The 141975-nt window shown below is 48.5% G+C and overlaps 5 protein-coding genes across 8 annotated transcripts in view; 1 reads left to right on the top strand and 4 right to left on the bottom strand.

Annotated features, from left to right (window-relative positions):
- Tdrd12 (tudor domain containing 12) overlaps positions 1-29332 on the bottom strand; it is an 80043-nt gene extending 50711 nt beyond the window's left edge. Inside the window, exons 1-5 of the mRNA XM_035449469.1 lie at positions 29231-29332; positions 28711-29067; positions 17411-17569; positions 13045-13181; positions 11195-11314 (exon numbers count right to left, since the gene is read on the bottom strand). Of these exons, the coding sequence (XP_035305360.1) occupies positions 11195-11314; positions 13045-13181; positions 17411-17569; positions 28711-29067; positions 29231-29332 (875 nt within the window). The remainder of the gene's footprint in view (positions 1-11194; positions 11315-13044; positions 13182-17410; positions 17570-28710; positions 29068-29230) is intronic.
- An 8529-nt stretch (positions 29333-37861) lies between these two features.
- On the bottom strand, positions 37862-48967 carry Nudt19 (nudix hydrolase 19). Its single transcript, XM_027430290.2, is given in 6 exon segments — positions 37862-39867; positions 43242-43449; positions 48182-48469; positions 48472-48773; positions 48776-48857; positions 48860-48967. Coding segments are annotated over 6 exon segments (1188 nt in total). The 5' UTR covers positions 48953-48967; the 3' UTR covers positions 37862-39652.
- Positions 48968-76036: 27069 nt separating this feature from the next.
- Positions 76037-78359, bottom strand: LOC113837182 (regulator of G-protein signaling 9-binding protein). Its single transcript, XM_027430295.2, has one exon. It carries the CDS (start codon positions 77846-77848, stop codon positions 77135-77137), a length of 714 nt encoding a protein of 237 aa, XP_027286096.1. The 5' UTR covers positions 77849-78359; the 3' UTR covers positions 76037-77134.
- Positions 78360-78993: 634 nt separating this feature from the next.
- Positions 78994-130887, top strand: Ankrd27 (ankyrin repeat domain 27). Of its 4 annotated transcripts, XM_027430293.2 has the most exons (30): positions 78994-79121; positions 85096-85227; positions 94178-94288; positions 95160-95316; positions 96082-96236; positions 97413-97472; positions 97556-97609; positions 97694-97759; positions 98789-98865; positions 99985-100106; positions 101560-101638; positions 103155-103287; positions 107325-107417; positions 109183-109310; positions 109760-109842; positions 110618-110733; positions 111811-111903; positions 113614-113811; positions 116132-116191; positions 116303-116422; positions 117647-117691; positions 119678-119800; positions 120415-120612; positions 121404-121523; positions 124256-124417; positions 126167-126281; positions 128011-128089; positions 128287-128359; positions 129688-129966; positions 130064-130887. In XM_027430293.2, exons 2-29 carry the CDS (start codon positions 85126-85128, stop codon positions 129919-129921), a joined length of 3156 nt encoding a protein of 1051 aa, XP_027286094.1. In that variant the 5' UTR covers positions 78994-79121; positions 85096-85125; the 3' UTR covers positions 129922-129966; positions 130064-130887. The 4 variants fall into 4 exon arrangements, with proteins under 4 accessions (XP_027286094.1, XP_035305098.1, XP_027286095.1 ...); XM_035449207.1 differs by having other exon boundaries at positions 96082-96131; positions 129688-130887; XM_027430294.2 differs by having other exon boundaries at positions 109763-109842; positions 129688-130887.
- A 1305-nt stretch (positions 130888-132192) lies between these two features.
- Pdcd5 (programmed cell death 5) lies at positions 132193-139262 on the bottom strand. The gene is made up of 6 exons (XM_027430296.2): positions 139075-139262; positions 137639-137676; positions 135426-135487; positions 134704-134795; positions 133717-133788; positions 132193-133410 (listed from the first exon to the last, which is right to left on the bottom strand). Exons 1-6 carry the CDS (start codon positions 139138-139140, stop codon positions 133363-133365), a joined length of 378 nt encoding a protein of 125 aa, XP_027286097.1. The 5' UTR covers positions 139141-139262; the 3' UTR covers positions 132193-133362.
- Positions 139263-141975: the final 2713 nt, after the last annotated feature.

Below are 141975 nucleotides of genomic sequence, written 5' to 3'. Positions count from 1 at the left end.
CAGGGCTACTCAGAGAAACCTCATCTTGAAAACAAACAAACCCTAGTATAAACCTGAAGGTCATCAGTTCTCCTAGGCTGGCCGGCCACTGCTCCTCCTCCAGGCTAGGGTTGCTGGCACACACCACCATATCTAACCTTTTATATGGGTTCCAGGGAATCCAAATTCAGACTTGTTTGCAAGGCAGGCACTTTACCGATTGACCCATATCCTCATTGCCAAAGAAACACTTTTTTTTTAAAAAAAAAAAAAAAAGATTTTATTTATGTATTATGTGTACAGTGTTCCGTCTGCATGTCTGCCTGCAGGCCAGAAGAGGGCACCAGATCTCATAAGGGATGGTTGTGAGCCACCATGTGGTTGCTGGATTTGAACTCAGGTCCTCTGAAAGAGCAGTCAGTGCTCTTAAACTCTGAGCCATCTCTCCAGCCCCCCTAAAGAAACACTTTTTAAAAACATTTTATTCTGTGTATGTCTGTGCACCACTCAGTAAGTGTTGGTTGCCTGTAGAGGCCACAAAGGGGCCCTGGATTCCCTGGGATTGGGAGCTATCCATGACTGTGACCTCTCATGTTGAGGGCCAGGGATCCAACCAGGTCCTCTGAAAGAACAGTTGGTGCTCACAACTGCAGGGCCACATTCCCCAGCCCCCAAGAAGGCACTTTCTATATACAACAAAAATGGTAGAAGCTGCTAGTCTTTTTAAGGGAAACAAGCATCCATAAAAATTGTGATACACATGCTAAGGAAATTATTTTAGCTAAAACAAAACCGTTTTACATGTTGAAGGTGACTGAAACACAATGGGAAACCCTCTGCCAGTGCTGGGCACTCGGTCATGAGTGTGCAGAAGGCTCTCCCTGACCACCACCGCAATCCGAGCCGGGGATCCTGTGGTGAGAGCAGGGAAGGAAAGAACTCTCTGAGATGCTAATATGCAGGCTGCTGTCCACCTCATACCTGGAGAAACAGCACCTAGTGACTGTGACAGGAACACAGTAAGCATAGGCCACAGGCCACTGCCCGGGAGCCTCTCTCCCAGTCCCCAAGGGCCAAGGTTCCTAAGTGGTGGCGGGCAGCCACACCGGAAGCACTGGCCTCTAGATGAACTAGCTTATTACCCTGTGTGGACAATCCAAGGCCAACCACAAAAGCAATGCATCACCTCAAGCAAACGGGTGATGGTGTGAGGAGGGCTGGATGAGAGGCATGGCGTAAGGAGCCCATGGGAGCAGCCAGGTAGGTGGCTTCCACAAAGGTGACACTTCCAACACAGCTGAGAGGAGTCAAAACAGGGCTGCTCCCCGAGTCTCTTCTTGCCATAATACCACAGTCCTGGAGAAAAAGGATGGCACTGCCTGCTAACACCACAGGAGGCAGAAGGCAGAAACCAAGCCCTCCACTCATATCTATCCCAGACACAAGTGGTGACTACTAACTAGCGCAGGGGGCTATCCTGTGCAAACACTGGCGCTCTGGCCAGATGCTGAAAGAGGTGAGGACAGGCAGGGCGCTTGCATTTAACACTCCCCGGCTACAGAGGTTTGCTCATGTGTTGTCCATGTGTATATGTACTTGTTCATAAGAGTGCGGGTGCAAGCCTGTGCGGGCGCGAGCACACGTGAGTAGGGCCAGAGGCTGACCTCACTTATCTTCCTCTGTCGTGCTCTACTTTAGTTACTGAGACAGAGTCTTTCACTCAGCCAGAGCTCACCAATCCAGCTAACCTGGCTACCCAGCTTATCCTATCGCCTGAGCAAGTATCATAGGACCCCCCCCCATTTAGTTCCCGGGTTTCTGTGGGGGTGCTGGGCATCCAAACCCCACCCCCCCTCCTGTACTGCAAACTCTTTTCCACTGAGCTATCTCCCCAGCCCTGCAACTGTGTGTGCTACGTGGACACGCCAAGTGGTTTGGAAAGACAGTAACTAGCTGTCAACAGGCAAAAGGTTAAACACATATATGACAATTATATCCACTTATGAGAAATGCTAAAAAACTAGAAGGAAAGACACATATATTGACCTGCCACACAGATGTATATATTCAAAGGTATGGCTCTTAAGAGCTTTAAAAAACAAAAACAAAAACACAAGGCCTTCCCAGAGGGAAGACAGGGGGCTGGACAAGAATTGTGATCAACTTTTTTCTTGGGGGAGGACGTCTCACTGCGTTGCCTTAGCTGGCCTCAAACTACTGAGCCTATGCTTCAGACCCCAAAAAGTAACTGGAGTACAGGCCTGCAACACTGCCCTCAGATAATATCCTTTAATGGTTCTTGATCCCATGTTTTCCATTATGGTTAATTCTTACAACTTAAAACAGGGCCACAAGCACAGAGCTCAGGTCTTCCCAAAAGAAGCTCACTCACTGCAACCTTCAGGAAGAGGCTGCCATGGGGATTCTGCTCCCTGCAGACAGCACAGACCAATGCAACTGCCAGCCCCGCTAATGGGGAAAAGATTTCAAGGGAACCCCAAACACTTGGTTCACTTAGTTAAGAAGCTGTACTTACTGGAAGCCACATGCATGGCACTCCAGCCAGGGGAGCAGGTAGACCATGTGCAGATCTTCACCTCTCTCCCTGCTGCTACAAATCCAATCCCCCTGCCTCATCCCCAGCTCTGCAGCAGAATCCATACTGCAGACTCCCTCACCCTGCCCCCACCTCTAGTCTGTCACACAGGCCTTCCCCTTCTAACCTACCTCCACCCACTCATTGCTCTACCCCAGCAGGCACTCCCTGAACCCACTCTGACCAGGGACTTAAAGAGCCTAACCCAGGTTTTCATCTCTCTCTCCAAGTCCAATCCCCCCAATTCTTATGCCCAACTCTGTAGCCGACCTGCTGAAGCCTCTCCTCGCTTTCTGTCCCATTTCCAGGGGCCTAAGCAGATCCTGGTGGAACATCCTGCTTTCTTCCATACTGTGGACCCCTTGGCCTGACACCCAGCCCATCCCCATTCCTAAATGTCAGTTCCCAATACCCAGAAACACAGTTTACTTAGGTGTGGCCATTGGGGATTCCATCAGGACCCCAGAAGACTTTCCCACAAAGCAACATACAGCCACCACATTCTCCTAAGAACCAGAGAGGAAACAGAAATGAAGGAACAAAACAACCACCCAACAAAGACAAGACCATATAAACACCTAAAATTATAACCTCCCCAATCCCAGATGCCTAAATGCCAGTGTGAAAACACTGTCAGTAAAAGTGAGGCCAAAGTCTCCACTAGAGCCCAGCAACTCCTCCAGTTCACCCAACATAGATGAAACACAAGGAAAAGACCTTAAAACAGCCTTTATGAGGATGATGGAGGTCCTTAAACAGGAAATGAAACCTATGAAAAAACACAGAGCAGAAGGAAATGAATGAAGCCGTTTCAGAACCAAAAGTGGAAACAGAATCAATAATGAAAACCCAAACTGAGGGAAATCTGGGGATGAAAAATTTGGGAACTCAAAGGGGAAGCTCAGAGGTAAGCATCACCAAAAGAAATCAAGAGATGGAAGAGAGAATCTCGGGCATTGAAGATACAGTAGAAGAAATAGATCAAAAAAATGTTGAGTCTGAAAGAAAACAAGAAAAAAAAACAAAAAAACAAAAACCCTTCTGGCACAGAACATCCAGAAAATCTGGGACACTATGATATGAAAAGACCTAATCTAAGAATAATAGGAATAGCTGGGCATGGTGGCGCAAACCTTTAATCCCAGCATTCAGGAGGCAGAGGCAGGTGGATCTCTGTAAGTTCAAGGGCAGCCTGGTCTACAGAGTGAGTTCCAGGACAGCCAGGGCTACACAGACAAACCCTGTCTCAAGAGAAAAACAAACAAACGAAGAGAAGGAAGAGAAGAAATCAAGGTTAAAGGCCCCAAAAATATTTTCAACAAAATAGAAGATGCCTATCAAGGTACAAGAAACTTACAGAACACCAAGTGGACTAGACCAGAAAAGGAAGTCTCCTTGGTACATAATAATCAAAACACTAAAAATAGAAATAACATTAAAATCTGCAAAGGAAAAAGACCAAGTGACAAATGAAGGTAGATTATTCGAATTACACCTGATTTCTCAATGGAGACTCTAAAAGTCACAAGGGCCTGGACAGATGAGACCACAGGTGCAGGGCAAGAGTACTATACCCAGCAAAACTTTCAATCACAACAGAAAGTAAGACAGTCCATGTTAAAAACAAACAAGCAATATCTACCTACAAATCCAGCCTTATAAAAGATACTACAAGGAAAACTCCAACCTAAATAACTACACCCAAGAAAACACAGGGAACAAATAACCCCAGACCAGCAAAGCTAAAGAGTGAAAACACAACAACATACACATACACACCACCAACAACAACACTCACTAACATCACCACCACCACCACCAGCAACACCACCACCACCAGCAACACCACCACCACCAGCAACACCACCACCACCAGCAACACCACCACCACCAGCAACACCACCACCAACAGCAACACCACCACCAACAGCAACACCACCACCAACAGCAACACCACCACCAACAGCAACACCACCAACAGCAACACCACCAACAGCAACACCACCGGAATCCAACACCATTCATTGTTAGCTCTCAATATCAATGGTCTCAATTCCTCAATAAAAACACAGACCAACAGAATGGATGTGAAAACAGGATCCATCCTTCTGCTGTATCCAAGAAACACAGCTTAAAATCAAGGAGAGACATCACCTCAGGGTCAAAGGATGAAGATATTCCAAGCAAATAGACCAGGAAGCAGGCTGGCATAGACATTTTAGTATCTAACAAAATAGTCTTTAAAATAGTGTCGTGGCCGGCATGTCTCAGTCCCGAACCACAGAAGCAATGAGGTTTGGCCTGAGTGGGGGGCGTGGACTTGGAAATTCCTAGCAACCCAACTGCGATAAAGACCAGACACAGCATCTTGTCATCTTTGGAGAGCTCTCAGTCCCATGCTGCAGACTGGAGTCTCCCATGTATTCCAGCGTTTCCAGCACCCCCTGGCTGCTTTCAGCAGCTCTCCCCAACAGTCTCTACCCCTGTTGACCTCTTGGCAGAAACCCCCCAACCATCTGTCCTCACCCCTCACATAGACCTTCCCCTCAGCCCTGGTGCAGGCTGATTCAAATGCTTAGTTCTGTAGAGATGCAAAACTAGGGGACATTCTCCACTGAGGCTGTGCCACTCAACAGCAAATCAGCTAGCGTCTGCAGTACAGCACAGACCAGAGCTCCGGAGGTTTGGACTCTGAGAAATTCTCTAATGGAATCTTCTCGGCTCCCAACAAGATAGGAAGCACACTACATGCTCATTAAAGGGAAAATACACCAAGAGGACTTTGCAATACTTAACTTCTATGCACCAAACACAAGGGCACCCAAATTTGTGGAAGAAACTACTACAGCTCATTTCATAGAATGATCCTCACACAGTGATGGTGGGTGTCTTCAATACCTCACTCTCACCAACAAACAGGCCTTCCAGACAAAAGCTAAACAGGGAAATGCTGGAGCTGACTGAAGTTATAAACCAAGAGGGCTTAACAGATATTTACAGAACATGCCACCCAAACACAGAAGAATATACTTTCTTCTTAGCACCTCATGGCTTCTCCAAAACTGACCACATACTTGGACACAAAGCAAGTCTCAACAGATTACAAGAAAAAAAACTGAAATAACATCCCACCATCCTATTCGACCACAAGTTAAACCTGGATATCAACAGAAACAACAGAGAGCTTACAAATTCACAGAAAATGAACAGCTCACTACTAGATGAAAAATGTATCAAGAAAGAAATTAAATATTCCCTAGAATATAGGACATGACTTAGGTGGTTCTAAGAGGCAAGTTAATAGCACTAAATGCCTACAATAACAAGTTGGAGAGATCTCAAACTAGTAACTTAACAGCGCATCTGAAAGCTCTAGAACAAAAAAGACACACACATAAAAGGAGTAGATGGCAATAAATAATAAAACTCAGGGGTGAAGTCAATAAAATAGAAACAAAAACTATACAAAGAATAGATCTAACAAGAGTTAGTTCTTTGAGAAAAATCAGTAAGATTGACAAAACCCTATACAAATTAACTAAAAGGTAGAGAGTGAAGGGACCAGACCCCCATTTCGGCAGCCATGACAGTAACACGCACTTGCCTGACCTTGTCTTGGTCACTAGGAGGTCAGATGCCTGCCTCGTGACAAGGAACCAATCAGAAGTTAGCTGGTGGCACTATGCTTTATGGCTCTGGGTGTGCTTTATGACAAGCGCACAGCAATGACGTAGAGAGCATAGCAACCACCCTGGGAGGGCCTATGGGCCATAACAACCAGTTGACCAATCAACACAGGGCAAACCCTCCAAGCCTTGAGGCACACCAATCGTGAGCCTGTGCGTACCCCTAGACACTCCCCTTAAGCTGCCCTATAAGATCTCTCTGCAGACGCTTCGATCTGTCTTTTCTAGCCACCGTCCCTGGCAGGTGGGTGAAAGACCCGAGCTAAAATGGGGTTAGCTCGTTAAACAACTGCAATAAAAGACTCATTGCTTTTGCATCGAAATGGGCCTCTTGGTGATATGGGGATTCAGAATTTGGGCACAACGAGAGAAAATATCCAAATTTATAAAATTAGAAAAGAACAGGGAGACCTAGCAACAGACACTGAAGAAATCTAGAGAATCCTAAGGACGTACTTTAAAACCCTGTACTCTGGGGCTAGAGAGAGATGGCTCAGCAGTTAAGAGCACTCACTTGGCTGCTCTGCCGGACAACCTGGGTTCCGTACCCAGCACCCACATGGCAGCTCACAGATGTCTGTGACTCCAGTTTTAAAGGATCTGACACCTTCACACCAGTGCACATAAGAATAAAGTTAGGTAAATAAAAAAAAAAAAACTGTACTCTATCAAATTGGGAAATCCAAAAGAAATGAATAATTATTGATACAAACTAATCAAGATCCGATCAGCAATTTAAACAGACTCAATCTCCAGTAAAACAGAAGCAGCCATCAGATGTCTCTCAACCAAAAAGCGCAGGGCCAGATGGTTTTAGTGCAGAATTTCAAAAAAGTGCTAATACCAATACTCCACAAAATAGAAACAGAGGCAACCTAACCAAATCCACTTAATGATGTCAGTTACCCTGACACCCAAACCACAAAAAGACCCAACAAAGAGAATTACACACCGATTTTCCTGATTAACATAGATGCAAAAAACCTTAATAAAATACTTGCAAATTGAATCCAAGAACAAATCAAAAATATCATCCACCATGATCAAGGTAAGCTTCATCCCTCAGATGCAAGGATGGTTCAATGCACACAAATCAATAAATGTAATTCACCAGAAAAACAAACTGAAAAACAAAACCATATGATCATCTCATTAGATGCAGAAATGCCTTTGAGAAAGTCCAACATCCCTTCATGATAAAAGTCCTGGGGAAATTACGGATAAAAGGGACACACCTAAACATAATAAAGGCAGTTTATAGAATGCCTACAGCCAGTATTAAACTAAATGGGGAGAAACTCAAAGCAATTCCACAGCAATGAAGACCAAGACAAGGCTGTCCACTCTCTCCATACCTATTCAATACAGCACATGAAGCCTCAGATAGAGCAGTAAGACAACGGAAAGAGATCAAGAACTTGGAAGAAATCTTTATTTACAAGTAATATAATATACACAAGTGGTCCCAAAATCCCACTGGGAGCTCCAACAGCTGATAATCACTCTCAAAGGAACTGAATACAAAATATACTTTTTACCACCACACAACTTATAGAGGGCTAATATCAGAATATATGAAGAACTCACAAAACTATTGCTGTAAGAGACACCATGACCACAACTCTTAGAGAAGAGAGTGTTTAATTGGGGCTTGCTTACAATTTCACAGGTCTAGTCAATCATCATCATGGCAGGAAACATGGCAGCCACACAAGGTGCTGGAGAAGCAGCTGAGAAATCGACTTCACGACCCGCAGGTAGCGGGAACAGAGCAACCTCAAGGTCCACTCCCAGAGACACACTTCTTCCAAAACGGCCACAGCTCCTAATCCTTTCAAACAGTGCCACACCGTGGTGACCCAGTTTTCAAATCTACGAGCCTTTAGGGGCCATTCTCATTCAAACCACCACCACAAGGTATCAAGGAAACAACCCAATTAAAACACGGGCTACAGAGCCAAACAGAATTCTCAATAGAGGAAATTCAAATTGCTGAGAAACAAATGTTCACCATCCACAGCCCATCAGGGAAATGCAAATCAGAAGTGCTCTGAGGTTTCATCTTATGCCCATCAGATGGCTAGGACCATGAAACAAACGTCAGCTCGTGCGAGGGAGCATGTGGAGCAAGGGGAGCACTCTGTCACTGCTGGTGCAGTGCAGACTGTGCAGCCACGAATGGAAAGCAGTGTGGCGGGCGATTCCCCAGGATCTACCTCAGAATCGTCCACCCCAAGAGCCAGCTACTCCACTCTTGGGCATGTACCCAAAACATGCTTCACCCTACCACAGAAGCACCGACTCAACCATAGTCACTGCTCCTCTACTCAAAATAACCAGAAACTGGGAACAACCCAGATGTCCCTCAACAGACAAATGGATGACGTACCACATAAAGAAAATGTGGTACATTAGCACAACGGAGTATTACTCAGTCATTAAAAAACAACATCATGAAATTCACAGAAACTAGAAAAAAATCATCCAGAGTGAGGTAGCCCAGCCCCACAAAGACAGGTATGTATTTACCTGTATGAGGATATTAGCTGTTAAGTCAATGATAAGCAAGCTACACTCTGAGAACCAGAGTCAGGTACAAAGTTAGGATCAGGTAGATCTCATTGGGAAAGAGAAATAGTTAGGATGGACGTGGGGGAGGGGGGCCAAGTGGGGAGGTGGAGGCCAAGGGGGGGCAAGGATAGGATACGGGGAGAAACCGCTAAAATAAAGGGCCCTTTGAGGGGTGGCATGGAAACATAATACAGTGGAAACTTCCTAAAATATATACATATAATGAAGTCCATATAAATGAAATCGCCAAGTAATGGGGCAGATGGAGTCCCAACTACCCCTACCCATCTCTTGTCACCAAACGAAGCTTCCAGCACTAGGACTGGGTTATAGTAACTGAGTTGTCGGCCAAAGGGGTCCCATGGGAATCTCTGTTGCCGAGACTATAGTTTGCTCTCCTCAAACTGACAGCACGGCCTAATTGCTGAAGACAACATCTACACAACTCCGTGAACACAGAGAACTGGAGCTGGTGCCTACCGAGAACCTTCAGCCTGCATTCCAGTGTCTCTGGGACAGGAAGGCGCTCTGTACACCGCCAGAGGAGAACTGTAAACACAAACCCTTAGATCTACAGTGGTGTCCCGCCTGCAAGACATGCTAGGGCAGCAGGGGGCAAAGCTGGAGGGAGTGACCAATACCTGATCTCACTTAAAGCACACTCCACGAGATGGACTCACACCCTAACCGGCTTGGGTGACCACGAACCAGAGCCTAGATAGCTGGGTACCTAGAGTAAGACCAAATACTACTCCTTTTGTTGTTGTGTAAAGGTAGCCATGACACTCTGCTCTACTCATAGGGCAGTACCTTGGCTTCCTCCTGCAGCTTATGGGACAAATACAGTGACCCACAGCCAGATATGCGGAGAGTGAGAGACCTTGGGACACTCAGCCTTAAAAATGGGATTGACTAACAAATCCCTCTCCTGAATGTTCAGGGAACCCGGAGGAAGAGGAGGCAGAAAAAATAAAGAGCCCGAGGGGCGGGGGGACACCAAGAAAACAAGGCCCTCTAAACCAACGTAAGCAAAGCTCACATGAACTCACAGAGACGAAGGCAGCTCGCACAGGGCCTGCATGGATCTGTACCGGGTCCTTTGTATGTATTATGGCTTCCAGTTTAAGGTTTTTCAGGGAATTCCTGAGAGTGGGATCTCGTGAGTCTCTGCTTCTCGGGCCTTCTCTTGGGCTCTTTTCCTTCTGTTGGTCTGATTTGTCCAACTCTGATGTGACAGTTTTTGTTTTATTATACTTTATTTCGCTGTATTTTATTATCACTTAGAACCCTGCTTTCTAATGAGACAGAAAGGGAGTAGATCTGGATGGGAGGGGAGAACTGAGAAACTGTAACCAGGATGTATTAGGTGAGAAAATACCTATTTTCAGTAAAGGGGGTATAATTCAGAGAGGCTTGGTCATTTTCAAAGCAGTTTGGTCTATGTTGGCGGAACACTTGGGAAAAGATTTGTAATGAGATCTCATTATAAATTTCTCACAAGAAAAAAATGGTAAAAGTGGAAAACACTTTCACTACTGCAGCTACCAGAACTTAGAGTGAATTCTTTTATGCTTTGTACTGGTTATGCTTGTTTTTGAGACCAAACCTCACAGTATCACTGAGGCAACAAGCGAGCATGTGGATTACAGGCTTATGCCACCACACCTGCCTTGTTATATTTTCTCTAATTATCACAACCACCCTGATTTCCCTGTTTTTAGTTTTAGAAAAAATTCATAGAGTTAAAACAATTTATCATAACTCACTTTGCTGGCAAATGAACCTAAGTGGTATCCAAAACCACTCAAAATAAAGAGAAACAGGACGGTAACTGGACAGCCCACACACAAAAACTGTACATTACAACAGCTATCTTACTGACCCCTGAAACAACCAAAGTGCTGTGTAAAATGTTGTCAATTAATTCAAAGAAGACAGACAGACGCTGGCATTATCCTTACGCTCAAGCAGCCTGAAATCAACAAGAGTTCTGTCTTTCATGACATTTCATCGCCATGTAATGCTGCTTACTAGGAAGAAGAACTTAAAAACTGCACGTATTCTGTGTGACAGGTTATTGTCTTTTATTTCTAAGATAACCAGGATGTTAGTCCCTATCCCCTCCCTTATTCAGTGAGCCTGTCTCCCATCAGATCCTTTTAGTTAAGATTGAATCTGCAGGTCAACAGTGCCTCTTCACAGTGCCACACATGGTATTACTCAAACCTGCATGCAAGTGGAATCCATTTTTAAATAACTAGATTTTACTTTCTCCGATTGTGCTCTTCATAACAAATGATGGAAACACACACAGAAGTAAAATGGGTGCCAATATTTTAAGCTTTCATAAAGCTGTACTTACACAATTTCAGCACTGTCTTCACAGAAGTCAATGTGCAATGTCACAGGCTTTGTACAGTAAAGTCTGAATTTTTTTGCTCTATACGGAAGCTGCATAAAGGATTCTACTGCAACTCGGATGCTTAAAAGTAAAACACAATTATATTGTGAGTAAAAATTATACACAATAAATTCACTTAAAACACACTTATATAATTAGTATACTTTATATAGAAAACAATTCTTCCTTTTTTCTGATATAGCTACAACAATGTTTAGAGACATCTGACCAAGGGGTCATCAGCTGTTCCCAAAAACTTAGGTTTTAAGTATAAAGGTATACAAATTATGAATAAATAACCTGTTATTAAAATTCCATGGCCCAGGAGTTTACACACATACAAAAAAAAATGTGTGAGGAATACTGAAAACAAATGAACCTGTCAAGAAGTCTACATAAAAATTTTATTTTCTTTTAGACAAGGTTCAGACAGGCATGCTCCCATGTGCTAAGTGCTAGGATTACAGACATGTGATACAATCGCCATGCCTGGCTATTTCAGGGTTCAAAATTCCAAATTCAGAGGGTGAATGCACCTGCCACCAAGTCTGATAGCTAAGTCTGATCTCTGAGATCCACACAGGTCTCAGAAGGGAAAGGAAAGAATTAATTTCTGCAAGTTGTCCTCTGACCTTCATACGTGTACTGTGGCTTAAATCTCAACCCCAAGGCTCACAGTATATCAGAACACACAAAAGTGTCTGTAAATAGATGTTGTCACAAGAGCTGGAGGACATTATAAGTTCAGTATTTTTTCTGCAGGCAAACTACAGGTCACTTTAACCTATCACAGGCTCTCTTCCTGGGCCCCCACCATTCTCTCCAAGGGCAACCACACAGGCTTGTTATCTAGGGCAGGTTAGAAAATGGTGACCGTACTGAACTTTTTTCTGGACTCTTTCATCATATAATTCTCTTGACCTAAATAAAACAATAAAACAAACAAAACCATCTGTTGTAAAGCTACGGACACAAGCTGCTTCTTCCTGTACTCTGTGAACCCTAATGTCCCACTTGCCACACGCCTCTGATGTAACTGGAGCCTACTTTGTACAGTGCCTTACTCATGGGAGGAAGGGTCCTCATATTCACTGGCCTATCAGTTCAGTAAACCATGACATTCAGTCCCAGAATTGGAGGAGCCTGCCCAATGGACATTTGGGTCCTGTGACCTACCTTAAGCGATGGTCATACCCTCCCTGTGTGAAGCAAGATAACCAAGTACTTATGTGTGTTCCCTAACAGTGGTCTGCACTCTCCTCTTCTGTCATTGTTGGCAGCACCATTCTTGGGCCATATCTCCCTCTAAGATCTACTGTGTCCATGAACAAGCTAGGGGAACAGACCAGACAGTGGTTGGCAGAGGCACCGAGATGCAGAGAAAACGGCTTGTCTTATGCTTTCAGAACAGAAGCCACCTACAAGCCCCATTCTGATCGCGTGTGTTTCCAAGTCTCTCCTTTAAAAACTGACACTGATTTTGTTGGAGACACAGCTTAACAGTTAAGAACATAGGCTGCTACAGAAGAGGTCCTGAATTTGGTTCTATTACCCACATCAGGTGACTCACAACTGCCTCTAACTACAGTTCCAAGGATCCAATGGTCTTATGACATACACACACACACACACACACACACACACACACACGCACGCACGCACGCACGCACACCACATGTACACATAATTAAAAATACATCATCTTTAATTTTTAAAAACAAGAATTAAATGTATTTCTTTTACTGATGTTTTCCTTTAAAAATGCCATTTGTCTCCTGAAGGCATATAAGGCAAAATGAACACATATGTACTTTTTAGATTTTACTGGAATGTACTTGGCAAAATCCACAAGGAAGCACTCTGCCAGGTAATGGTCTGCAGAAGAGACGATTGACTTAATCACAGCCCTGCACCAGCACTTCAGCTCCTGGCAGTACACCACACACACCTGCAAAATGAAAACAATCTCTAGTCACATACGAGAGACCTCAGAAGTCCCTCAGATCGTCACAGGACAGAGCTGCGTGATCAGTGCTCATCAGGGCAGAAGTTCAGGAAATGTTTTCTTATTACAGACGTTCCCTTTAATCAGTTTCTGTTGCTCACAGTTAACTATAGTCTGAAAAGATTAATGCAAATTTGTGATTATCCTCTCCTCCAAGCAGCATTAGGAATTCTTACACCATCTTGCTCATTGAGCCCGGACTGTGAATTGCTCACTCGCCCAGCACATACTGTGTGAACAGGACTGGCCTCATCACTTAGAAGTCATCCTGGCTTGGACATCAGGCCAGCTGTCATAGGACTGAAGCACTTGGTTTAAATAACCTGAATTTCACCTACAAATAGCCCTAGAGCGGATTTTTATTACAGTGGATTTTATTATTGCAGTGTATTGTGCCATGATGATGTTAGTTTATTATTGTCGCCAGTGTCTTCCTAGGCCTAATTTGTAAATTAAGCTCTGCAGCAACTCAGATCTCCACGAGGGTATTAGCAGGGTGGCTCCTTAACCAGGCTGTCTCTACAACACGCAAGTTAAAATGCATTGTTCTCTCTCCTTCAAAGAACAAAGCCTACACACTGCCATCAGATGCTTCAACCCTGGAATCCTTTTTCCCGTGGCTCCTCACTTTAATGTCTGCTTTCTGCCTGGCACAAACAGTCCCTGGCGCTATACTGAGTCTTCAAAAAACTATTTGCTGAATGCCTGCAGCTGCTCTTACAGGAACCACTCTGACAGAGTGATGGCCCTTACCATCCTTACTGGACCACAGGACCCCACCAGGCCACAGGCCACTTGACTGGCAATCCAGTCAGGCAAACCATGTGCTGACCACAGGATAACTGTCATGTTTTCACCATGACAATAACTGTAATAAAAATCCACTCTAGGGCTATTTGTAGGTGAAAAGCAGGTTATTTGAACCAAGTGCTTCAGTCCTATGACAGCTGGCCTGATGTCCAAGCCAGGATGACTTCTAAGTGATGAAGAGGCCAGTCCGGTTTACACAGTATGTGCTGGGTAAGCCAACAATTTCATCAGCCACCTGCAAACTGAAGCTGGAAAATACAGTGTAGCCATTCCACAAGAACTCTGTAGAGTTCAAAAGTCAGTGAAGGGCACTTTTAGATTTTATTTATTTATTATGTACACAACATTCTGCTTCCATGCATATCTGTACACCAGAAGAGGGCACCAGATCTCATCACGGATGGCTGTGAGCCACCATGTGGTTGCTGGGAATTGAACTCAGGACCTCTGGAAGAGCAGTCGGTGCTCTTAACCTCTGAGCCACCTCTCCAGCCCGAAGGGCACTTTTATTGAATGCCAAAATCAAAGTCACTGTGGGAGATGCTGTACAGTCAACTCCCTTCCACGGCCAGCAGATGCTGAAACTGCCATTCTCCAGCAATCTCTCAAGTACAACACTGAACAAATAATGAACAGCTTGTAGCTCAGTAGATCTGTATGCAAAAACTCAGCGTCAATCCTGGTCATGGAAAACACACACCTTTGTGGTGGTGACAACCTCCCTATAAAAGTGTGCCTTCTCCGTCCTGCCTCTTCAAAAGGGGAAGAGGAAACAAGAAGCAGCAGCACCTGGGGCAGGGCTCTAATTCCTGTCTCCTGGGTGTGAAATGCCCAGGCTGCTGCAAAAGGACTATGGTCTTGAGCCATATGTACTCCTGTATGCTGCCTGCTGCCCTGTCTTCCGCAGCCCACATCCAGAGGGCAGTTTACAGGAGGATGCTCCTCCCGGGGGAAGCAGCACCAGAGCCGCTGGGTCAAGGGGCTCTCTGACAGACATTTGCTTTTAAAAAGAAAGGAAAGAAGACTCCAAAGCCACAAAGATCAAGATGGTACTGTGCGTGCCAAGGGGCTGGGGATAAAGGTCAGAGGCGGGCATGAGACTCAGGGCTCCGTCCCTAGTACAGGATAGAAAGCAAGTAAATAAACAGAGGAGGTGAATACCGAAGGGAATAACTGGGGACCAGTCACTAAGATGAAAAACTGTGTAAGTAAAAATCATCCTTAAGGGGGTCGGAGAGCTGGCTCAGTGGTTAAGACCACTTCAGAGGATGCAGTCAGCCACCAGTTAACCACAGAGGCCTGGAGGTCTGTACAGAGAGGAGACAGCAAGGGAGACGGTGAGGTAGAGACTGAGGATTCGGGAGAGGTCAGAAGTCTCTGGTGGCTACGCTCTGCTTCTCTGACCTCTCAGCTTTTACCCCAATATTTGACTCCCGATTTTTTTATTAAGATTAATTAGATTCATGATTCAAACACTGGCTGCTCTTCCAGAGGACCCGGGTTCAATTTCCAGCACCCACATGATGGTTCACAACCATCGATAGTGGGATCTGGTGCCCTCTTCTGGCATAAAGTTGTACTTGCAGATAGACCATAAAATGCCTAATACATAAATATATAAAATAAATACATAATATGTAAATATATAAAATACCTAATACATAAATATATAAAATAAATACATAATAGGTAAATATATAAAATAAATACCTAATAATAAATATATAAAATAAATACATAATACTCAAATTTTTAAAAAGATTCTTAAGTGTTTACCCTACAAATTGCTTATTTTCTCTGTTTTTGTTGTTGTTGTTGAGACAGGGTCTTTCTACATAGCCCTGTCTCTCTGGCCTCGAACACAGAGAGAGAGAGAGACCTGCCTGCCTCTGCCTCCCTGCAAGTTCTGGGGTTAAAAGTGAGTGCCATCCCGCCCCACTAACCATTTCCTATTTTATTAGTTAATAAATGAAGAAAGGTTTTCCTTTTGACTTTATGAGTCCTAACTCCAGAGGTAATGAGAAAAATCTTCTATCAAAACCAGCAATGAAAGAGCTGACTCAGGCTGTGGTGGCCACTACGGGGAGAGATGGTTAAGGGAAACACTGATGGCAACGGCAACGGGGAGATGAGGTTGTCACCATCTCAACCCCTGGGCGTCGCAACATCGCCTAAGTGAATACAACAGCAAGTTCGCAGCATAAATATTACTGAGGGAAAGAGAGACCAAATCTATCCAAAACATTTAACCATGTTATCAGTCTATCCAAAATATAAAGGACAAAAGGGAAAGTTAAAAAAAGTAAACAGGCTATCTGAAATATGCATACACACACACACACACCTTCAAAGACCAGCTGAGCTAGTTTCACTTTTGGTGCTAACACCCAGTGTTACATGAAAAATAACACACATGTTACTAATGATAATGGGAATGGAGACACTCAAATGTTTTTTAGGTTTTTTTCCCTCAAAACAAGCTTATAAATCTTTTCCTATCACACTATTACTAAAGTTCACTCCTGAACAATGGCTGACAAGAGGGCCGGACTGTGGACAATGGAGTTTATGTTGCAAGAACACAAAGGGGCCACAACAGGGAACAAGTAGAATCAAGAAACTAAGTTGTGCCGGGCGTTGGTGGTGCACGCCTTTAATCTCAGCACTCGGGAGGCAGAGGCAGGTGGATCTCTGTGAGTTCGAGGCCAGCCTGGTCTACAGAGCGAGTGCTAGGACAGGCTCCAAAGCTACACAGAGAAACCCTGTCTCGAAAAACCAAAAAAAAAAAAAAAGAAAGAAAAGAAACTAAGTTGCCCAAAGCCTGAACAAGAAGAAGGAGGAGGAGGAGGAGGAGGAGGAGGAGGAGGAGGAGGAGGAGGGAAGGAAGGAAAGAAAGAAAGAAAGAAAGAAAGAAAGAAAGAAAGAAAGAAAGAAAGAAAGAAAAAAGAGAGGAAGCACCAACACTAATTAAAATCCCATGTCCTATTTGCCGAAGCCCCTACATGCATAGGTTGGGTCTAGACTATTCTGGCTCCCAGCCCCAGGAAGACAGCCCTGTGCTTTCATAGCCAGCTCAGCTGGGGAGATAGCTCTACTAATAAAGGTCCCCGCTGTCCAGGCCACTGGAGTCTGATCCCTGGGGCCCGCCCACTTGGTAGGAGAACCTCACCTAACCATCCTCTTCCAAGACTACGTTCTACCTTGTCCATAATAAACCAGCATCAGGCAATGACAGGAGTAGCTGAAATATTCCAAGGCTTTCACCATCTAGGTAGAGACCTCTTTGCATTTTGGCTGCTGCTGTAAACACTGACATCTGTAAAGCACATTCAGGTCTAATGGTAACACAGAAAGACACATACCTGCCCTTCTTCCAGCATTAATGGCTTTATTTCTATGTCTTGGCACATGCTGTTATAGAAGTCATTCATGGCACTGTTGAGTTTTTGATAGTCGACTTCTTGTTCTAAGAAATGACTACATCCTTTTATGATTACCCAGAAGCAACCTGGATCTTCAATCTGTGATATTTTAAGAAGACAAAACAATGTAGGATTTAGAAGCAGAGTCATGTGATATAAAACCTTAAATCACAGTAACTGTTTCTAACATCAAGTGATCTAACAAAACCTTGACAAGCATCTTTGTCTTAAATGGTCAGATTGAGCTGGTGTAATGGGGCATCTATGTGACTTTCGTGGCAGCCTGGTCTACACGGTGAGTTCCAGAACACTCAAGGCTACATGGCGAGACCCCATCTTGAAAACACGAAACAAAACAAAACCAAGCTAACAAAAATATAGAAGCAAACAACAAAAACAAAAGGTTAGATTGAAGATAAAACTCCCAAACACATAAACAAGCATAGGCAAGCAATTCTCAATGATGAGCACAATTCAGAAACCAAACAGGACACTGGGCATGGCAGCACACGTATGTAATAGTATTCAGGAGGCTGAGGCAGGGGGATCACACACATTCACACTCCGTCTAGACTATGAGTCTAACACCTGTTTCAAACTCTACCCCCCAAAAGGCAAACAGATACCTTGATCTCCAATATTTCAAAACCATTCATGATATACATAAGCAAGCCGTGGACAGTTATTTGTAACCTGGTTTTTCATTTTTATTTTTTTGTTCATTGGTGTTCTGCCTGCATGTATGTCTGTGTAAAGATGTCAGAAGTCCTGGAAATGAAGTTATATGTCACGTGGAAGCTAGGAATTGAACCTGGGTCCTCTGGGAGAGCAGCCAGTGCTTTTAACTGCAGAGCCGTCTCTCTAGGCCATGTAACCTGTTTTTAAGAAAAAACCTGCAGGTTTGGTAGTGGTGGTGCACGCCTTCAATCCCAGCACTCGGGCAGAGGCCAGCCTCAACTACAAAATGAGCTGCAGGACAGCCAGGGCTATTTTAGAGACCCTGACTCAAAAAACAAAAACAAAAAAGACTGAAAGATAAAGGGGGAAACAAAGTAAGAACCTAAGTGTGGGAAGCCTCGGAAGCTCCGAGTGGGTCCGTAAGGAGCAGATAAAGTCCTGGGTGGGTGAGTGTGCACTGTTGAGGTGGGCACAGTGGGTCAAGGACACCAGTGCTTCAGACTGAGGAGACTCAGCAAAGCCTTCCTTCTGGTTGGCTTGTGGATGGTGACGGGTGTATAAAAACTTGTAACTACAGCTTCTCCTCCTCAAGAGGCTCTGACACAAAGAGCCTTCGGGGCCTCGCTAACTCTTCATGCTCCTGCTGTACTGAATGAACTCACTGGGGTTCTGGTCCCTGCATAGTCGTTACTGCTCCACCAGAGTGTACACAGCCCACATCATCTCAGTCCATGTGTCTGCGTGTCTGTGTGTCTAACCTTTCCTCATTCCCTTGTCACCTCAGTCACGTTAAATCCAAAGACACACGGGATGCAGTGCGTGTGAACTTTCTAGTATTTATTCAACAGGGAAGTGGGGGCTGGAGATGTAGCTCAGTTGGTAACACACTTGCCTAGCATGTGTGACAATTTTGTTGAAATGTGATGTGTCAGCATACACCTGTAATCCCAGGGCTTAGGAGGCAGAGGGAGGGCTATCAGGAGTTCAATATCACCCATAGTTATACAGCGAGTTCAAGGGCTGGCCTGTCTCACAAGTGGGTTAGACGGGTAAGGGAAAGCCAGTGTGATGGGGGATGCCCTGTATGCTGTGAGTATGTGTTTCTCTTATTGGTTGATGAATACATGCTGATTGGCAGTAGCCAGGCAGGAAGTATAAGGCGGGGCTACCACACTAGGAGAATTCTGGGAGGAGGGAGCGGTCAGGGAGATGCCATGTAGCTACTGGGAAGGTAGGACACCGGGCATTCTCCAGTGAGGTAAGGCCATGAAGAAAAACATAGATTAATAGTTATAAGTTAATAATTAAGAGGGAGCTAGCCAGTAAGAAGCCTAAGCCATCGGCCAAACAGTTTATAAGATTAATATAAGCCTCTGTGCGTTTATTTGGGGTTAAACAGTTGTGGGACCAGGTAGGACAGAAACTCCGTCTATAAATGGCACTCCAATCATGGGGCAAGAATTTCAATGTAAAACCTGACATAAGCTTAAAACGAGATTCTAAAAACAAAAAAACAGAGGCAAGCACTGCTTCTTGGTAGCAGCATTTTCTCAGGTGGGCTCTGTTTGCTAGAGGCAAGCAGTAGCTCCAGGCTCCTTTAAGAGAGGCTTCCTTACTCAGCGTTTGCAGCAAAAAGTACTCATGGCTCTTTTAAGAGGCCCTGCTAAAACAGTTAAGTGGTGTTTATAAAGAGCCGGCAGCATGCTTCTTGGTGATGACATGAACCTGGACACTCCACCATAAAGACTAGACTCTCAAAAAGCCAAGGAATAGGGCAGAGTCAATGACTGCTTTCAGATTAAAGACTCATGTGGCCAGAAAAAGACAGATATACAGAAAAGACAGATTCAGAGAAAAGAAACAAAACCTCTAAATAGTATATAGTGTGTTTAAAAATATACTTAGGCTTGGGAGAGAAAAGAAAGGACAGAGAAAGTCTTTAAAAAAGAAATAGAGTAGCTGGGTGTGGTGGAGCACACCTTTAATCCCAGCACTCAGGAGGCAGAGGCAGGTGGATCTCTGTGATTTCCAGACCAGCCTGGTCTACAGAGCGAGTTCCAGGACAGCCTCCAAAGCCACAGAGAAACCCTGTCTCAAAAAATAGAGTAATAAGAAAAGCCACATAAAGCTGAAAAATACAAAAAAAAAAAAATCTGGATACTGTGTTATTGTGTTGTCTTTGAATCGTTTGATTACTGAGGAAGGAGCAACAGCTTCTAAAAGACATTTGATTATAAATTGCTGCTGGATTAATCCAATTTAAAATTTGAAGTCAAGGCATTCTCAAAATATATAAGCCTAAGGACAGGTTACTTTGGAAAAGAGGTCCTGCTTTTGTTTCCATAGAAGATGGAAAAGCTGGGACTGGAGAGATGGCTCAAAGGTTAAGAGCACTGACTGCTCTTCCAGAGGTCCTGAGTTCGATTCCCAGCAACCACATGGTGGCTCACAACCATCTGTAATGAAATTTGGAGTCCTCTTCTGGCAGAACACTGTATACATAATAAATCTTAAAAAAAAAAAAAAAAGATGAAAATCTGTGGACTCCTTCCAGGCTAACATGGTTTTATGAAGCACGACCCCCGGAAGCAGGGGCCCAGGTGATCCAACATCCAAAACAGCTGAGACCATGAAGCCTCAGACTACTCCAGCCAGGACTTGGCCAGGCGTCTGGGCTTTCTCAGGATCCCCATGGGATTGACAGTGCCCCCAAACAGCAAGAAGCAGTTTGGAGAGAATTACGCCCATATTCCAAAATATTGTTTATAAACATTTTCTCATTTAAACGGGGTTGGTTATAAATGGATAATGATCACAGCCAATCTCTTTCTAAAGGAAAAGAGGGAATATGATATAGAAATGAATGCTTTGCATTGGTATGGATTTTGGTTTATTGATATAAATTTAAGGTCAATTTTGTTATATGTATATTTCTACTCTTGTTTAGATATTATGTGTATACAGCTCATTTTAAAATGTAATTTAAAATTAAATACAGATTATAGATAGTCACCTATAATAGTCAAAACTTAGTTATGTTAGGTTTTCTAGATATACAGAGATATATCTCAAATGGATAGGCATTCTTAATACCTTTCAAAGACCTACAGAATATGACATTTAAAACGGTTTATTAGCCTGGCGTTGGTGGCCATGTAGCTACGCCTTTAATCCCAGCATGAGGGAGGCAGAGGCAGGAGGATCTCTGTGAGTTCGAGACCAGCCTGGACTACAAGAGCTAGTTCCAGGACAGCCTCCAAAGCCACAGAAAAACCCTGTCTCGAAAAACCAATAAATAAATAAATAAATAAATAAATAAATAAATGGTTTATTAGGGGTTTTCATGACAAAGAGACACAACAGCTCCTGGCACACCAATTAAGTCAGAGTGGAAGTTGGGCATCGAAGAAACTCCTTATGGAATTTGCCTTCGACATGGCAAGACCAGCCATTTGGGCAAGAAACTGCTCTTGCCTGAACTGTTTGACTGTATGCCAGATAAACTGGACATGCAGGACGCACAGGAAAGTGACAGCTGAACTTACAAAACAAGAAGGGACAGTCCTTCAGGGTTCCTGCTTCATGGAAGAGTCTGCCAGACATTCTACAGGACACAGAGGAAAAAGGCTGACAAACTGCCAATACAGGCGGACGGTTTCAAATTTCCTGTCTGTCTGAGAAGTCTGCCAGACACACTCTAGGCCTATGGGGCTGAAGACAGATGCCCCATCCAGGCATTGAGAGGTCTCTGTCAATTCTAGAGTTTATATATTATCCTTCTGAGGCCTTTGATAGAGTTGAAGATAGTAATGGTTATAATTTTTCTTAGTTATGATAAAAGATAAGTTATATATGAAACTTTAGGCTCACAAACATAGGGTAGATGACAGAATATTTTCTTTAATTTTTTTCAAATGTTAATGGACTAAATATTGTTAACTATAGTTCTTGTTTGATGACTGTTTTGGTATATATAATTTTAGTATGTGCAAGTTAAAACCTTCCCTTTTATTTAGACAGAAAAGAGATGATGGGGGATGTCCTGTATGCTGTGAGTATGTGTTTCTCTTAGTGGTTGGTGAATAAATGCTGTTTGGCCAGTAGCCAGGCAGGAAGTATAGGCAGAGCTGCCACACTAGGAGAATTCTGGGAGGAGGGAGCGGCCAGGGAGATGCCATGTAGCTACTGGGAAGGTAGGACATTGGGCATTCTCCAGTGAGGTAAGGCCATGTAAAAAAACATAGATTAATAGTTATAAGTTAATAATTAAGAGGGAGCTAGCCAGTAAGAAGCCTAAGCCATAGATCAAACAGTTTATAAAATTAATGTAAGCCTCTGTGTGTTTATTTGGGGCTAAACGGCTATGGAATCAGGTGGGACAGAAACTCCGTCTACACCAATGAGGGGCTGGGGGTGCAGTTTAGTGCTGAGCTAACAGGTGCAGGCCGTGGATTCCATTTTCAGCATGAACCCCACCCCAAAAGAGACAAATCAAACAAATATAAATTATTACCCGGGGAAAGGAAGAATAGAATAGAAGATTGAAGGCAGAGCTATCTGAATTTATTTTGTTTTAGATTATTGTTTTTCTAAAAAAATCAAGCCAGTGAAATGGCTGCACCACAAAGGCACCTGTTGCCAACGCTGAAGACCTGAGTTGTTTGATCACTGGAACCCATAAAGTAGGAGAAAACTTCCACAAATTGTTGTCTTCTGACCTCCATATGCACACACACACACACACACACACACACACACACACACACACACACACACACTTTAAATGGAATTGAAAGACCTGTAAGAGGCTGGAGAGAAAGCAGCAGCTAAGATCACTAACTTGCTTTCTCTTCCAGAGGACCTGAGTTCATTCCCAGAACTCAAGCCAGGTAGCTCAAAACCAGCTGCAACTCCAGCTCCAGGTGAGCCGATTCCATCTCCGAGCCTGCAAGGACAGCCTCCCCCAGGGCATATATCAAGAGACGCATTGTCTTAGTCAGGGCTCTATTGCTGTGAAGACACCATGAGCACGGCAGCTCTTTAAAAAGACAGCATCTAACTGGGGCGGGCTCACAGGTCAGAGGTTGGGTCCATTCTCATCATGGCAGGAAGAAAGGCAGCGTGCAGGCAGACACGGTGCTGGACAAGGACCCGAGTGAGAGCTCTGCATCCAGATCCACAGCCAGCAGAGACAGCCACCGCGCTTGTCGTGGGCTTTTGAAAACCTCAGAGCCACCCCTTAAGACACTCTTCCCCCAATAGGCCACGCCCCCTTAAGACACTTCCCCCAATAGGCCACGCCCCCTTAAGACACTCTTCCCCCAATAGGCCACGCCCCCTTAAGACACTCTTCCCCCAATAAGGCCACGCCCCCTTAAGACACTTCCCCCAATAGGCCACGCCCCCTTAAGACACTTTCCCCCAATAGGCCACGCCCCCTTAAGACACTCTTCCCCCAATAGGCCACGCCCCCTTAAGACACTTCCCCCAATAGGCCACGCCCCCTTAAGACACTTCCCCAATAGGCCACGCCCCCTTAAGACACACTTCCCCAATAAGGCCACACCTCCCCTAAGACACTCTTCCCCCAATAAGGCCACGCCTCCCTTAAGAAAGACACTTCCCCCAATAGGCCACGCCTCCCCATCTTTTCAGATCTGCGCACCTTTAGAGGCCATCCTTATTCAAACCACCACACACAGGATTAAAAATTAAAAGGTGCACAAAGTATCATTTTTAGAGATATGCTAGAAAGTGGAAAAAGTTAAATTTGAATTAGAAACACCAATTAAGACCACCACTGATTTTTCAAATGCATGTCCTCCTCTGCCTACTGTGAGAGGCTAGAAGCAACAAGACGCCATAATTCTGCATCCTAAACACCAGAGGGCAGGAATACAAGTCTGCTTTAGTATTGTTTTTTTACTCTTCTGAATATTTGAGTTGATTTGATTTTTTTAAGATTTTATTTATTTATTATGTATACAAACATTCTGCTTCCATGCATATCTGCACACCAGAAGAGGGCGCCAGATCTCATAACGGATGGTTGTGAGCTACCATGTGGGTGCTGGGAATTGAACTCAGGACCTCTGAAAGAGCAGCCAGTGCTCTTAACCCTTGAGCCATCTCTCCAGACCTTGATTTTATTTTTTTAAAGACCAGATTTCACTATGTATCCTGGATGGCCTGGAACTGGCCATGTAGACTAGGTTGGCCTTGAACTCACAAAGATCTACCTGCCTTTACCTCCTGAGTGCTGGGATTAAAGGTGTACAGCACCATGGTTGACTTTTTGAAGGTTTTTTTTTTTTAATAACTGGAGGTGGGGGGAAGACAGCAGTCATTCTGATTTTGTTAATTGAAGATTAGTCTGTAGTCATATAATTAACAGCTGTTAAAACAGTCACCTTCGTACCTAATATAATAAGGAAGGGACAAGGCAAAGTCCAGTAATGCCAGTTCTTAGGCATATGAAGAATGAAACCATGACACTGGGGTAGGCACTGCCTAACCCCTCAAGGTCCAGAGCTCTATCCTACAAAGGGGGAGAACCCCGAGCCACCCCGACTGGCAAGGACTTGAACCTAACTCTTACAAGTATGCTCAAAGACTTAAGGACCAGATGGTTATAGCCAGTGTCTAAAGAAGCTTAGTTACAAAATGGGACTTTGTTGTGTTTTGGTTTCGAGACAGAACCTCACATAGCCCAAACTTGCTGTAGCAGAGTGACCTCCATCTCCTGAGTGCTAGGCTTACAAGAGTGCGCCATGGCACCTAGCTGTGTTTCCAAATGGGATCCGTGTTTAAAGGGCAGGATGTAAAACACAGGAAATAAAAATCTAATAGTGCTGTCCATACAACTTCATTCAACACTGACTGGAGTGTGGCATAAGATTGTCAGGAAAACTGAAAATAAATCAACTTACCAAGTTTCTATAAACATGACTGTCTACATAGAAAATCCTAGGGATTCTATGAAAATGTATTACAACTCCTGTGGAAAATATAAAACTATGCTGAAAGAAACTCAGACACAAACACAGAAACACAGGGAGAGCCAGAGCACACGCCTTTAGTCCCAGCACTCTCAGGAGAGGCACAGATCTCCTTATGTTCAAGGCCAGCTTGAGCTACATAGTGAGTTCTTGGTAAGCCAGGGTTACACAGTGAGATTCTATCTTTAAAAAAATTCTGGGCTGGAGAGATGGTTCAGTGGTTAAGATCACTGGCCTTCCAGAGGGCCAGAGTTCAATTCCCAGCACCCTCATGACAGCCCACAATTAGCTGTTAACTCCAGTTCCAGGGAATCAGACACTCTCATACAGACATGCACACAGGCAAAACACCAACGCACATAAAATAAAAATAATTTAAAAATCATGAAAGCACAGCCACACCTGTGGGTTACAAGATTTAACATTGTTATAAACGAATTAAAATGTTAACAACTAGATACAGATTCAATTCTTACTATCAAATCCTAATTTTTTTTTCTTGCAAAATTTTAAGGGACTCTAAGTAGCCAGCAAGCCTCTAAAAACAAAGCCAAAGTGCTGGGGATGTAGCTCAATAAGTAGAATACTTAGCTATTTATGAAGTCCTAGGTTCAATCCCCAGCACTACATAAAACTGACCATGGTAGTACATGCCTTTAATCCCAACACTCCTGAGGAGGAGGGGAGGGTTACTTTACCAACGGAGGTGCAAGCTAGTCTCAGCTGGAGACATTGTATCAAAACCAAACTAGAAAAAAAAAAAAAATGGCCGGCGATGGTGGCGCACGCCTTTAATCCCAGCACTCAGGGGGCAGAGGCAGGCGGATCTCTGAGTTCGAGGCCAGCCTGGTCTCCAGAGCCAGTGCCAGGATAGGCTCCAAAGCTACACAGAGAAACCCTGTCTCGAAAAAGAAAAAAAAAAACCAAACTAGCTAGAAGGACTCATACCCGATTTCAAAACTTACTACAAAGCTACAATTATCAAAACAGAGTGGTGCTATGATAATTGCAGACATACTGACCAGAAGAATAAAAAGCCCAGGGTGAACTCCTGCCTTTACAACGTGGTCCAATAATAGCTGATAAAAGGTACCAAAACCATTCTATGGGAAAACAATAGTCTTTCCAAAAACATCAAGGGGAAATGGAACGTTTCATGCCAAAGAATGAACTTATTAGCACCATAGAGAAAAATTAGTTCAAGGGGCCGGCAAGATGGCTCAGCGGGTATGGGCACTTGCTAGGGAAGCCTGGGACCCTGAGTTCAATCTCTGAAACCCATGTCAACATGGAAGAACAGAATTAGCTCTATAGCCTCCTCACCCATGTACCTCCTCATAATGAACATGAATGCACCCACACAAGAAAAATTGTAAAAAGCAAAGAAAACTAACTCAAAGCGTACCAGCGGCCTAACTGTGACACGGATGACTAGAGACTCTTTGATACAAACACAAAAGCTTTACATTGTGCTGTCAACTTTGGAAAAAAGTATCCCAGTTTACCGTGTTGAGTTGGCATTTACAAAAATTAACAGCCATATTGGTCTAGAAATGTTGAACTTAATTTTTTTTTCATTTGTACAGGGGTAACACACTGTATTAAATATGTAAGGTCTTAAAAAAAAAAGAAGGTATTTTGAGAGCCCATCCCATGTGAAGGATGCTCTCTTGACCTGGACACATGGGGAAGGGCCTAGGCCTGGTCCAGGACGATGTGGTAGACTTTGGGGAGCCCCTTTTGAGGGCCTTACCCTGCCTGGGGAGTGGAGGGGGGATGGCTAGGGACAGGTGGGATGTTGGGGGGAGGGGAGGGAGAGGGAGAAGGGATTGACATCTGAAGAAAGCTTGTTCCTAATTTGAACTAAAAAAAATAAAATAAAAAGCTTTACATTATACTTGGCATTGGGGGCTTGGATCTGTCACAGCAACAAAAGGAAAAAATAAACTGCTGACCTGAGCAAAACTGCATTTTATGTCTCCAGAAAGACCAAGTGATAGTCACTAGTGAGTGAGCCCACAAGTCCCAGTTTCCTTCCTGTTGCTGTGATAAATGCTGACCAGGATCAACCCAAGGGAAGAAAGGGCTTGTTCTGCAGTTCGTTACTGCAGGTGGCCACGGCAAGGCGCCAGGCACACCACACCCAGTCAAGAGCAGGGTGTGCCTGGATCCTGGCTAACTTTCTTAATTGTACAATGCAGGGCGCCAGGGCCCACAGTGGGCTGGGGCTTCCCACATCAATTACCAAAACAATCACACACACATGCCCACAGGCCAACCTGACCTAGGTAACTCCTAATTGAGACACTCTTCCCAGGCTGCGCCAATCAATTTTAAGTAACCAGCACACCATGAAATGGGAGAAAATGTTTGCAAACCACTCATCAGGTAAGGGATTGATATTCGGAACGTCGAGAGAGCTTCTAAGACTCAACAACCACACCAGAAACCTGAACCACTCAAAAAAAAAAAAAAAAAAAAAAACCAGACTGAGGACCTGAAATGGCATTTTCCCGACGAACCTAATACATGTGGCCAATGGTCTTGTGAAAGGACGCCTGGTGGGCTGTGGAGACAGACGGCCCTGTGGTTTAGAGCCCGTGGTTGGTTGCTCTTGAAGGAGACCAGAATCTAGTTCTCACCAGTTCCCAGCACCCACATCAGGTGACTCAGAACTGCCTGGAGCTCCGGCTCTGAAGGTACCAGCACTCACGGTGCACGCATCCAGGCGTTGTTGGACGCCTTTGATCCCAGCACTAGGGAGGCAGAGGCAGGAGGATCTCTGTGAGTTCGAGGCCAGCCTGGTCTACAAAGCTACACAGGGAAATCCTGTCTGGAAAAGCCAATAAATAGAATAATACAGTGTTAAAGATGATTGGGTGTGGTAGTGCACGGCTTTGATCCCAGCACCGGAGGCGCCAACAGAGGCAGGGGCATCTCTAAGTTCAAGGCCAGCCTCGTGTGCATAGGGAGTACCAAACAAACCAGGGCTGCAGAACTAAGACCCTAAAATAAATAAAATAAATAAATAAGCAGGGTCAGTAAGATGATCCAGTAAAAGGCGCTTGCAAAGCACACAGGCTTGACCACTCGGGGAGTCCAACCTCAGCTCCGTTGTCCTTTGACCTCTCTAGGTGTGCACCACGGCGCATGCTCTCCCGCAGAGGCTACGCGCGCAAATACCTGTTAGAGGAAGTGACTGTACCAGGGTGACTACAGCTTACACAATAAATTGAATTGTAGCGGACCAGCTCACCGACGGGTATTTAATTTTCCAGGGCTGGCGTTTGCGAGGCAGGTTCTCGGCATGTAGCCCAAGCTAGCCCAGAACTGGAAGCCATTGCCCTGCATGCTCCTCGCCTGGGACACTGGATGGTGGAAGGGTATCAGGGTGGGACACCCAGTTTGCAACCTAGGTCCCTGGGGTGTGCAACTCGCTTCTCCTGAAGGCCAGCCTGGGGCGCCCGGGCCGCGTGGGTGAGGGCTTGGGGAGGAAGGGGGGTCCTCACCTTTAGCACCAGGACCTCCAGCATCCTTCCCCTGCAGAGCCGCTCGCCCGCTCACCCGCTCGCCCGCTCGCACCACACCGGCTGGGAGGAGGCTCCCGGAGCAGGACAGCAGCCTGATGCTCCAGCCTGGCCTGGGGCCTGCCTGCGGCACGCGCACCTTTAACGGCCCGCGCTCACCCTGCGCCTGCGCACAGGCCTCGAGACGGCTGGAACGCACCTGCGCGCCAACCGCCCGCGTAACGGCCTGGCTGCGTACAGCGCCGCCCTGCGGCGGGGCGGTGAACTGCAAGGTGAGCAAGGATGCTCGGTCCCTCTCCTCCAGGGCAACCTGCACAGGCTCGCTCTCATCTTGTCCCCCGCTTCCCCCCAGGATGGAGTGGCTGCGTGCAAGCCAAGTCTCCAGCAGTGTGGCCTGCGGGGAAGCCCTACTCTCCACTGCCCTTGGGCCGGCTTCCACCCTTCATCACAGGGCATCTCCTGGACCTCTCCTGTATCAATAACCTGACTTTGGCTTGGAGCCACGGAGGACCTTGCTAATCAGCCACCCAGGTCTTATGGCACCATCTCCACCTGACCACATTGCGGAAAAGGCCCACCTTCAGAGCCAGGGTCTGCCCACACCTGTATTGCATTGTAAAGTGGTAGCACCGGGCTTCTTTCAACTCCCGTTTTCCCATCTCCTACTGGGATGGGCAGATACAGCGTTTGTGAGTTAGACGTGACCGATCACACTGTGAGACAGGCCAGCCAGAAGCACAGGAAGGTTAGCTATCTGTGGTTCTCTCTCTCTCTCTCTCTCTCTCTCTCTCTCTCTCTCTCTCTCTCTCTTTCTCTCTCTCAAGAATAATAGTCCTTTAAAATGAAAGGAACCACGACTCTGAAGAGGTGGTAGACCCAAATGGTTTTACAAAAGAATTCTTGGGTGAGTGAATTCTGAAAAAAAAAATTGCTTCAATTTGCATTTGATTGATTTGATTGTATTTATCTTCTGGTAAGAGAATCAAGACGGCAAAGAGAATTTGTTTCAAGCCAGTGTGGGAATTGGAGGAAAGGCGGTCATGAGTTTGGGAAACAAGGTACACAGGGCAGCCAATTTTCAAAGTAAGCCTGGGAAGTGAGGAGTAGGGGCACGCCTTTAATCCCAACCCTCAGGAGGCAGAGGCAGGCGGATCTCTGTGAGTTCCAGGACTACACAGAGAAACCCTGTCCCGAACCACAAATAAGCTTGGTTCTGGGGAAGTAGCTCAGTGGCCAAAGTGCTTGTTGCCACATACATATGAGGACCTGAGTTCGTTACCTAGACGCCTTAAAAAAAACCTTTTTCAAGACAGGGTTTCTCTCTGTACCTAGATTCCATTTTTAAAAAGCCAAGTGTGGTGATGCAATCCCAGTGCCAGGGAGGAAGAAATCAGCAGATCCCTGGAGCCATAGGCAGATCCCTGGGGCTTGATGACCAGCAAGCCTGGCCTATTTAGTAAGCATCCGGAGGGTGAAGAGACAAAAGAAAAAGAAAAAAAAGTCGCACTAGGTAGATGGTTCAGTGAGAGAGAAAACTTGCTGTGCCAACATGAGGACCTAAGCTCAAATCCCAAGCAACACCGGTAAAAGAAAAAAAAAAAAAGCTAGGAATGGCGGTATGTATGCCGGTAATCCCATAATGGGGGTGTGGGGAAGACACGATGGTTCCCAGGAACCCACCTGGTGACTTTCTGATTCAGAAAGAGATCCTGGCCCAAGAGACTACAATAGAGAGTGTATGCAGGCTTCCTTGTGTTCACTTGTGGGCAAGCATATCCCACGTGTGCACATTGCATGGCTACTGAGGGATGACACACAAGGTTTTCCTCTGTCATCCAGAGGTGCAGGCACACAGGAACGAATGAAATAAGCCTGAAGTCAGGCATGATGGTTTACTCCAGCAGTAGAAGAATGAGCAGGATTGCGAGTTTGAAGTCAGCCCGGACTGTAAGAACATGTCTCACAAAACACAACAGCATACACGTGGATGATTTCACCAGGACCCACAAATATGTATTTAAAGGCTCAGGAAAGGGGCTGGAGAGATGGCTCAGAGGTTGAGAGAACTGGCTGCTCTTCCAGAGGTCCCGAGTTCAATTCCCAGCAACCACATGGTGGCTCACAGCCATCCGTAATGAGATCTGATGCCCTCTTCTAGCCTGTAGGCAAACATGTAGGCAGATCACTGTATGCATAATAAATAAAATTTTAAAAGAAAAAAAAGGCTCAGGAAGGTGGAAGGAAACCAAATGGCTTCTCTGTTTATAGTACAGGACACTACTTTCTTCTTTGACTGGGCCCCATTGTTAGACTTTTGTTTAAATTATAAAGAAAAGGAGGAAGGCACAGGATGAGACACAGGATGAGACATATTAGACATAGTAACCATTATTATAGGCCCGGTAGAGTAGGGAGACTAAAGGAGAAGAGGAACACGGTTAATGGCTGACCACAGAGAAGAGAGAAAAGCAGAAGCAGACAAGAGCAGAGCGAAAAGTGTAGAGAGTAGAGAGCAGAGAGAAGTGTAGAGACAGCGTAAATGGGCATGGCTCTGTCTTTTAAAGGGGTCCTCTGCACCTGCGTGCAGACTTTGTTCCCATGGAACCCTGGGCTGACCAGGGTACTGCCTGTTACACCAGGTAACAGGGGCAGGCCAGCATAATGCCTGAGCCTTTCAATCCCACCTTATTTTAAAAAAGGTGGGGTGTTGGACATGGCAGGTTAAGGAATAAGGGGCGTCGAATTCTCAAAACAGCTTCCTGCTGACATGGGTATTGACCATCTCTTTGGGGGACCCGAGAAGGTTGGGGTGCTGCCACATCCTGGGGTAGCTGGTTGTTTCATCGAAGTCCAGGCTGTGTGGAACTCTCTGGCGCCTCTTAGACCTGGCAAGATGTTGGCAGAGCAGAGGACAAGGTTTAGAAAAAAATTTTTTCTTAGGTCCTGTCACTTGAGGGGAAGATTGTAAGATGAGGGAGGGGTCCCGAGGAGTCCCAACATGAGGGAAGGGAGTCCTGGGACCAGGGAAAGATTGAATAACTGGAGTGACTCTGACCTGTTTGTTTGGATCCAATTCAGCTCCCTGGAACTTAAACAAGAATCCTTAAGAGTTTGTGGAAACATAAGTATTAGACACATTAGCAGCATATTTTGATAGAAGCAACTTGGCTGAAAGCATTAACATTTTAAAATTGACATATTTTTAGGACAATGAAAAGCATCTTAATGTTGACCTTGTAGTTATGATCCTATAGTGGTATTGGTGAACTTTACTATGAACAGTAGCATGAGAAATAGAGAAATCAGGAACACATTTCATTCTTTTTAATGTCTCAACTCACTTTATCATCACTTAAGCCTTTTTATCCTCAGACCTTCATAACTTTAATTCATACACCTTACATTGCCATCTTAGACCTTCCATTTTCAGACCTTCCATTCTCAAACCTTCATAACTTGCATTTATCCACCGTGTTAGACCTTTCCATCCTCAGACCTTCGTAACTACATTCCCAGACCTTCATACACCTTACACTTTCCTATCTTCACATAGATAAACCCTAAAATACCTGTTCCTGAAATGTGTTTTGCTTTAAGCTGGCAAGACTACCAGTCATCAAAAGCATCAGAGTTCTTGAGAAGGATAAGATTTTACCTGAATCAATGATTAAAGAGTAACAGAGACTTGCCAGCAGGCTGCATGGACAGCCACCCCCAAGGTCCTCCATCCATAGTAGCGGGCTGCAGGACACCTGCCTTCTTGCTGATAGCATGTGACCTGTGGATTATGGACTACAGGAAGGCTCCCTACTGTTGGCCCAAGCAGCTCGGGGAAAGTCCATTCCACTGTCCTCTTGTCCACGGTCTGGAGTGCTTTGTAGTAGCTGAGGTGAAGGGCAGGGTTGCTCAGTGACTAGTGTTGTAACTGACTCGAGTTGAAGTTTCTTCAGTGCCCATCAGTCTTCTTGGAGGAAATGGGGTGGAGCCAGCAGCTGGCCTATCTGTCTGTTATAGGAAGCTTTTTAACAAAACATTTTGAATGCCATGTTCTCTAGATCTCTGAGCATTTGGGGGCTGTCTGTCTGTTTAGTATCTCAGCAGTCAAAAGTTTGCCTCTAGTTAGAGAAAAATCCCTTTTTGTAATAAAAAGCTGTACCTTTCTAAACGGCTTACAGGATGAACTGGGTGGTATAAATTGTTAGTTTGAAATAGGCCTTTATGATTTTAAACTTTCATCATTTAAAGATACATAGCAATTTAGAATTATGAGACTTAGCACAGTTTAATTTAAGTTGTATATAGAGTTAGATAAGTATAAAGTTAAATTACAGGTACAGAGACAAGCAGGACTGGACAACAGCAAAAGGAGGAACCAGATTGTAGCAAACAGACAGGAGATTTAAAGGGACAGAGTAGAGTTAAACAGAGGGCCCTGGAAAGACACAGTATTCTGTAAACAAGCCATGAGCAACAGAGCCAGTGAAAGAAGAAATCACAGACAAAAAAATAAAAAGCAAAAAGAATCTGGAGGGGCTGGGCGGTGGTTGCGCACGCCTTTAATCCCAGCACTTGGGAGGCAGAGGCAGGAGGATCTCTGTGAGTTCGAGACCAGCCTGGTCTCCAGAGCGAGTTCCAGGATAGGCTCCAAAGCCACAGAGAAACCCTGTCTCGAAAAACCAAAAAAAAAAAAAGAAAAGAAAAGAAAAAATCTGACAGAGAGCAAAAGTCCGGCGGCCAGGTTTGCTGGCACAGGCCGCTGGAGTGGACGTGCCCACAGGTAGGTCACATGGCCAAGATGGTGGTCCCCTGGTATAAGCCTCTTTTTTGTTTACCAGCCTGTCTGGAGCCCTTACCAGGTTTTGACCTGGGAGGACTGACAAACTCAGCGAGTTGGTTTTGAGTGTAAGTTTTACTTCACACTTATGTCAAAGCAACACACAAGCATAAGCAAACAACCCTAAGAACCACAGACAATAGGCACAGCAGGGGGTACCTCTCCTGCAGCGGCCCACAAGTTCCAGCTGGGGCCTTCCTCTGTATTCAGTCTCCTGAGGGCCTGGTGTCATGGAAATCAGGCTCAGAACAGGCGGCACCCAGCTTGATGGACTGGTTGTCAGGTTAGCGGAGGAGAGCTCCAGGACATAGAGTCGTGGTTCACTCTAAAATTCCCAGTTCTGAGCTGGTCCTTAAATAGTTGCTAAGTCTGTTAATCACACTCTGCCACGCTTGACACGTTTTCACTCTTATCTACAATGGCTGCGTAGTGAGCCTACGCTCCCTTTCCTTTAATCTTTCTTCAGCCAGGCAATGCCTGCCTGGTTGTAGCCTCTGTCCTAATCTCCCTCCAGCCAGGCCTTTGCCTGCCTGGTTACAAGGCTCCTTACACCACCTGTTGGCTGCAACCAGAAAGGTTCCTCTATGCATTTCCCATGGGTGAGGCAAGTGGAAAAATTGGCAAAAGCTCCTCTCCGGATGCCCGTCGGCCCGTGGGAGTTGCCAGGGGCCTGGCCCCAAAGGGGACACAGCTGTCCAAACTGAAAAAGCAAAAAAGCACCACTCCTGGAGCGGGATCCTGTAAGAACCCCCGGAAGCTCAGGTCTGCAGAATCTTTTCCCAGGACTGTGACCACCCCAATCACCATGAGGAAGCAGACACTAGAAACAAACAGCAAGAGGCTTTAATGAAAGGTGGACGTTTGTGCAAACGGGCTCCCTCAGCATGCAGGCTAGAGAGCAGCCCCGTCCCCCAGGCACAGGCGTTTTTAAAGGCAAAAAAAGCTTAGGGAGGGGCGTGACCAGAGTCATGGGTTCCTCCTAGGAGGCCCTTTGTCTTGAGGAGAGGGCTGGGAATCAGATGGCCTCCTGACTCACCAGTTGTAAAACCTGCAGACCTCAGGATATGCTTATCTTGCCTGAGCAAATGGTAGCTATCTCTTTGTTTCACAGGGACCCTTAATTGTTAATTATTGACACATTGGCCAGTGGGGCAATCTGTTTCCTCCATGAGCCCCTCGGGGAGGGTGGCCATCTGGGAATTCTTGGTACCCAGTTATCTTATGGCCTTGTAAGCTGGTAAATTCCAGGCCCTAAGTCATAGTAGTGGCCTTAGTTTCTGGGTTAGGCTGCCCTACATTCAGTTTGGAGAGTTTCCTTATCTGGGCTATATTTCTTTGCTAATTTTTAAGTCTTTCAATCCCAAACCGGATCGGAGGGAAATTCAAGGGATGTCTTACCAGATTGTAGCAAACAGGCAGATGAGTCGGTTCCAAAGATGCTTAGTTGAAAAAAGCGGCGAGTTGAAGTTCCGGCATCTCAGGCCGCTGCAGGCAGGAGGAAGTGCCAGGAAAACCGAGATGGAAGTGGGTCATGAGTTCAGATTTTAGGATCCCCGATATTTCCCGTGCCCCTGGCAGGAGAGGTTAGAGAAAAAGCCTATCCCGCCAGCAAGCTGCTGGAGAGCTTACGGAGAGAGCCTAAACCAGTTGGGCGCCAATGTTAAAATTTTGTTTAAATTAGCTATAAAGAAAAAGAGAGACTGATGAGCCATAAGACTAAGAGACATAGTAGACAGATTAATTGGTTTATTATAGGCCTGGCAGAGCAGGGAGACTAAAGGAGAAGAGGGAGAGGGAAAATGGCTGACCGCCATGGCCGGTCACCAGAGAGAGAGAGAAACAGAAGCAGAGAAGAGTAGAGTGTGTAGAGAGAGTAGAGAGAACACAGAGAGAGAAGTAGAGAGAGTAGAGAGAGCAGAGAGAAGTGTAGAGAGCGTACATGGGCATGGATCTGTCTTTTAAAGGGGTCCTTTACTCCTGTGTGCAGACTTAGTTCCCATGGAACCCTGGGCTGACCAGGGCACTGCCTGTTCCACCAGGTAACAGGGACAGGCCAGCGGAGTGCCTGAACCTTTCACCCATGCTACAGGATTGTGTTTTACAATTTTTTTTTTTGCACATTCCTTATGGAAACTAGAATTTTGTGCACATGACTCTGAATGATCAAGACAACTGCAAGTTGGCTGTGAAGACATGTTCCTGTAATCCCAGCATTCCAGAGGCCGAGGCAGGAGGATAACAAACGCAAGGCTGACCTGTGTTACTTAGGTAGTTCTAGGCCAGCCAGGGCAAATTCGTGAAACCCTGTATCAAAACTGCAACAGGAATAATTTCTCTTTGAATTTTTGAGACAGGGTCTCACTATGTAGCCCTGGTTTCCTCCAAATCACAGAGACCCACCTGCCTCTGCCTCCCTCTGGAGAGTTAGGATTAAAGGTGTGTGCCACCACATCCGGGATAATTATATAAAATTAAAAAGAGTAGTGTAGGGAGCTGACCCTGGGGATCCCATCGCTAGTTCTCCTATACCTGTTGCCCCTGTCTGCTGCCTCATACTAACCACAGGTATTTTTCTGTTTTGTGTAACACCAACATTTTATGAAACTATCAACTTTTTCCTATTCTTTCCCGTTTCTTCCACAAACAATCTATGAAAATGCAATCTAGAATATGAGATTTAAATGAAAAATCTGAGGGTTTTTAAAGAAAAAAACAGGCTAATATTTCAGTTCTTTTAATGATTTCAGTGTTTTCTAGCCATATAAAATTAATCAGACTTACTTACTTTGGGAGCCGAAAATTATGCTATTAGAGAATTTCTTGGGGTCCAGACCTCCTGTTCCAGTTTCTGGGAGCTCTGGTCTGCATTGTATTGTAGATGCTAGCTGATTTGCTGTTGAATGGCATAGACTCAGTGGAGAATGTCCCCTAGTTTTGTTTCTCTACAGAACTAAGCATTTGAATCAGCCTGCACAGAGGGCGAGGGCAGAGAGCTAGGTCTATGTGAGGAGAGACAGCTGGAAGCTATCTGCGGATGGCTAGAAAAGACAGCTCAAACTGTCTGCATAGAGATCTTGTAGGGCAGCATAAGGGGAGTGTCTAGGGATACGCACAGGCTCAGGATTGGTGTGCCTCCAGGCTTGGAGGGATTGCCCTGTGTTGATTGGTCAACTGGTTGTTATGGCCCATAGGCCCTCCCAGGGTGGTTGCTATGCTCTGCGCGTCTTTGCTGTGCACTTATCCGTAAAGCATACCCAGAGCCATAAAGCATAGCGCCACCAACTTCTGATTGGTTCCTTGTCACGAGGCAGGCACCTAACCTCTAGTGACCAAGGCAAGGTCATAGGGAGCAAGTGTCTGTCATGGCTGCCGAAATGGGGGGCTGGTCCCTTCAACATTTGAGGCTGGGTGTGGTGCCACACACCTTTAAGTCCAGCACTCAGGAGGCAAAACCAAGCAACCTGTGAGTTCAAGGCCAGTCTGGGCGACATCAAGCTCCAGGACAGTCAGGGCTCTGTAGACAGACCAAATAAACAAACAAAAGAAAAGCATAGATTTGTCATTTTTCTTTTTCTCAGTACTGTATATTAAATTTAGAGCCTTGGTAGCCTGATGGTGGTGGTGGCCCACACCTTTAATCCCAGCACTCCGGAGGCAGAGGAGAGCAGATCTCCGAGTTCCAGGCCAATGAAGTCTAAACTGAGTTCCTGTACAGCCAGGGCTACACAGAGAAACCGTGTCTTGAAAGAAAACCAAATAAATAAATAAACAAAAAATAAAGTTAGAGCCTTGCACGAGCTAGGCAAGAACCTGCCTGAGACTTCTTTTAAAATTGGTCTTGAGCTCACTATGTTACCTAGGCAGACCCCGAACTTTTGATTCTTCTGTCACAGCCTTCTGGGTAGCTAGGGTCACAGATCTGTACCACCAGGCCTGCTTAGATTTTACCCCCTGTATATAGCAGGTCGTCTCACTGTACCTGTGAGCTCTGTCCACTAGATGGCACTATTAACCTTCCCTCAGTGGTGACAACAGAAAACATTTCCAGACAGCCAGAACAAGCCAAGGACATGTGGAAAAGCTAGAAACTGCTGCCCTCTCTCATTCCTCCAACGGGAATTAGGTAACACAAAGAAGGAGCTGGAGAGATGGCTTGGCCATTGAAAGTGTTTACTGCTCTTGCAGGGGACTTGGGTTTGGTTCCCCAGAGGACTTGAAGGGTTTGGCTGCCTGCATTAGCTACTCCAGTTCCAGGGGATCCAATGCTCTCTTCTGGACTCCATGAGGTGCACATAAGCTCATGAAGACAGACAGACAGACACACATCCTTAGGAATAAAACACACATGCATAGCTTTATTTATTATTGCCTTTATTGTGTTAGCAGGAAAATCAAGACATTCTGTGAAACACGTTACACACACAGAATCAGTGTCCTGCCAGGTGTGGTGGCACACACCTTTAATCCTGACACTCATGGGGCAGAAGCAGATAAATCTCTTGTCAGTTTGAAGCCATCTGGCCCACAGTGGGTTCCAGGACAGCCAGGGCTTTGCACAGACCCTGTCTTTTTACACAAAGCAAACAGAACAAGTGGTGCTTTAACTATCAATTCTCACCTTTAGTAAATAAAGATCATTTGCCTGTAACAAAATCAAAAAGAAAATCACCCACATTAAACCCTGTAAACCCCGTGAATTTAATCACTGACCCCTTTACATCCCTTAAGGAACACTTCCTAAGTTCCCAAAGGTTCGAGTCTTATGGTGTGTGTCTGTGTAAACATAGTATGTGTGAGGGCACACGTGTGGAGGCAGGGGACACTCTGAACAGCAGGCTCTCTCTTCCCACCTTTAGTAGGTTACGGGGGTCACTGGGCATGCGTGGAAACCGCCTTCACCTGCCGAGCCGCCTCACCAGTCTGTGTTTTATATGGTTCCAAAATCTTTAAAATTCGGGAAACATGGGACCAACATGGCTTGGCTTGGCCAGTAAGAGCTTGCAAAGCAAAGCTAGTGACCTGAGCTGGATTGACCAGACACCGATGCGGCAGGAAAGAAAGGATTCCTGTAAGCTAAGCTGTTCTCTGCCCTCGTCACTGCTCCATAGCATAGGCTCACCTGTGTGCTTGACCACATTAAAAACGTGTAAAACAAAATAAAATTTAGATGTCAAAACGAATGCTACTTGGTGTTGAACCAAATACTGTATTTTTTTTTTTTTTTTTTGGAGATAGGGTTTCTCTGGTCTCGAACTCACAGAGATCCGCCTGCCACTGTGTCCCCAGTGCTGGGATTAAAGGTGTGCGCCACCCCAACCAGCTCAAATACCCAAGTTAAATGCATGGCAAGGGTATGTCATCACCCTTGAAGGATATCTCAATCACGGTTTATTTGCATTAACACTTTCCTTGCTACGGTCAAATGCCTCAGAGACAAAGAGAGTAAGGATTTATTTCAGCCAGTTTCATGGTGCTGAAAGCAATGTGACATGCACAGAGGCAGAAACCTGGAGCGGGCTGCTCACATCTCCCCAGATCAGAAAACAGAATTGTGCCGGAATGGAGGTGAGACTCAACCCCTCGGGACCACCCGTGCCAGCAACCCACTTCTCCTAGTTAAAGCCTGACAAAAAGGTGCTACCAGCTAGGGACCATGTGCAGGAAAGTTCACATTGGAACCATAACACTGTCTAATTAGGTACCCTGAATCAATTCCTGCCAAAAGTCTAGAGATCCGGGGCTGAATCTCACCTGTGACAGTTACAAGACAGAAGTAGAGCCTCGAGGTGGCACCACGCCTTTAATCCCGCACTTGGGAGGCAGAGGCAGAGGCAGGTGGATCTCTGTGAGTTTGAGGCCAGCCTGGTCCACAGAGCGAGTGCCAGGACAGCCAGGACTGTTATATAGAGAAATCTTGTATCAGAAAACCAAAAATGTTGAAACTAATAAGACACAGAAAGGACAACCGTGGTGGAACCATTTATCTCAGTAACACAATCCTCAGTACTTCATACATTTTATCCCAGGGCTGGCTGGCTGTGCAGTTTGAAGACTGGCACACGACACAGGAAACATCTCTGTGCCTTTGATAGGTGCGTTCCTTCTACTTCAGACAAGTTCAGTCGATCCTCCAAAGAAGAGCAGCTTACAAGTGGGCAGTCGGGCTCTTCCTCACCACATAGCTCTTAGGGTACACGTGCTTACCCTCTGACAGGAGAGACACGTGGATTTCATAGAGATAGGAGCTGTGGATCACTACTCGGTTAACTACTCTGCCCTCCTTCAAGATTTCTTCCGTCTTTCTGTCAGTAGACATTGGGTTTTCTAGGAAATGTGAGTCTTTCCTGTATAGCTCATCTCCTGAAAAAATAGTAAAAAATTTATTTCCATAAAGCATGGTTTCATAAATCACCCCAATATATTAATGACAGAGATCAGTATTTCTGTATGCATTGCGTGGTTAAGTTTAGTTGGTGTTTTTCTTTTCTTTTTTTTGGTTTTTCGAGACAGGGTTTCTGTGTAGCTTTGGAGGCTGTCCTGGCACTTGCTCTGGAGACCAGACTGGCCGCAAACTCACAGAGATCCACCTGCCTCTGCCTCCCAAGTGCTGGGATTAAAGGCGTGCGCCACCAACGCCCGGCTTTAGAATTAGTTGGTGTTTTTCTTGTTGCTACTTTGAATTTATTTTTGAATTTACTTTAGTACTAATCCATGGTATGTGTATGTGTATGTGCACACTGCCTGACGAGGGTACTGGGAACTCAACCCAGATCCTCTGATTATTCTTAATCCCTGGTGTGTGTGTGTGTGTGTGTGTGTGTTTGTGTGTGTGTGTGTGTGTGTGTGTGTGTGTGTGTGTGTGTGTGTGTGAACTGCCTGCCGTGGGTACTGAGAACTGAATCCAGATCCTCTGAGAGAATAGCAATACAGCCTTGAACCACCAAGACTCTCACCCTGTCTCACGTTCTTATTACATGTGAGAGAGAAAGAGGCAGGGAGAGGTGTGTGTGTGTGTGTGTGTGCGCGCACTCGTGCATGTGTGCCCATGGGGATGAGTGTATTCACGTAGGTAAAGGTCAGGGACCAGCCTGCAAGACTTGGGTCTCTCCCTCCCTCCACCAAGCCTATGTGCGTGGCTACAGGAAAGCACATCCTCATGGATCCAGAGGACACCTCCAGGTGTCGCTCCTCCAGAACTTTCCACCTTTTGTTTCAGACGGGGTTTCTAATTAGCCTGGCACACCACCTATTAGGTCAGGCTAGCTGCCCCTTGCTCTGCCTACCACTGTGCCACCACAATGCCGGGGTAACAGTTGCCTGCCACCATGCCTGGTTCTTTGCCCCGGTTCAGAGGATGCAAACTCAGGCCCTCACACTTGCAAGGCCAACCTTCTACTCACTTAGCCAGCTCTCTAGCTCTCTTGGCTGGGTTTTACTATCACTACTTATGTCTACCCCCAAGACAAGTATTTTCTTTGGGCACATTATAATGGACGACTATAAGAGCTTCTGTTGTGAACTATAATTCTTATCACTTATTTCAGCAGCACTGGGAATTAAAATAGAGGCCTTGATGAAAGCTAGGCCAGGACTCCACCGAGTCCCATGCCCAACCACACACACTGTAAGTTTTGGACTACTTCATGACTCTCTCATTTAGCCTAATAAATATTAACATTAATGTTGGCCTTAAAAACGCTTTTGATGTTTCAATATGGGTGTGTCTGGTAATCTTAAGTTTAATCTATTTTTAGCTCATTTTAAAAATTCTCCTCTATTTACTTGTGTGTGTGTGTGTGTGTGTGTGTGTGTGTGTACAGGTGTGGAGGCCTGAAGTTGACACTGAGGGGCTTTCTCAATCACGCTCCACCTTAGGTTTTGTTTTTGTTTGTTTGTTTTCTTTTGAGACAGAGTTTCTCTGTGTAACAGTCCTGGCTGTCCTGGCACTCACTCTGTAGACGAGGCTGGCCTTGAACTCACAGAGATCCACCTGCCTCTGCCTCCCGAGTGCTGGGAATAAAGGCACAGCACCACCAACGTCCAGTTTTCCACCTCAGTTTTGGAGTCAGGGTTCAGGGAACCAAGGAGTTGGCCTGTCCTAACAGCGTCATAGGTTTTTCAGGCTAGAGTCCATGGTTCCTTGTATTAAAACTGCTAGGGGCTGGAAAAATGGTTCAGGGGTTAAGAACACCAGGTGCTCTTCCGGGAAACCCAAGTTGGGTCCCTAGCAGCCCCATTGTAGCTCACTGCATGTGTAACTCCAATTCCAGAGGATCCCACGTCCTCTTCTGACCTCTGCAGATACTAGGCACACAGGTGCTGCACACAGGCAAACATTCATATACATAAGATAAAAGTAATCTTTTTTTTCAAAGCTGCTGAACTGTCCCTCTCTAGAGTGAAAGACCAATCTCCTCAGTATGAAGAGGCAGAAATGAAATATGAGCAGTCAAACAGTGCCCAATACAACACTAACCAGTGTCTGCCAAATTATAACCACCAGCAAATTCCCTAATTCAAATAAGCTCACGGTTTCAGTTATGACAAGTTGTCATAACTGAAAATAAAAATGTATAAGTGAAGGCCTAGCGTTGGTGGCACACGCCTTTAATCCCAGCACTCGGGAGGCAGAGGCAGGCAGATCTCTGTGAGTTCGAGGCCAGCCTGGTCTCCAGAGCGAGTGCCAGGATAGGCTCCAAAGCTACACAGAGAAACCCTGTCTCAAAAAAAATTGAAACAAAACGTAAAAGTGAGATATATATGAGAAAAGAATTTTGTCTGTGCCTAGGAAATATATATACAAGTTTATAAATTCAGAATCCCTAGTTATAAGAAACACAGTGGCATACCCGTGACCCCAGCACAGGCCGATGAAGGCAGGAGGATTATAAGTTTGAGGCTAGCCTGGGATACATAGGAAGTGCTATGCCAGTCTGAGATCTACATTTACACCTTGTCTCAAATAAACATTATGTGTCCTAGAGTTAGCTTTAATTTTCAAAACCATGCATCCTCAGTCACCTGAGAAAAAGAGTCTTAAGTGAAGGACTTCCCAGATCAGACTGGCCTGTGGAAGGACTGTCCTGAATGTTAGTGATGCAGATGGGTCCAGCCCACTGTGGGTAGCACCATTCCCTAGTCAGGGAGTCCCAAATTGAACGAGAAAGCTAGTTAAGCACAGTCCTTTGTGAGCCAACTAGCAAGGTGAATTCTCCATGGTTCCTGCCGGACCTCTCTGGTTGTAAAGCTAGCTAATGCCTCGGTTGGGAGCAATGCTGCGTATAATGCTTGCAAGCCTGCCCTCAAGTTTCTGCCTTAGCTTCTCTCACCAACAAACCATAACCCACAATCGGAAATAAACCCTTTCTTCCCCAAAGTTGCTTTTGGTCAAGGTATCTGTCACAGGAACAAAGTGAAACTAGAAATATGTGTATGATATGACTTTGACCTTCTTTTAACCAGGCGTGGCAAACCTCTTGCTTGTTCACAGAGTTTATGTCTGAGAGCCACACAGCTGAATGACAAAGAAAGTTAAAACAAACAAACAAACAAACAAACAAACCAAAATTAAAGAGAAACCTCAATGGTTATTTTGTGTTGGGCTGCATTCACAGCTATCATCAGGGGGGCCCAGGCACAGGCTGTAGAACAAACAGGCTGTAGCTCCTGCCTCTGCTGGCAGCCGGGGGGCCAAATGTGAATTCTAACAAGAGCACTGTACTCGCCCCACTCACCTGGCAAAAGCATGATGGTGCCGTCAGCAGTTAAAAGCTTGATCGGCAGCCACTTCTCAGTTATCTCTAACGGGTAATCTGAAGAAAATCTGTGCAGAGCGGAGAGAGAGTCAAAAGTTTCAAGTCTTCTCATTTCATAGAACTGCGGTGGTGCCAGCCAGATTTCTTGGGACAGGAAACACTCGGTTGCCTCTGACGGGGACAACCACTGTAAGAGACAAAGGAAGCAGCTTTGTGAGGCTTATTCCACCAGCAGCCAGGTCCCAGGTTGCTAGATGGATATACAAGCTCCGCTTGACTCGAGAGCTGACTTATTCACAGGCCTTGCTGAGAGCAGACAGCGTGAGAACATTCAGAGCCTGGACCCTGCCGTATCCCCACTGTCCTGTTTCATCAGGAGGCTGAAGCTCTGCCTGCAAGTGCAGTGAGGTCCTGTCTCAGAAACAAAGAATTGGTGGCTGGAGAGATGGCTCGGGGGTTAAAAGTAGTTGCTGCTTTTCCGGAGGACCAGAGTGAGGTTCCCGGCACCACAGCAGGCAGCTCACTGGTAACCTAAGTTCTAGGCCATTCAACGCCCTCTTCTGGCCCCCATGGTCATCTGCATGCATGGTAAAGTGGGAAAATAATAGCATCAAATCACAATTGTTAATTGATAATATTTATTAAAAATATTCATAATTGGGGGCTGGAGAGATGGCTCAGAGGTTAAGAGCACTGGCTGCTCTTCCAGAGGTCCTGAGTTCAATTCCCAGCAACCACATGGTGGCTCACAACCATCCCTTAGGAGATCTGGTGCCCTCTTCTGGTGTGCAGACATACATGGAAGCAGAATGTTGTATACACAATAAATAAATAAGTATATAAAATCTTTTTAAAAAATTAATAATTATCAAACACTAGTCAAAATGCTGATAATCATTAGAAATAACAAAAAGATACTTTCAGCCATGAGAGCTAAACTCGCACACCACCTAACTTAGTAAGAATCTACTTCCAAACACCAGTAAGCAAATACATACAAGAATGAAATGAGAACTAACACTTGTCTAGGGCTTCTGCCTAAAGTCATTCACAGACTACAGCACACCAGGGGAACCTAAGCAGCATTCATTTCTTACTGATTTGACAGACGCAGATCAGAATTTGGGAGGCTCACATGGGGCAGGATTGGGAGAGCAGAGTGCCCGAGAAGGTCCACACAGACCTGAACTCCAAAGCTCTACTCATTCTTACCTGTGCACAGACAGATATTAGAGACCATGACTACTTTTGAGGAAAGGGCAGCCGCATGGGAGGTTTCCGACTAAATCTTCACGCTTACCTGGAGCCAAGATGGTTTTTTTTTTAAGATTTATTTATTATGTGTACAGTGTTCTGTCTATATGCATGCAAGCCAGAAGAGGGCACCAGATCTCATTACAGATGGTTGTGAGCCACCATGTGGTGCTGGGAACTGAACTCAGGACCTCTGGAAGAACAGTCAGTGCCCTTAACCTGTGAGCTGTCTCGGCAGCCCTGGAGCCGAGATTTTTTTTTTCCAATTTTCTCCAGCAGTGTGTTCCCAATAGTGGGAAAGCCTTAATTACATGTAGGCAGCACTCGGGCACTCAAGTGACCAGAGAAGGGTCACACAATGGAACTGTTGCTAACTTAGCTCCACAATATACTGTCGACCCACACAAACCATTTAAAACATACCTAGGAGGATAAAGTCCATCTCTAATGGCATAACTGCCTGCCAGGAAAAGTGCAACACTATTTAAAAGAACAAAACAAAACCCAGCAACCAACAACTTAGGAGTGACGCTGACATCTAATCAGAAACTCCAAGACGTGTCAAAGCACAGGAAAATATGGTAACACACACACACACACACACACACACACACACACACACACACACACACACAATCTTTTTAAAAAGAGGAATTTAAGGGGCTGGAGAGATGGCTCAGAGGTTAAGAGCACCGGCTGCTCTTCCAGAGGTCCTGAGTTCAATTCCCAGCAACCACATGGTGGCTCACAGCCATCCGTTATGAGATCTGGTGCCCTCTTCTGGTCTGCAGGTATACATGGAAACAAAATTTGTATACATAATAAATAAATAAAATCTTTAAAAAAAATCTCAGCAGGGACCAGCAGAAAGGAGAAGGGGTAGAGAAAGAGAGACAGCCAAGCTTTACATGGTCACCTGGTAGAGAGGGGCTGGGGAGTAGTTTCAGAAAAAAAGAATTGGGAAGCCGGGTGTCTAGGCAAGCACACCTAGGCTTTGTACAGCATTTCAAAGGAAAGGAGAGATGCAAACGGAATTTCTGAGTAACTGAAGAGAAGCAGGCATGCCCTGCAATGTTACATCACGGGAACATGGTAAGCATTTGTACCACGGGGCTCCTGGAAGGATTCTAGGCTGGGGCAAGCTGACAACTAAAACTATCACTCTGCCTGACTCTTCCACCTCCTGTTCTCAGCCGTCCCATTGGTTCGAAGATGTAAGCGAAAATATCAACACAAGAGAAAAAGAAATAAAATTAATTTCAGATTTGTATGTGCTTTGCCTGCATGTATGCCTATGCACCCTATATGCACTCAGAGGCCAGAGAGGGCGTCAGAGCCTCTAGAACTGGTCCACACAGTCAGGTGCAGGACAGCCAGGGTTACAGAGAAATCCTATCTCAACACACACACACACACACAGACACATGCACACACACAGACACACAGACACACAGGCACACAGACACACGCACACATACACACTCAGACACACATACACACTCAGACACATACACACACAGACACACACACACAGACACATACACACACACACAGACACACACACACACACAGACACACACACACACACACAGACACACACACACACACACACACACACACACACACACACACAGACACACAGACACACACACAGACACACACACACACAGACACACAGACACACACACACAGACACACACACACACACAGACACACACACAGACACACACACACACAGACACACACACACACACACACACAGACACACACACACACACACACACACACACACAGACACACACACACACACAGACACACACACACACAGACACACACACACAGACACACACACAGACACACACACACACAGACACACACAGACACACACACACACACACAGACACACACAGACACAGACACACACACAGACACACACACACACACACAGACACACACACACAGATACACACACACTCACACACACACACACACACACAGACACACACACACACACACACACACACACACACAGAGCAACAATTGAATTTATTCAAACGAAATACAGAAAGACGTTGACACAAATGAATGACTATCCATGTCCAAGCAGTCTAACATATGTGTAATTACAGTTAAAAAAACCAAAAAACAAAACCGGAGGGAGGGAGCTAAAGAGATGGTTCAACTAAGACCCGTAGAGGAACCATCTTGCAGAGGACCTGAGTTCAGTTCCCATCACCCACTCAAGGTGGCTCCCACTCCGGCACGCGCACCACACTCAGAGGCACGCACTCCTTCTCAGACACACAACTTAAAATCAGTCATTTTATTTATTTTCTTTAAAAAAAAAATAAAGTTTAAAACATTTGAATAAATGAAGAAGTTGCCTGAAGGCTAACGGTGCCCCGGTGCTAGTGAGGGGGGAAGGGAGGGGAAGGGGGGAGGAGGGAGGGGGAGGAGGGGGAGGAGGAGGGGAGGAGAGAAGGGGTGAGAGGAGAGAGAGGGAGGAGGTGGGGATGGAAAGAAAGAGGGGAGGGGGGCTGCTGACATCCCCTACTGTGTTCTGGGAACCCAACGGTCAAGTTTTCAGAACAGGTGGTGGAGGCTCTGCAAGAGGGCGAGGGACAGCCCCGTGCGAGCATCCCCACGGGTGACAGCAGAGTCCCCGCGAGCGTCCCCACGGGTGAGGACAGAGTCCCCGCGAGCATCCCCACGGGCGAGGACAGAGTCCCTGCGAGCGTCCCCACGGGTGAGGACGGACCCCTGCGAGCATCCCCACGGGTGACAGCAGAGTCCCTGCGAGCATCCCCACGGGCGAGGACAGAGTCCCTGCGAGCGTCCCCACGGGCGAGGACAGAGTCCTTGCGAGCGTCCCCACGGGTGACAGCAGAGTCCCTGCGAGCATCCCCATGGGCGAGGACAGACAGAGTCCCTGCGAGCATCCCCACGGGTGACAGCAGAGTCCCTGCGAGCATCCCCATGGGCGAGGACAGAGTCCCTGCGAGCATCCCCACGGGTGACAGCAGAGTCCCCGCGAGCATCCCCACGGGCGAGGACAGAGTCCCTGCGAGCATCCCCACGGGTGACAGCAGAGTCCCTGCGAGCATCCCCACGGGTGACAGCAGAGTCCCCGCGAGCATCCCCACGGGTGACAGCAGAGTCCCCGCGAGCATCCCCACGGGCGAGGACAGAGTCCCTGCGAGCGTCCCCACGGGTGAGGACGGACCCCTGCGAGCATCCCCACGGGTGACAGCAGAGTCCCTGCGAGCATCCCCACGGGCGAGGACAGAGTCCCTGCGAGCGTCCCCACGGGCGAGGACAGAGTCCTTGCGAGCGTCCCCACGGGTGACAGCAGAGTCCCTGCGAGCGTCCCCACGGGCGAGGACAGAGTCCTTGCGAGCATCCCCACGGGTGACAGCAGAGTCCCCGCGAGCATCCCCACGGGCGAGGACAGAGTCCCTGCGAGCATCCCCACGGGTGACAGCAGAGTCCCTGCGAGCATCCCCACGGGTGACAGCAGAGTCCCTGCGAGCATCCCCACGGGTGACAGCAGAGTCCCCGCGAGCATCCCCACGGGTGACAGCAGAGTCCCCGCGAGCGTCCCCACGGGCGAGGACCGACCCCCTGCGAGCGTGCCGCCCCTGGGGCCCGGGCCGGGCGGCCCCTACCTTGTAGCCCACCACCTCGGTGCGGTCGGGCTCCACGGGCGGCGCGTGGCGCAGGCAGCAGAGCAGGAAGGCGGTGTCGAAGCGGCGGCGGGCGCCGTGGCGGGGCGGGGCCGGGGTCAGCCAGCCGCCCCAGCCGCGCAGGGCCCAGATGTCGGGCGCGCAGTCCAGGCGCTCGCACAGCTGCCGGAAGCAGCGCGGGTCAGCGCGCACGCGCGCGCGCCACTCGGCCAGGCCCGGCGGGGGCGGCAGCGCATGCGCCAGGCCGGGCTCGCGCGCGGCGGCGGGAGTGGCGGGGCGGCGGCGGGAGCGCGCGGCCGCAGCAGCAGCACGCCGGCCTCCTCGAAGGCCTCGCGCACGGCGCAGATGCGCAGCGCCACGTCATCGGGCAGCGCCGTCGCCGGCCCCGCCCCCTCCCCGGCGGCGTCATCGGGCCCCGCCCCCGCGGCGTCCCCGGGCAGGCCCGGGAAGGGGGAGGAGGAGGACGGGGAGGACGGTGCAGGGCCGAGGCCGAAGCGCGGCGGGCCGTGCAGGGGCGCGAAGAGCGGCAGCCAGTCCGCCGAGCCGTCCGCCGCGTCCAGCACGCCGCCGGGAAGACGTGCGCGCCCGGCATGAAGCGCTGGTTCGGGGCGCGCTGCAGCAGCAGCAGCCGGAAGCGTCGGCGGCCGCGGCGAGCGGAGGGGCGGCGGGGCTCGCCCGGGGCCAGCGCGCGGCCAGCACCACGGTGGCCGCCCGGCGCCAGCCGCTCGGCCCGGAGCGCAGCGGGCCGCTCATCCTGCAGGATGTCCCCGCCCGTGTGCCGCCCGATCGCGCCCGCCCGGAGCCCGCGGGGAGGGACGGAGGGAGAGGACACCCGCCTGGGGGCGGAGCCCGGGCGAGCCCCCAAGGTGGGAGGAGCCTGAGCCCCGCCCCCTAAGCCCCACCCCCAGCGGGCGAGCCCCGTGGGAGGAGCCTGCAAACCCCACCCCTCACCCCCAGCGGTGGCTCCTGGGCGAGCCTGGGTGGGAGGAGCCTGAGCCCCGCCCCCTAAACCCCAACCCCAGCGGGCGAGCCCCCCGTGGGAGGAGCCTGCAAACCCCACCCCTCACCCCCAGCGGTGGCTCCTGGGCGAGCCTGGGTGGGAGGAGCCTGAGCCCCGCCCCCTAAACCCCAACCCCAGCGGGCGAGCCCCGTGGGAGGAGCCTGAGCCCCAAACCCCACCCCCTCACCCCCAGCGGTGGCTCCTGGGCGAGCCTGGGTGGGAGGAGCCTGCAAACCCCACCCCTCACCCCCAGCGGGCGAGCCCCGTGGAGGAGCCTGAGCCCCAAACCCCACCCCCCACCCCAGCGGTGGCTCCTGGGCGAGCCTGGGTGGGAGGAGCCTGCAAACCCCACCCCTTCACCCCCAGCGGGCGAGCCCCGTGGGAGGAGCTTGAGCCCCACCCCCTAAGCCCCACCCCTCGCTCCAGCGGACGGCTCCGGGCGAGCACGGTGGGAGGAGCCTGAGCCCCATCCCTCACCCGCAGCGGGCGAGCCCACGGGGCGGATCTGTGGGCGGCTCCCGGGCGAGCCCCCCCCCCCGGTAGGAGGAGCCTGAGCCCCATCCCTCACCTGCAGCGGCGGGTTCCGGGCGAGCCCGGTGGGAGGAGCCTGAGCCCCATCCCTCCCCCGCAGCGGGCAGCTCCCGGCGAGCCCCCCATGGGAGCAGCCTGAGCCCTACCCCCTAAACCCCACCCTCACCCCCAGCACAGGAGCCTGAGCCCCATCCCCAGCCCCCCAACACCTCCTAGAGTTCCCCCGAAGTCCAGAGCCTCCCTCGCCCCACCGACGCGAGTGTCCCTGAGGCTGTGTGGGGTGGAAACCGAAATCGAGTTGTGTGTCGGGAGCCGCGGCAGAAATAACCCTAGACCTGGCTGCTTCAGAGGACGTTGTCAGCATGGTGGGGTTTTTTATATACAAATATTTTATTTATTTTGTTTACAACACTCTGCTTCCATGCATATCTGCACACCAGAAGAGGGCACCAGATCTCATAACGGATGGTGTGGGTGCTGGGAATTGAACTCAGGACCTCTGCAAGAGCAGCGATGGGTGCCCTTAACCTCTGAGCCGTCTCTCCAGCCCCAGTTGCCAGCATTTTAAGAATAAACCATTATGATAAAAAGAATAGGTTTCCGTTCTTCCCTCCCCCAAATAGCATTTGGGCTCACAGGCGTAGCTTGTAGAAAGAGATGTTTCACGGTCAGGTTACCTAGCAACCCTCCCCCCATCACCATGCATTCTCTAACACCTGCCCTCCCCATTGCCTTCAGGGACTCAAGCACAGGGACATTCCCAGGTCTGCTTATTAGGCAAAAGGCCTCTCCCTGCCGCTTGGCACCCCTACATAAGGCCTCTGTGGAAAATAAATTGCAGCTTGATCAGAAACCTATCTTGCTGTCTGGTTCCTTTTGTCTCCTGACCCTTTCCTGGCTCTCCACATCCACGTGGGGTGCCCCGCGGGCCAGGGCACCCGAGGACCTGGGAACTGCATCTTGGATCGTGTGATCGGTTTGCCTTCTCTTGGGAGATGTTTGATCCTCGCCTAGAAACTCTTTCTCTCCTCTCCAACTTTGAATTGCCTGAAAGACTTGTACTTCTAAGAACGGTGTGACTGTTTTGTGGAAACAGCTTGTTTCTGTCTCCATTTTTACAGCTTTCTCAGTCACCAACTCTTGCAAATGCCATTCTGGTAGGTCATGGATTTATCGGTTGGGGGGTGGGGCTAGAAGATGTTGCAGAGGACCTTCGTTCAGCTCCCAGCAGTGTAATTCCAGTTCCAAAGGATCTTACGACCTTTTCTGACCTCAGTGGACACTGCAACCATATAATGCAGGAACAGAAGGCAGGCACCCACAAATAAATAAAAATAAAAAACCCTTTGAAAAGTTTTTCCTCCGATGGGCAGTGGTGGCGCACGCCTTTAATCCCAGCACTGGGGAGGCAGAGACAGGCGGATCTCTGTGAGTTCGAGGCCAGCCTGGTCTACAGAGTGAGTTCCAGGATAGCCAAGGGTACCCAGGGAAGCCCTGTCTCAGGAAAAAAAAATCAAAACAAAGATTTTCCTCCTGCTGAGTGTCTTGGAAACATTTCCTTATTTGGGGACTGGCCTGGAATGGATATACAGCCCAACTTGGTCTTGAACTCTCCCAAATGCTGGAATTACAAATGTGACCTGTCTGCCTGACAATGGTACTGCACGCCTTTAATCCCAGCATTCGGGAGACAGAGGCAGGTGGATCTCTGAGTTCGAGGCCAGCCAAGTCTACAGAGAGAGTTCTAGGACAGCTAAGGCTACACAAGGAGAGAATGTGACCCACCATGCCTGTCTACAGTGGGATTTTTGTTGTTGTCCTTATTGATGGGGTTTTGTTTGTCCTTATTGATGGGGTTTTGTTTGTATGTTTTTTTTGAAATTTTGGTTTTAAGGTTTTGTTATGAGATAAGATATTATTATATAGCCTTGGCTTTCATGGAACTCTGTAGATCAGGCTGCCCTTGAACTCACAGAGATGTGCCTGCCGCTACCACCCAAGCTCTGGGATTAAAGGTGTGCACTGCCACCACCATTATTTTAAAGTTGACTTTTTGTTGTTAACATCATGTCTAAAGATGCCGTTGCCTGTATACTGTATACTACATCTCCAGAAACAGCAAATGAGACCACAGGTGGAGAAGTACACCCAGAGGAGGAAGGGAGGACTCCTGCCCTACAAAGATAACCTGCCACCTGCTTTTGAGTCATCGGAATGCCCACCTCTACACCGACGCTCCTGGCACCCAAGCGGGAATTTGGATCTGAAACTCATTTCTCAATCTGTCATAGAATCCAGGTGGCATGGAACTTGATATTCTTTTATATTTACCACTTATTTATATTTGCAAGTGTCCCCAAGTGCATGTGGAGCCCAGAGGACAACTTTCAGGAGACAGCTCTCTCTTTGCAACATGTAGGTCCTAAGGCCATCAGGTTTGGCAGCAAGTGCCATTGTCCCCCGAGCAATCTCCCAGCCCTCTGTATTTAAAGAAGATAAACGAAATCCTGGTGGTATCAGGATGGCACCAGTGTCTTTCAAGGCCACACTCACAACTGCATAGTGACTCAGCTGGATGGGCCTGGCCTAGAGGACCCATAGACCATACTAGGCAAGAGACAGAGCCTCAGTGAGAAGAATGGTAGAATGGGGGGGGGATGATTTAAAGTGCATTTCTGAAAGAGACTTGACACCGTGTGATAACGGATTGACTATGCAGAGCAAACGAGAGGAAGAAGTTAAGTTCTGACATAAGAGACTGAGGTGACCTTCCTTCAAGCCCTCGGTTTGATAATATGTGTGAGACACTGAAAACTTTGTCAGTTTCCTTGTGCAATACTTGTCAAAGCCAATAAGGTAGAAAGTGATTACTACAGGTGACTAACCTTTTCCACAAGGCCTTAAGAAAGGACACATTCACTAAAATGACTCTGCTTTTGTGGCTCTTAATGTTTTGTTTGACACCAGCTGGTTTCTCCCAGATTTTGGTCACTCCAAAGCAAGTTGACCAAGCCCTGGAGTACAGAGCCAAGCAGCAAAAATGATGTTTATGAATTTATTTTTGTGGTGCTAGGGGTCATACCCACGACCTTGGCTATACTAGGCAGGTGTTCCAGCTCTAAATTGCATTATTAGCCTGTGGTTTTTCTGAGACAATGTCTTGCCATGTAGGCCAAGGTGACCCCAAATACCTGACCGTCCCACATCAGCCTCTGAAGTCATGGGATTGCAGGTGTACACCAGCACAGTCAAGCTGGATTTTTACAAATATGTATGTATGTGTTTGTGTGTGAATTGCACATAAATGCATGCGACTTCAAAGGCCAGAAGAGGTATCTGATCCCCATGGACCCGAAATCACAGCAATTGTGAACTGCCCAAAGTGGGTTCTGGGAACTAAATGCAGGTCTTCTATAAGAGCAATTCACAGGCTTGGCCAATGAAACATCTCTCCAACCCAGAAACTGGATCTTAACCAATACAGAGCCATCTTCTAAGCCATCCGACTACCATGTCTGTTCTACCCAGAGGGTTTTGTAACAATGCAATACCAGTTCTTTGAAACCAGAGATCAAATCAGTATCCTGGATTGTAGCCAGGGATCAGACAGTTCCAAAGCTACACAGAGAAACCCTGTCTCAAAAAACAAAACAAACCAACAACAACAAAAAGATTCAGCACAGAAGCAAAGAGTGGACCCTGGACAGCAAGAGAGATACAAATACAGATCTAATCTGCTGAGTTCAAAGGACAAATGATGTATTAGCTATTCTAGAGCCTGGTGGTTTAAAACAAGCACTGTGCTGTGCGTGGTGGCACATGCTTTAATCTCAGCACTCAGGAGCCAGAGGCAGGAGGATCTCTGTGAGTTCACGGCCAGCCTGGTCTACAGAGTGAGTTCCAGGACAGCCAGAGTGGTTACAGAGTAGCCCTGTATTGAAAAATCAAAACAACATTAAAAAAATACCAATAAGCATTTGCTATACCTTTTGTGGATAAGGAATTTGAGAATATTTGGTTGAGTGGCTCTGACTGTATATCAGAGAAGAGTCAACATTGTCATCCAGAGTCTACCTGGGTCCCTTTGACTGGTGACTCACATGACTGTTGAGACCTCAGTTTCTTGCCACGTGTCTTTCCATTTGGCTGATTGGCTATCTCCAGGCTTTGTTGGCTCTGATGCCTTTAACTTAGCTTCAGAAGCCACACTCCATTGTTCCTACAGTACTCTGTCACACTGATCAGTTCCAGTAAATGGCAGGAAAGATGGAGATATCTGAGGTCATCTTGGAAACTGGCTATCACAGTGGATTAAAAACAATGAGGCTGTCTAGCTCTTTACCCTCAACAGTGGGGATTAAGCCCAGAGTTTCCCAAATGCCAGGCAAGAATTCTACACTGAGCTAGAACCTCAGTCATACCCATCTAAAAACAATAAGAAAACATAAAAGACTTCTGTTGTTATTTTAAGTTTTAAAATATTAAAAGGCACAAGATGAGACGTGAGAACCAGAGATACATTAACCATACTTTATTACAGGTGGGGGAGGGAGAGACGAGAGAGACACGGAAGAGAGAGAGAGAGCGAGCAGAGAGCAGGGAGGAAGGAGGTAAGAGAGTAAAGAGAAGAGTTAGTGGTCGACCACCAGAAAGGGGGAGCCAGAGGAGAGAGACAGGTATTAAAGGGAAAGCCGAGGATGTGCACTGAGGCTTCAGGCTTGCAGAGTCCTCACAAATATCTGTAACCAGTGATGTGGCAACGATGTGGCATATCACTGTGCATGCCCCACCCGTTGTCAGGGGGCGGGGTCTGTCTCTTAAGAGGTACAGGCAGGTCGGCATTAATGCCCGAACCTTTCATTCCCACCTTTACTTATTAGTTAAAAAGTGGGGTGTTAGACGTGGCAGTTTAGGGAATAAGGATGTTGAGTTCTCAAGACTGCTTCCTGCTGACCTGGAGGGCGTTGACCACCTTTGGGGGACCTGAGAAAGCTGGGGTGCTGCCACTTCCTGGGCTTCCTGGGGTAGCTGGTTGCTCCATCGACGTCCAGGCTGTATGAAACTCAGGCACCTCTTAGACCTGGCAAGATGTTGGCAGAGCAGAGGACAAGGTTAAGTTTAGGAAAAATTTTTTCTTAGGTCCTGGTACTTAAGGGGAGGATTGTAAGATGAGGGAAGGGTTCCTCAGGGGTCCCAAGATGAGGGAAGAGATTCAATAATATCTGGAGTGAATCTGACCTGTTTGTGTGGGTCCAATTCTGCTCCCTGGAACTTACAAGAATCCTTTGAGTTTGTGAAAACGTAAGTATTAGACATACTAGCAGCACATTTATATCAGAGATGATTGGCTGAAAGCATTAACTTTTTTTTGAATGACAGATATCTTTAGGACAATGCAAAGCACCTTAATCTTGACCTTGTAGTTATGGTCATACAGTGGTATTGTAGAACTTTATTGACTATGAACAGTAGCATAATGAAAGAGAGAAATCTGGAACATATTTCATTCTTTTTAATGTCTCAAATCACTTTTTCATCACTTAAGCCTTTTTATCCTCAGACCTTCATAACTTTAATTCACATACCTTACATTGCCATCTTTACATAGATAAGCCTTAAAATACCTGTTCCTGAAATCTGTTTTGCTTTAAGCTGGCAAGACTACCAGTCATCAAAAGCATGAGAGATCCTGAGAAGGATAAGATTTTACCTGAGTTAATGATTAAAGAAGAACAGAGACTTGCCAGCAGGCTGCATCGACAGCCACCCCCAAGGTCCTCCATCCATGTTTGCAGGCTGTAGGACACCCGCCTTCTTGCTGATAGCATGTGACCTGTGGATTAGGGACTGTAGGAAGGCTCGCCTACCGTTGACCCAAGCAACTCGGGGAAAGTTGATTCCACTGTCCTCTTGTCCATGGTCCAAAGAGTCCTTTGCAGCAGTTGAGGTGAAGGGCAGGGTTGCTCAGTGACTAGTGTTGCCATTTTTGTGGCTGGAGTTTCTTCAGTGACCACCAGTTTTCTTGGAGGAAATGGTGTGGGGCCAGCAGCTGGCCTGTCTCTCTGTTATAAAAGCTTTTTTTTTAATAAAACATTTTAAATGTCATGTTCTTCAGATCTCTGAGCATTTGAGGACTGTCTGTCTGTTTAGTATCTCAGCAGTCAAAAAATTGCCTTTAGTTAGAGAAAAATCCCCTTTTGTATTAAAAAACTTTACAGTTGTAAGCATCTTACAGAATGGACTGAGTGGTATAAATACTTTATTAATTTGAAATAGGCCTTTATAATTTTAAATGTTCATCATCATTTAAAGATATATCAGTTAAGTTTAAGTTGTATAGTTAGCTTATGTTTTAAATATAAAGTTAAATTAGACCTTTATGACTTTAAATGTTTACCATCATTTGAAGATACATAACAATTTAGAAATATGAGACTTAGCACAGTTAAATTTAAGTTGCATATAGAGTTAGCCAAATATAAAGTTAAATTTAAGTCACATGTACAGAGACAAGCAGATATATCAAACAGGACTGATAAGAGTAAGATGAACCAGAGTGTGACCTGCAGTAATTGAGACCCACGTTTCTCAGGCCAAGGCACTCATATTTAGCTCCAGAATAAGCTATCTTTTATCCTCTTTGAGGTGAGAACTGTGTTTTTTGTAAGGACAAGAGATAGAAATTGGTTAGAAGGACTTAAAGACAGAGCCCAGAAAGTGGCAATTCCATTTTTGTTTTTAGCCAGAAAGCCCGGCATATCCTTGTTGGTGCCCTGGCTTGAAGCCAGGAATGTGAAATGGAAACCTCTAGTTTTTCTCTTGGCTAAATAAACACCTCTTCCTAGAACTGTGTGTGAGGGGGTGAATGAAACTCCAGTCCAGACCATAATCACTTCACAACTAACCCAAATAAATCCTTTCTACCCCATGGTGCTTTTGGTCATTGTGGTTGTTTGGGTGAAAATGGTCCCCATAGGTTCATAGGGATTAGTAGGCGTGGCCTTGTCGGAGTAGGTGTGGCTTGTTGGAGTAGGTATGTTCTTATTGAGAAATAAGATATTGGATAAAGATAACCTTTATTTAGAAAAACACCAGCCAAACGCAAGCCAGAGCATGCCAGGAGCAGCAAGGTAGGCAGGCCAGAGAGAAGGGGCTCCCATGTGCCTTGCAGCCCCTTAAAACCCTATCATGCATCATCCTGACCTCACCTGACCACGCCCTGACAGTCGTGACTTACACTGTCCCCTACAATTCCCCTTTTAGTCTAAAGTATCCAAAATTAACAGTCATAAAGGTGAAATATAAGAAGATACAATAATCTGCTATGGCATATCCTAATTATGTCTACATCTGAGAGGCGTGGTCAGGCACACCTATAGCCAGCTTCTAGCAGGCATGGCTTACACTGTCCCCTATATGGTCTTGTTGAAGGAAGTGCATCACTAGGGCTTTGAGGTCTCAGAAGTTGAAGCCAGGCCCAGTGTCACTCTCTCCTACTGAGATGAGAACTCTCAGTTACCACTCCAGCACCACGTGTGCCTGCGTGCAGCCATGCTCGCCTCCATGATAATTGACTGAACCTCTGAAACTGTAAGCCAGCCACCTATTAAACGTTTCCTTTGTAAGAGTTGCCATGGTCATGGTGTCCCTTCACAGTGACAGGAATCCTAACTAAGACAGTAAGGCACCCTGGAACCACAGAAACCAGGTGTGGTGGCCCACCCCTGTCCTCTCAGCTCGTGGGAGAGGCAGAAGGGTCAGAAGTGCAGGGTGGAGATGGGTTATATCTATTTTCTAGTTTCAGCCCGTCTCCCAAATGACTTTAGGGTCTCTTGAGGGAGGAATATTGCAGTAACTCTGAAGGCCATTGAGAATGGACGTCAGTGGTCTGTTGAGGCCCATTAAGGGAAAGCTTGTTCCTTCTGGTCAAAAGAATGGAATGTACTAATGTGGGAAGTTACCAATATAGAGTCAGGTAAAATATAAGGGTATTCATTACAGAAAAGCCCCGCTTACACAGCGATCTAGCCAGCCTGCAGAGCAGAAGTAAGTACAGCAAGCCAAAGATGAATGGAAGAAGGGAAGCCCACGTGTGCGCCCCGCCCTCTTAAACCTTCCCTACGTCACCCTGACCACGCCCTCACAGGCACGGTCAGGCACACCTGTAGTCAGCTTCTAGCAGGCCTGGTTACAGTGTCCTCCTATAATCTACCTCTGCGCCCGGGTAGACATCTGACCTTCTGATCTGCTCCTGGAAAGAGAGCATTACACGCTCTCCTCGCCTCTCCTCCCTTAAGAGTAATCCAGCTGGGCCTGTCAATCTCCTGGCTGGGGGACCGCCCTCAGAAAGGCTGACTCAGAAAGGAGGACACGCAAAGAAGCGAGGGGAGGAATAATTATTCCCTTAACGAGATGACCTTCTTAACGCCCCCAGATAGACACGCCCCCCAGATAGACACGCCCCCCAGATAGACACGCCCCCAGATAGACACGCCCCCAGATAGACACGCCCCCGTGCAGTTGCTTGTGGAGTCTCTACCCTTTGACTGTCTTACATTTCTGAGTTATTTCTTTTCTTTTTCTTCATTATTTATCTTTTTCTTTCTTTTAGATGCTGGCATGCCTTCCACTGTGTTCTGGATTTTCTTACTCTCTCTCTCTGAAGCTATACACCCACTTGTCTTTCCAGCTCACAAATGGCATGGCTTTCCTGCCTTCTTTTCCTCTCCCTCCTACTGACAGCTGTCAAGAATACAGCTTGGCCGCCCTGTTGCTTTTTTCATAAACTGTAAGAAAATTGTTCCCAGATTTCCATGTAGTGAGAGAACTGACCTCTGTGACTGGACTCTGACCTACACACACACACACACACACACACACACACACCATAGATGATAGACGTAAAAACATTTTTTCCATGGTGTACCTTTGTCCCTTCTTCTTCCTGCTGCTTTTCTTTTTTCCTCTCAAACATATGTAAAGCTGCCCTTGAGCTCCCTTCTGGGTCCATTTTTAAACTCTTTTGTTATTAATGAGAAGAGAATCTGGGATGCCCTGGTAACAGGACACTGTGAAATAGCTTTGCTTTGCTCTCTCCTCTGATATCGGGCAAAGCAGAGGTCCCTGAGAATCTTCCTTGCCCCAGGTGAGCAATAGCTCTGTGGCTGGGCTCCCGGAAAAAACAAGGGCCACCAAAACCACCCCAGGCCCAAGGTTTCCAGGTCATTTGTCCCAGGAACATGAAGACTGAATTTCATGGACAACTGGGAAGGTAGGTTTTTCTAAAGGAGCTTGTTATTGTTACAGGTTCATAGCTGGGGACTTCAGAGAAGGTAGCAAGTGGAGATCCTGTACAGCAAATGCGGAGCTCAAGAAAAGCGTTGCCACCAAGGGCTGCGTGCTAGGGGTTAATCTGGGTCAGTCCATCTGTCCCACCCATGAAACATTTGTTTATCTTTCCATCCTAGTGTCTGGGCTGGACTGTTGGACACACCCTCTCTCATAGCTGCCAGGCAGCCACAGTAAAAAAGGTAGCAAGCGAGTGGGGCTGCTCTGGAACGTGGTCCAGAGGTCAAGATGCTTGCTCCAAGCCTGACGGCCCGATTTGATCCCCACCACTTACATGGTGGAAAGAAAGAACCAACAACCTCAAGTTGTTTTCAGGTGTCTACACCTGTGGAAGTTGTACACACATGCACACATATATACACACACAGATAATAGATGGAAAAAGCCAGAAGAAAGGAAGAGGAGAGGAAGGAAATAATGAAGGGGACCAGAGCCGTGGCTCAGCAATTAAGAAATGTACTCCTCTTGCAGAGGACCTGAGTTCAGTGTTGGGCAACTCACAACTGCCAGTTACTCCATCTCCAGGGATCCAATGGCCTCTTCTAGTCTCCATGGGTGCTGTACTCATGTGCACATTTATATATATATATATATATATATATATATATATATACAGAGAGAGAGAGAGAGAGAGAGAGAGAGAGAGAGAGAGAGAAGAAGAAGAAGAAGAAGAAGAAGAAGAAGAAGAAGAAGAAGAAACTATCTCTCCCCTCCCCAGAGACAGGGTTTCTCTGTGTAGCTCTGGCTGTCCTGGAGCTCACTCTGGAGACATCCGCCTGCCTCTACCTCCCAAGTGCTGGGACTAAAGCTGTGCACCACTGTGTCCAGCCACTGACTGCTTTCCCAGAGACCCTGGATTGATTCACAGTGTGGCTCCCAAACCCCTATAATCCAGTTCCCAGGGGACCTGATGCCCTCTTCTGGCTTCAATGGGCACTGCAAGCAGGTGGAACACATACGTATAAAATTATCCATACATGTAAAAAATGAAAATAAATGTTTTTAAAGGAAAGCGAGGCATAGTATATAAAAAAAAGTGGGATAACAGGACCTTGAAGAGAAAGAGCAGCTTTTGTTTAAAATCTGGAGAGGCACTTCTTTATGAGTGAGAATAAGATGGGACGAGGGGGAGAGAGGGAGAAAGGGAGACAGAGAGAGAGAGAGAGAGAGAGAGAGAGAGAGAGAGAGAGAGAGAGAGAGAGAGAGAGAGAGAGAGTGCCATGAGGGGGGCAGAGAAGTGTCTCTAGAGAAATCCCCTGCAAAAAGGGATATCTGACTTTTGGTGGGGGAGGTCCTTCTGTGTATGTGTTTGTCTTATTGGCTGATAAATAAAGCGCTGTTGGCCAATAGGGAAGCAAGTTAGGCGAGACTAGGAAAGGAGGAGGATTCTGGGAAATGTAGTAAAGGGAGAGTGGCCATGTGATCCCGGGGAAGAGAGGGTGCATGCTGCTGGCGTCCTCAATAAGATAAGTGTTTGTGAAATATATAGATTAATGGTTATGGCTGATACTTAAGACAGAGCTAGCAAAAAAAATAATCCTAGTCATTGGCCAGCAGCATTGTAGCTAATATTAATCTCTATCTGCTATTTGGGAACTCAGGCGGCTGGCGGAAAGAGTTATCGTTACAGACTTTACTATGTTTTCAGGGGGTGTTGAGAAGTCTCGCACCATTTGATTTAGTGTGGGATAGTTGGTGTGACAAAGAGCCCGTGGGAGCTACGTGCTGGTTAGGACCAGAGATAGGGCCTGCCTTTAGTCCACATTATAGACCGGCAGCTGCTGCTTCTCACACTTTAAACACATATAATTTATTTTTATCTCATGTGCATTGGTGTTTTGCATGCCTGCATGTCTATGTGAGGGTGTTGATCTCCTGGAACAGGTTAGGGGTTACACACAGGTGTGAGTTGCCATATGGGTGCTGAGAATTGAACATGGGTCCACTGGAAGAGCAGCCAGTGCCCTTAAGTGCCGCTCGGGCCCCCACAGACAGCTTCTTATCACTGTAGGGAGAGACCTGCAGCGGATGAGGCCTGATTTCTTCAGCCTGTGGGAGCATGTTTCTTAGAGCGTGGCAATTGTCTCAAAGCGGCACATGGCCAGCTCACCCTGGCCAAGGACAGAAGTCAGAACTGCTTGTTTTCAGAGTCCCGGTCCTATTGCCAGTTTCTGTCTCTGTCTTCGTGTCTTCCCCTCAGAGAGTTTGTGGAGAATAAAAGCGTCTTATTTATAATAAGCTCCTTTGAAAACACCTGACTGTGTCTAATGAGGGGACTTCCTGGGGAAAGGGCCCCCGAGTGATGGGGGCTTAGAGACTCACCGCTTTCAACCCTAGGGGCATGAGAGGAAAAGGACGTAAATCTGGAGGTTAAACACCGTACAACTCTGAATCAAAACCACACATGGTGGCACAAGCCTGTTACCCCAGCAGTTGGGAGGCTGTTGGAAAAGGGTAATCTCGGTGTTACACCAAGAAACACACACGCACACAAGGCAAAAGTGACTTGGCAAGGCGATTTCTTTTTTGCAAAAAGGGTGCCTGTGTGAAAACAAACCAGGTTAGCAAGCACGCATGGCTGAAATGGCCTCTGGCTTTTCTGCCTGACTTAGCTAGCTAATGACCTTGTTTCAACCCACTGTCAGAACTCCACAGTTCTAGTGACACGCTAGGCTAACAGGTGCAGAGTTGTGGGGAGGCCCAGGGAATATAAGCCTGGTTTAACTGACTAACTTTGATGCGGGGAAATAAATGTTTTCTTGCAGTCTGTGCTAAATAGAGAGTTCAAGGCCAATCTAGACTATGAGGCAAGACACTGTGTCATGAAAACAAATAGGAACCAATAAATAAGTAAATAAACCAACAAAAGCTCTGTGAGTCTCTGTAATAAGACATTTAATGAGGTTCTGGTTTATTAAACCCATAGAAATGCATGGTGGGTGCATGGTTAGCTTAAAGAGGGAGGGGACAACCCATCCTGTGCATCTTGTCACCTGGCTATTCTTCTGTGTCCTAAATTTACAGTGGCTTTTAAAACAAACTAGTTACTCTAAGTGAGGTGTTCTGTCTAGTTGGGGTAGCAAATCAGTAAGCCTGTTAATATAAAATAGACACAGTGAAATCAGAGCTTTGGAGCAAAGTTCTGCCTCCAGCAGGACCAAATAAATGACTAGTGTGACTGTCTTTCCCGGTGCCCCAGCTAAGGATGTCTGCGTAATGATGACACGGTCCCCGCCAAGGCCAGGCCTGTTTGACCTTCTCCTCTGCCTGGTTCTGTCAGCAGTTCTAAGAGGGTGTCATTGCTTTGGTCACTTGTGAGGAACACACTGGTTCCCGTGATATGGTCACCCCTACTCCAGGTCTTGGAACCTCCCCACTGCCTGTGGACAATCGCCCTCATTTTAGGGGTGATCCATCAAGTGAGGCTCACCGTGACTTGGAGCTAGCTTCAGTCCCGTGTCACAAAATGCTTATTGATCAGTCTTATTTATCAATCCCATTGATCAGTTCTGCTGTTCCAAGGTTACTATAGGATACAGTGACTCAAAAAGAAAGGTTAGAGAGGCCAACGGGGACCCAGAGAAGGACAACATGGTATTAATTAGGCCAGCGACACAGATTCCAGATAGCCAGTTAACAGCAGTCTCTGGAGAAATAAAACCACAAAAAGTTACAAAATTTAACAGGAGATGTATCTTGGCTTGTGTGTACATGTCTGTGTGTATGTGCTGTGCATGTGTTGGGTATTATTTATGTGGTGTGGGCATATGCGTGTGGGTTGTCTGTGTTGTGTGTGTGTATATGTGTGTGGTGTGTATATGTATGTGTGGGCTGTGTGTTGTGTGTATATATAGGTGAGTTGTGTGTGTGTGTGTGTGTGTGTGTGTGTGTGTGTGTGTGTGTGTGTGCAATGTATGGTTGTATATACGCCTCTATGTGTTTGTGTTCCTTCACTGAACATGGAGCTTGAGTTCTTTTTTTCTGGTTATGGCAGCAGCCAGATGGTCCCAACATTACTTCCAACTCATGTCTCAGCCATGTTACCCTCCCCACACCAGCCCTGGTATCATGGTCACACACAATTTTTTATTTTAATTTTTTGAGATAGGTTCTCACTATGTAGTCCCAGCTGGCCGGGAACTCACTATGCAGACCAGGTTGGCCTCAGACTAACAGAGATCTGCCTGCCTCTGCCTCCCGGGTGTCGGGATTGAGGGTGTGTGCATTTACATGGGTGTTAGGGATCAGAACTCAGGTCCTTCTGTGTGTGCAGTAAGTGCCCTTACCCAGAGCCATCCCCGAAGCCCAAGGCTGGCTTGCACTGTGCCGTCCAGCTTGAGGACTTGTCTTCACGTCACAGACAGACACAACCCTCTCTAAAACACCCTCAAATGTACGCACAGAAGTATGCTTACTGTGCTTCTAAGTCTCTCTCTGTCTATTCAAGTTAGTAACCAGCGTTAGTCACTAATTTACAAGGACTGAGGAGGTAGCTGTGTGATTGCATAAATACAAAGGATGGGAACTCAGGACACCTATGCCATGGCGGAAGACAGGCTCATTACAGAGGGTTTGCGGAAAGGTGAAACACTGTGTTTGTTTGTTTGTTTGTTTGAGACAGGGTTTCTCTGTGTAGCGCTGGCTGTCCTGGAACTCACTCTGTAGACGAGGCTGGCCTGGAACTCACAGATCCACCTGCCTCTGCCTCCCGAGTGCTGGGATTAAAGGCGTGCGCCATCACTGCCCTGGCTCATTTTATATATGTTTTTAACGTAAGGGCTTACTGTGTAGCCTAGGCTGGCTTCAACCTCTTAGCCTTCCTGCCTCTGCGAGCCGGTATCAGAGGTACCAGTGGTCACACCTGTGAGTGGAAGCTCCTGGAGAGGCTGCACTTCTCCCTGAGTCTCCCAAAAGGCTAGCTAAACATAGAACTTCGGTGATGGCAAAGAGTTAGAGGGTTCAGGTCCGGAACCTAACTACAGTTTATCTTGGGCTACCTTCAGTCCCCTGAGTAGCCACGCCTTCCCCACTTCTTTGTCTGACTTAACATCCTAACAGAAGAAACTTGTTGACTATACTAACTTAGCAAAACCTTAGTTTCCATCAACCAAGAAAGCTGAGGACACTGTTGGATAGTATCTGGGGCCCCTAGCAGAGCCTGTCCCATTCTGCTTCAGCCTGCTGTCTGAGTCTCTGTGCTGTTGCTGGGAAGGCACAAGGCAACTCTTAGGAAAGAAAGCATTTAGTTGGGACCTGGCTTACAGTTTCAGAGGTGGGGAGAACCGTGGTAGGCAAACGAGAAGTAACTGAGAGCTACATGCTGACCTGTAAAAAGAGAGAGAGAGAGAGAGAGAGAGAGAGAGAGAGAGAGAGAGAGAGAGAAGCCTCAAACCCCACCTCTAGTGACTCACCACCTCCAACAAGGCCACACCTCCCAATCCTTCTCAAACAGTGCTGAGCATTCAAATAAATGAACCTCTGAGGGTCATTGCTATACAAACACCACACCTTTTTAGTCAGGGTTTCTATTGTGATGGAAACACCATGACTAAAAAGCAAGTTGGGGGGAAAGGGTTTCCTCGGCTTATACTTCCACAGCACTGTTCCTCACTGAAGGGAGTTGGGACAGGAACTCAAGCAGGGCAGCTCCTGGAGGCAGGAGCTGATGCAGAGGCCAGGGAGGGGAGCCGCTTACTGGCTTGCCTTCATGGCTTGCTCAGCCTGCTTATAGAACCCAGGACCACCAGCCCAGGAGTGGCACCACCCACAATGGGCTGGGCCCTCTCCTATGAATCACTAATTAAGAAAATGCACTACAGGCTTTCTTACAGCTGGATTTTACCAAGGTATTTTCTCAACTGAGGTTCCCTCCTTTCAAATAACTCTAGTTCGTGTGTCAAATTGTCATAAGAATAGCCAGAACACTCGCCCGTGTAATAATTCCACCAATGTGTTAGAAATGTATGTTTTTTTGTTTGTTTGTTTGTTTTAGTTTTTCAAGACAGGGCTTTTCTGTGTAGCCCTGGCTGTCCTGGAACTCACTCTGTGAACCAGGCTGGCCTTGAACACAGAGATCTGCCCATTTCCTGAGCTCTGGGATGAAAGGTGTCTGCTGCCACCTCCGGGTCAGAAAATTATCTTGATTTATGACTGTCTGTGCTTTGTTACTATAAAAAACCTCATGACACTGCTACCAGGCACTGGAATTAAAGGCATATGCCACCACACCCAGCTACTCTATTTCCTTCTTTCTTTTAAACACATGGTAAACCTTTAGAGGTTGTTCTTCATCTGAATCTGTCTTTACTGTAAATCTTTACCTTTTTCTGGCCATGCAATCTTTTATCCATTAAACAACTCTGCCAAAATTAAAATAGCGGCTTTCTTAGCAATATGGCAGAGGTATGATTACCATCAGCTCTGAGAGCTGTGCTCACTGCCTTGGTCTCTGCTGCCATCCAAGCAGGCTGCCGGCTTGGAGATGTGGTCACTGCCACTGCCAGCTGTGTGGGGCACGAACACATGACCCTGAGGTTAAGAGTCTCTTGCTCTACTGAGTGAGCTAGCCAGGCCTCTTAAAAGGAGCCCTGCAGTTTTTCCCACTTATGCTGAGTCAGGAAACCTCTCTTAAAAGAACTGCTTGTCTCTAGCAAAACAGATACCACCCGAGAAAATGCTGCTACCAAGAAGTGGTGCTTGTCTCTGTCCCTTTGCTTCTAAATTCCCTTTTTAAGCTTTTGTGAAGTTTACATGGAAGTTTGTAACACTACCGACAGCTGCCCGGGTTCTGCCGACGCTTGACTAGTCTCGGGAAGGTGGCTTGAGAGCACAGAATCCTAACCTAACCCCTAGGGCTTAGGCCAGGAATGCTGAGTCCAACCCCCAAGAGCACAGGACAGCAGGAGCATATGGAAGCTGCTCTGGATGCTGCCCAGCCGCTTAACAGGGTCAGCTGCTGGCGGCAGGTTCCCGGCTTCCTCTGGGAACCTTGGGACGTGGGGTCATCCCACTCACTGACACCATTCTGTAACGATAAGTCTTTCCACCAAGCCGCCCAAGCCCTGGTGCCCAATGTGGCAGAAAGATTTATGGTTACAACCAGGTTGGAACATAGAATTTTCGGTGATGTAAATCCGTGTTCCTGAGCGGTTGTCACGCATACCAGGCTCCAGAATAACCTGTGCTTTCTCCCTTTGAGATGAGAGCTGTGTTTTAGCATCAGTACACTCAACAAGACAAAGGTTTTAACGATGAAGAGGAAGTCTCCACTGGGCATCTTGAAACAAACAGTATTGGCCATGGGTCTTTTGCAGAAGCAGCCATTAACAGGTTGGTGGAGTTGTCCAGAGTTAGCCATGGCTGTCTTTGTGCAGCTGGCTCATGCCGGATACTACAGTCTGAGCACTGTCTTGTACAGTTCCCATTCCAGAGATACATGCATGCGGGTTCTTTGTGCTTTCGGGCTCCATTCTGTAATGTTTGACATAAGTGATGCCATGTTTTTACTGACAGGTTTCACAAACTGAGAAAGATTTAGGCTGTGAGAACCCCACAGTTTACTCAGAAGGACACATGTGATCAGTGTCTGATGGAGGTGGGGTCTTGTCACACTTAGCCTGACATTAATCCCAAGCTGATCTGTACATGTATATATGTGAAAGAAACATGTATGCAAGCATATATATATATATATATATATATATATATATATATATATATATGATAAATCTTTCTGCCAAAGGCCGCCTGAGCCCCACCACCACGTGTGAGCTTAACGCCAGCCGCCCGCCCGAGTTAGGCCCAAATGAATACACAGAAACTTGTATTAGGTTCAAAGCTGCTTGGCCAATGACTAGGATTCTCATCTGCTAGCTCAGTCTTATTATCATACATCTATATATTTTATAAGACTTATAGAGGATGCCTTTCGCTGGTGCCCTCTCTTGCCGGTGGCTCACATCCCGCCGCTGGAGGAGGAAGGGGAAAAAGGGACACTTCCTGTTTGTTCTTTGCTCAAATATGAGTCTCCTTGCTATGTCACTTCCTGCCTGGATCACCACTTCTCTACTACATTTCCCAGAATCCTCTTTGACGCCTAGTCCTGTCTAACTTGCTATTTCATTGGCCAAACAGAACTTTATTTAACAATAAGATGAACATACACAGTACATTCCCCATCATATATATAATATATATAATCACATAGTTCTTTATTGATTATATATATATAATCACATAGTTCTTTATTGATTATATATATATATAATCACATAGTTCTTTATTGATTATATATATAATCACATAGTTCTTTATTGATTATATATATATATATAATCACATAGTTCTTTATTGATTATATATATATAATCACATAGTTCTTTATTGATTATATATATATATATATATAATCACATAGTTCTTTATTGATTCTTTGGGAATTTCACATCATTCACTCCAATCCCAGTTACCTGCCATTCCCTCCATATCCACCCCTCACCCCTACAGTGTCTCCCCCCAAAGAAACCCCCCAAATTAATTAAAAACAAAACAAACAAAATATCCCCCTCACTCCCCTGTCTTTCTTATCTCTCCAACACCTCTGCTTTGGTCCTAGTGGCACTGGGAACTGTAGTGTGTCACACAGTATAGCCTTTTATCCAATCAGCCCCACCCTAAAATGTTCATTGCAGTGAGCTATTAGTCTGGTCCAAGGCCTCTGGCCTCTGGCCTCTGCCCACCATCATCACGGGACCCTCACTGAAACTCCTCTCAGATACCCTGCTGTTGCCCCAAACATGAGTATCCCACAGGACCAATCCCTTCACACACAACAGGATCAAGGATGAGGTAAATGTTAGGGTAGGCCAACCCAAGGCCCAGGGGATGGCTCTGGGTGGTAGCTGAGCTGGTCAGTCTAGGCCCCCTGGGACGCCATACCCCTCAGGCAAAGGGCAGAGTCAGTTCTCCTAGGTCCACGGCATCGGAGCCAGCTCTCCCACGCCCTGGTGAGGGGTAAGGCCATCTCTCCGAGTACAGGGGCCAGCTCTCCCATGAGGGGCAGGACCAGTACTCCCGCTGCAGTGTCCAGCCAGGAGCAGGACATCTATCCTCGGGCAAGTGAAGGGCCGGGCCTGCTCAGCATGGCTTTGGATTTCAACACACATGGTTTCTATGGGATGATATGGTGACACGGAGCTAGGACAACATCAACACAGACCCCAGCTGCAGTGGGACCACTGGCCCAGAAATGGCTATAGGTAGCAGCAGCTCAAGCCTGGATGTCACCAAGGCCCTGGGCAGTGAAGGTCACGCAGAGGGCTGATCCCAGGCATCCACACAGTCCTTGGTGGTAGCAGGAACCACAGACATCAACTCAGACCCTGGCTGCTGCAGGGCTATGGACCCAGACATAGCATGGCCCTCTGCAGCAGCCAGTCAGGATGACACCATGACCCCATGTGGCAGCTCAGGCCACTCAGATCTGTATGGCCCCAGATGCAGCATGACCTACAGATACCCAGCTGGCCTCAGGTGACAGCCCAGACCCTAGGTATTTGCCCACCACTGCCTGGGCATGGACATTACCATGGCCTCCGTGACAACACATGTCAGTCAGATCAGCATGGCCCTGGCTGGTGGCAGCATGACTCTTAGATACCAACATGGACTCAGGTGGCTGACCAGACCCCGGGCATTTGCATGACCTTCAGGGTTACTGAAGACATGGACATCAACACAGACCCTGGCTGCTGTAGGGCCATGGAGAATTTCATATATAAGGTTAAAAAAAAAAAAGTCAAAAACAAAACAAAACAAAACAAGCCACAAAAACAAAACAAAACAACAACAACAAAAAAACCAAAACTTCAGGTCTGGTCACATAAATATTCTAAGTTGGGTGAATAGGAAGTATGGAAGGGTTTTTGTTGTTATTTAATGCATCTTCTTTATTTTGAAAAGTATACTGTCTTTCACATTCGAGTAGATTTTATCTAGCTATGGAAAAGTTAAAGTTTTGTGTATTTACTGTTGGGGTATTTCGTTTAGGACTTTTAATATAGTATGATTAATAATAACAGTGATGGCAGCATATTTTATTTACGTGTGTGTGTGTGTGTGTGTGTGTGTGTGTGTGTGTGTGTACACATGTTGTGTGGGTGCATACAGAGGCCAAGAAAGGCACAATCACTGGAACCGGACTTACAGGCAGGTGTAAGTTGCCCTAAGTGGGTACTGAGAACCAAGCCATGGGTTCTATGCAAGAACAGTCATAGCTCTTGGCATCACACTGAGCCATCTCTCCAGCCCATTTAAAAAGCTGCCCTGATTCTCCCCCACCCCCTTTCTCTCCCATTTTTATTTTTGAGACAACGTCTCATGTAGCCCAGGCTGGCCTCCAAGGCACTGTTACAGTGAAGAATGACCTTGAATGTGTAATCCTCCTGCCCCCTCCCACCAAGTGCTATCATCACAGCCCTGTACCCACTGCTCCTGGCTCTTCCTCCGTGAGCTCCTAAAACAGTTTTCTGTTTAGGCTATAACTCAGTGGTAGAGAACTTGCCTAGCATATGTTGTGCAAAGTCCTGCTACGATCTCCAGCAATGAGGAAAAAGAAAGACAAAAGAAGAGAAAGTGGTGATTCCTCACTGGGCAAAGAGTCTGGTTATGTCTCATTAAACCTGAGAGACTAATTGTTGCTTTTTTGTTTGTTTGCTAGAGACAATGTCTCACTAGATAGCCCTGCATGACCTGGAACTCTCAATGTAGACCAGGCTGGCTGTGGAATCCACAGAGGTCTGCCTGTCTATGGAGTGCTTGGATTGAAAATTTGTATTAAGCCTTTAGTCTCAGCACTCAATAGGCAAGCAAAGGCAGGCGAGTCTCTGAGCTCCAGGCCAGCCTGGTCTGCATAGTAAATTCCAGGACAGCCAGGGTATGTAGAGAGACAGCCATGATTTGAGTGGGAATGGCTTATATGGGCACCCGCAGTCCTTAGTTGATGTTTAGGAGGTATGGCCTTGATGGAGGAGGTGTGTCACTGGGGTGGGCTTTGAGGTTCCAAAAGCTCATACCAGTCTGAGGCTTGTCTTTCTCTGCCTGCTGCCTGTGAAATCAGGATGCAAAACTCTCAGCTACTGCTCCAGCACCATGCCTGTCTGATCCCCACCATGATGACGACGTACTAACCCTCAGAAACTGTAAGTAAGCCCCCAGCTAAATGCTTTCTTTTATAAAGGTTGTCAGTGGTCACCTGTCTCTTCACAGCCATAGACCAGTGACAAAAACAGAGACTTTGCTTCAAAAACCAAAACCAAGTGTATACCACCATACACAGCTAGATACCTTGATTGCTAAAACTTACATTTTAATGACAGTAATAACATTTTCCAGATGATAATAGCATTTAAAGTTTTATTGTAAAAACAATATAACAACATTAAATAAAAATATTGAAAAAATGTCATTCATAATGTCACCACCTTAACAAATATTTTCATTTCTGAGTATTTCTTTGTAGACTTCTTCCACACACCTAATTAATTTATATCCATGCAGGCAACACTCAACTGTGCTTTCTGGCACCAGAATGTCTTTAAAATAATTTGACAATAGGAGCTGTCATTTCTCATATTTACACAGGTCATATAAACTTAAGGTCTTAAACTTCTCAAACACTAAAGAACTAGAGCGTCCTCTATCTTGCAGTCTTTCGGGGAAAACACACAGAACCCTCCACGGAATGAGATGGAAAATAAGTAAATGATGGGAATGTTTTTCCAGGCATGTAAATTGTCCAACCATCATGGGACTTTTTGTCAGTTCTCAAGAACCAGAAGAAAGTGTATTTGAAGAATGGCTTCGATCTGTGTCGCCCATAGCCATAATTTCTGTGTTAAAGGCCGAATACTGTTGTACTGCAGGGGAACCACCCAGCAGGCAGCTACAGTCTTGCTGTCTCTCTGAACATCTCTTTATGTATCAGAGTCTGAAGAGAGTAAGTCTGTCCATCGCGCTGTACACTTCCATTCCACTGTGTGTGAAGCAAATGAAGGACATTCTTGCAAGTTGCAAGTTGATAGTAGAATCATTTGAAGGTGCCTTTCCCTGCTAGGTTATTAATACTGCCTATCATTTTTTTTTTTACTTGTTCACAAACATTGTGGTTAGAACAAGCCATGAAAACCCAGATTCCATCATAGATGCCCCCATCACACATAGAAACAACCCCTGCTGCATGGTTTCCTAAGGTTAGGGAGCTAGTGTAGTCCCCAAACTATATGCCAAATAACATCGGCTTGTATTTATGGTTTCCCATAATCTGCTGAGGTGGCCCAACGGCTGTGTAAAACAGATTAAAAAATCAGATTTCATTATTTTATCTTGTGTGTGTGTGTGTGTGCCTGTGTGAGCTGGATGTACAGTATCTTTAGAGGCCAGAGGAACATGGCAGGTGGCTTGGAACTGGAGTTACAGGTGGGCATGAGCTTCCTCTTATTGGAGCCAGGAACTGAACCCCGGTCCTCTGCAAGAGCAATAAGCATCCTTAACCTGTAAACCATCGCCCCAGAGCCTAAAAATAACAAATACTTGGACTCAGACTTAAGAGTCTGAATTTAAATTCCTCATCTATTTAAATACTGTACACAGATAGCATAACACATGAACTCTCTTTTCCTGTGCAGTGCTAGGAGTTGAAGCCAGAGCCTTGGAGTACTAGTCAAGCCCACTACTGCTGAGCGACACCCCAAATCCCACACTTGCTTTTTAAGCTCGATACTAACTCTGTGCGCACTGAAATCACTCCAAGATTAATTGATTTTGATTTTGAAAGCTAAATACTTGCTATTTTAATACATAGTATTCATTTATTTTGTGTGTGTGGAGAAGGGTCACACACACACACACACACACACACACACACACACACACACACACACACGCACGCACACACGTCACTGTATGTGTGTGGAGGTCAGAGAACAACTCTTGGTTGCCTGTTCTCTCCTTCCACCATGTGGGTTCCAGGATGACACTCGGCTTGGCAGGCTTGGCAGTGAGCTCCCTTACCCCTGAGCCAGCTCATTAGCCTGACTTCTAATCTTTTTTAAACATGTAAAATATTTATTTTACTTATGTGTGTGTGTAGCTGTGTGCACATGAGTGCATGTGTCCTCAGAGGCCAGAGGTGTCTGATCCATCTGGAGCTGGAATTATGGACAGTTGTGAGCCACCATGGTGTGGGTGCTGAGAATCGAACTTGTGACCTCTAGAAGAAGCTTAGGTGTCCTTAAACCTCTGAGCCACCTCTCCAGTCCCTAAACTATTTTTAGACAATAACCACCAAACTACAAGATTACATTCAATGAGGATATACATAAACCAACCAGCAAAGCAAAATGCCACAAACCAAACCAATGGACAAAGTAAGCCTTGCTCACATTAGTGCAATCTGGCGAACATCTGACTCTCCACCAGGGCTGTCTGAGCTAACTGGTCAAGACCCCCATGCCACCAGTAGAGGAAGCTGAGGCACAGGAATATCAAATGAACTGAGGTACTTGGAGAGAGGCAGAATTCCCTGGCCAGGGCAGATGGTGGGCCCTTGAGGGAGAGGCACACCCCAAGGGATGCAGAGGTGAGCTCCACCAGTAACATTTCACTCATCAGCTCCTCAAAACCAGGAGCTCACAGGTCAAAGCATCCCTCATAGAACACTCTAGGGAGGAAGGGAGCAGCTTAAACATGGACCAATGTGAACACTGGTCGGGGGTGCAGCATTACCAGGGACCTTATGCAAAGTAGACATCTCTACAGTCAAGACTACTTTCCAGTTACTCAGTGTCACACACCCTTTCACAGTACCCTGTAAACCGCAAGGAAATCACAAAGCTTACCCAGGCTTTGACTCTACCCTGAATATTTTCCTTCCTGGCATTTAAAAGCATAACCTTTTATATTACACAAAAAACCATCCACTGGTTGTGGTTGCCCACAGTGGTAGCTTTATTCTGAAGAGGCTAAAGCAAGAGGATCACTACTTCGAGGCTATACATTTAAAGCAAGGCATTATGGCACAGGCCTTTAGTCCCTGCACTCAGGAGCCAGAAGCAGGAGGATCTCTCTGAGTTCAAGGGCAGCCTGGTCTTCATATGAGTTCCAGGACAACTAGGACTACATAGTGAAATCCTGTCCTAGAAAAAAATTATCTGGGTATTTTCTTTCTTCAATATCATCATTTAATCATTAGTAGCTTACTGCTAGTTCAGAACCCACCCCCTTGGTAGGTTGATAGTCCCTTGATATCCCAAGATTTTGTCTTTTAATATCAGTTGATACATTTTCAAGTGGCACAAGGATTGGATCTGAAGCCTCAAACATGCTAAGCAAGTATTCTGCCATTGGGCTACGACCCCAGCCGTCTTTTCACTTTTTATTTTGAGATAGAGTCTAAGTTGTCCAGGTTAGCACTGAACTCATGTTAGCCTTGAACTCAAACTGCAGCCCAAGCTAATCTTGAACATGCCATCTTCCGGCTTCATCCTTAAGTAGCCTGCACAAAACCCTGCTTAGCTGATGCACTTTTCATTTTTCCTATCAATTGTATCAAGTTTAGGATCAGACCAAATGTCTATAGAAAAATCAATGACTTCAACAGCAAAGTACAGCAGCAGAGTACCAAAGAATTCCCCTCATGGTGAACATTTTCAAACTCACTGACTTTCTTGGCTTCGCAGGTCTGCTAGAGGAATGTTTACTTTAATTCTGCCTGTTCTTTTTGCAACATTTTATCACAAATTGCAGCGACCTGAAAACCCTCACAAACGGGTAGACACCTGATTACCCAGCTACTTAAATATCCAAAGAAGGGCCAAGTAGGTGGGAAGAGTGACACAGGACATTTGTTTGTCCACTTTGCTTTTAAAGCAGTAATTCCCAACCACAGGTGACACAATCAGATGTTCTGAATATCAGATATTTACATTACGATTCGTAACAGTAGCAAAATCACAGTTATGAAGTAGCAATGAAATAATTTTATGGTCTAGGGACATCACAGTATTAAAGTATTAGGAAGGTTGAGAACCACTGTCTTAATAGATTATTCAGTGCCGGATGGCTTATGTCTTCAATACACTCTACAGAACAATTTTGAGAAATGTATTAATATTTGTGTGTGTGTGCACCCACCATGAATGCCAGATCCCCAGGAGCAGGAATAACAGGGGGCTGAGAACTGAACTGCAGTCCCTCCTAAAAGGAGCAAGTGCTCTTAACTGTTGACCCCTGATTTTTTTTTTAAATATACAAATCAAAACTCCCCGATACAAATAGAGTTCCAGCCTTGGAAGTGGCAGGATGCCGTCACCAAATGTTTCTTAGAGAGATTTCCTAAAACCATGTCGGCAAATGCCTCCAGACTTCTCTCGCCAGAGAGATTAGTCTCTGGAGGAAGTGACAGAGACTCCATGTCCTATCATGTGTGGGAGGCAGAGTTGAAAACTTTCTGCACTGTCTCTCAAGGCATCCTGGGCAAGCAGCGGCAAAAAGGTAGAAAGTGAAACCTAAGCAGAGTTACCCAGCCAGGGGGAGGCAGGAACTCGCCGGCAACCATTGTAAAGGGTTCAATCGACTTTAAAAGACCTGCGGGTCTTTTAAAAGCACAATCAAAGACACCTGCAAACAGAGTCCACATTTTCCTCTTTGAGGCACCAGAATCTGTGCAAAGAGAGTTCACATGGCCTAGGAAAGGGCAGGGTACAGCACCAGGAACCAGGTGCCTCTATTCACTTGGGCCAATTAGCCTTCCAAGTTGACCTTCAAAGAACTGCTATTTCCCTACACCTGGTCCTCCTCCTCGCTTAAAAAAATTATCACCATCATCATCATCATCACCACCATTTTGTGTTTAGGGTGTTTCCCTGAATGTCTGTTCATCACCTGCATGCAGTTCCTCTGGAGGCCAAAAGAGGGCGCTCGATTGCCTGGGATTGGAGTTAACAGGGGTTTGTAGTTACCCTGTGGGGCTGAGGATCAAACCCAGGTCCTCTGGAAGAGCGGCCAGTGCTCTTAACCCCCGAGCCATCTCTCCAGCCCCCTTTCTCACTGTCAGAGGTTAAAAAAATCCTGTTTCTGGCAAAGCAAACAGGATTTTTGCTGTTTGACTTCTCTGTCTCACTTCCCCAGGAGTGTGACAGAGGCCCCGCCAGAAAGGCAAGCATGTATGTGCCTGGGGCCGAGAGTGTTCTCACATCTCCTTTACAGGTGGAAAGCAGCACCTGTTTCTACCTTGCGGGTAGATGATTCTGGTGGTTTGAGCCATGGTCGCCAAATCAATCTCTGATCAAGAATATAGACTCTTTAAAGATTTCACCGTGTGTGTGTGTGTGTGTGTGTGTGTGTGTGTGTGTGTGTGTGTGTGTACGTGTGAGGGCAAATGCCTTAGGAGGCCAGAAGAGGGCGTCAGACCTCTCCTGGAATTACAGACAGTTGTGAGCTGCTGGAGGTGGGTGCTGGGAACAGAAGCATGTTCTGTAAGAACAATACACCCCCCACCCCCCACCCCCCATCCTGGTGTTTCTGAGACAAGGTCTCTGTGTATGGATGGCTGTCCTGGAACTCGCTCTGTAGACCAGGCTGGCCTCAAACCCACAGTGATCCACCTGCCTCTGCTTTCCAAGTGCTGGGATTAAAGGCGTGCGCCACTATGCCCAGCTACAATACAAATGTCTAACTGGTAAGCCATCTCTCTGGCCCCAAGAATATAAATTTTAAAAAATAGATGCAGATCATGTTTGGTATCCTATGTGTACATGTAAAAGGTCTCTAAGCTTGACTCATTTGGCATTTGTGAGCTTGTGGTCCAGTTTCCTTTATACTAAAAACAAACAAACAAAAGTCAGCTTTGGTACCAATGTGCTAATGTCATATTTCCAGTGTGTGTGTGTGTGTGTGTGTGTGTGTGTGTGTGTGTATGCTTATGTGTGTGTGTATGTTTAAAGCTCCTTAAATTCCAGCTCAAAACTGATACACTTTGAACTGTTACATTTTGAACTCAGTTGACCGGCTCACAGCCTCTGTGAACCAGTAATGCCAGTATTGCCCTTTCCTGTAACATGGGGTCAGACAGTTGGACAGGTCTCTGGAAAACTCGTACTCCTATTGGCTAGCAAGTAAATTCTGGGGATAGATAGGATTAAGGGCTTCAAAGAGGATTCCCCCAGCCCTCCCTCAAAAGAGGGTCAAACACTGTGGTCTAATTCTGGAATAAAATAAGCCTCTGGGAAGGAGAACGTGCCTGTTTACATAGCGGCATGGCCCCTCCCAAAGTGGCATCCGACTGTTCATCCCCTCCCCCCATCCAGGGATGGGTAGGGAGAGGTCTTTTCTTGAGGAAAGCGTGCAGTGGATTCAACTCCATCCAGCACATCGAGTAGAAACAACTTTCTTGGGTTTCCTAAATTGGATCACAACACCAAACATCTCCCAGCTGCCACTCTTGGTGGCTAATGGGCAATCTCTGCCAAGAAGTGCAATCGTGTACCACAGAGAACGCATTCTGAATCGCTATCGGCATGCTCTCCCAAAGCTCAGGCCCCAAAGGATTAAGGTATAAAACCCACTTACGTCTTATTGCAATTTGGTTTTTGCCTAGGGAGCAAAATGGCCCCCTCACTACGCTTGATGCAACCCTGCACCTTTCCCAAATTGCCCTGTCTAATGCATAGTGCATAATGGCGGCGAGGGCATCAAACGAGGGACACCCGAGTTAACCCATCAAGCTCAAAGGGATCTGGGGTCACTGTGGACCGATTTCTATTAATAGGAGATAAAGCTCCTGCAGACACCAGAGGTAATGGCCTGTGCAGTTACCTCCTCTTAGACCAGTAAGCTAAAAAACCAAAACGTGTCTTGTTGCCGAGGCAGAAATGTGCCTTGAAGAGATCGTGTTCGTACGCACACACACCGGGTTCACTACCTCTCTGTAACGGGCCAGCCCCCCACGCCCATACTCTGGAAGGAGAAGGGGCAGCGGGTGGGTGGCCGTCGGGTGTTAGTCAGCTCAGGTTTGCCACACATAAGGCGAGTATCACAGCCATCAGCAGCACTGCACCGAAAACAGTGGCGGCCAGGGCCTTGCTGGGGTCGCAGGGTCCCGCTCGCTCCTCTACCGAAACGCCACCGGCCGAGGAGGCACCGGCACTGGCAGCGGACAGGAGTTCGGCGCCCGCAGCCTGCCGCGCCTGCACAGTCCAGCGGGGCACGTTGACTTTCATTTCCATGTCGTCGATCATCTCGCCCACTTGGAGGACCTCGCGCTCCAGCTCGGGCAGGTCGGCGACGTCGAAGTCGCCCTCGGCTTCGTGCCGCAGGCTGCGAGCGCTCAGGGCGCGCGCGGCGACGGCCGAGGAGCCGCCGGCCACCCCGGTGCGCACGAGCGGCCGGCGCGGCGCGTGCAGCGGGAAGGCGGCTCCCAGCGCCAGCGAGCGCCGCATGTCGGCCTCGAGCAGGTCCAGGCACCCCGAGAAGGCCACCCAGAGCCGCTCAAACTCTGCGCGCTCCTCGCTCGCCAAGCCCCGGTCGCGCAACGCGACGGTCAGCCGGGCGCCGGTGGCCACGGCCAGCTCGCGCGCCTTCTGGCGGGTCTTCTGCAGCTCCTCGCGCAGGTCCTGCGTGTCTGCGGAGCCGCCCACGGTCAGCACCAAGTGATGGTAGCACGCCGTGGTCTTATTGAGCGCGTCCAGCAGCGCCTTGCACTCCTCCCTGGCCATGGCGCTGCCCTGCGCGCCCCTCCCCGGCGACGGTGCCCCCCCTCGCACCCTTCAGCGTCGTCGCAGGTCGCCTCTGGCGCCGATGCCAGCCTGGGGCTGCTCGGACCCAACGCTCCTCCTCATGGCCTTGACGCCGTTCTGAACGGAGCTCTCCGGGGGACCCTCGACGTGCGCCTCCGACGTCCAGGCCGGTTAGCGGCCTCCCATCCCCTCCATCACTTGCCCAGACGCGCTCCGGGTCAGTCCCAGGGTCTCCGCCCGACTTTGCTCTTCACGGCGGCTCCCTGAGAGGCGCAGGGTGCAGACCCCCATCCTCGGTCGACCCCACGTCTCCAGGCTGAGCGCGCGGCGCGCCTTAGCTCGGGCCAAGGACAGCGGGATCCAGCTCCCTAGGACACGCCCCCCGCGCGGGTCTGCGCCCGGAGCTTCCTCCCCCTGGACCAGGGGTAGGCGGGGCCCAGCAGGGGAGGTCAAGCGCGGTTTTCCCTTCTCTCTCTCTCTCTCTCTCTCTCTCTCTCTCTCTCTCTCTCTCTCTCTCTCTCTCTCTCTCCCTCCCTCCCTTCCTTCCCTCCCTCCTTGCCTTACTCCTCTCTCTCTCCATCCCCCTCCCTCCCTCCCCCCTCCCCCTTCCCCCTCCCTCCTTCCCCCCTCTCCTTCTCCCTCTCTCTCTCTCTCTCTCGCATACCATTATAGTTCTGGAACCCTAGCGCCCTGCAAATGCAACTTTTTCCCGTTCTGAAGACCAGGAAACTTGACACTCGGTAGGAAGACGCCCGTGCGGAGCATGGAGTGGGCAGCCAGAACCAAGGACACCGATTCCCGGACCCGGTGGCTCGGAGGACCGACCGGGCGATCGGCCGGGCAGGACGCCTATTTAGGCGGGGCTCTTCCCCGTCGCCGTCCAGCCCGGGTTCGGGTACCCAGCTCGGACCCCACCCCTGGTGTCAGATCGTCCCCCAGGTCCCGCCCTCCCGCCTTCTGGGCACGCGCACTCCCCGGCTCTGGGCGGGGCTTGTCCGAGTAGGAAGCGCGGAGTCGCCTGAGCCCCACCCCTGACCGAACCTGGCTTAGCGATTGCTCCATTTACGCGTCAGTCTCCGGGAGGATGGCTTCTTATTGGACAGACTGGGAGGGGCTCCGCCCAACGGCGGAGTTAAGGGGTGGGCTGAAGAGTGGAGCTGCCGCACCCGGGTGGGTGGTGGGCGCTCGGGTCCCAGCCCGGAGCCCGGGAGGTGCTGTCGTCGCTCAGAGGTGACACTATGTAGCCTCTTAAGTAAGTGTCCTCGGAGGGCGTCCTCCGGCGCCTCCTTCCACCGGGGACGCGGAGGGCGGGCGGGCGGGGAGCGGAAGGGGGAGGGGCTCCCTGCGCTGAGCCGGACCCCGGGGCCGGGCTCATGGTGGGGACCCCGCGGCCGGGCTGGTGATGGGGACCCCTCGGCCGGGCTGATGATGGGGACCCCAGGACCGGCCTAATGGGTTGATGGGGACCCCGGGGCTGGGCTAATAGGCTGATGGGGACCCCGGGACCGGGCTAATGGGCTGATGGGCTGGTGGGGATCCCGGGGCCGAGCTGGTGATGGGGACCCCGGGGCCGGGCTGCTGGTGGGGACCCCGGGGCCGGGCTGATGGGCTGATAGGGACTCCGGGGCCGGGCTGGTGATGGGGACCCCGGGGCTGGGCTGCTGGTGGGGACCCCGGGGCCAGGCTGATGGGCTGGTGGGGACCCCGGGGCCGGGCTGATGGGCTGGTGGGGACCCCGGGGCCGGGCTGATGGGCTGGTGGGACCCCGGGGCCGGGCTGATAGTGGGGACCCCAGGGCCCGGATCGTCGAGGGCCGAGCCTCCCAGCCCCTCTGGTTGCTCTGCCGTCTGCAGCGGGGTGCGCCTGGCCCACGATGCCCCCGGAGTCCGGGGGAAGTGAAGGCGGCGCAAAGAATGCGTCCTCTGTCCTCTGGGCTCCACGGCAGGCCCGGGTCCCGGGACTTGGGACAGTGGACGGAGTCGTCGCTCACAGGTCGTGTGACCTGGGAGGTTTTCTGGTGGCCAGCCTGCATACTTGGGGAGGAGGCTGTGTGTCCACGTCCCAGTCGAGGCCGGCTGATGGTGGTCCTCGCGGGTGACAAAGGAAGAGAGGGTACCCCTGCCTGCTTTACACCTGGCGCCGTCCTCCTGCCCAGTAGGTAGAGAGCACTTCTGGAAAACTCTCAGGTAGTCTGTTCAGCTTCTTGGCTGAAAACGGACTGTCCATATGCGCGCGCGCCAGGCGGTGCCCCTCCAGCCTCGCCTGTGGCTGCAGGGGACATGGGACACTTCAGCGCGGGTAGCGGTGGTAGCCAGTGGCCCAGCGTCATCGAGGAGTGAGGCACTCGGGGTGTGAGGGCTGATGAGACTGGACAGACACGGTGCTCAGTGGCGGGGAGTTGTTTCGTTATGTGGAGAAAGGCTCCTGTTGTAGACTTCCCACTGACTCTGGAGCGCAGCAGCGCATATTTGCATTTTGAGAGTCCCCCGTGGTGGCTCGGTAGCCAAGAGCCTGAACCCCGTACTGACTGTCACTTAGGAGTCGGCCCTTTAGCCAGTTCAGCTGGCTGTTTGCATCCAGAACTTGGATGCCGTGGGACTTGGCCTTTCTCTGGAGAGGATGGTGGCAGCCACACGGGGGGACCACCGCATGTCTTGCTAGGGGAATAGGTTTCAGGACCAAATGCGTGGAAGCGGGGAGAACCCATTCCTTTGGGAAACTGTAGGGGGGTGGGGAATGATGAGGCTGCAAAAGTGAACAAAAGCCAACCCCAAGACAGACCATTGAGCTGCTGTGGGTGAAGACAGGAGAATACTGCGTAGACCTTAGGTTGCAGAGGTCACTTGGGTGTGGCTCACCGGGACAGGTGTATGTGAGATTCTGGGAGGCAGAGCTAGAGCATGGTCTTGAAGTTGGGTGGTTGTGTTCCCAGGTTAGACCTTGGGTGAGCTTCCGGAGCGGTGTTGTCTCTCCTGAAGTCATATTGCAGGCAAAGAGAGGAGCAGTGGTGTCTGCGCAGGGCCTGGGGTCGAGGTCATGGGCCTGGACCTCTGTGTGTTCCCCGGACTGTGCTGCGCTCACAGCAGGCTGCTGCAGGCTTTTTGTTATTGATTTGTCTGTGTTGCTGCTCAATGATTTTTGTGCTGTTAGGACACTCCCAATTATTAGCTGGTGACATTAGGCTGGTGTCCAGTAACTTCTTCCTCTCCAAGGGGTGCTGAGGAACAGGAGCAAACGATTAGAGATAACAGATTTAGAGAGGAATCTGGACTAAATAAATGTGTCATGAGGTTGGCCGTCTTCGGGAGAGACTAAGGAACCGCCTTCAGGGTGTCTGTCCATCTGCCAGCTATCCTGGCAAGTAGATGGGTGATACGGTGGTACTCTGGGCTGTGATTGTAGCCCTCCAAACTTTTTGTTTTGTTTTGTTTTGGTTTTTTGTTTATTTGTTTTTCGAGACAGGGTTTCCCTGTGGCTTTGGAGGCTGTCCTGGAACTAGCTCTTGTAGACCAGGATGGCCTCGAACTCACAGAGATCCGCCTGCCTCTGCCTCCCGAATGCTTGAATTAAAGGCTTGAGCCACCAATGCCGGCTGTAGCCCTCCAAACTTAACTGTCCCCCGACCTTTCCTCCCCAACATTGCACATTCTGGTGTCCCTGTGTTTGACAGGCTTTGAGCATCTTGTTTATTTTGGGCTCCTTTCCTTTTGACTGGCGTGGCTGCTGCCTGGGACTAACCTTATCACTCACTTGGGCAAGACAGCTGTCCTGTTACTTTGTAACATCCTCGTCACAGTGAGCCAAAGGCAGGGCAAGTGCTTTAACAAAGGATTTGAAGAAAAATATAGCTGGGATCTGTAAATATTACAGACCCAGAAGGACACAGGTAGCTACATCCCGCCCCATGCTTCCGTTGATATTAAAAATAGATGAACAGAAAGTTTTCCTTTTTTGTCCTTCCCCCCTCCTCGTCCCCCACTTTGAATCAGGCATCCCTGGAGAGCATTGCTCATCGCTTGGCAAGTGTGCCTGGTTAGGGCCCTCAAAGGGCAGAGATAGCCGCAATGGTAACACTTGGCCAGGAGTGCATTTCTGGGAGCCATGGATTCCCTCCCTGTGCTGGATTCTGGGGGCAGGACTACATTTTGTCACCAGATGGGTCCTGACCACCCAGACTTATCCGGGTTGGCAGGACAGTTGAAGACCACAAAACCACACTGAACCGTGCACACTCTTCTCCCCTGAAATGCTCAGACTAATTTGGGGCGCCTTGCAGCTATCTTGTTCACAGGGTAGCTAGCCTCAGACAGCTCAAGTCCAGGGGTATTTGGTATTTCTGATGAACGCAACTGACTTTTCTGGAAATTATTTTATGGTTGGAGGTCTGACAGGGATGGTTAAGACCCCTGTGGTGCTTGGGGTCTTGGAACTTCCATGGACTCGTGGTACTCAATTACAATTTCTTTATCCTGGTTTTCTGTGCTCGCATAGACCCCCTAGCCTCCTGTCCTTAGCATGTTTTCATCCCAGATCCTCCCCATTCCCTGCTATTCCTCCTGTTCCTCCCCGGCCTTAGCTCCTAGCTGGGGAGTGACAGTTTTGGTGCTTTGCCAGTGTGGCGTGGCCTTTCCCAGCTTGATCTCGCCATAACGCACATCCTGTTTCTCAAGTGGTTTTTATCCACAGCGTCTTCTGATGTCACACTCTGCCCTATGAACCAACTATCAGAAACCAGGAAGAAATGTGGTCCCCCCATGACTCTGTCCCCTCAAAACTGCATCCTCCCCTTCTTCTGTTGGGGGCTCATAAAAGGATTAGCGAGGCTCCAGCAGTAATTGAATTCAATGAATCAAACACCTGAACCCCGCTGAGATCTCCCAGGAGCCCAAGGAGGGATTATGTGCGCCTGGTTCTTATTCCAGGCTCTTCTTAAAAAGTCTGCTTTGCAGGTAGCTCCTTGGATCAGGCACCAGTGGGGCCAGTAATCAAGTTAGCTCTCACTGGGCCAAGAGATTTGGTGCGGGGGGGGGGGGGGGGGGGGGGCTGTGTGTGGCTGTCTGTCAAGCAGATTTTTCCATCTGGGGAGATGGAGTTTGGGCTTGTCCACTTGTGTTTTATGACATAACCCTTTCCAGGTGTTATTCTCTCTGCCACTAAAAATGTTATTTTAAACATCGGTTTTGTGTGTGTGTGTGTGTGTGTGTGTGTGTGTGTGTGTGTGTAGAAAATTGAGGTTAGGAACTGGAGAGGTGGTTCAGTTGGTTAAGAGCATTGGCTGCTCTTGTAGAGGCCCCAGGTCCAATTCCCCCAGCCACAACTGTCTGAAACACCAATTCCAGGGAGATAATGACGCCCTTCTCTGGCCCCCACATGTACTAGCCATGCACATGGTTCACAGACATACATGTAGGCAAAACACCCATGCACACAAAAATTAATAATAAAAATAATAATTTCAAAAAGTCAGAAGACAACTTGCAGGAGTCAGTTCTCTCCTTCCATGTGGGCTTTGGGGCTTGAACTGGGACCATCAGGGTTGACAGCAAATGCCTTTATCCACGGAACCCTCTATGCCACGGCCACGTTAATTTTAAAGTAATGGTTATATGTTGAAAGTGTATTTAGGATAGGGTACAGTATATAAAATGTTAAAATCAGTTCGGGCTGTTTCCTTTTTAAGCGTGGCTCCTAGACATTTACATTTTGTATGTATCAGTCATGGTGGCGCAAGTCTGTAGACCTGGATACTTAAGAGACTTGAGTTACAAAGATCATATAAGCCCAGGGGTTTGAGTACAGGAAAAACAAAACAAGTATAGCCAGTTGGCAAGGTGGTGTAGTCAGTAAACATACTTGCCACCAAGCCTGAGGACCTGAGTCCCATCCCCAGGACCTGTCCATGTGTTGGAAGGAGAGAAGCAAGTCCTATGAGTTGCCCTCTGACCTTCACAAGCACACAGCAGTGTGTTGTGCCCGCGTGTGAAAAACAAAACAAAACAAAATGTAATAATTCAAAATAAATACAATAAAAACGTCTATCTAGCCATATGGCCTGTGTCTGTAATTCTATTTTTTACCTACCTCTTTTCGAACTGGTCTAGCCCACTGAAACACGAGTAGAGAATGGAAATGGGACAGACACACACACACGAGGACTTGGAGTGTGGCAAGCTTTCCCAACTGCTATGAAAGACAGAGATCTTGCCAAAAGTGACGTCGGGACAATTGGCTTGCCATATGGAAGAAATGAAATTAACTGCCGATTTATAGCATGTATAAAAATAAAATCCAGATGGGTTGGGTTTGGAAATGTGAGAAAGTTTAGGGCTTTTATAAGTTAAAGGGGCTGCATTTGGGGCATCGGAGGGGACCTGGCCTCAGGTGGCCTTTGTTGTATAAGCAAGTTAAAATGTACCAGCTTCCAGCTGCCCTGTCTTAAGGGTGTGACTGCATTTTGTTTCTGTTTGGCTGTGTTCACAGATCACATAGGGCCCCCGCCCCCACCCTAGTTAAGTCAGGCCACAGGGCTGGCTCAAAATGAAAAAGCATGGAGAAGCCGGGTATAGCGTTGTAGACTGCTCCGATCCCAGAGCTAGGGAGACCGAAGCAAGAGAACCCTGAGTTTGAGATCAGGTAGGGGTACATACGTCAGAGAGACTCTAATTCAAAACAAATAACAAAGTCCGAGTGTTTGGGCATGTAGCTCATCGACAAGCACAAGACCTGGAGTTCAATCCTTAAAGGTGTGTGTGTGTGTGTGTGTGTGTGTGTGTGTGTGTGTGTGTGTGTGTGCGTGTGCGTGCACGCATGGGTAGGAGGATAACACACCAAAAAAAAAAAAAAAGAAAAAACCACAAACAGCAAAAAACCAACTATGCTGGGTGTGGTTGCAAAAGCCTTTTATCCCAACACTTGGGAGACAGAAGCAGGTGCATCTCTCTCTTTTTTTTTTTCTTTTTTTTTTGATTTTCGAGACAGGGTTTCTCTGTGTATCTTTGGACCCTATCCTGGCACTCGCTCTGGAGACCAGGCTGGCCTTGAACTCACAGAGATCCGGCTTACTCTGCCTCCCGAGTGCTGGGATTAAAGGTGTGCGTCACCAACGCCCAGGCGCAGGTGGATCTCTTAAGTTCAAGGTCAGCCTGGTCTACAAAGCTGAGTTCTGGGCCAACTGGTACATAGCAAGATCCTGTCTGTATTCACAGCTTTTTGTTCCCTTGTCCCAGGAAGCTCACTTGGAACCCCCTGAAGTCCATATGGCTCTTTATGACGAAGACCTCCTGAAGAACCCTTTCTACCTGGCCCTTCAGAAGTGGCGCCCTGACTTGGGCAGCAAGGTGGCCCAGATCCACGGCATTGTAAGTCAACCGGTCCTGAGGGTTTTGCTCTCAGGCATGGGAGCAATGTCAGAAATGTGGCGGGCTGGTGGGACTTACAAAGCTGCCAAGTTTAGCGGAGCCCCAGGTGTTACGGCGGCGTGCTGGGTGTGAATGGTGAGGGACCACCTCAGGCTGCTGTCTGGTGGAAGCAGCCTCCTGGGACTGAAGCCTGGTGTCTTGGTTCAGGTTTCTATTGCTGTGATGAAATACTATGACCAAAAAGCAAGTTGGGGAGAAAAGGGTTAATTTGGCTTGCACTTCAGCACTGCTGTTAGTCACTGAAGGAAGTCAGGACAGGAACTCAAGCAGGGCAGGAATGGACCCCCAGCCCAGGGATGGCACCACCCACAATGAGCTGGGCCCTCCCCCATCAATCAAGAATTAAGAAAAAAGCCGGACAACAGGATGTTACAGAGGTACTTTGTTTCTCAGTGAAGGTTCCCGCTTTCAGATAATCCAGCTTGTGGCAAGCTGATATAAACTAGTCAGCACGCCGGTTGTTCTCATCTGCTCCGCCTGGTGCTCACTCCTACCGGGGAATGTGAGCATGGTTAGTTTTCGTTGTCACCCTGGAGTGCTTGATGCTCACGGGTTAAGGGCACTTCCTGCCTCTGCAGAGGACCCGGGTTCGATTCTCAGCACCACCTTAATTAATTAATTTAAAAGCACTCATTGTGTCTCAACCTAGAGTCACCAGAGACGAAAGTCTCGAGTGAGGAATTATCTAGATCAGGTCTGCCTTGTGGCTCTGCCTGGCCGTTAGTGATGCAGGAAGACACAGTGTGCTGTGGGCCACACTGTTTCATGAGCCCTGAGCGGTAGAAGGGTGAAGAAAGCTGCAGATCCTAAGCGGCAGCCAGCGGGCAGCATGGGTGTGTTCCTTCGTCTCCACCTCGACTGGGCCAGCTTGACATCCTGCCTCGCCCTCCCCTCAGGGATGGACAGCAGCTGGAAATGGAAGTCCAGCGAAACTTTTCTTCTCCCTTGTCACTTTTGGTCATGGTGTTTTTATCACAGCAAAGGAAAGGAATCGAGGATGTAGCTTGGAAAGACGTTTCCCAAAGGGAGAGAATTTCTGCAACATAGGGCATGACCTCAAGAGCCTATGGGGTAGCCAGACACCAGGACTGGGAGAATCATGCAGGCTAAACGGTGGCATGGGGGTGAAAGACCCCCGGAGGCTCAGGCCCCCAGGATCTCAGCCCAGGACAGGGGCCACCCCAATTACCAAGCGGAGTCGAAAGCTTGATGCAAACAGCACAAGACTTTATTGCAGTTGTTTTAACGAGCTAACCCCATGTTAGGTCCGGCCTTTCATCTATCCACCATGGCGGATGGCTGGGAAAAGGCACCAGGAAGGCAGCATAAGGGGAGTGTCTAGGGGTACGCACAGGCTCAGGATTGGTGTGCCTCCAGGCTTGGAGGGCTTGCCCTGTGTTGATTGGTCAACTGGTTGTTATGGCCCATAGGCCCTCCCAGGGTGGTTACTATGCTGTGCACTTGTCCATAAAGCACACCCAGAGCCATAAAGCATAGCACCACCAGCTAACTTCTGATTGGTTCCTTGCCACGAGGCAGGCATCTGACCTCCTAGTGACCAAGGCAAGGTCAGGCAAGCACATGTTAGACTGTCATGGCTGCCGAAATGGGGAACTGGTCCCTTCAGGGGCAGGGGCTCTGCTGCCTGGAGCAGGCATTCCATGTCCTGCTGTTTAGATAATTTTCATGATATTTACTGTGTTAGGCGCTTTGCCTAACAGAAACCAGCTGATGGAGGAAGACAAGATTTTGTGTGACTAGTGGTCTCAGCGGTTTCTGTCCATCCTTGGCTAGGGGCCTGGGATGAGGCAGAACACTGTGGTGGTGGAGTGTGTGAAGGTTCTTCACCTCAGGGTGGAGAAGGGAACAGGAAGGGAAGGCCTGGGGACCAGCTCAACCCACAGAGGCACGCTACCAGGGACTTGCTTCGGCCAGATAGGCCCCACCTTCTAAGGCTGTAGAACTGCCTCAAAAGGGCCACCAGCTGGGGACCAAGGGGCCTGTCTTCAGGGGGACATTTCCTATTTGCACATTAGTGGTGGTCCTGATTTGCATCCCCATCTGCCATGAAGGGAAGTCAAGGCAGGAGCCTGGAGGCAGGAACTGAAGCAGAGACCGTGGAGCATGCTGCTTGCTGGCTTCTTCTCCATGACGTACTTAGCTGGCTTCCTTCCTTTTTCCCTGTCTGTTTAAGACAGGGTTTCTCTGTGGAGCCTTGGCTGTCCTGGAACACACTCTGTAGACCAGGCTGGCCTCGAATTCACAGAGATCCGCCTGCCTCTGCCTCCCGAGTGCTGGGATTATAGGTGTGCGCCCCCACCACCGACAACTTAACAGCTTCCTTCTACAGTTCAGGGTGACACTGCGTATGGTGAGCTCAACCAGTAGGGTGGAGGCATCTTCTCAGTTGAAATTCCCTCTTTCCAGATAACGCTAGCTTGTGTTGGGTTGACAAAAAAACAACCAGGACAGTGGGCTCCTTCTTTTTCTTTTTCAGTGCCAAGGAGGAAAATCAGGATTTTGTACATGTTAGGCAAGTGCTTTACCACTGAGCCACACCCCCCAGCCCCTCACTGGGGGATTCTAGGCAGGGGCTCTACCACTGAGCCACACCCCCCAGCCCCTCACTGGGGGATTCTAGGCAGGGGCTCTACCACTGAGCCACGCCCCCAGCCCCTCACTGGGGGATTCTAGGCAGGGGCTCTACCACTGAGCCACGCCCCCAGCCCCTCACTGGGGGATTCTAGGCAGGGGCTCTACCACTGAGCCACGCCCCCAGCCCCTCACTGGGGGATTCTAGGCAGGGGCTCCACCACTGAGCCACACCCCCAGCCCCTCACTGGGGGATTCTAGGCAGGGGCTCCACCACTGAGCCACGCCCCAGCCCCTCACTGGGGGATTCCAAACAAGTGCACTACCATAGAGCTATGCCTCTATCCCAGTATATTGTGTGTATGAGAATTTGTGTGTATAAGGAAGGACACGTGTGTGTGTGTGTGTGTGTGTGTGTGTGTAGGTCACAGGACAACTGCAGATGTCATTCCTCAGACCCTGTTTTGCATTTGATTCCGGGTCTCTCATTGGATTATGAGAGACCTGAGTAGCTAGGCTAGCCAGCCTCCTAGCCCCAGGGCTGTCTGCCTCCTCAGTTCCGGGAGTGTGTGTTTGCTCCGTCAGACCTGTTTTGTTGGTTTTTTCACCAGTTCTAGGGTGAAGTTAAGCCCCACACCACACTGACAGAGCTATCTATCTATGCGGCTTCTATTTCAAAGCTTCATTTTAAGTTGAGTGTGTTGGGCGTGTTGGCGTTGTCTTGGACTCTGCTTGGGAAGTCCCTCCTGGCTCTTGTTTTCTTCATCACCGCACACCGTGTTTGCTTCTCCTGTGGTGTTCTGCTCGGGTCAGACACAGGAGGATTTGAACCAAAGGAGAAGTTTGGTTAGGTTCAGATGAGTCTCTGGGTGCTGGTGGCTTTTCTGGAAAAACAGAACTAGCGTGTGCCTTATTTATACCCACAGGAGCCTGCTGTCCTTGAAGCTCATTCTGAGTTTTATGTTCAGTATTTTTCTTCATATGTATCAACCAGAGTCTTTTTTTTTTAATTTTATTTTTTTATTATGTGTACAACATTCTGCTTCCATGCATATCTGTACACCAGAAGAGGGCACCAGATCTCATTACAGATGGTTGTGAGCCACCATGTGGGTGCTGGGAATTGAACTCAGGACCTCTGGAAGAGCAGCCAGTGCTCTTAACCCCTGAGCCATCTCTCCAGCCCGTACAATAACTTTGTTTTGTTTTTTTTTTGTTTGTTTGGTTTTTGTTTTGTTTTGTTTTTTTCAAGACAGGGTTTCTCTGTGCAGCTTTGGAGCCTATCCTGGCACTCGCTCTGGAGACCAGGCTGGCCTCCAACTCACAGAGATCCACCTGCCTCTGCCTCCCAAGAGCTGGGATTAAAGGTGTGTGCTACCAATGCCCCAGAGTCTTTTTTTTTAATTTATTTTTATTTTTTATTTTTTTGGATGCGTTAGTGTTCATTATTTTAAAAAAAAAAATAGAGGCAGAGCATGACGAAACAGGCCAATAATTCACACATGCAGTAAGCTGAGGGTACATAGTGAGTTTGAGGCCGGCATACACTATGTAGTGAGACTCTCTCATAAAACCCCCGTGGACAAATAAATAGACAAACAAGAGTCCAGAGAGAAGGCTCGGTGGCCAAGAGCATGTGAGAACCCAAATCCAATACCCAATTCCAACCACCACGCTCAGCCCATCGTCTGAAACCGTACTCTACTCCAGCCCCTCCCGAGAACTGTGGGAGCCACTAGAGGTCCACCCTGGATAACTAGACGTTTCTGGCCTTCCTTGGCCTTGTCGGGTGAGGCAGCTTCGCTGCAGAGGTCAACCGTGCAGTGAACTACTCCGCCAGCACACTCTGGGTGGGGCTGGAGCTGGGTGGCTCTCTCTGGCCCCCTGTTGTTCACGGCTCGTGGGATGGTCAGGCAGCTCACAGCCGTCCATTGAGCAGCGTGCTCAACGTGTTTCTTAGTTGAGTATATTGCAGTTGCTTCTGGAAGGTTCCTCATCCCAACCATCACTTCTGAGAGAACAGCATGGCATCAGCAGTTTTGTGCTTATTTCTGTCCTGGGAACTTGCCAACCGGCCCAAGGATTAATCAAGCCCAGCATCTTCTCTCTGGAGATCAGAACCCTTTACGGGTGCAGCGTTGCTGTGACAAAACCCCATACAGAGCCATACAGAAGTGACCCAAGGAAGAAGGGTTTATTTGGGGTCACAGTTTCAGAGGTTACATTCCATCGAGCTGGGGAAGGCATGGTAGAGTTCATGATGGCTGCAGTGCTTGCCAGAGACATCTCCACATCATTTTGGAACAGGAGGCCTTGTGCAGGCCTGGAACCAGGTGGAAACAGAACCTACAGAGACCCACCCTTGGTGACACACTTCCTGTCACCAGGCTCCTTCTCCTAAAGGCTCCGCAGACTCCTTGATAGCTGTGTAAGCTGCAGAAAGAGTATTCAAGACATGAGCTGTGGCAGACAATTCAGATCCAAACCAGAACCGTGCAACTTTAAGAAAAAGATACCAACTCACCATTAAAAACCACGTCAGGGCTGGAGAGATGGCTCCGTGGTTAAGGGCACTGAGGACCCGGGTTTGATTCCCAGCACTGGTGGCTCACGGCTGTCTGTAACTCCAGTTCTAGGATCCAATGCCCTATTCTGGGCTCTGCGGCCAGCGTATGCATGCAGTGTGCAGGTGTGCACATAGGAAAAACACCTGAACATACAAAGTTAAAGTGATGGAATAATAAGTAGATGTTTATCGTGTCTGGCCACCTTTGACACTTCCTCCAACAGCCAAGCTGGTATGAAACCTGCCCTGCGGGTCTGTGGTGGCATGGGCGGGGCAGCTGAGCAGGGAGCCTAACTGTTTCCCACACACACACACACACACACACACAGCCCAGCTGCTGCTCAAGCCAGCTGCCTTCCAGGGTGTCCCTTCCCGAAGGACTTTGCTTTCTGCCGTCTTGTTGTGTCACGAAAATTCCTTCTCCCTCTCGCCCTCATCTTTTAATCTCACCCACACCGTTCTAATAGCTGCTTCTGTGCTTATTATCCATGCTAATAATGCACCTGGGGCTTCCTGAGTGGCTTGGGCAGGTCTGTCTCCTGGGACTCTTGTCTGTGGGCTGCTGTTTCCTGACCTTGTAGGAGAGAGAGATAATTAAGATCTACCCCAAGCTGAGGCAGCACCAACACTCCCCCTCAGTGACTCACATTTCATCAGGATGAGTAAAATAAACTTATTCAAGTTTATTACTGACATAGCAGTGGGTCGCCACAGAGAGCTATACTTTCTTTTTATTATTATTATTATTATTATTATTATTATTATTATTATTATTTGGTTTTTCAAGACAGGGTTTCTCTGTGTAGCTTTGGAGCCTCCCCTGGCACTCACTCTGGAGACCAGGCTGGTCTCGAACTCACAGAGATCCTCCTGCCTCTGCCTCCCGAGTGCTGGGATTAAAGGCGTGCACCACCAACGCCCGGCTTATTATTTTTATTTCATGTGCATTCATGCTTTGCCTGCATGTACGTCTATGTGAAGGCGTCAGATCCTCTGCAGTTACAGGCAGTTATGAGCTGCCATGTGGGTGCTGGGAACTGAACTCGGGTCCTCTGGAAGAGCAGCCGGGGCTCTTAAACCACTGAGCCATCTCTCCAGCCCCCACAGCTCCATTTTCTCAAGTTGACAACCCACCACTTTTTGTCAGATTCCTATTTGATAATTACTCTAAGCATAGGAGAGAGAATCAATGCAGACGTCAGTTCAGATGCGGCCCCTGCCCCCCTTTTCAAAACAGTGCAAGTAACAATAGGCTCACACAACCTGACATGCTGGCAATGCCACACCTGGGATAAGTTGTGTGATAATGGACAGAGACCCTGCTGGGCTCAGGAAACACTGCCCAGTCTGGTACATAGCACAGCTAAATGATAGCTTGCTGCAAGAAGGAGTCACTCTGGCTAGGAGGTGGAGGACTGGCTCATGACAACTACCTAGAAAAAGTTGTCCAGATTTCCTGTGATACCTGGAGAATGGGTCCATTTGTCTGTCAGAAAAATTACCAGAAGGCAGGTAGGTACCAGAGGTGGGAGTATCTGGAGTTCCAGGCTGGCCTGGGCTACGTAGCAAGATCTTATCTCAAACAAACAAGGGTTGGGCTGTCTGTAGCTTAGTTGTGGGGGCATTGTGTGGCCGAGGACCCTCTCTCCCTTGGAACGAGAAGAGGTTGGCCCCCTTTCCATGTCTGGAATGGGAGGGTCCCCCGGGCAGTCAACAAATGTTGACTTACTCCACCTGGCATGCTTGGTGACGGGAATCCAGAGCAGAGCAGTGCAGAGGGGGCTGGGCGTGGCAAGGTGTGCCAGCAAGCAAACAGTATGTAATTTTAATTCGGGCGGGCGAGCTTCTCAGAACACACAGAGGTTCCTGGTGCCACGGAGGCCAGAAGAAGACCCGGAGCAGGACTGTTTGATGGAAGGTTTGTCCTGCTCCTCAGTGCAGCAGCAGTGGCCATCACAAAGTCCTGATATTAAATGCCTCAAGGACTGAGCGCTTCTAGGCATTCCCTTGCTGGGACCCTCTTCTGTGTGCGCTTAGTGTGTGTTGCTTTCGAGGCCCGGGAGTTGTTTCTCATTTCAAAGTTGATACCCAAACGCCTCTCTTTATTTTATAATTAGGATCTCAGATCTGAGGGGTCTGGAGAGAGAGTTCAGCAGTTAAGAACACTTGCAGCTCCGTCTTGAGGTCTAGAGTTCGGATCCCAGCACCCATATCAGCTGGCTCACAAGTGCCTGTAACTACAGTTTCAAGGAATTGGGACAACCTCCTCTGGCGCCTGTCGGCATCCAAATACACATGCTAACTTGAAAAACAAATACATACAATTTCAGACTTTTTTTTTTTTTTGAGACAATATCCTAGGCCGACCTTGAATTTACTGAGGGTGACTTTGCACCAATGAGTCTCCTGCCTGGACTTCACCGAGTGCCGGAATTACAGGCATATGCCACTATGTCGATTTTTTATTTAAAAATGCTGGGGACAGCTGGGGGGTGGTGACGCACACCTTTAATCCCAGCACTGGGGAGGCAGAGGCAGGCAGATCTCTGTGAGTTCGAGGCCAGCCTGATCTACAGAGTGAATTCCAGGACAGCCAGGGCCACACAGAGAAACTCTCCCTCTCCTCCCACCCCCCGCCACCAAAAATAGTTTTTAAAAAGAAAATGAAAAACTAGGCAGTAGTTAGGGAAATTTGTAGCCATTGGCATTTGTGCATAATAACGCATTGTGGTTGTGCTTTCTATTTTAATTTTATTTTTCAAAACTTATGTGTAGGGCTGGAGAGATGGCTCAGAGGTTAAGAGCACTGGCTGCTCTTCCAGAGGTCCTGAGTTCAATTCCCAGCAACCACATGGTGGCTCACAGCCATCCGTTATGAGATCTGGTGCCCTCTGCTGGTGTGTGATATACATAGAAGCAGAATGTTGTATCCATAATAAATAAATAAAATCTTTACAAAAAAAACTTATGTGTATATATGTGCATGTCTGTGTGTGAGTTTCTGCATGTGTGTGCAGTGCCCCCGGAGGCCAGAAGAGGGCGTTGGCTCCCCGGGAGCTGGAGTGACAGGTGGTTGTGAGATTGCTGACATGGGTGCTGGGAACTGAACGCAGGTCTTCTGGAAAAGCATTGTTATGTGCTGTTAACCACTGAGCCATTTCTCTGTCCCATGTGCAACCCCCGCCCCCCGCCTGCTCTGTCTTAAAAGAAGCCTTGTTGTTCAGAAACGCACTCCTAAAAATATATAGGGATGAGTCACTTCTCTACCTTACATAATTTTCTGGGATTTTCTTCAAAATACCCACACTTCAGGGATAGATAAAGATGATACATGACTGGCCACTAAATTCCTATTTTTTGAAGCTAGGTGGACATGTGGAGTTCATGACATTGTTTTCTAGTCTATTGTTACATACTAGAAATTAAACAAATCCAGCTGGGATTGGTGGCGCACGGTTTTAATTCCGGCCCTGGGAGGCAGAGGCAGGTGGATCTCTGTGAGTTCAAGGAACAAGTTAGGGCTAGTGAGATGGCTCAGAGAGCAAGAGAGTTTGCTGCCAGTCATCGCAAGCTCCAACTCCAGTCTTAACCAGGGCCATTTTCCAAGTGATGCTGGCATCCCTCTGCAGGTCCCCAGCATGACAGATTCCAGGTGAGCCTCCTTGGAGACAGCCTAGGTGCAGACATCACACTCAGCCCTCTGCCAAGCAATGCTGTTCCTTTGTTTTCCAGGTCCTGGTGCCCTGCAGAGCAAGCTTGCCCAGCAGTGTTCAGTCCTCTTGCCAGTTCGAGTCCTACGTTTTGGTGCCCACTGAAGGACACTTTCAGACCTTAGATGGAAAGGTACTCATCTCTTCGGTGGCTCAGAGTTGATGTGAGGGGGGGCAGACAGAGGCAAGATAATTCTGTTTCTCAGCCATTTAGATTGTTGGCATGTATGCTGGGGGTCCCAGGTACACCCTTTCTCAGGTCTGTACCTCACTGAGTTATTTCTTTTGTTGTGTGGTTTTTTTTTTTTTTTCCTTCGAGACACAAACTCACTTTGTAGCCTTGACTGTCCTGGAACTCACTCTGTAGACCAGACTGGCCTTGAACTCACAGACATCAGCCTGTCTGTGCTTCCCAAGTGCGGGATTAAAGGTGTGCCCCACCATACTTAACCCATATTTATTTTTGAGACAGGGTTTTGCTGTATTTCCTGGGCTGGCTTGGAACTCATAAACCTCCTGCCTCAGCCTAAGTGTTAAGATTACAGGCATGAGCCACCATGTACAGTTGTGTGTATGATTTTTTTTGTTTGTTTGTTTGTTTGCTTTTTAATGGAAGCAGGTAGTGTCTAAGAGGTGGATATTTCATTTGTACTCAGCTGGCCCCATTCTCCCAACTAATGCATGGCTTGGGGGTCCAAGCCACCAGAACCACTCTTCTCACTGGAGTTAATCTGCACTTTGACCCCGGGGCCTGAGCATCTGGGTCTTGTGGGTACTGAGGCAGCTCTGCGAGGGTGAGGTTATCGGTTAGCCTGCTCAGGCGGTTGGCATCCCTGTCACATATGTTCTTGCCATATCTGTTCCTTGCTTCCTAGTCCCATGTCCAAGTGACCCGCACTGGGGCGGAGCCATAGACTCTGCCTGAGTACCTTTTGGGAGGAGGCTGCAAGGGGTCTCCATGGCTGCCACCGCCGGCCGGTCCAATGATGTTTTCTTGGTTCCAGAATGTCCTCATTGAGGGAAACAGGATTAAGCTAGGAGCTGGTTTTGCTTGTTTTCTATCTGTGCCCATCCTCTTTGAAGAGACTTTCTACAATGAAAAGGAAGAGAGTTTCAGCATCCTCTGCATTGCTCATCCTTTGGAGAAGAGAGAGACTTCAGGTACTGAGGGGACCGCCCTCTTCTCCCAAGAAAATACCTGCACTCGACCTCTTTTCCCCTCACACAACTGTTAAAAGCTTGAATATCACACACAAAACATATCAAAGAGCCCGCTAGAGACTAGCATAACTCTATAAAAATCCCCTCTGGGGCTTGGCCTAAGGCTTCCCTTGGCTGAGGCGATGTGGATTGAGGCTGCTCTGTCGGCTGTGATAGGCTTCCAGGTAGTGCATTCTCAGAGGCCTCACTACTGTGATCAATTTGTGACAAGGGTTGTCCCTGGAGCTGTGCAGAGCTGGAGCCCTGGCTTTGTATCTGGGCCTCAGCCTCAGGGTTTAACTTTGTGGCATTAGCTAGCTGCACCGTTGTTTCACTGAGAGCTCATTGGATTTCAATGGATTGTTTAGTTGCCCTGGGAAACAGCACAGTCCCTGTGCCAAAGGCACCGTGAGCTCGAATTGCCAGGAATCAGCTTCTCCTCAGCCCCGTGGGTCCTACTTAGGGTCACAGATTAATGTGATTTTGTACCCTGAAAAGACCTAGTGTGGCTTTCTGGACTCTGGGATCTCCTTCAACTGACCTCTTTTCTTGGGCAGTATTTTAAAATGTGGACATTTTCCTGGTCCCTGGGCATCCTTTCTTGGAACCTGGGGCTCTAGATTCATCAGGAACACGGGAAAAGATGTAACCCCTCCTCCCCACCAGTCCCCTATCAGTCTGGAAACAGTGGAAACTGTAGCCAGCCTGACCCTCTGTCTTTTCCAGAAGAACCTTCAGCACCTTCGGATCCCTTTTCCCTGAAAACCATTGAAGAGGTGAGAGAATTTTTGGGAAGACACTCGGAGAGATTTGATAAGAACATCGCATCTTTCCACCGGGCGTTCCGAGAATGTGAAAGGAAGAGTCTCCGCCATCACATAGTTAGTAGCTGTGTCTTGTTCTGCCTGGCTGTCAGATGTCACTCCAGAGCCATTGATCACTCTGTCTGCTCTAGAATCCCACTGGGTACCGTTCCACAGCTAGAAGTTTTGTTAAAAATGTTTTCTACTGGTCTTTTTGTAGCCATCTGCCATGGTGGGTGGACAGAAGACCCGAGCTAGCATAAGATTAGCTCGTTAAAAAACAATAAAGCCTCATGCAGTTTGCAGCAAAAAAAAAAAAAAAAAAAAAAAAAAAAAAAAAAAAAAAAAAAAAAAAAATTTCTGCTATACAAGTAGCGTAAGACCCTCAGGAAGTCAGGCAGAGCCAGGCAGATCTCTGTGAGTTTGAAGCCAGCCTGGTCTACAAGAGCTAGTTCTAAGACAGCCAGGGCTGTAACACAGAGAAACCCTGTTAAAAAACAAAAAAACAAAACAATAACAAAAAAAGAAAAAAGAAACGAAACTTAGTTGCCAGCTATGTTAACCTCAGGGAGAACTTTTTTCCCATAAATCTTTTTTAAAAGAAAGGCTTCAGTGGGTAGACAATGCTCACTGTGCAAGACAGACTGCCTGGGTTCAGATCTCTCGAGCCCACATCCAAGCTGGACACAGTGGCATGTGTCTGTAATCTCAGTATATTTAGGAGAGAAGGCGAGGACGAGGCTGGAGAATCCTCCAGAAGTGTGTGAGCCAGCTAGCTCCAAGTACTCAGCACAGTGGCAAACAGCAAGAGGCTGAATGAGGACTGACACCCCGGGCTGCCCTCTGCCCTCTGCCCTCTGCCCTCTGCACTCATGGGTGCTGTAGTATGCACACACACACACAAATATACAAGCATGCAAACATATTAAAAAGTTGAGAGCAGACAAGGTTAAAGGCATTTGCCACCAAGCCTGACAGTGTGTGTTGGATTCCCTGGACCCACGTGGTGGAAGGAGGGAGCTGACTCCTGAAAGTCGCCCTCCAAAGCCCGCCATGCCGTATCATATATGCCCCGCCCCCCCACTACAGACACATCCGGAGTCTATAAATGTAATTCTAAAGAGCTGAACATCAACTTAAAAAGATGATTTGGTAAAGCGTGCCTGTGGCCTAGACCCCGTCACCCTTGGATGTGTTACTCACTCAGGCTTTTGTGGTAAGAGGGGTCTCCTCTCTCTGTTCTGTGTTGTGCAGGACTCCGTAAACGCTCTCTACACCAAATGCCTCCAGCAGCTTCTGAGAGACTCTCACCTGGTAAGCAGATAGCTACACAAAACAACAGCAGTTTGCACGAGTGCAGATCCAAACTCTCAACCAGCATTTCTCTTGAATTCTAGAAGGTTCTTGCGAAGCAGGAGGCCCAGATGAACCTTATGAAGCAGGCAGTAGAGGTAAGGAGAGAGCCGAGGGCGGTGGCCGGGAGACTGGCTGTCACCTGACACTCACCCCACGCCTGGGGTCTGTTGGTTCCACAGATGTATGTCCATCACGATATTTATGACCTGATCTTTAAATACGTGGGGACCATGGAGGCAAATGAGGTAAGTTTGCAATCTTTGCTCTCCAGGATGAGAGCCTTACCCTGAGAAATTGGAAGCTTTGGGTCTGGAGAGATGGCTCAGCAGTTAACAGTGCACACTGAGGGCTGGAGAGATGACTCAATGGTCAAGAGCATTGGCTACTCTTCCAGAGGACCAGGGTTCAATTCCCAGCACCTACATGACAACTCAAAACTGTCTTTAATTCCAGTTCCAGGGGATCCAAAACCCTCACACAGACAAGACACCAGTATACATAAACTAAAAACATTAATTAATTAATTAACTAAAAGGGTGCACACTGCTTTTGCCGAGGACGTGAGTTTGGTTCCCAGCCCCCATGAAGGGTGCCCACAATCTCTGGTAACTCCAGGTGTGGGAGATCCAGCACCTTCTGGCCTCTGTGGGCGCCCGCAGTCATATGCACAGACACAGGGCACACGCATACAATTAAAAATAAATCTTAATGCCTTTAATCCTAGCACTCGGGAGGCAGAAGGAGGTAGATTTCTGTGAGCTTAAGGCCTGCCTGATCTACATGTCGAGTTCCAGGACAGCCTGGGCTATGTACAGAGACCTTGTCTCAAAACAAACAAACAAAAATCGGTTTGTGGGTTTTTTTTGTTTGTTTGTTTTGGTTTGTTTTGGTTTGTTTCTTTGAGACAGGGTTTCTCTGTGTACCCTTGGCTATCCTAGAACTCACTCTGTAGACCAGGCTGGGCTCGAATTCACCTGCCCACCTCTGCGTCCCAAGTGCTAGGATTAAAGTAGTTCACCATCACTGCCTCTCTCCAAAAATCTTTTTTTTTTTTTTTTTAAAGATTTTATTTATTTATTATGTATACAGTCTTCTGCCTGCATGCCAGCAGAGGGCACCAGATTTCATTCAAGGTGGTTGTGAGCCACCATGTGGTTGCCGGGAATTGAACTCAGGACCTCTGGAAGAGCAGTCAGTGCTCTTAACTGCTGAGCCATCTCTCCAATCCCCTCTCCAAAAATCTTAATTGAAGCTTTACTCAAATCTGTTGCTAGGATGCCGCCTTTAACAAAATCACAAGAAGCCTTCAAGATCTTCAGCAGAAAGACATTGGTGTAAAGCCCGAGTTCAGGTAAGAATTCCCACTGCTTCAGAAGTCCAACATGCTGGGCTGCCCTCACCTGCCAGTCTGAAAAATCCAAGCTTTGGGGGCTCTTACTATCCAGTTAAGCTTTATTGGGTTAAAAATATCTGAAGTATTGATATGTAAGCCTCTTCTTGCTCTTATTAAATTTAGCTCTTATTAAATTTAGCTTCATATTTAGCTCTTATTAAATTTCTCAAAGTTATTATTTTTGTTTGCATTAAAAATTTTTCCTTCACTTTTAATTTTATTTATTTATTTATTTTGGTTTTTTGAGACAGGATTTCTCTGTATTGTTTTGGAGCCTGTCCTGGAACTTGCTCTGTAGACCAGGCTGGTCTTGAACTCACAGAGATCCCTCTGCCTCCTGAGTGCTGGGATTAAAGGTGTGCGCCACCAACACCTGGCTAATTTTATTTTAATGTGTATGAGTGTTTGGCCTGCATGTGTGCAGTGCCCTTGAGGGCCAGGAGAAGACATTAGAGTTACAGCTGGCAATGAGCCACCATGTGGGTGCTGGGAATTAAATCTGGGTCCTCTGCAAGAGCAGCCGATGCTCTTAGCCTCTGAGCCAACTCTCCAGCCCCATACCGTCTTAAAATTTTATTGTTTGAATTATGTGCATATATGTCCTTCTGTGTAGGTATGTGTATATGAGTGCAGGTGCCCTCCCTGGCCAGAGGAGTTGGATCTGCCTGGAGCTGGGAGTCACAGGGCTGCAGGGCCCACTGTGGGTGCTGCAGATCAAACTCTACTGCAAGAGCATTAAATGCTCTTAACCACTGAGCCATCTCCAGCATTTACTTTTTGAGATAGCAGCTCCTTGTATAGCCCAGGAACCCTTGAACTCACTTTGTAGCCCAGGCTAGCATCTTCCTGCTTCGGCCTCCCAAGTGCCATGCTTCTGGATTTTTACTTTTCCAAATTTCCAGTGAAGCCCTGTCATCCGAGTGCGTGTGTAGAACGCCACCGACCTGGGTCAAAGTACTTCTCGGTCTGTTTTGGTTGCTCATTCCTCGAGGTTGTAAGAAATGTCTAAGCAGGCAGGCATACGACCGGGACAAGAACTTCTGCCATAGCCTGAAGTTTCCGTTTTCCAAATCACAGCTTCAACATCCCTCGAGCAAAGAGAGAGCTGGGGCAGCTGAACAAGTGTACATCCCCACAGCAGAAGCTGCTGTGCCTGCGGAAGGTGGTCCAGCTCATGGCACAGTCTCCCAGCCAGAGAGGTTGGTGCTGGGAAGGGGCCCCGGGGGGGGGGGGGACGAGGCAGCAGATGCTTGTGGGCAGATATAAAAGTCCATGTAGGAGGAACACCGCAAAAGGGACCAGAGTTGCATGGGGAGTGCCCTGGAGAGCAGGTCAGGCAGGATTAGCTTAGCAAATCCAGAGACAGAAAGCAGATGCTTCAATTCCACTAGGCTCGGTGGGCGTTTGGAGGTTCAGCTGTCTGTTAGGCGTTAGGCTCTCTCACCTCTTTTTTTTTTTTTTTTTTGGTTTTTCGAGACAGGGTTTCTCTGTGTAGCTTTGGAGCCTGTCCTGGCACTCGCTCTGGAGACCAGGCTGGCCTCGAACTCACAGAGATCCGCCCGTCTCTGCCTCCCAAGTGCTGGGATTAAAGGCGTGCGCCACCAACTCGAGGCTCTCACCTCATTTTGTATTAAAAAAAATAAATAAAAAATTCCAGAGCAAAAAATGAAATAGGGGCTCAGGGTTCGTTCCTCAGTGGTTAAGCTCTTGCTGGTTGAGCCCCCTCCACCCAAGTTCCAACGCAGCACTGCTAAAGAGAGAAGTTAAGACAAAGTAAGTGGAGACAATTTTAGTATATTGAAGAACAGGTTCCAAAGCATCATGGGTGGGATAAGCAAGCAAGTATTCGGTGTGCTTCCAGCAGCTGCCAGGAAGAGGGTGGGGGTGAGTGCGCCGCCCCCCTCCATCTGTGGTGATAGGTTCATAGGCTGCCTCCAAAACAGCATCTCAGAAGGACTCTGAGTGGCAGAGGTGGCCAGGACATTCGTGGTCTGTTCTTGTGTCGTTTGGCTTTTACGTCTTTATTTAGTTAGGTTTTGTTGTTGATGTTTTGGAACAGGGCCACACTATGTAACCCCAGCTAGCTTCAGCTCACCCATTGCTGGGATTCTGCGTATGCTGTCTCTTGAAGCTTTTTCCTTTTAGTTAATTAATTAGCTAATTAATTAAGTTTTGGGTTTTTTCGAGACAGGGTTACTCTGTGTAGCCCTGGCTGTCCTGGAACTCACTGTAGACCAGTCTGGCCTCGAACTCAGAGAGATCCTTCTGCCTCTACCTCCCGAGCGCTGGGATTAAACGTGTGCACCCCCCCACACACACCAGCTTTCTTTTTGTTTTTTTAAGACAGGTTCTCACTGTGTAGCCCTGGCTGGCCTGGAACTCACTATTTAGCTCAGACTGGCCTTGAACTCGGGATCCTCTTGACTTAGACTCCCCAAAACTGGGATGAAAGGCCTGTGCCAACTGCACCGTTCTCTTCTCCCCTTAGCCTGACATTTGTTCAGGACACTGTCAAGGAAGCGGCAGTGTTTTCTGCCTGGCGTGTGGTCTTACTGGAGTGTGGCTTTGCGTCGGGGTTGGCGGAGGAGAGTTTATGCCTGGGTCCTTCTGTGTGTGTCTCATGGTGGCTGTGGCCGTTCTTTCCCCATGCAGTGAATTTGGAGACCATGTGTGCTGACGACCTTCTCTCTGTCCTGTTGTATCTGCTCGTGAAAACAGAGATCCCCAACTGGTAACATTTTGTTGTTGTTAAAATGCTGTTTCCTCAAGTTCCTTTGAGAGGAGAGGTGGGGGGTGGGGAGATGAAGGGAGGTGGGGGGTGGGGAGATGAAGGGTAGGGGTGGGTAGGGGTAGGTAGTCCATGCTGGCCTCCAACTCTGGATCTTCCTGCCTTGACCTCTGAGTTCTGGGATTGCAGGAGTGAGCTACTCTCCCTAGCATAAAATACTTAAAAATCTGGCTGCTCTGTGTGTTCTGTATTTGGGGGCTGACTCCAAGCCTTTAATGATGTCTCTCTTGAGGGAGAGTGCTGTCCCTCCCCTCCATCCTTCAGGGGTGGCTCCCCTTCGATGGATAGATGGGGAAACTGAGGCCTGGAGAGCTTCTGTTTCACCTTGTGACATATGTGAGAAGGAAGCAAAAATACACTAGCTCTTTCTCCCGCAGGAAACCACAATTCACTTTACAGCCATTAGATTTTTACCTAGGTATGAAGGTGCTCCCCTTTAATCCCAGCACTCAGGAGGCAGAGGCAGGTGGTCTCTGCGAGTTTGAGGCCAGTCTCGTCTGTGTAGCAAATTCCAGCACAGCCAGTGCTACACAGTGAAAACTATTCTACACAACCCCCAATCCAATCAGCTGTCTGAGTCACTGTTGTGTTGCTGTGAAGAGACATTGTGGCCAAGGCAATTTATAAAAGGAAGCATTTAATGGGGGCTGACTTACAAGTTTCAGAGGTTAGTCCGTTATTATCATGGTGAGGACCACGGGTGACAGGCAGGCCGCTGGAGCAGTAGCTGAGAGCTCATGTGATCTGTGGGCTTCAGGCAGAGGGACGGAGGGAGGGAGGGAGAGAGAGAAGGGGAGAGGGAGAGGAGAGGGAGGGAAAGAGGAAGAGAGAGAGAGAGAGAGAGAGAGAGAGAGAGAGAGCAAGCATCTATGAGTGAGTGAGCTTGGCCTGGTTTGGGCTTTTGAAACCTCAAAGCCCACCCCTAGTGTCACACCGCCAAAGAGACTCACCTAATCCAGCAAGGCCACGCCTCCTAATCCTTCCCAAACAGTTCCATTAACTAGAGCCCAGGCATTCAAACATGTGAGTCTGTGGGAGTCATTCTCATTCAAACCACCAAGTCAGCTTCTGAACAGCCAGCCTTTCAAGTAGGTCTTTTTTTTTTTCTTTTGTCCTAATTGTACACATATCTGCAGTGGGATTGAGGGGCTATCAGATATTACTCCCCCACCCCTACCACAGTGAATGGATTTGATGGAAATCATTAATCATCCAAGTCAATAATGTTTTTTTTTTTTTTTTTTTGGTTTTTCGAGACAGGGTTTCTCTGTGGCTTTGGAGCCTGTCCTGGAACTCGCTCTTGTAGACCAGGCTGGTCTCGAACTCACAGAGATCCGCCTGCCTCTGCCTCCCGGGTGCTGGGATGAAAGGCGTGCGCCACCACCTCCCGGCAATACCGGTTTTTTTTTTTTTTAAGTGTTAATTAGGAAAGGCTAACCCGCTTTTTTTTCTTGGTCAGGATGGCAAATCTGAGTTACATCAAAAACTTCAGGTTTAGCAGCTCGGCCAAAGATGAGCTGGGATACTGCCTGACCTCAGTTGAGGCTGCGATCGAGTACATCCGGCAAGGAAGCCTGTCTGCGAAGCCGCCTGTAAGGTCTCCCTGCTAACCCGCCCGTCCCCTGTGGCCATCGGGGAGCCATTGAGAGCGTTACAGAGAGTTGGGGTTGAGGGGATGGACGGGAGTTCCTTCGTGCCCTCCCAAGGGTAGAGCCTCGCAGTCTAACAGTGACGAGGCTGGAGACTGCTCAAGAAGCTGCTCATTAAGCCCCTAATCGATTGTGAAGGCTGCTGAGCTAACAGTGGGATTTATACTGTCAATATCCTGCCTCATTAACCCCGGCATCCGAAGAAGCACCCGCTTGGGAAAGGAAACCAGATACGGCAAATCTGGATTGCGTGGGGGATGATAGGCAAGAAACGATAATTGACGCGTGCAATTTGAGGACTCGGTGGCCTCATGATTGCTGCCTTGGTTGGTTGACGAGCTTTGGTGAGAGAGAGCGGTGTTGTTCCTATGTACCTTACGAGAGTCTTAAGCCAAGATGTCACCGCTGGACAGTTTTACTACATGGTGACAGATAAATGGTATAACCCAGTAGTACCCGGAAAATCTCCAAGCTGAAGTCAGTATGGTAAAGAGTGAGCAGGCATGGTGGTGCACGACTGTAATCCTAGTACTGAGGCAGGGGACTGACTGCTGTGAGTTTAAGGCTGGCCTGGTCACATGGCGGGTTCCATGTCAGCATGGACTGTACTGTGTGACACTGTATCAGAAGACAGGCAAAAAATAAATAAATATTAAGAAAATAAGCAGCCGGGTGTTGGTGGCGCACGCCTTTAATCCCAGTACCCAGGAGGCAGAGGCAGGTGGATCTCTGTGAGTTCAAGACCAGCTTGGTCTACAAGAGCTAGTTCCAGGACAGCCCCTAAAGCCACAGAGAAACCCTGTCTCGAAAAACCAAAAAAAAAAAAAAAAGTCAATATTACTGGATGTATTTTTGAAAGAGAGAGGAGTGTGTGTGTGTGTAGCCAAACAGCACAGGTAAGGGGCTGAAGAGGTAGTCCGGTGATTAAGAGTACTGGTTGCAGACATCAGGTTGGTGGCACATACCTTTAATCCCAGCACTCGGGAGGCAGAGGCAGGTGGATCTCTGTGGGTTCAAGACCAGCCTGGTCTACAAGAGCTAGTTCCAGGACAGCCTCCAAAGCCACAGGGAAACCCTGTCTCGAAAAACCAAAAAAAAAAAAAAAAAAAAGAAAATAAGCAAAGAGGACAATGAGTTTGAGTTCACCCTGGCCTACATATAGTAAGACCCTGTATCCAAAAGAAAAAAAAAAAAAAACAATGCACACAGTCCCCTGGATACAGAGCAAGTCAGGCCTACGAGTCAGGGTACGAGTTTCGTCTTTACCTTGCTTGCCCGTGGACTCAGCCGGAACTGTGGTGTTCTTGTCCTTTGTGTCACCACACGGGACTCTGTCTGTAAGGACAGGCTCGGCTTTTCCTGAAGCCTGGCTTCTAGGTCATGAAGTTTGAGTAGGAGTGTGTGAAGCCAACAGTAACGCAGTGATGCCATTTCCCTGGGGAGAGAGACGCTGTGTTATCTCCACATGGCAGGCGAGGCTTCTACATATCCGTCAGTTGAATAGGCTTCACTGTCAGCTCCACGTAGCGTGACGTCACAGAAATTTCCTCTCCAGAGTGTCGTGAAATTCGAGCTGGCCACAGACAACCCTAGGATGTTCATCAGTGGAGACTTCAGCTTTCCAAAAACAAATACGACAGAGAACCTTGAAATAAATGTACCCCTTCCCTACTTTGTCTGTGTGTGAGTATGCTAAGTGTGTGCAGTCCTAAAGAGACAGAAGAGGACACTGGACCCCTGGAACTGGAGTTACAGGCATTGGGAGCCCCGTGGTGTGGGTGCTGGGAACCAAACCCAGCTCCTCTGGAAGAGCAACAGTGCTCTTAACCACTGAGCCGTCTCCCTAGCCCTATATATTTAAAATGTTTTATTTTATTTCCCTGCCTCTTTTCTCCCATGCTCCTGGCCGGCTTTGCTTCCTTGTTGGCTGTTTTTGGAAAGGTGACGTTGGGGGTGGAACTTGGGTCCTTAGGCACGCTATGCTCTCCGAGCCACGCCCTGAACTATTGATTCTGGAGGTTAGATCTCAGAATGACCTTGAGATCCCAGTCCTCCTGCTGAGATGACTGCAAGCACCACCGTGCCTGGCTCTGAGCTCCTAATAGCAGTACTTGCTCATTTCCCATGAGCCTCTGGGCTGTACTGCTCCACTGAGCTCTTGTAGTCCTGGGAGTCCCACCTTTCAGCACTGCCCTTCAGTAGGCACCCTAGACTTGAGAAGACAGCCCTGTTTGCCCTGCCGTACAGCGCCTTTGATATTTCTCTTGGCCTAAGCTACTCAGCTGTCAGTCACGGTACAAAGCAGATTGCTGGAGCTTTATATAGCATGAGGCAGCTGGGGACAGAAAGGGCTCCTTCTGAGGTCACATTACTTAGTCCTCCTTGGAGGTGGGCAGACATGAGGAGACCCTGGAACTGATCCTTCCCCAAGGTACTGTTGGCTTCATCCACAGCCCAGTCAGAACTTAGACATATGTGAAGAAAGAACTTTGTTCCACCTTGTTGTCAGGAGACTGTGAGTTCCCAACAGCACCTGTCCGGAAAAAAATGTCCTTCAACTCCCACCAAGACTCTTTGTGAAGGAGTTAATTTGTCATTGTACCATTTGGTTCCAGGGGCCCAAGTGAGCATGAAAACATTTTGATAGGAGTGATTTTTGTAAAATAGGCACAAGACTGGGGGTGTGGCTCAGTGGTAGAGCCCCTTCCTAGAATCCCCCAGTGAGGGTTATGGGTGAGATTCGGTGTTGATCACTTTGCTTCAAATTCTGCAGTGAGAGGTTGAGAGTCATTTCTCTGTGATAGACCTTTAGGCCCCTGGCACTGCAAAACAAAGCAAGCCCACAATGAGACAGAACATAGTATTAAAAGTCTTGCCTCAAAACATTACCTGTGTGCACACAGTTTCAGTCATCGTAACAGTCAGGTAGTGACAGTAACCAATAACTATAATAAATTCTAAAATACAAATTTCTAGATTTTTAAAGATTTTATTATTATTATTTTGTTTTTCGAGACAGGGTTTCTTTGTATAGACCTAGATGTCCTGGAACTAGCTCTTGTAGACCAGGCTGGCCTCGAACTCACAGAGATCCATCCCCCTGCCTCTGCCTCCCAAGTGCTGGCAATAAAGGCCTGTGCCACCACCGCCTGACTAGATTTTATTTTTATTTGTGTGTGTGTGTGTGTGTGTGTGTGTGTGTGTGTGTGTGTGTGTGTGTGTGTGTGCATGTAAGTGCCTGTGGAAGCCAGAAGAGGGCATTAGATTCCCTGCTGCTGGATTTACAGGCAGTTGTGAGCCCCCTGATACGAGTACTGGGAACTGAACTCAGGTCCTCTGGAGGAAGAGCAGCAAGTATTCCTAAGCACTGGGCATCTCCTGAGCCCCACATTTCTGGATATCTGTTGTCCAGGCAAGAATTACCTTTGATAGGAAGATGTGAATATGTTGGTTTTGGTGGATCCTTGAAATGCAGTAAGCGATAGCCGGTGAGGGCTCTGTCAGGAGCTCCCCTAAGTCTTCCCAGATCTCTTCCTCCCAGGGAATTAGGCTGACATTTTTGTGAGCACATTAACAAGACTCCCCCTGCTGCTTGGCTCCAGGAAGTAGAAGCTGGTGTGTCAGGTGGTACTGTCCACAGCCCTGGTTAGCGTCAGGCCATTCGGGCATCCCGAGGGAAGTCTGAGAGGGGCGGAGGCCAGGGCAAGCCAGGCTTCAGTGGTGGCATGTACATGACACATTCCGCTCCTGTAGATGACTTTCTTCACCGTGTAGTCTCGCCGCCCCAGGCCAGCGCCGTCAGAGCTCGTTTCCCAGGGTTCCCACTGTGTGCTGAGACAGATCTGCACACTTCATCTCCGGGAGCAGATCTGGGTGGGGAGAGCCTCTGAAGACTGTTCCTGGGTAGAATGGCAGGACTGGCACCTGGGCCATCGATGGGGAGGGTCTGTGACAGGGTCTCTGATGTTTGATGACCACAGGATGCCGAGGGATTTGGTGACAGACTGTTTCTCAGGCAGAGGATGAACTTACTGTCCCAGATGACATCAACACCCATTGACTGCTTGTTTAAGGTAAGACACTGGGATGCCTCTGAAGGAAAAGATTCGGGAACATTGTTCCGTCTTGTCCCAGGGAGGTTCGTTTGTGTTCTGTCTGGGAGGGTGGCAGGAAGACTGTCTGTCTTCCCCAACACACACTGTACGGTTACCACTACAAAACACACTGGGGCAGCCGGGCCTTGGAACATTTGTCCATCATTCAAGGCCAGCTCAGTGGGACCTCTCCCAGGTACCTGGCAGAGCTGATACCTCTCTGGGACCAGGGTGCCAGTGTTTTTGTGCTGGACCTCAGCTGAGCGGGCATGCATCTGATGCTCCAGGGCTTGCAGAAAGCTCCCTGTTCAGATGCTCACTGACTCCTGGGAGGCTCATGGGGCAGTTTGTAGCCGTCACCATGGGCCTCATGAGCGCAGACCTTCTCTGAGAGTCTGCTGATGTTCTTATGCTTCTGGGAGAGCCCGTGGAGGGGGCACACCTTTGAGTCACCAAGGGCACGCCCTGTGGGTTTGTATGCTGATGGGTCCTCCTGCTAATTGCAGCTGTCTTCTACTTCCCCTTAAGTCTAGGCTCCACTTGATTGCTATAGGGATAGCAAGGAGGCTCTGTCTGTCTGTCTGTCGGTCCCCGTCTCTCCCACTTCCTTCATTAATGTTGGAAATTGAACCTAAGACCAAGCATTGTGCATCTGAGCCACAGCCCAGCCCCTTACTGTGGATTCTAGACGGGTATTCCATAGCTCAGCCATGCCCTTAATCCCTGGTGCTTTGAGAGTGTCTACCTACGCAGCCCATGCTGAACTTAAACTTGGGATTCTCCTGCCTGTGCCTCCCGAGTGCCAGGGTTAAAGGCAAGTGTCACCCAGCACAGCCGAGGCCTTTGCCAATGAGGTCAGAATCCACACTGGGGTTCTAAGATGGACTTCAGGCCTCTTCTTAGTGCTTTGGAAATTTTGTTAGGTGTTTAAAAAACAATGTGACTCTGCATTTATAGAAACAGTAATTGAATGTGAAAGCTGTCCCAAAGCTGCCACCCAGGCTGGTTTCATTTCAGTCGCCAAGCCAGTGTCTGCATCTGCCCAGACAGGCTTGAAGCCAGTCCCAGAGAACAAGCCATTTCCGTGTAATCTCAGATAAGCCTTTAATCCCAGCACTCAGGAGCCAGAGGCAGGCAGATCTCTGTGAGTTCAAGGCCAGCCTGGTCTACAGAGTGAGTTCCAGGACAGCCAGGGCTACACAGAGAAACCATGTCTTGAAAACCAATCCAGCCGGGCATTGGTGGCTCACTCCTTTAATCCCAGCACTGGGGAGGCAGAGGCAGGCAGATCTCTGTGAGTTTGAGACCAGCTCCATCTACAAGAGCTAGTTCTAGGACAGCCTCCAAAGCCACAGAGAAACTCTTGTCTCGAAAGAAAAAAGAAAAAATCCCGGGCGGGGGGGGGGGGGGGGAAGAAAACCAATCCAAACAAACATTTTAATAACAAAATAAGCCTGGCTTGGTGGTCCAGGCTTGTCATCCCAGCTACTCAGGAGGCTTGCAAATTCTAGGCCAGCTTAGTATAGAGTGAGTTCAAGGCCAGCATAAGCAACTTAGCGGGACCCTGTCTTAGTAGAGGAAGGGCCAGGATGTGGCTCTGTGATGGGGTAGCTTGTCTAGTGCGTGTGACACCCTGGGTCCAGTCATAAGTTTGGCTAAATCAAACCGAAACGACACCTAAAGAACCATTCCTGGGAAGGTGGATGATTTCTGGACATTGATAGTGTTTGGATGCTACCTTTAGCACATTGCAGCCGGTAACCAAACAGAAGTGGGAAGACTTCTGAGCCAGGATGACCAGGACAAAGACGCCCTGCAAAAGATGTGCCACCCACTTTGCTCCTGCGAGGACTGCGAGAAGCTCGTCTCTGGGTAAGGGGGCCCCGGAGGCGCGGGGAGCCAGGGTGGCGATTCGAGGGCTCAAGAGCCTCTTCCCATGGTTCCTTGGCTGTCGCGAGTGCAGGGTGACACCTGCCTCTAACACATCCGCAGCACAGCTCCTGCCCAGGCTTCCCAAGGGGTTTTAGGAGGGAGAGGGGTGAGTGCCAGTTTCTTCTAGTACCCTTTTTGGTTTCCCATTATGCTCAGTGGGTGAGTTTGTCCCGTCGAGGCCGAAGGGGTCAGCAGGGATGGCCACTGGAGCTACCGGCCTCAGATCCACACTCCACGGGAGAGTGAGAGGCCTGGTCCTTTAACAGCCTGGAAGGGTCTCCTCTTGAATGGTGTCCGGTGTGGCATCGCCTTGTGCAGCCTGGCAGGGAGGGACTTCCCCGTGCCTTTCTCTGTTGTGTTTTTTTTCCCACATCTTCTTTCTGTTTCAGAAGGTTGAACGATCCATCAGTTGTCACTCCTTTCTCCAGAGACGACAGGGGTCAAACACCGCTCCATGTGGCGGCCCTCTGTGGTATGTGGCCTTGGGCTGGCTTCTGGGAATTTACTGAGGCAGAAGGATGGTTGGTACCCCAGGGGCCAGTGGGGGCCCAGCTGATGGGGTACTGGCAGGGGCTGTGTTGTGGGTGCATCCCACAGGGCAGGGAAGATTGACAAGTGTGTCCCCCCCCCCCCCCCGCCCCCACTCCCCCTCTCCTTGGACTTGTTAGCCAGTGTGTCACCTGGCAGGCTGGAGGAGCACTCCTGTGGTCCTCCAGGCTTGGAGACTCTACTGGCCAGTGAGGACAGGCTGGAGTGCTTGCTAAGATGATCTCAGAACTGTGGTTTGGGGCTCACACGTCCGTCTTTAAAGGCAACATTGAGCCAGGTGTGATGGTGCAGACCTGTAATCTCAGCCACTCAGGAAGCTGAGGCAAGAGGATTATGAGTTCAAGGCCAGTTTGGGCTATGTAGTAAGACTCCATCTCAAAACTAGGGGTGCAAATGTCGTCAGCCACCATGTGGGTGCTGGGAATCGAACCAGGGTCCTCTGGAAGAGCAGCCAGCGCTCTTAACCACAGGGCCATCTCTCCAGCCCCTGGTCCATTGCCGGCTCCTGTTGAAGTACACTTGGGTGTGATACCTTTGTAGGGCATCCCACAGTGACTCAAGTTTTGGTGCCTGACATATGTCAGCCCTGGTTCCTGTCTCCTGGTGGGTGTCCTGCCAGGGCCACCGAGAGTGAGGTAGTGTTGTCATTGGAAGCCGCTCTGCTTCCTCCACCGGTGAGAAGTCCTTCTGCTCTGCAGGTCAGGCATCCCTCATTGACTTCCTGGTCTCCAAAGGTGCCATAGTGAACGCCACGGACTATCATGGGTCCACTCCCCTCCATCTGGCATGTCAGAAAGGCTTCCAAAGTGTGACGGTGAGCAGCAGGGTGGTGTGTGGCATTGTTCAGCCGACTTTGCTCTGCATGGTGACTTCATGGCTGTGCTGTGCACTCTTCCTGGGCTGGCTTTACTGCTGCCAGGCACAAGGAACCCGGAGGCCGAGGCACCTCCCTGGAGATGGGGTTGAGGTGGGAAGCTTCCTGGTCATCTCAGGGAGGGAAGGGCGGGGTTCTAGATGTTTTTTTCTTTAAACACTGTTGTGACCAGAAGCAATGACATATCCTAGTGTGTGTGTGTGTATTGTATATTTACACATACGTGTGAGCCGCAGCGTATGTGTGGAGGTCAGAGGACATCTTGTTAGAATCCGTTCTCTCCTTCCACCACATGAGTCCCAGGGATCGAACTCAGGTTGTCAGGCTTGGTGGCAAGTGCCTTGATCAGCTTAGCCATTTTGCCAGTCTGCAATGGCATTTTTGTTTGGTTTTGGTTTTGGTTTTCGAGACAGAGTTTCTCTGTGAAACAGTCCTAGCTGTCCTGGAACAAGCTCTGTAGACCAGGCTGGCCTGGAACTCACAGAGACCCGCCCACCTCTGCCTCCCGAGTGCTGGGATTAAAGGAGTGTGCCACCAACGCCTGGCTCAATAGCATAGTTTAACAGAGGTATAGATTGAGGATCCTGCACCTTAATGCTGGGGTGTTTTGGATTTTGGATCCTTACGGATTTTGGAATGCCGGCCCGTAGCCTAAAGGTAATTTTGTATAAGGTTGTAAGTATCTTAGAGTTTCTCTGCTTTGGCCCATGTCCCATGAGACCTGGTATGGGATTTTCTACTTGGGTTATGTCAAAAGCTCAGCACTTTTCAGGTTTGGGGAGCCGGGGGTGTATCTCTGTGTTGAAGCATCTATAGCATGGGTGGGGCCCTGGGTTTCTCCCCCTAATATTGAAAAAAGAAAGGAAATAATATTTTGGATTTAGGGCCAAGCGTGCTTAGTGTGTGCAATGTTTTAAGATAGGGCCGTGACCCCACCCCTGGGAGGACACACTTGTGGATGCCGTGGTGCTCCGTGCTCCTTCTTGGGCTCAGCTGCTGTCTTCTCTCCTCTGCCAGCTGCTGCTGCTGCACTACAAGGCCAGCACTGAGGTGCAGGACAACAATGGCAACACCCCGCTGCACCTGGCCTGTACCCACGGGCACGAGGATGTAAGTAACACCCGCCGCACCCAACCGCTGCTTTACATATCTCTCACTTGTGAAGAATTACACATTTGGGACTAGTCCAGTGTTGTGGTTTGTGTTGATAATTATTGAAATGCTGGCATGTAATTTTATAATTTTATTTACTTTTTTTTATTGTGTGTGTGTGTGTGTGTGTGTGTGTGTGTGTATGTGTGTGTGTGTGCGCGTGCTCATGATGGGATGGGTGCCACGGCAGGCGTGGGGGTCAGAAAGTGACAACAGTGTGGATTGTATTCTCTCCCCCTACCTCGTCCTAGTTTGGGTCTTTATTGCTGTGATGAACACCATGACCACACACAGCTTGGGAAGGGGGGTGTTTATTTCACCTTGCAGGTCACCGTATAGCATGAAGGGAAGTCAGGAACTCAGGGCAGGAACCCAGAAACTGAAGCAGTGGCCATGGAGGGGAGCTGCTTTCTGGCTTGCTCAGCCTGCTTCCAGGACCCAGCTGCCCAGGGGTGGCAGGTACTCAGTGGGGCTTTCCACATTGACCCCTAACTGAGAAAATGCTGCACAGACTTGCCTACAGGACAACGTGATGGAGGCATTCTCCCAATTGAGGTTACCTTTTGATGGGGGAAGTGCTTCTGTGTATGTGTCTGTCTTATTGGATGATTGATAAAGTACTGTTTGGCCAATGAGGCAGCAAGTTAGGCGGGACTAGGAGTCAAGGAGGATTCTGGGAAATGTAGTAAAGAAGTGGTGATCCAGGCAGGAAGCTGTAGCTGGCGGTACCCATCTGTATATAGCATTGTTAGTAAGTGCTTACCCGGCCCCTCCTTTGTGATTCATTTTGGATGGTTCCGCAGTCCACTCTACAATTTCATTTTCTTAAAGGTTTTTCCAATATGCGTAATTATCTGCAGTAGTCCAACTTTGTTTTACAACTCTGAAAACTAATTTTATTATGTTTTAGCTTGTTTTGAAACAGGCTATCCCGGTCTGTCATCCAGGGTAGCCTCAAACCCCTTTAGCTTTCCAAACACTGGGATTGTAAGCAGGGCTGCTCACTTCTTATTAATTGACAATTGGTGATTTTTTTGTTGTTGTTGCCCCCCTCCCACTCCCGGGCCCCCCCCCCCCCCCCCCCCCCCCCCGCCACCGCCCCTGTCATGTTTTGCTTGTTATTAGGAATTTCCTCCAAGGCCTCCTTGCATGCTAGACAAGAAGGCAAAGATTATATCACCAAATTCACACCACAGCCCCTCACTGGGGGATTCTAGGCAGGGGCTCTACCACTGAGCCACACCCCCAGCCCCTCACTGGGGGATTCTAGGCAGGGGCTCTACCACTGAGCCACGCCCCCAGCCCCTCACTGGGGGATTCTAGGCAGGGGCTCTACCACTGAGCCACGCCCCCAGCCCCTCACTGGGGGATTCTAGGCAGGGGCTCTACCACTGAGCCACGCCCCTCCAGCCCCCTCACTGGGGGATTCTAGGCAGGGGCTCTACCACTGAGTCAATTGGGTCCTTTTGAAAAAAAAAAAATGAAGTGTCTTGATCAGGGAATGTGGAACCCTTGAATTATAACTGCTGGTTTCTGTATTTTTGTCTTGGTGAGTGAAGTCTTGGTCAAGCCGGGACCTGGCTCATGACTCATGGCTCATGGCAGCACTGACATTGCCCTAGGCTTTCTTTCATGCGAGAGAATAATGGTTTTGCTGTGTCTTTGCAGTGTGTGAAGGCTCTGGTCTACTATGATGCCCAGACCTGCAGATTGGATATTGGAAATGAAAAAGGAGACACAGCCCTGCACATTGCTGCACGCTGGGGTTACCAGGGTATTATAGAGACACTGCTGCAGAATGGAGCCCCCACGGAGATTCAGAACAGACTGAAAGAAACACCACTCAAGTGTGCATTGAACTCAAAGGTAGCTCTTTCCATGTCTGAGCAGCCATGTGACTATAAAAAAAAAATAACTAGCCAGGAACACGCCTTTAATCCCAGCACTCGGGAGGCAGAGGCAGGCAGATCTCTTGTGAGTTCGAGACTAGCCTGGTCTACAAGAGCTAGTTCCAGGACAGCCTCCAAAGCCACAGAGAAACCCTGTGTCAAAAAAAAAACAAACAAAAAAACAAAAAAACAAAAAAAACTAAAATCTGCTTACAGACTGGCCTTACTGAGAAAATGTAAGCTAGCATCCAAGGACAGAACCCAGTGTTGTAATTAAAGAAAAGTGGCATGAAGAGAGAAAGACACTATGCCACAGGGTTCAAGCAGAGGGGATTTTATTAGGGAAAGGGATCATAAAAAAGGGGAAAGGGGAGGGGGGAGACTGGCCTCTGGGGGCAAGAACAACAGGAGAGAGGAAAGAGGAGCAGAGAAAAGGAGAGAGAGAGAGAGAGAGAGAGAGAGAGAGAGAGAGAGAGGACAGGAGGTGGGCAGGGCCCACCCGTGGTGCTCTTAGTGGCTGCCGCTGAGGGCGTGTCCCGTCAGAACCCCAAGGACAGAACAGGTGACTGATACAGCACTCGGCTGCCATCCTATTGCTATATTCGGGCCCTTGATGTTAATGGGTTCCTGTCTGACAGAGTTTTCGGTTTTGTGAGCAGTTTCTCTCAGTGTTGTCATTATGAGCTGCCTCTGAGCACTGGGCCTGTACCAGCCAATGGACTGTGTGGGACTGAGACGGCGGCTGTGGCTGTGAAGGACAAGACCCTGCAGAGACAAACGCCATCTTCTCTCTCTTCATCTCTGCTTCTAGAAACTTCATTTTAATTTGGCCCAAATTTGAATGACTGAGTTGATAAATTAGAGACTGATCTCGGTATTTAACCCAGGCTAGCCTTGAACTCTCATTCTCCTGCCTCAGTCGCCTGAGTGCTGGGATTAACGTGCCTCCAGGCTTGGTCTCTTGAGGAAAAGGAGGTGTCCTGGGTTTTCCATCTGTCCTAGGGTGTGGAGGGTTTGCAGGACATAAGGCATGGTTTCTTTCTTTCTAAAAAAAGAAAGATTTGTTTGTTTTTTGTTTTTTGAGATAGGGTTTCTCTGTTTAACAGTCCTGGCTATCCTGGAACTAGTTCTGTAGACCAGGCTGGACTCAAACTCACAAGAGATCTACCTGCCTCTGCCTCCCGAGTGCTGGGATTAAAGGTGTGTGCTGCCACTGCCCAGCTTTTATTTTTAATTTTTAAATGGAAGATTTTTTTTTTTCAAGACAGGGTTTCTCTGTGTAACAGTCCTGGCTGTCCTGGAAATTACTTTGTAAACCAGGCTGACCTCAAACTCAAGAGATCTGCTTGTCCCCGCCTCCCAACTGCTGGGATTAAAGGCGTGTGCTGCCACCATCTGGAGGAAGATGCATCTTTTAAAAGTTAACTTATTTTCAAATGTATGTGTGTCTGTGTATATTGTATTCTTGGGGCCAGATAAATGCATCAGACCCCCTGGGACTAGAGTTACAGGCTGTTGTGAGCCACCCAACATGGCTGCTGGGAATGGAACCTAGGTCCTTGGGGAGAACAGTAAGGTGTTCCTAACTCCTGAGCCATCTCTCTAGCCCTATTCATTTTATTTTAAATTATGTGTATGCACGCCTGTCTCTGTGAATGCAGTGCCCTTGGAGTCCCAAAGAGGGCGTTGGATCTCCCCAGAGCTGAGTTACAAGTGGTTGTGAGCCACCCAACATGGGTGTTGGGAACTGAACTTGGGGCCTCATGGAAGAGCAGTCTGTGTTCTTAAGCACGGAGCCATCTCTCCAGCCCCCAGAGATTCTTGCTGTTGCCAGGTTTTCAAGCCAGCTGCAAAGGTAAATGGAATAATAAGGAAGAGAGCACCGGACTGAGACATCTGTTGTAGCCATCATCTTCAGTAGGATTCCCCAACCAGTCCCAAAGTTAGTAATAGAATATTCTAGGTCTCAAAAATGTCTCTTCAGAAGGTTCTTGTTCACAAGAGGAGAAATGGTTGCCAGGGACGGTTAGCAGACAGATCCTTTGTGAAGCCCAGCACCGCCAGTATAAAACAAACTGACATTTGGTAGAAATAGATGCCGTCTTAAACATTGTGGGAAAATTCTCAACAATTATTTTAAAATTTTAGCTTTTCTTAAAAAAAATAATGAATTATAGTGTGTGTGTGTGTGTGTGTGTGTGTGTGTGTGTGTGTGTGTGTGTGTGGTGATCAGAAATTCTCTCCTTCTAACACATAGACCCTCATCGGATGCCTTTCCTGTTCTCATTGTCCCCTAGATTCTGTCCATCCTGGAAGCCCATCGTCTGTCCTCTGAACGGAGGCCCAGGCCTTCTGAGGTAAAGTGTTTAAGTCTGTGGGGGCACTGTGCCTGCTGGTGTCACGAGCCCTGCACCCCTCCTCTAGGCCTGGCGTGTCTGTGACCATGCCCGTGTGGCGCCTTCCCACAGGTCCCTGCCCAGTCCCCTACCCGCTCCGTGGATTCCATCAGCCAGGGTTCCTCCACCTCCAGCTTCTCTTCCGTATCAACAAGCCTCAGGCAAGAAGAGGTCAGAAAGGACCACCGGGAGGTGAGCCTCCTACATGGGCAGGCCGGCCCTGGTGTCACACCGGCCAGTCGCAGCGCTGCAGGCTGGCCGGAGCTGCCTGCCTGCCTGCACCCCGCTTACCAGTTAGCTGGGTTGTTCTACTCCCAGGTGCATGCCTTTGAGATGCTCCCAGCTGCATGCCATGCTGTCTTCCCCTTTTCTGGCTCTCCTAGGTCTTTTCCCCACAGCAGTTCTTGGAATGTGTGTGCATCGAGGGATGGGGGAAGGGAGGGGACTCAGAGCCACACACAGAAGGAGACAGAGACACAGATACGGGGCAGGACAAGAAACAGACAAACTATCTTCTAAGAAAAATGTACTTGTATCAAGCTATCTGGGAGTTCTAAGTTCAGGCTCTCTGAGTATGTCCTCTGGCCCCGCCCCGTGAGCATCCCTGTTAATAGGCTGGCACAGGTCATCCCCTACAGGCTGACATGTACAGGCCTCACAAAAAGCTGGTCTACAGTCTGTCCTTTCCCTTTCATCCTTAATGCTTATTTAGTATCCACACAATCGCTCAGTCTCACCCTTCAGCAGAGGTGTGAGCCATCGTATCCCTGTGCCCGTTGCTCCTCTCGTGGGTCACTGACCACCCTGGTGGGGTCATCGCCCACCCCCAGAGCATTCTCCTGGTGGCGGGCCTCCAGTGAGCTTCATACAGAGTCACGGAAAGGACTCTGTGTGCCCAGACAGGGCCCCCAGCCTATCAGAGGCCTGGGTTGGTTCTCGGGGCGGGGGGTGTCTACTCTCTCAGGCAGGAGAGTTGAGTATATGAAGGAGTGGACCTGGGGCGGCTGGCTTCTTCAGACACCCACTGCCTTGGCTGCTCAGGAGGGTGAGGCAGGAAGACCACAACCCAAGGTTTGCTGGGGCTGTAGTGTGAGTTCGAGGCATATCCTGAACAACGTAGTGAGAAGAGAAATGTACTTGTGTTTTATATTATAAAGTAAAAAGAGCACTGGGGGTTTATCCCAGCGGCAGAGCACTCGCCTAGAATGCATGAAGGCGCGCCCTGGGCTCCTCCCTCGTAATTAGCAGTTCCGGTTTATATGAACTGGGAGGGGCTCTGTGATTCTCCATGAACAGTCTCGGGATGCATTTGAAAGCTGCCGACTGAGAGAAGGCCACCAGGTTTTCAGACCGCTAACGTCATTCCTGCTGTATTATTGAAACCGTTTCCCTGACTCACGTTTTCCTTCCATTAAGGTAGAAAAGCTTCTGAGAGCAGTTGCTGATGGAGACCTGGAAATGGTGAGTTTTTTTTTTGGAGCGTTGTCTTTCTCGTCACTGTGACAAAGCCCCTGATGCTCGTAAGGGAAGAGGAAGGGGGCTCAACCCGATGTTGTAGAGACAGCGTGGTGAAGGGACTGTGAGGCCTACTCTTCGCGTGGGGTGGACCAGGAAGCTAAGGGAACCAGAGACAACCAGGGATGGGTAGAACCCCCAAAGGCCCGCCCCTAGTGAGGACATCCCACGCCAGGTCCAGACTCTAGAAGGCTCCACAGTCTTCAGAGTGATCTGAAAAAACGCCCCAGCTAGTGAATGGGCATCTGAGACAGGAGACCAGGATTGAAATCCCAGGAAAGAGCATTTTCAAAGCTCTCAGTCTGATTGATGACTGCACTCATGTTTCTTGCCTCTGTTTGAACCTCTTGCTATGTGGCCTCTCTATAAGGTCCCCGTGGCAACTTACATGGACTTTACATGCACTTTGCATAGAATTTGCATGTACTTTGTCGTGGTGAAGCTAGACTTTCCCAGGGAGCCATCGCATAGCAAGCATGGCCTCTGCCTTCCAGACAGTGCCATTCTGGGAGTCAAAGTGATGCTGGCCAGAACCCAGACCAAGGTTACAGGAAAGGGAAGAGTGCGGAAGCCGAACAAGGCCAGGGTTGCATGAGAGAATGTGGAAATATTGGAGTCCTGGGCCGGCAGGCTTGGGGCTCTAGGATGTCACAGGCAGGGACATGGACTTACAACAGCAGCAGCCGGTAGAGACAGTCTTCTTGGGGCTCCCACCCGAAGTTTCCATTGACTTCCTGAAAGCAGCAAACCCGGAGCTCTGCATGAGTCATCTTCCAAGGGCACAGTTACAGCTTTCAGGTGTGCTTGGGGCCTGGAGCCTTGCCTGTGCTTACAGAGAACCCAGGCTTTGTTCCCAGCACCTATGTTAGTGGCTCACAACTGCCGCCTCCTCTAGTCCCCGGGGGAATCTTAACACCTGGCCTCGGTGGACATCAGGCATGCATGTGGGCACCTGGGGGACACACACATACATTAAAACAACAAATAAATCTTTTTTTTTTTTAAAGAGAGTGATTTTTTTTTTCACTGATGATTGAGTGGGGCCATGTCTGCTCTTTGGGTTGTCATTGTCACAAGACAGCTCGAGAGAAAACAGATCATTGCAGTTTACGGTTTCAGGAGACTGACCGGAGTTGTTGGGTTCTGTGCGTTTGGGCAGAACATAGTGGTGGTTGAGACTCCTGTGTGGCAAAGGAATTTTTTTCCTTGTGACAGACCAGAAGGCTCAAGAGAGGGCCTAAGAGATGGCTTAGTGAGTAGAGGGGCTTGCTGCAAAAGCCAGGTGGCCCGAGCTTGACCTAGAACCTGTGTAAGGAGAGAAGTGACTTCACAGTTGTCTTCTGCTCTGACCTCCACACTTGGGCTGTGGCATGTATGTGACAGCCCGCCCCAGTCACATGTATGCACACCCACAAACGTACATGCAATGATAGAGAGAGAGACAGGGAGCAAAGTGTTAGAGATCACACAGCCCTCCACCCGTAAATGACCTGATTCCTCCAGCCTGTGCTGGGACCCATGCATGCCCCAGTCTGGGGGTGTCTTTGCTTCTCCCCTGCATGCCGGCAGGTGGAAGTGGAAAGACCCTGGTTGGGGGGGGCGGAGTCGGGATTCTGGGGTGTGCTCTGGAGCACAGCACTGAGCACTCCTCATGAGGTTTCTCTTGGGTGGGGAGGGCGGATCTGGGGGCTGACCTGCTTAGTTGGCATACGAGTGTGCAGTCAGGGCCAGGGTCTGAAAGCCTGCCCTCCAAGCAGCTTCCGTCCGCCCCTCTGGAAAATGATAGGCTAATCCCTCTGTGCTACCCAGGGGACTTAGAGTGGCCTGCACACAGGTGGAATGCAGATTTATTGCTGGGGGACAAATGATTTTTTTGTCAGTGACCGCCGAGTTCCAAGGAGCTCCTGCTTCTCCTCTCTGCCCCACCACTAGGTTCGTTACCTTTTGGAGTGGACAGAGGATGACCTAGACGATCCGGATGAGGCTATCGGCACGGTGGATCTTGAATTATGTCATCCCTTATGCCAGTGCCCCAAGTGTGCTCCAGCCCAGAAGGTTTGGCTGTCCCTGTATCAGTGGGACAGGGTGGGGTGGGAGGCACTCGTTCTTTCTGCCTAGGAAGTTCTTTAGGCAATCCCTGAGTGACACAGGCGTCCCCTTGGGGCTGATCAGTCAGGTGATGGGCACAGCATCATCCCTCCTTGGGTCATTTTCAACCCGCCTATTACTATTTTTGAGACAGGGTTTCTCTGTGTAGCCCTGACGGGAAGTCACTCAGTAGACTGGGCTGACCTCGAACTCACAGAGATCCGCCTGCCTCTGCCTCCCAAGTGCTCGGGTTAAAGGTGTGCGCCACCCCCACCCATGTACCAGGCTTTTTATTGAACAGACTTGGTTTCCTCATTAGAATTTCATTAATTTTTTTCCCTCTGGAGCTCTTGCCTGGCATGATAAAGCATCCTTGTGGGGGGCTTACTTTATTGAAAAATTGAAGCCAGGCTTTTGGTATCTCATCTCCTTCCGAAGATGTGGGAAGTCACCCGTGGGCCGTGTTGAGCCCAGAATTTGCCTAGGAGCTGTGAGGGAACAGGGGATTTCCTGCGTTGCCACCTCTGGCTCAGTCTCTTAAGTATTAATTGCCATTTATGCCCACCCTCTGCCTTTACTAGAAACTGGCAAAGGTTCCTGCTAGTGGGCTTGGTGTGAATGTGACCAACCAGGACGGCTCCTCTCCCCTGCATATGGCTGCCTTGCATGGCCGGACGGACCTTGTCCCCCTCCTGTTGAAGCATGGTGCCTACTCGGGTGCCAGAAACACAAGCCAAGCTGTGCCGCTCCACCTGGCCTGCCAGCAGGGACACTTTCAGGTATGAGCCCCATCTCCCAGGAAGCAGAGCCGAGCTTGATTTTTGCCAAGGTCCTCACTTGACGACACTGCCCTGGGGCGGGGCTCAGGGAAGCCCCAGGGACAGTGCATTTCTCTTCTTCCCACAAATGGGACCACACACCTGGGGTGGTACCGGCGCCCTCCTCGCCGCCAATCAGACTGAAACAAGAGTGAGTGTCCTCTCTCACGGAGCTGGCCACTACACTCCCTTTAGATCTGCAGAATAGCTCAGTATTTTATAAAGTACAATCAAGACCCTGTATGGCAGTCCAAGGCAGAAGTGGGCAATGATTGATTAGCTTTCATTTTGTTTTGAGATAGGGTCTTAGTACGTCACTCAGCGTGGTCTCAAACTTTCAATGCTCCTGCCTCAGCCTCCTGAGTGCCGGGATTACTGCTGTGTGCCTTCACGCCTGGCTTTGAAGCTAGTAGCTTCCTGAAGTCCGTTTTCTTAGGGAAGTTGTCTGTGTGTTTATGTTTTCCTTTGCCTTGGGATGCTCCACTGTGGGGTATTAAAGGCAGGAGCATCTCTGGCAGATAACCGACCAGCAGACCGCTTCCCACCATGCGTTGGGAGCAGTGGCTGCATCTCTCCTTAGGTAGCTATAAAGATGGAACCCCCAGTGCCTGGTGCATCGTGGGTGCAGAGCTCCCCCACTTGCCCCCAGAGCATTAGTCATCTCCTTTCTCCAGAGGGTCCATTTCACCTGAAAAGAAATAGTTCTTCTCCTGGATTACAGTTAACATTGAAGTTTTTCTTCTCCGCACTAGGTAGTGAAATGTCTCTTAGATTCCAATGCAAAACCTGATAAAAAGGACCTCGGCGGGAACACGCCCCTCATTTACGCCTGTTCTGGTGGCCACCATGAAGTTGCTGCACTATTGCTGCAGGTAAGAGCCCTCTCCTCCCTGCCATACCAGGCTCCCCTCCCCCCCCCACAGGGTTTCTCTGTGTAGCTCTGGCTGTTCGGAACTCAGGGGTCCGACTGCCTCTGCCTCCCGAGTTCTGGGATTAAAGGCGTGTGCCACCACGGCCTGGCTGTTTTTATAGTTTTTGAAGATTTATTTATTTTATGTGTATGTATGTATGTATGTATGTATACCATGTATATGCAGTGCCCATAGAGACCAGAAGAAGGCCAAGGGTCCCCTGGAACTGGAGTTAACAGGCAGTTGTGAGCTGTCTGACGTGGGTGCTGGGAACTGAACTCAGGTCCTCTGCAAGAGCAGTGCACACTCTAAACCACAGAGCCATCCCCCAGGCCCACACAAGGCTTTTGAAAACCCTGCCTATGCCTACCTGTCTCTGGGATGATGAATTGTGTGCCTGCATTTCTGCTTGCGATTCTGAGGCAGAAGGGCCAGTGTCAGGGACACAGCGCTGCTTCAGCAGAAGGTCTGGACCCGGCCTTAGCACCGTGAGGAATGTCCGTGCCCTGCTTTCCTCTTTCGAAAAGTAGCACGCGTCGGTGGTAGATCAGAGACCGAAGAAGCAGGGGCCCGATGCTTCCTTCTCACACCCCACACGCTGGAAACAAGACATGGGTCCAAGTGAGGCATGGTGCCCCATACCTGTAATCCTAGCACTTGGAAGGCTGAAGGAGAGGGGTTGAGAGTCCCAGGCCAGTCTGGGCTGCTGCATAGAGGGACTCCATCTCAAAATACTCATAACACAAGAAAGAAAACCAAATGTGCACTTTTTAGATTATTGTTTAGATTGTTGTTATGTTTTGTTTGTGTCAAAAATTGTTGCTTGAGACCTTGGCCTGATACAGTGGCCCCCTCTGCGATCACTGTGCTTGAGAGACTGAAGCCAGCCTAGGCCACTTAGTGAGGCCAACTCAAAAACAGAACAGAACAAACTACCCAGCGCCCCTGGAGTTTTGGTGGCCAGCACAAATACTCCAAATGCAACAGTGTCACTGTTTAACTCACTGTTAAATGGTGGCTGTTCCTCTGTGCACCCTGAGAAGCACCCCAGTGCACACCCTCACGTGTAAATCCCGTTTGCTTAGTGGTTTTGTTGTTGTTATTGTTTTGATCCACAGCAATTTAAGAAAATATTTTTTCTGTTTAACACAGGAAATTGTTGTTAAAAAGAAAATTGTGGCTTAAAGTCTTGATTTGGGGACTAAAGAGATGGCTCAGCAGTTAAGAACCATGGGTCTCGAAGAGGACCTGACTTTGGTTCCCGACATTATATCAGGTAGCTCACAACCACTGGAAAGGAGAGCCCAGGGGACCTGCTGCTTCTGGCTTCAATAGGCACCAAGGTTCTCACGCACAGACTCACACAAACATAATTAAAAATTGAAGGAAAAGGCAAAAAAAATCCAATTTGTTTTTTAAAAATTTTATAGTGGACCTGTAATCCTAGTACCCAGGAGACCTGAGTTTGAGGCCAGCCTGGTCTACATAGTGACATCATCTCAAAATCAGATCTTTTTTTTTCTTTCTTTCTTTCTTTCTTTCTTTCTTTTTTTTTTTTTTTTTTTTTTTTTTTTTTTTTTTTTGAGACAGGTTCTCATTGTGTAGCTCTGGCTGGCCTTGAACTCACTGTGTAGACATGCTGGCCTCAAACTCAAAGAAATAGGCTTACCCCTGCCTCCTGAGTGCTAGCATTAAAGGTATATATCACTACTACCCTGTCTTTAGAAAATAATTTTATGGACCTGGGAGACAGCCCAGCAGGTAGAAGTGCTTGCTTGTGCAAGCCCAGCTACCTAAATTCTAAATTCCACCCCTAGAATCCAGGTGAAAAGTAGATGCTCTGGAGCCAGAGAGATGCTTCGGCCATATTAAGAACACTTTCTTTTTTCTTTTTTGTTTTGTTTTGATTTTTTTTTTTTTGAGACAGGGTTTCTCTGTGTAGCCCTGGCTGTCCTGGAACTCAATCTGTAGACCAGGCTGGCCTTGAACTCAGAGATCCGCCTGCCGCTGCCTCCTGAGTTCTGGAACTAAAGGCGTGCCCCACCGTATCCAGCTAATTGACTGTTCTTTCAGAGGATCCAAGTTCAGTTCCTAGCACCCACATAGTGGCTTACACCCATCAGTGTTCTGGGGTATTTGGACCCTTTTCTGGCCTCCAAAGCAACCAGGCATGCACACAATTCACATACATGCACACTGGATGCCCTGTGGTTCGCGCCTATAATCCCAGCACCCTTACCTCGATATGGGAGGTGGGGGCAGGAGAACCAGCAAGATGTTCCCTTGTGTGGTGAAGCCACAGGAAGGGGAGACCCTGCCTCAAAAACAAGGCCGAGGCAGAGATCAACTCCCAGAGACTCTTTTCTGACCGCCCTATTCCTGCTGTGGTATACATGTACTTCCACCAATAGCTACATTTCTGAAAAGTAATTTTTAAAAAACATTTATTTCCTTATTTTTATTACGTATACAGTGTTCTGTCTGCATGTCTGCCTATACGCCAGCAGAGGGCACCAGATCTCATTACAGATGGTTGTGAGCCACCGTGTGGTTGCTGGGAATTGAACTCAGGACCTCTGGAAGAGCAGTCAGGGCTCTTAGCCTCTGAGCCATCTCTCCAGCCCCCCCTGAAAAGTAATTTTATGGTGGGCAGTCACACAGATTCTGCATCTCCTGTCCTGTCTCTCTCCTAGCATGGAGCCTCCATCAATGCTTCCAACAACAGAGGCAACACGGCCCTGCACGAGGCAGTGATGGGAAGACACGCCTTGGTGGTGGAGTTGCTTCTGTTTCACGGAGCGTCTGTTGACATCCTGAACAAGAGGCAGTACACGGCTGTGGACTGTGCAGAGCAGGTGACACGGAGCGCGTGTGCACTGAGGCAGCGCCATGCTCCCCGAAGCACACTGTGGATCCCTTGTGTTCAAACCAGATGTGAGGTGGCAGCAGCCAGGGTCCTGGGTGTCCTGTGCTGAGTGAGCATGCCAGACGTCCACTGGCCAGGCCAGATACTAGCCACTGTCACCTGGTTGGACGTGCTCAAAGTGCCGGTGCTCATCCTTTCTAGGGTAGTTCGAGAGGCCCAAGTGAAGGAGGGGTATGTACCAGTGGCCACTGTTAGACACCTTGGTCTAGGACACACAGATGCTGTCACATCTGGGAAGTGGCAGGGTAGATGCCGTTCTGGATTTGCCAGCCCTGTGGCATCATGGAAAGTTTTAATTTGTGGATTTAAGTCCCTCAGATTCTCAAGGAATTTAGATCCCCACCCCACTACTCTCTCCAGTCAATCATGGGAAAGACAGTTGCTTTCCTCTGTTGCTGTCTTCAAGGGAAATCTTGGCTTTAAACCCCAAAAGGACAGCTACTTGGTTGTTGATTGACCCAATAGAGATGATAAAGTCACCTATAAATCCAACCTAATTGTAGGTTTATTTAACTTTTAAGGGTAGAGGCATGGCTTAGTGGGTATACCCCCTGCCTAGAATCGCTTAGTGAGGGGCTGGGGTGTGACTCAGTGGGAGAGCCCCTGCCTAGAATCCCTTAGTGAGGGGCTGGAGGTGTGGCTCAGTGGTAGAGCCCCTGCCTAGAATCCCCCAGTGAGGGGCTGGAGGTGTGGCTCAGTGGTTGAGCCCCTGCCTAGAATCCCCCAGTGAGGGGCTGGGGGCGTGGCTCAGTGGTAGAGCCCCTGCCTAGAATCCCCCAGTGAGGGCTGGAGGTGTGGCTCAGTGGGAGAGCCCCTGCCTAGAATCCCCCAGTGAGGGGCTGGGGCGTGGCTCAGTGGGAGAGCCCCTGCCTAGAATCCCCCAGTGAAGGGCTGGAGGTGTGGCTCAGTGGGAGAGCCCCTGCCTAGAATCCCCCAGTGAGGGGCTGGGGTGTGGCTCAGTGGGAGAGCCCCTGCCTAGAATCCCCCAGTGAGGGGCTGGGGGTGTAGCTCAGTGGTAGAGCCCCTGCCTAGAATCCCCCAGTGAGGGGCTGGGGGTGCAAGGGCCTGGTTAACATCCCTAGCACCTCAAAAGGAAACACTTGCAAATATTTCCTCTCATTGTCTTAGTCTAGAGATGGTGTGTTGAGTGGAGGGTGGTGGTGAATTTTGGCTATCCTTGAAGTATCGGTGAGGGTCGATATTACTTACCAGATAACATTTAACTTTCTGTTTAGAACTTTCTCAGAGATGGATGGTGCCAAGTATGTTCTATTATGGATTGGGCGGTGGCTCCTGAGCAGTCACCTGATAACCATATAGTAGCAGCCCTCTGTGTTCACCCCAACTGTGTGCAGCAGCTTAATGTCAGGCTGGGGTTCCTGTGAAGGCCAGAGCTTCTCCTAAATGAAGAATGCGATCTTTGAAACAGAGTTTGACTGTTGCCCAGGCTTGAACTCCTGAGCTCAAGCTGTTCTCATCCTCAGCCCCAAGTGCTGGGACAATGGGCATGGGGCAGGGTCTGGATGTGTTTTCATTGCTGTTTTTTTTTTTTTTTCAGAGCTTTCTTAGAGCGAGGGTTCAGTCACCCCAGTATATTATATTTAGATGGAAACCCGAGTAACAGTCTGCTGAGAAAACATTAAAACTGCTCAATGCCTTTCCCTCTTTTACATTGCAGGATTCAAAGATAATGGAGTTGCTGCAGGTAGTGCCAAGTTGTGTTGCATCATCATTAAACAATGTCACCGAGACGGACCACAAGGAAGGTGTGACCGTTAAGATCAGGAAAAAGTGTCAGTGCTTCTAAATTCTCCATCTGGAAATTCATGAGTAGTTGGTGCATTTCAGAGAGGGAGGGGGGAATGGGGGAATGAGAGAGAGAGAGAGAGAGAGAGAGAGAGAGAGAGAGAGAGAGGAAAAGAGGGAGAGAGGAGAAAACGTGTGTGTGTGTGTGTGTGTGTGTGTGTGTGTGTGTGTGTGTGTATGAGAGAGACAGAGACAGAGAGGGAGGGGGCAGGAAGGGGGATCAACCCTGGGGGTCACTCCTCAGGAGCCGCCCAGCTTGTATTTCAGAGGGTCTCCCACTAGGCTGGGGCCTCTGGAGTAGGCTAGGCTGGCTGGCCATTAAAGAAGGACTCTACCTGTCTCTGCTTCCCCAGTGCTAAGATTGCAAGTGTGCACCACCACACCTGGCCTGCATCTGTGTCTGTGTACCATGTATGTGTGTGCTTGGTGCCCTTGGAGCCTAGAAGAGGGCCTCAGATGCCCTGGGACTGGAGTGACCACTGGGCACCAAACCAGGGTCCTCTGGAAGAGCAGCCAGTGTTCTGACCACTGAGCCTTTGGTCCTGGGGCAGGAACTCAGATCTTCATTCTTCCATGGCAAGCGCTTTACCAACCAACCGAGCTGTCTCCCCAGCCCTTCAGGATTTTTGTGGTGTTGGGCATGAACCTATGGCTTCACGGGTGCCAAGCAGGTGCTCCACTGCTGAGCCACGCCCCCAGCCCTGTTTTCATTTCATTACAAATGAAAAGTTTAATTAATTATCGTCACGGCGGGGAGGAGTGCGGGGACCATAGAAACCATGCTAGATCCTGATTCATCAGGCGAGGAGCTGTTTTTGAACAAAATGGTTTCATGGTTGTATTAAAGGGTGGAGCATTAGGAAGGGTGAGAACCACTGCACTATGGGTGTTTCCTTTCTCCGCTGGGATGAGGGTGTAACCCAGAACCTGGCACATTGCAGGCCACTTCCTGCCACACCTGCCCTCTTAAGATCTTGTTAGTTATGTACATATGTGCATGTCTGTATGTGCACACAGGTGCAGGTGCTCATGGAGTCCAGAAGGGGGCGACAGGTCCCTTGGAACCACAGTTCCGGGTGGCTGTGAGTCAGTCACCTGCCAACCAAAGTGTGTCCTTTCTAAGAGCAGTAATACACCCTCTAACCACTGAGCCATCTCGCTAGCCTTTCTTGGTTTTAATTTGCAGGGCATCAAGGCTGATGGTTACTAGTGTCTGAGTACTCCCTTTTTAAGAAGGTTATTTAAAAGGGATTGTTTTGTGAGCTTTTCAAATTGAGTTTGAATACAGTTGCAACCACATAGATAAACCCACTTGCAATTCCTAGGTAATCCCAGGGTGGCCTTTGAAATAACCGGCCACAGCTGAGGAGCATCAGTATAAAGACTTAGCTCTGTCTTACCAGGGTTTGCCTCGCAAGGAACAGCTCTGTACCAGGTTTAAAGCAGATTCCGCACTGTTTTCTAGATTTTTGTTAAGCTAGGAAATCACAGAACTTGTATGTGCTACAGGTTTTTTGTTTTGTTTTTCGAGACATGGTTTCTGTGTGGCCCTGGCTGTCCTGAACTCTCTCTGTAGACCAGGCTGGCCTTGAACTCACAGAGATCCACCTGCTGCTAGGATTAAAGCTGTGCACCACCACAATCCAGCAGGTGCTACAGTTTTAAAGTTCTCTTTTACTTATGAAATCTTCATGTATTTTACTGTTCCCCCCACAGGGAATCCCAGAATGTACAATCTGCCAGAAGAGCCTTTTAGGAGACAGTTTTGCCTCATTAACCCCGGGGGGCGGTTCCAGTGAGTAATTAGTTCAAGTTGACTTTGGTTTTGACCCGGGGTTAGCCTCCAGGGGATGCTGGGATACCTGTGGCTTTATCTGTGCATGCAATGCTGCCCTCTTGTGTCCAGCGGGAGGCTTTGTACCGTTACCCAGATGGTTGCCTTTTTTTTTTTTTTTTTTTTTGGATTAATACTTGGTTTATTTTGCATTTCAGAGAAAGAACTTCAAGGGAAACTATGGGAAGGGATAAAAGTGTGCCTGATCTTCCTGGATGTCCTCTGCAGGAGGTGAGTGATTACATGGTAAGGGCTCATGGTCCGGCTTCTTAAAAACTAATCCAGAGCTGGGCAGTAGTGGCGCACACTTTTAGTCCCAGCACTCTGGAGGCAGAGACAGGCGGGATCTCTGTGAGTTTGAGGGCCGCCTGGTCTCCAGAGTGAGTTCCAGGACAGCCAAGGCTGTTACGTGGGGTTACCCTGTCCTGAAAAAACACAAAACAAAACAAAAATCCACAGTAAGCATTTCTCAACAGTCATCATTTCACTGGCTCCTTCATTGAAAGAATTAGCAACAATTGAAACCAGCTCTCCATTGGAGCAGACAGAGTGAGGACTTCTGAGTAAACAAAAGTCGTGGCACACACCTTTAATCCCAGCACTCAGGAGGCAGAGGAGGATGGATCTTTGTGAGTTCGAGGTCAGCCTGGTCTACAGAGAGAGTTCAGGACAGCCAGGGCTCCAGAGTGAGACCTTGTAGAAAGTGGAAAATCACGGTATACACAGGAAAGCTACAATTCAGTGTGAACAGAGCAAAACAGCCCAGATTATGTTGTCTTTTAATATTTGAAATAAGGACAGTGTGTGCATAGGTTATAACGTAATGTTACACACACACACACACACACACACACACACACACACACACACACACACACACGTCCCCATAGTTCTTTATGTACCCAGCTTCCTATTGAATCCGTCAATTAGAAAAATCCCCAATGTCCAATCTATTCTGCCTTTCCCAGCTGCTGTAGAGAAAGAATGGCGCACATATCACACGCTGGGACAAACGCATAAAACTTACAAATGATCGTCTTAGACAATTTACCTGAGAATTAGTGTGACAGATTTGGTGCCCCCCTTTTTTATTGAGACAGAGTTTCATACTGTAACATAGACTGTCCTCAAACTCATGGTAATCTTCTGCCTTGGTTTCCCAAGGGCTGGGATTACCGGTGTGAACTGCTGTGCCCAGTTTGTGTGACAAAATTTGGTTTCATATTTACTTTTCCATAGCTTGGCTGCTATCCCTGCTCCTGGGCGGGACACACCTGGCTGAGGGCATTCTTCCCTCGCTGTGTGACAGTGTGACGCCCCTTACTGCACGGTCTCCTCGCTAGAAAAGCAGGAGCAGCAAAGCACATACTGATTAGAGACACACAGAGCACTTTGTGTGTGTCACATGAAGCATGACAAGTGCCTTCACCACAGGGACACCAAATTGTCACTGCCTGTGGGGTTCCCAGTGTGCCGTCTGACACCCTCAGGCTGAGCTGATGTTGCTGTGGTGGTTTAACAACAGTACGGCCATAACCTCAGTTTTATCTTTTCTTCAGCCGGAGAAGCAGAGAGTCTCGGGAATTCCAAATGACCCATCGTCAGACCAGAGAAGATGTCAGGTTTCTGAGGAAGGAAACAAGGGGCTCCCAGAGAGGCCTGTGCCAAGGCAGGCTGCTCCCGGACACAGGCGGATGGTCCGCAGGCATACAGTCAATGACGCAGCCATACCCCAGGCCTCAGAGGTGACTGGCCACCTGACCATACAAGAGGCTAGTGTTTCTCAGTCTTAGCAGTCAGGGTTGGTGTTATCTGCTACCCAGTTTGCAGTTAAGATGGTGAGCATGAATGCAGCTTAGAACTAAGTATACTTTCAAATAACCAGCTTGAGAGACTGTCCCTCGGATTTACCACCCTCTCTCCTCTTCTTCAAAGCTAACTAATACACCTGAAAAGGATTAGTAGGGAATGAACGAGCCCCTTCATCTTAGTACGTGGATTTCCTGGTTATGGGCAGAGGCTTTACCATCAGATTCTGACCTCCTTTGGCTGGAAGGTGCTGGCTGGCTGCGGGCAAACCCTATGCAAGAAGGATCCCCATGTCCGGGAGAAGCCAGAAAAGCCAGGTCAGCCCTGTGGAACTGGATGCCAGGCAGAGAAGCATCCTGTTGGGATGGAGCCTGGACACACTTGAGCTGGCAAGTGCCCGGATGCCATTCTGATCTCACGGAAAAGGACTACCATTCTGCCTTGTTCTACACCAAAAGCGGCCGCCTCTTTCCCAACAACATAGACACTCTGGTCACCGCACATGGACCTGTAGCAGTTTCTGCTGACTGTCCCTTCCGTTAGGAGCCTGACACAGCACACCTGAAAGATGGTTACTGGAGAGCAGCTTTGGCACATCTTAAGTCTTTTGATTCAAATTCAAAACTTACAGCACAAGCCAGGTCAGAGTTTAAGTTTAGAATCCGTTGCCATCGATTCCTTTTTATAACTTTCTATAGATTCTATTATTTTTTTATGTTCCGGATCCTAAAGCTGTAAACATGGATTCGTCCCAAGTCAGTTTTCAAAGGACTTTGTAAAGAGGAAGTGATTTTGTGCACATTCTTGGAGATACTTGCCGATGTGTAGGAGGCAGGGGCTGATTATTTTTCTACAGAGTAACTTATGATTTCTAATTTTCTAATGTGCCTTGGATATGTGCCAAATGATGGGAAAGAAAACAGTAAACTTTGTGATTCTTGAGCATGTCATCCAAGCTTTTTTATTCTGCTGTGCAGTTTCTCAGCCACCCTTTTGTAAGCCTGTTGTGAAATTTTCTTCCTGGGGCGGGGAGATGGAATTTGCCTGTTCCTTCTTCCTGAGGTCCAATGACAAATCAAGGCATGATTACACTGGAGTTCACTCTGGGGAATCACTGGGTTTATCGGGCTTCCTTTCAGAGCAGTGGTGGGGAAGCCTTAACAGTCCTCACACTGGAATGCGAGCATCCAGCGTGACTCCGGCCTGTGGAGATGGAGTCCCTTCCCTAGTCTTTGCCTGACTCTCTCTACATACACACTAGCCCCCTCCGAGGCCTATGGAATCACCGTGTGGAATCACTGGCTGGAGGAGGAGGTGTACATTCAGCTCAGGGTCCCGTGACTGTCCCCCCACCCACCCCTCAGCATACCCAGCTGCAATGACCTTTTGTGATGGGATGAAGGTGGTGGTGGGGTGGCCTGGCTCGGGACGGTCCCACACAACACCGTGATGTGTGGAAAGCGTCCTTATGCGACGGGTGCAGTGTATTTAGGGTGACGGGACACACATCTAGATCACACTCAGAGCAGACCACCGCCCATCACAACTACCTGCTCAGGGTCAATGGCATACACAGTTCTCAGGAGTGCCCACAAAGACACTTCTGGTGGTACTTTTAAGTTGCCCAGGCTGGCCTTGGACCTTTGTTTCCACTACCCCAGTTTTCCAAGGAGCTGGGATGACAGCCCTGCACCAGCACAGGAAACAGAATGAGAACATGAGCTCTCTGTCCGTTTGCTGGTTCTTCTTCCCACCCAATGAAGATGCTTCTCGATGCATCTCATGCCCAATAGGAAAGAAGGCATCAGGTCCCCTGCGACTGGAGTTATAGGTGGTTGTGAGGTACCCTGTGGGTGCTGGGAATAGGCCCTCTGAAGAATGGCCAGTGCTCTGTTAACAGCTGAGCCATCTCTCCAGTCCTTCCTATTTCACTCTTAACAAAACCACTTTATTGTTGTGCTGCTCTGGCTCCATGACCTCAAGGTTTATCATTCTAAAGAGGCAGACACAGGGATCCGAGTGGAGTGCTCCAGCTTGCTAGTGCTGACTCTTCCGGGCACAGGCTCCCCTCTTGCTGACCACTGCCGGGAGGAGTGGAGCAGTGTGTACCACGTGTTTTTACAGTTGCTGTCCCCACTTTAATAAAAATTGCTAATTCCAAGTACTTGCAGCTCCGTGCCTGCAAGCTAATCACAGGTAGCATGCTAGCTGTTTTCAGGACCCCATCCTTGTACAAATAGCTGCCTTCCCAAGTGTCCAATACACCTCAGCCATTAGGACTGGTGACTTTAATGAAACATGTAACAAAATTTGCAGATACATGTTGGTTATTTTTCAAGCATTTCATGAGTCACAAAGCAAATTTAAGGCTGTGCCTCAGTTAGCATTGTTCATTTAGCACTCGTGAAGTTCTGTGTCCAAGTCCCAGCACCACACAGACCAGGTGTGGTGGTACACGTATGTCCTGTCAGCACTACAGTTGTGGAAGCAGGAAGATCATGAGCCTGAGGCCATCCTCGGCTAAAGGCAGAGTTGAGACCAGCTTTAGACAGAAGAGTGACAGCAAACCCAATATATATTCCACAAAACCACCTACAAAACCCTTCAGCAGATTCCAACTCTGACGGTGCAATCCTGAACACAAACTGACAATTCAGTTATTTGCATTTTTTAGAATTTATTTTTATCAGGTATATGTGTGTGCTTGTAAGGATTCCATGCGGAGGCTTCTAGGGCCAGGGGGTGTCTGATCCCCTGGAGCTGGAGGTACAGGCTGTCGTCAGCTGCCCAACGCGGTGCTGATAGAGAACTTGTGTCCTGTGCTCGTTGGTAGTCAACCATCAGTCCAGCCTACTCCTCTTGTAAACGTCTCTGTTCAACAGTTCCTGAAGGATGTCCTAGTTACTTTGAGAAAGTAACACTCCAGTTGTTTTGGATCAGAGTGGTATTTGTTGTATAATGGAAACTCAAGGCTTCTGAAAAGTAATTAAATCAAAAGCTGGGAATTTGAAATGCTATCTGCAGGGAAAGGACATGTCCTTGCTTTTGCAAGTTCTGCCTGAAGAATGCTGGATGTGCTCAGATCTGAAAGCTGACTCGGTTGCCCAGGGTTTTCGTTCCCTCGATGTCTCTGGCGCTGAGGCCTGCTGGCACAGCTTCTAGTCCTCCGCCTCATGTTAATGTCCAGTTGCAATGGATAACTTGCACTGACTGTCACCATTTGAAAGCTTTCGGGAGGAAGCAAACGATCACCCAAAACAGTATCTTCTTGTGAGTTGCCTGTGGTTCTGAAACACCCAAACTGCTTTAGTTTGAGTAACAAGTTTATTTTTTTAAAAGACACATATAGATAATAAACAAAGTAAACATTGAAAGGTTGTAATTGCCCTAGACACTGCTCCGAAAGTCTGTTTAAGCATCTCCTCTTAGTAATCGTCATCTTCATCGGAGTCCATCACTTTTCTTCTGTTGAACTACGGGGAAATTAAAGGAACGTCAGACACTGTATAAAGCCTCAGATTTTCTGAGAAAAACATCTTCAATTACTCAAGTGAGGCTTTTTTGTGTGTGTCTTTGAAACGACTTACTAAGTGGAGAGGGGTAATTTGAGAGGTAAGAATCTTAACATTTACACTCTCCACATAGCCAGACTCTTCCCAACCACACTGCAGATTCTGTGTAAAGCTCCAAGGCACTCTGACTGCTCGGCGGGCGGCGGGCGCACATGCACGCTGAACGCCTGATACAAACTTGCCTTCTGCCATGCAGGGGGCACTTACTTTAACTGTTGTTTTCTTTTCTGTCTGTTGGCTGACTTTCTCAAGTATTTCTATTAAACCTTGTTCAGACACCTGTAACCACAAAGAGAAACAGTGTTTCAAAACGATCAGCAAGTCTAAGCAATCTTGGTAAAGTCTCTCCAAGGTGCAGGAATACATCAGAAGGAAAGTAGGGGGGCAGTTCCTCAGGAAAGCCAGCGGGTTTGAGACCACCTTTGTCACTGTGTGAAAGGCCACAGGCACTGATAGACACCCTCTACCCATACCACCCGAGAGACAACATCCCCAGAAAAGACCAACATCCTCAGAAAAGCTGGTTCTTTCCGGCTCCCAGTGCAGGCCGGTCTTCTGTGGCCACTGAAGCTTGAAGATTGGATTTCCCAAATATAACCCTCATGGCAATCCAGCCAGACACATACACGCTGACACACACACTCAGGACTTCAACCTCCCCTCCCAAGTGCAAAATAACCCTTGTTTCTGCAAACAGTGGTGGTGTTTTAATTGATATTGGCAAACCCTGTTTCTACTGCAGGAACAATTTAAGCCTGATGACTCTTAATAGTCACTGGGTCACACTAACACAAACAAAATTCCACACAATACCAGGAAAGGAGACAGCTGAGCATTTTAGGACAGGCAATCATCACTCAAGATTACAGTAGGGGTGATTATTCTCTCCTTTAAAACTTGTAGTCAGCAAGAACTCTATATTCAAATCTGGAAATGACTTGGTACAGCTGACTTCTCTTTAAGTTTTAAAAAGCAGGAGCAGTTTGCTTCAATGTATCTATCTCTATACACCATGAGCTTGTGTGGAAGTCAGACAGGGCCCTGATCTGCTGGAGCTGGAGTTACAGTAGCTATGAGGCGCCTGGTGTGAGCCTGAGAACAAGCTCCAGTCTTCCGCTAGAGAGCCATCGGCTGCAAAGCCAGGGTTTTCAGACTGGAGGTAACACCACGCTCCTGCGGGCAGTCTGGGCTTACCTTCCCGCTTAGCTGTCCGTACCGCGCCATCTGTATAAGGTAGTTCTCCACTGCTTTTGTTTTTTCAGGCTTCACAAGTGCTAAGTTACTTACTGAAAAAAAAAAAAAAAAAAAAAAGCATGAAGACTAAATGCACTAAATATACCCTGACCCTTCCAAAGTACTTCTCAAGTTCATGTCTGCCAACAGGCAAAAGGTAGTTAGGGCAGACAGCTTGGCTTGTCACTTGTCACTCAGTGTGGTGGGAGGCCCAAGGTTAAACTCGAGTTCTCAGGTTCTAAACTCAGTTTTCCTGCTTCTGACCTCTAAGTGAGGGGCCATCTGTCTACAGGCGGGACTCCATTCCTAACAGAAAGATGCTAGTTCCCTGACTCATTCTTTCCTTTCTACAGTTTGTTTTCTAGATTTTACTATGACAACTCCAGACACAGCACTAAAACCCAGAACACAATCAATCCCTAGCTCCCCACAACTCTGTGACTGAAGGATCAATGCTTATAAACTCTACTGAAAATGTCCTCAAGGTACATCTTCCTAAGGAAGGACCTGCTTCAATAGTAATAACAACCCCTTTCCAGATTTATAAACTTCATACTTCTCACAATGTATTCCAAGTACTTTAAACATTTGCTCCGATGAGAGCAATAACCACACACATGCATCCACCCATCCAATTACCTCAAGCCAATTTAATGGGAGTAAAGGAAATTGAAGATGCTTACACCTGGCCCGGGCTGACTGATCCAGAACTTGGGCTAAGATACTGTTTCTCATTTCGGTTTCCCTACAACAAAACATAGGTCACACAAGATTAGAACTAAGCTGTTAGCATGCTGAGTACCAAGTCATTTACTCAATGCCTCTTTAAAGGAACCTTTACATTTTATTTTTTTATTGGGGGGCATGCACCACGCACATGTGGAGGTTGGAGAGCAACTTTGGGGAGTCCGTTCTCTCCTCTCACCATGTGGGTCCTGAGGATTGAACTCAGATCACCAGGCTAGGCGGCCAGTGCCCCTACCTGACGAGCCAGCCAGCAGGTCACAGTGAGGCACCTGTGGTTCACAGGCTGCCTTCCAAGAGCCAACTCTGTGAGTGTAAATCCACCAGAACGGCAGGGCACTATTTCATGAAGTAGTATTTCAGCTCAACAACCATTAAGTACCCAGTGTGACGCGTGGTACAAACCTGTAATGGAGTCTTGGAAACTAAGAGAGACCAAGTATACTTTCTTTAGGGAGGGCGCAGAAACCTGCGGAGACTCTAAAGAGAAAAACTGTGGCCCAGGTAGAACCAGACCCTGTGAAATTCTAACTCTGCTTCTTCCTGAATACTTGAGTAGGAGCTGTGGCACACTGCTTTCAAACTTACAGAGCTCAGACTGGCCCAGAACTCTCTCTCTATGTAGCCGAGGCTGGTCTCAGGGCTGTGCCACCTCACTCTGCTCTTTCAGTCTTTAAGCAGGGGGTGGCTGCTTGCTTTTTACTCTGTGCTCTTTTGGCTCCTCTGGAGCCCACCACGCAGCTCCCAAATAAATCACACTGAGTCTTATTCCTACTTATGAACACCCAGCCTTCACTTGGTTTGTTTCTAGCCAGCTTTTTTTTTTTTTTTTAACGTAAATTATCCCATCTATCTTTTGTGTCTGTGATTTTATCTTTCTCTATTGTATATACTTTCTTTACTGGGTGGCTGGCCCCTAATGGCCTCCTCCTTTTCTCGTTGCTGAATCCTCTCCTCTTAGAGTTCTCCTCCGACTTATTCTCTCTGCCTGCCAGCCCCACCTGTCCTTTCTCCTACCTTGCTACTGGCCGTTCAGCTCTTTATTAAGACCAATCAGGTGTTTTAGTCAGGCCAGGTAACAGGGCTTCACAGAGAAGGCTACACATCTTTGTATCATTACAGCAAATGTTCCACAGCTTAACTGAATGCAACACATCTTGAAACAATATTCTACAACATAGGAGACTTTAAATATCTCTCCAAGACATCCATCCAATGAACCTATTACACAAAGCAGAGCGTAGCAGACTTGGCCTGACAGAATTAAAGGGACAGCTGGGGCTAGTTGTGTCCATTATCAAGGGCTTTGGGAACTGGACTTAAAAGTTTATTGGGCCATTTTCTAGGAGTTCCTGAATCTAACTAAGATGCGTCAGTCTGTTTTCGCCACACTGGTTCTCAAATCCGGGGCTCTGCAGATGCTGGAAATGCTCTGCCTCTATACTACGTATACTCTATACCTCAGCCCCTCTTTTAGTATCTTTTTCAGCGTGAGACAGGCGCTAGCTAAGTTGCCCAAGCAGGCCTTGAACACGAGATCCTGTCTCAGCCTCCCAGGAGATTGGGACTAGATAGATGCATGAGCTTTATGTACTCAGAGAATGGAGAGACCCCTGATGAGGGACTCTGAGTGGAGAGGGAAATGAAGCCAGCTCCTCTGAGAATGTGGGCTTAGAGGTTTAACCCTGCAGGGAAGAGGGAGTGGGGAACAAGGGGCCACTCGACGGGGTGCTTGGTTTCGAAATAGGCCCAAGAAATGGCCGAGGCAAAAGTAGGGTGTCTTCTCACATTAAATATGTTTGTGCTTGTGTGAGAGCGCTCTGCCGTGTGCAGGGCTAAAACAGCAGTGTAAGTTAATGCTTACTCAACATTGACTGCGAGGCCCCGGGTCTAGAAATCCCTACGAAGTGATTCCATTATGATTCGCAGTAGAAAGGCATCAGGCAGAACTTCAAAACAAGGCATTGAAGGGACTGCCACGGGGATTTACTGAATCAAACTAAAAAGCCAATTACCCTGATGCCGACTTACTAGGAAATCACTATGTTAGGAGATCTGTTAACAGTCACAAACCAATTACAACTACTAAACAAAAGAGATAAACCCAACCTGTGAAACCACCCTTCCAGAAGGTTCCCATGCTAGCCCTTACCTTTGCTTTGCTTCCTGTTGGGCTGCATCACCAGGATCCTGAAATAAAAGACAATTTTACCTTTTAATTGAGTGGAACCTCAAAAGAGGAGAGAAATACAGAAGGTCCAGCAGGGGTAGGGGAGAGGAGGTGACGGGTATCTGTAACTCCAGGAGGGAGGCAAGGAGACCTCAAGTTACAGCGCAGCCTGGGCTACAGACTGAGGCCCGAACTCGAAACAAAGTAAAATAACAAATAAAGGACGACAAAACTCAAGGGCTTATTCGACTTTTTTTCCTTCCCTCCTGTCACAGGCTCCTGAGGCGGACACCGGCCTCCGTTTGCTATGCCCAGTCTGAGGGGGCACCCGGGGAAGGGAGGGTGTCGAGCATCCCGGGCAAGTGCTGTCACCCCCGCCCCCGACCCCACTTTTATAGAGTGAGGACACGCGAGCTTCCAAAGTCACAATGCAATGGAACCCTTGAGAACACACACGCCGGCTCCCCCCGCCGGGAGGCCCCGGCTCGTGAGCCCTATGCTCGCCCCTGGGCAGCCGGGAGAGGGGACCCGGGATGGGCGCTCGCGGGGGGCGTCGGTCGGCTCAAAGGGTGCTGCGGCCACCGCGGCCACCATCGGGCCGGCTGACGGCAGGCTGCTCCCTCCGAGGGCTCCGCACCGCTGGCCGACTCCCCCCGGGGCAGGGGCGGAGGCGGAGAACCGGGTCCCTGAGATCCCCGACGACCGCAACTCCGGCGGGGCTGGCACCGGGCTCGACGGCGGCCGGGGGCGAGCCGGGGAGGGGGAGACTCGGGGAGGGGGCGAGCCGGGAAGGAGGGCGATGGGGGGGAGGGGAGAGGGCGAGCCGAGGGGGAGAGAGGGCGAGCGGGGCGATCAGGGGGAGAGGGCGAGCCGAGTGGGAGAGGGCGATGGGGGGAGAGGCGAGCCGAGGGGGAAAGGCGAGCCGGGGGGGAGAGGGCAAGCGAGGGGAGAGGGCGAGCCGAGGGGGAGAGGGCGAGCCGAGGGGGAGGGCGATCGAGGGGGAGAGGGCGAGCCGAGGGGGAGAGGGCGATGGGGGGGGAGAGGGCAAGCCGAGGGGGAGAGGGCGAGCCGAGGGGGAGAGGGCGATCGGGCGATCGGGGGAGAGGGCGAGCCGAGGGAGAGGGCGATCCGGGCGATCCGGGCGATAGGGGGAGAGGGCGAGCCGAGGGGGAGGGCGAGCCGAGGGGGAGAGGGCGAGCCGAGGGAGAGGGCGATCGGGGCGATCGGGGGGAGAGGGCGAGCCGGGGGAAGAGCCGAGGGCGCTCACACACACACACACACACACGCACACACACACCCCGGCCCGCACACACACGCGGCGGTGGGGAGCGCGGGAGGCCGTGGTGCCCGGGGCGAGGGCGGCGCCCCGCCCGCTCGCCCGCTCGCCGGCTCTGCCGCTCTCCCGCTCGCCCGCTCACCCCATGCTTGGCCTGCAGCTCCGCCAGCCTCTGCTTCCGCAGCGCCTCGAGCTCTTCGTCCGCCATGGCGTGGCCGTCCCACGTCGCGCAGGCGCAGGCGCCGTCGGGTGGTCGCGCAGCCGCAGTCGAGGCCGCACCGGCGCTCCGGTCGCTCCCGGGATCTTCTCCGTCCGGAGACGCCCGCGGGACGCCGCTACTGCGCAGGCGCGTTCGGCGCCCAGGCGACGACAATCGAGTCCCGAGCCGCCCCTGGCAGGGCGCCGTGCAGAGCGCCGATGCTTCGATCGACGACCAAAGGCGCCGAGCCCTCCCCCAAGAGGGAGCTTCTTACAAATACATATATAATATTTATATCATATATTATATAGATATGTTATATATCATTGTATTATATACATTATATATCATATAGATATATTATTATATATCATTATACTATATAATATTATAACCACTATATTACATATTATATACTATATTATTATATAGTATGTAGATATCTTATTTTATATTATTATATTATATATGTGCATTATATATTGTTGTATATAATATATTACTATATATTATATAGATATATTATTATATACCATTATATTATATACTGTATTGTATATATAAATATGAATGTTATATGTTTATATATATTATATATATACATATATATATATATATATGTCGTCGACTAGCAAGGATAATAGTTGGGGCGATTGACTGGTGGCCTCCATGGTGAGTCAGGGGGCTTGGAAAGCGAAGCGAGGGTTGGGGATGTTGGAGCCCTAGGTTGTGGCGATGGTTGCCCATGATTCGCAGACACTAAAACCCATTTGATTGTAGATTTCTAGCGGGTTGAAATGCGTTGAGTGTGAGGAGAAAGTGGAAGAGGCCGCCCGGCCATGAAAAAGCCCAGCGGAAGCAAAGTCAAGTAGAGGCTGGGATGGGGCTGCAAATGATCCCTGGAGATTGCGATGCGGCAGAGCTGCGAAGTGTAGACCCCTTAATTAATCAATCAATCAATCAATCAATCAATCAATCAATCAATCCCCTGTCTGCCCGACCCACCCCGGGGCCTTGCTGAGAAGATGCTGTGGGCGTGAGAACCCTGGCCATACTCACACACACACACCTTTTTTTCTTTTCTTCTTTTTCTCTCTTTTGTTTTCTTTCTTTTTAAGATTTATTTACTATGTATACAGTGTTCTGCCTGCAAACCAGAAGGGCACCACCATGTGGTTGCTGGGAATTGAACTCAGGTCGTCTGGAAGAGCAGCCAGTGCTCTTAACCTCTGAGCCATCTCTCCAGACCACACCCTGCTTTTGAAGTGGGGGAGGGGGGTTCGGGATATGGGGTGGAGTGGCTCAAAAACAAAAACAAAAACAAAAAACGCTCAATACTCCTAGCCTGTGACTTGCTTGAGATGTACAAGGTTTTTTGTTTTTTTATTTTTCTGTTTTTGTATTTTTTCAAGACAGGGTTTCTCTGTGTAGCTTTGTAGCTCAGGCTGGTCTGAAACTCATAGAGATCCTCCTGCCTCTGCTTCCCGAGTGCTGGGACTAAAGGAGTGTGGCACCACCGCACGGAGAGTTGTTTGTATTTTAATTATGCTAAAATATACCTAACCATTTTCATAATTTTTAAAAATCATGTGTGTGGTGTGTGCTTGAGGACTTATCGTCGGATCCCTGGAGCTGGAGTTCAAGGCAATTGTGAACCACCCGATCGGGTGTTGGGAATCGTAGACTGGTCCTCTGGAAGAGAAGTACACACTTCTAACCACTGAACTATCTCTCCAGCCCATTGAATAGCTATGTCCACACTGTTGAGCAATGACTCCTCTATATCTAACTTTTTATTCACGACAACGGGCAATCCATTCACTAAGCAGTAATTATTTTCCCCTATTCCCATCACAAAATAAACCATACTCCCTCTGTCTCTAAAAATTTGCTTGCTCATGAATTATTTCTCAATTTGTGACCGGCATATTTGATCAATCATATAACCTTCAGGTTTTAATCCACATTGTACCTTGCGACAGCACTTCATTCCTGATTGGACTTGATGGTGTGTGCCTATAGACTCTGCCAACCCAGGGGAGTCTGAGGCAGGGGGATCTAGAATTGGAGACCAGCTTACCAATACATAGTGAGACCTTCCTCCGAACAAACAAGGTCTGCCCTTCTCCATGTCATCACTTTCATGGCTCAACATACGTGTATATGTATTTGTAAGACCCTTGGAAAGCTCAGGCCTCCAGGATCTCAGCCCAGGACCTCGGTCACCCCAATCACCAGGCGGAGTCAAAAGCTTGCCGCAAACTGCATGAGACTTTATTGTTGTTTAATGAGCTAACCCCGTGTTAGCTCAGGCCTTCCATCCATCCACCATGGCGGATGGCTAGAAAGACAGCTCAAAGCGTCTGCATAGAGATCTTGTAGGGCAGCGTAAGGGGAGTGTCTAGGGGTACGCACAGGCTCAGGATTGGTGTGCCTCCAGGCTTGGAGGGCTTGCCCTGTGTTGATTGGTCAACTGGTTGTTATGGCCCACAGGCCCTCCCAGGGTGGTTGCTATGCTCTGCGAGTCATTGCTGTGCACTTGTCTGTAAAGCACACCCAGAGCCATAAAGCATAGCGCCACCAGCTAACTTCTGATTGGTTCCTTGCCACGAGGCAGGCATCTGACATTTTAGTGACCAAGGCAAGGTCATGACGAGCATGTGTTACTGTCATGTCTGCCGAAATGGGGAGCTGGTCCCTTCGTTAGCTACTGTGGTGATCTGAATGAAAAAGGCCCCCACAGGCTCATAGTGAGTGGCACCATTAGGAGATGTGACCTTGTTGGAGGAAGCGTGTCACTGGAGGCTTTGAGGTTTCAAGAGCTCAAGCCAGGCCCAGTGTCTC

The sequence above is a fragment of the Cricetulus griseus genome, chromosome 9, assembly GCF_003668045.3.
Source record: "Cricetulus griseus strain 17A/GY chromosome 9, alternate assembly CriGri-PICRH-1.0, whole genome shotgun sequence".
Classification (NCBI taxonomy): Eukaryota; Metazoa; Chordata; class Mammalia; order Rodentia; family Cricetidae; genus Cricetulus; species Cricetulus griseus.
Note: the sequence above shows the minus strand (reverse complement) of the source record. Positions and strands in the feature narration are given on the sequence as shown.

Excerpts from the sequence above, each read along its gene's own strand:
- LOC113837182 (XM_027430295.2), bottom strand. The coding sequence starts at position 77,848 with ATGGCCAGGGAGGAGTGCAAGGCGCTGCTGGACGCGCTCAATAAGACC.
- Pdcd5 (XM_027430296.2), bottom strand. The coding sequence starts at position 139,140 with ATGGCGGACGAAGAGCTCGAGGCGCTGCGGAAGCAGAGGCTGGCGGAG. Across the intron at positions 137,677-139,074 it reads AGCTGCAGGCCAAGCATGGG|GATCCTGGTGATGCAGCCCA; the intron begins GTGAGCGGGCGA and ends CTTTTATTTCAG. Across the intron at positions 133,411-133,716 it reads AAAAGAAAACAACAGTTAAA|TTCAACAGAAGAAAAGTGAT; the intron begins GTAAGTGCCCCC and ends ATTTCCCCGTAG.
- Ankrd27 (XM_027430293.2), top strand. The coding sequence starts at position 85,126 with ATGGCTCTTTATGACGAAGACCTCCTGAAGAACCCTTTCTACCTGGCC. Across the intron at positions 109,843-110,617 it reads CCATGTGGCGGCCCTCTGTG|GTCAGGCATCCCTCATTGAC; the intron begins GTATGTGGCCTT and ends TCTGCTCTGCAG. Across the intron at positions 126,282-128,010 it reads CGTTAAGATCAGGAAAAAGT|GGAATCCCAGAATGTACAAT; the intron begins GTCAGTGCTTCT and ends TTCCCCCCACAG.